The sequence below is a fragment of the Maniola hyperantus genome, chromosome 16 (genome assembly GCF_902806685.2).
Source record: "Maniola hyperantus chromosome 16, iAphHyp1.2, whole genome shotgun sequence".
Classification (NCBI taxonomy): Eukaryota; Metazoa; Arthropoda; class Insecta; order Lepidoptera; family Nymphalidae; genus Maniola; species Maniola hyperantus.
The window spans coordinates 13,198,861-13,343,039 of record NC_048551.1 but is presented as its reverse complement, the minus strand read 5'-3'; the positions used below and the strand labels follow the sequence as shown (position 1 = coordinate 13,343,039).

General features: G+C 37.9%; 5 protein-coding genes across 5 annotated transcripts in view; 4 read left to right on the top strand and 1 right to left on the bottom strand.

The window, feature by feature from the left end:
* Window positions 1–70,216: 70,216 nt before the first annotated feature.
* Window positions 70,217–116,449, top strand: LOC117989520 (neuroglobin-like). The gene is made up of 3 exons (XM_034976895.2): window positions 70,217–70,407; window positions 105,414–105,645; window positions 109,015–116,449. Exons 1-3 carry the CDS (start codon window positions 70,217–70,219, stop codon window positions 109,177–109,179), a joined length of 588 nt encoding a protein of 195 aa, XP_034832786.1. The 3' UTR covers window positions 109,180–116,449.
* Window positions 116,450–120,762: 4,313 nt separating this feature from the next.
* LOC117989815 (neuroglobin-like) lies at window positions 120,763–130,747 on the top strand. Its single transcript, XM_034977227.2, has 3 exons — window positions 120,763–121,505; window positions 128,347–128,578; window positions 129,414–130,747. Exons 1-3 carry the CDS (start codon window positions 121,327–121,329, stop codon window positions 129,552–129,554), a joined length of 552 nt encoding a protein of 183 aa, XP_034833118.1. The 5' UTR covers window positions 120,763–121,326; the 3' UTR covers window positions 129,555–130,747.
* Window positions 130,748–133,506: 2,759 nt separating this feature from the next.
* LOC117989812 (NADH-ubiquinone oxidoreductase 75 kDa subunit, mitochondrial-like) lies at window positions 133,507–135,644 on the bottom strand. The gene has a single exon (XM_034977223.2). The coding sequence runs from the start codon at window positions 135,633–135,635 to the stop codon at window positions 133,509–133,511; it is 2,127 nt and encodes a 708-aa protein (XP_034833114.1). The 5' UTR covers window positions 135,636–135,644; the 3' UTR covers window positions 133,507–133,508.
* Window positions 135,645–138,728: 3,084 nt separating this feature from the next.
* LOC117989798 (aquaporin AQPAe.a-like) lies at window positions 138,729–139,516 on the top strand. The gene has a single exon (XM_034977210.2). It carries the CDS (start codon window positions 138,776–138,778, stop codon window positions 139,514–139,516), a length of 741 nt encoding a protein of 246 aa, XP_034833101.1. The 5' UTR covers window positions 138,729–138,775.
* Window positions 139,517–142,525: 3,009 nt separating this feature from the next.
* The window catches only part of LOC117989813 (RUN domain-containing protein 1-like), a 3,009-nt gene continuing 1,355 nt past the window's right edge, over window positions 142,526–144,179 (top strand). Inside the window, exon 1 of the mRNA XM_034977224.2 lies at window positions 142,526–144,179. This exon is cut by the window's right edge and continues 1,355 nt beyond it. Coding sequence (XP_034833115.1) covers window positions 142,703–144,179 — 1,477 coding nt within the window. The 5' untranslated portion in view covers window positions 142,526–142,702.

Below are 144,179 nucleotides of genomic sequence, written 5' to 3'. Positions count from 1 at the left end.
GCTACAAGTTAGCTCTTGACCTGCAATCTCACCCTGTTCCTGGTGGACTGCCACCAGGAACCGTTAAATCCTACTACCTGGTTTGGAATGCCCCACAATCGAGAAGAACCTGCAAGAAACTCGGCGGTGCTCCTTTTCAAATATTATATCCCGCGTATGTTATATACTAGGTAAGTAATAGTGGTAAGTCGTCGTTGAAATTTAACTCGCGGAGAGTTACCATTACTGTTTTAACACAAACTAAAATTATAAGAGACAAAGGCTCACTGACTTAATTAACTGAAGTTTTGACTTAAATGTTTGAGTTTTGCGAATAGTTCCGTCAACTATTCGACTGTTAAACAGACCTCCTAACGGCTCTAAATTACTTCTCCGAAATAACATGTTTGAACTAATTAATGTTCGGGATCGAGGGGTTAGTAGGACAAAGTTTTTTTTTAGCTTTACTAAGTTACTTGAGACAATTTGGAACTTTAACGTGTATGAAATGGGGTTCATTTCGAATGTTATCTAGCTAGCATACTTAATAGGGGATTTTGTGTACTTTTAATGTAAGATTTGGTAACACTTTTCCATTAACGTAGACATTTTTATTATCTTGATGTCGTAACTTTTTTTTTATTGCTTGACAAAAACACTCGGTTAGGAAAAAAGATTTATTTAAATTTATACGAGACCTACAGTTTTCTTTTAATGCAATTTTATGTTCAAACTTCTCTCCCTTATGATAAGCAGCCTACGATTTAAGTAGGTTGATACTTATACATCAGTACCCTTATTATAAATGCGAAAGTGTGTTTGTTTGTTGGTTTGTTGGTTTGTCCTTCAATCACGTCGCAACGGTGCAACGGATTGACGTGATTTTTTGCATGGGTATAGATAAAGACCTGCAGATGTGACATAGACATACTTTTTATCCGGAAAATAAAAGAGTTCCCACGGGATTTTTAAAAAACCTAATTCCACGCAGACGAAGTCGCGAGCATCAGCTAGTAATTCAATAAATAAGTTGACGTAATAACTATTGTTATCATAATAAAATAATATTAAATAAAAATTATAAACCTAGTTCTTGATTTACATAATTTAGATGGGGTTTGTATACTTTAAAACATTAGGCAAAGCTGACTGACTGACTGATGATCTATCAACGCACACCTCAAACCACTGGAGTCACTGGACGGATCGGGCTGAAGGCTACACAATTACAGATAGCTATTATGCCGTAGGTATCTGCTAAGATAGGCTATTTGAAAATTCAATCCGCAAGGAGGTAAACATGGGGGTTGTAAATTTTGTAGTCCACGCGGACATTAATATAGCCAGACTTATTTTCAAACTTAGATTTTAACTTTGATCAAATTTTTTTCAAGTGTACTATTTAACCCGATCTGAGGCATAAAACTTAAAACCGGGCAAGTGCGAGTCAGGCTCGCGCAATGAGGTGCCGTACTACATTCGTATTTTTTCGACATTTTGTCACGATAATTCAAAAACTATGATGCATAAAAATAAATAAAAATCTGTTTTAGATGTACAGGTGAAGACCTTTCATATGATACCGCCATTTGATAGTAGGGTCACTCACTTCGAAAGTTGAAAATACAATTATTAGTTCTGACAACAATTTTTTTTTTTCGTGTGATCTAACCCTAAATTCACGGTTTTCAGATTTTCTACCCAAATGAGCAGCTATAGATCTACCTACCTGCCAAATTTCATGATTCTAGGTCAACGGGAAGTACCCTGTAGGTTTCTTGACAGACAGACGGACAGACAGACAGACAACAAATTAGTGATCCTTTAAGGGTTCCGTTTTTCATTTTGAGGTACGGAATCCTAAAAACTACGTGACTTCAAAGATACTGAGAAGCTTTAATTATTACCTACGTTAGTGAAAAATCAAAGTCGGTTAATTAGTTTTCGAGGTAATCGAGAACAAACATACGTTCTTACATACAAGCGGTCGAATTTAGAACCTCTTTTTTGAAGTCGGGCCAAAAACCTTTGGATAGAACATATTTTATGCATCAATTATCACCTCATTTAAAAAACTCAATGCACTTTGGTTACAAATCTTCAAACCTACTTGTTCGTCAATTTCATTTGTTCGTTTCGAATTCCTAAGGTATTGCTAAAATAATATATCTAAAACTTTATTTAGGGGCCATAAAATGTATAAACAAGGTTAAAGCACCGAAAAATAAAACTTTAAAGACGATGACCAGCGGCGGAGGGATTCGTAACTCAGTGGCTAACACTGAGATGATAGCCACCGAGCTCATTGACAGTGGCCCGATTCTCTAGTCTCTCTCTAACTAAATTAGAGTATCTGCATCCTTTTCTTTTTACTAATGCTAAAAAAGGAACGGAACATGACTTTCACATTTAAAGACTCTAAATTTTAGTGCACAATAGAAATTTAAACAGTAGGTTCGCGAGTGCGTGCTAAAATCACGGGTTTTACCATCTAAAAATTAAATTTAGAAATGTCAAACTGCTTCTGTCCTTTTCATATTACAATAGTAAGAAGAGGGTGCGAATACTCTAAAATTAGGTTGTGCTTAGAATCGGTGCCATTGGTTGGTTATACATTGCTGCTTTATTGAGCGATATTAAAATAATTTCGTAGAAAATCTCCAATGATTTAAAAATAAATGTCAAATGAGCTTGATGACTTGATGGCTATCATTTAGTGTTAGACACTGAGAGTGAATCAGGCGGCAGGGTCAGACACACGCTCATTGCTTTACAGAATGAGGCATAATCCATACAGAATGCGGCCGAAAGTAATGTACATCGAACTTTAGAAGGAGATAGCAGATTTGTAGAGCGTTGTCCCTGTCGTTGAGATCGACAAACGACAAAACATCGTATGGGTATGCGTGACAGAGACAACGCTCTATGAACGTTTCGCGGAACACTATATTGCTTTCATATTACGATACTGTTATTAAATACACAATTGAGATGTTTCTATTCGTTTTATTTCATTAATTAACAAAGTTCCTTGACCCACACATGACATTTGACATTTTTTTTATAAGCAAAAAAAAACTTTTTACATTAGAATAACATTTTCACTCGCCTTACGGCTCTGGGTTCTAGCTATAAGGTTATTAACATAGTCCGACACTGTACAAAGCCGAAATGTCATTCTAAACGTCGATGTACATTACTTTCTGCCGCTACTGTACTTGTACGTGTATGATATTATAAATGCGAAATGGAAACTGTCTGTTTTGGGTACAAAGGTAGCTTGCAGGGTAGCATAGGCTACTTTTTACCCCGGAAAAACAAAAGAGTTCCCACGGGATATTTGGAACTTAAATCCACGTATAGCTTCGAAGCCCGGTGACGGACCGATATAAACGGAGCGGTATACCTAGGCTACTTTTGTCCCGGAAAATCAAAGTGTTCCCACGGGATTTTTTACAAAACTAAACTTTCGCTTCATTATCTAATATTATATAATTCATCATCATCACACTATTTTTTTAAATATACTTTTGGAGTCCAAAGTGATCGCCATTTCTCATCAACTCACAAGTCACATGCTCTCTATTCCGAGAGGTAGGTAATTGCTCACTCTTGGAGAAGTCGACACTTCTTTTTCTTTTGTCGAGTAAAAACGGTTTCAACATGTGTGGTGACGCCATTGCAATGTGCGGGCGTTAAATCACGCCTATCAAACTTGTAGTGCGAGACACGCTGCCTGCATACTACGTCGTTAGGAATGGTTTACACAGAGTCGTAAACATCCTAAAAGCTCCAAAAATAAAGCTCTTTTAGTGTTCCATACCTCAAAAGGAAAAAAGGGACCCTTATAGGATCACTTTGTTGTCTGTCTGTCTGTCGTATCTGCCAAGAAAACAATAATTGACAGGGAAAACGAAAGCTGGTGGGGATTCTATATTCAAGCAGCTCGTATTAGAAACGAGGAAATGAATGGCTTATGCATGAGTACGTAGAATTAAGACCAAGTAGAGGTGCAGACCATAACCGACATAGCTCAACGGGTTGCGAAGCTGAAGTGGCAATGGGCAGGGCACATAGTTCGTACAACCGATAGACGCTGGGGTCCCAAGGTGCTGGAATGGTAACCTCGCACCGGAAGACGTAGCGTTGGAAGACCCCCCTGAAGAGTCGCTGGATCCAGGCGGCGCAAGACCGTGGCGTGTGGAAGCCCCTACAAGAGACCTATGTCCAGCAGTGGACGTCTATTGGTTGATGATGATGATGATGATGAGAGGTGCAGACTTTTACGATGCCTCGCAAGTCGCGACCCGATAGTTAAATGGCTCTCAAAAATATTATAAATATAGTAGAAAATAATATATTAGGATGACTTGAAATATTAAAAAAATCTAGCTGAGATTTTATCTTTATTTAGTCCCTCAGTGTGCCCTCTTCTTTAGGAGAACAATAAAACTATAGTGTATGGTAAAGAATTAGTAATCATAATATCACGGGCCGCAATCTATTTGATTCCATTTTTATATCCTCCACATTCTATTGGTGTGGTTCTTGAACATTTCAACACGAATTCCAACAAAAACATGACGTATTGACCTATGATTTTTTTTAATGAAAAAAAATACAATAAAACTTAAATTTAGCTAGCCTTCTCTAATTACTATAAAAATCATTCCCGCGTAGAATGATACAAAGAATGCTGGCTTCATTTCCACGCTGGACAGCCAGGCTGATCCGTTGCGCAAAAAATGAGCCAGCTCTTCTGTCACCAGATGAGGCTATTAATCGCCGTGAAATGTCTCGTATTTTTTTTTAGTACTAAGACTCCATCCACTCCACGGCAAACAGAACAAAAATGTAACTCTCAATAAGAGAGGCGCGGTGCGCCGCTTGCCGTTTCAGCTGTTTCTGCTGCGGCTCCCGGTCTTGATGCTGCCTCCCTGATATGACACGGGGCCAATGTGTCAACGCAAGTTGCGTCCCACATTAGCGCCCGTCTCCGTTCCCAGGGAACCAGCGTCAATCCATCAGGTCTCTTGCCATCATCCTGACTGATCCGATGGGCGAAGGAATGTCTATGGTGGCAAGAGCCTTTTTGATCGTATCGTTAAGAGAGCCATGCCTAAACAGTCTACCAGAACTCCTTTGGCAAGAGAGTCCGTGGATTCCAAATTTATCAACCTCTTTTACACACGGCGTATATGCTGATAGCACAGTGGTGTTTCCAATCTGAGACCTAGAGCCACACGAAAACTTTCGTTGTCTAAAAGTATGCCGAGATTTTTGTACATTGACGCTAGGTATTTTTGATTTATTTCAATTTATTTATTAAATCGGACAACAATTGATCCATTATGTGTTAGTAACAATAAATACTTAATAACTATGTTAATACTTAAACACTAAGGAGTTAGTAACAAAATACTTAATCACTATGTTAGTACTTAATAACTAAAAGGGATTTAGTCCTCTGCGCGAGTTTCCCCATCAGAGGACTATCCATTTTGTCCGCTATCATGCGCAGGATCCCGTTGCTGCTTCCTCGGACTCTGGACAACAGTGATGCTGTTTTCTTGCGCCAGATGGCATCGAAGCCATCTGTCCGCGCCTCAGCAAACATAGCTGATGCACTACAGAACCGAGGTTGCCGCAACAAAATCCTGAACGCATTATTATATTGGACACGCATTATTATGTTATTCACGCCACCCCTAGCCAAATATTTGTCAGATGTCGATTGAAGATCACTCTGCCAGTCCTTAATCAAGCCGGCTTGATCAAGATGATGAAAAGAACCCCAAACCCAAGAGTCTCTCAGGGCTAAGACGGCCCTGGCTATCCCACTAAAGTATTAATGAGCATTCCCTTTACGGCTTACGTAGGTACAGCGAATATAAGCCGCTGATCCTAATTAAATCGGGAATTACCTATAATATTTACCGTACATAATGTGGCAATAGACATTATTATAACAAGATACGAGCTGTGTAACACGATATTTTATTAATGAGGGCAATTTTGGCTAGATAAAGATGGTTCTTGGTATAACAATTCATGAATGTATCGTGTTACTTCGCACTTTATCATGTACCTACTAGCTTATGCTCGCGACTTCGTTGCGTTGATAGATCAGTCAGTCAGTCAGTCAGTCATTCAGTCACCTTTTCCTTCTATATATTTAATAAAGATTTAGAGTTACGACTTTTGTAGTTACAAGAAATTGGAAGGAAGACGCGCGGACGCGTCCTAATCGGAGAGTGAGTCGGAACTCGGAGTCAGCTATTATGGCATCGTGCCTTAGCCCGCTGGCCGCCCCGCAGGTCGCACCCGCTCCCACCTGGGCCGCAGACTTTTAGTCACTCAGCAGGGGATGGAGAGAGCTATGCTTGGAGTTTCTCTACGACCTACGTGATCAATCAAAAATGAGGAGATCAGTAGGAGAACCAGAGTAGGTAACCGACATAGCTCAGCAGGCTGCGAAGCTGAAGTGGCAATAGGTAGGGCACATAGTTCAAATTCTGTCGCCTGTCCACTTAGTGTGCAGGGCACGAGACATTAAACGAGTCGCAGAGAGCCGCTGGATTCAGTCGGCGCAAGACTTGTGACGTGTGGAAGTCCCTAGAAGAGACCTATGCTGATAATGCTGATCATGAAAAATGAACTGATAAAATACCTAAGTAGTTCAATTAGACCTATTGTACCTCAAGTTATGGCCATTCATACGTGGTCGCAAGGTGATTTGGAGGGAAGTTTGAACAATGGCGCCGGCCCGGCATCCGGCGCAACCGGTCCGCTTCCGGCGGCCGGTTAATGGGGGATCGTTCTCTATGGCCCGAAAATCTTTAGCTTTATGAAGGAAAGGATATGAGGAATGGCATATTGTCTTAGCTAAGTACCTGCCTCCGCTACATACAGGGTGTAACCTTCTGGTTACGCTAGCAAAAACTTAGCGTTATTGTTATTCTACCTAAACACAATCCAATACCAATAATCATTAGCCTCATTTTGTAGTTTTAGTTTATTTTATTTTATTTTATTTTATTTAACAGGAAAACTTACAGCTAAGATGAAAAAATTAATAGGTAAAAACAGAAGTAGATTAAAGCTAATGACAAGTTTTCACAGATAGAATACACATAAGAATAACAAAAAAACTCGACTGGGGGAGAGAAAATTCAGGGAAAAGTAATAAAATGAAAAAAGTAAAAAAAACGAGAAACGAGATCTGGCCAACGAATTATTCAACTGAGGTATGAGCGTTAAAGAATTCATTGGCCAGAGCTTTCCGAATAGTGGTACCAGTGATGCAGAATAGGTCCAAATTTTTGTCAGTTGTCAAATATCATAGTACCTAATTATAATCACTTGCTTTAACGGTGAAACAAAACATCGTGAAGTCATCTGCAAGCCTGAGAGTTTTCTATGTTTTACATAACATTATAACATCCAAATAAACGAAAGTTGGCAATCGATCGACTTGTCGCGTACAGAATTATTAAAAAATCTGTATAGTTTAGGCCATGACCAGAATTTAATGTTTCCATCTGACACGTTTTTTATGTGCAGTTCGTTCTTTATCGGTTTCAATATTGGAATGCATGTGCCGGCAATTTGTCCATTGTTGGGTCTTTGCCAAAAATAATATTATTAGACATCTACTTATAAGCATACTGTTTTACAATAAGGAAGCTCAAGAGGCTAAATAAGGATTTACTCGAGCGTCGCGGGGACCTATTGGATTGTGAAGATTAGGTGCTAAAAAGAAAAAAAGGCTATAATATGATGTAACCCCTTTCACTGGTGGGGAGAGCGCGTACAGGTTTACAAAAATGTAAAAAAAATCACAAAGAAATGCTCGAGTGCTTTAGATATTAATAGCGTATAATGCACCCCACGTGTTTTTTTATTGCAAAAATATTTATCTGCCGATTTGCACGGTGGGGGTGGTCGTACGAAGGTGTAGAAGAGGGCGCTCCAGCTTACAAATACAAATACAAATACAAATTATTTATTTGCTGATTGTAGGCTTAGGCTGCATTATCATTTCCCACCATCTAATTGCAACCAAGCGCGAGTCAGTAAATAAAAAATAAAAAATAGACCCAAAAATACTTATCGAGCGCGTCAGATATGTTAAGTGAATCCTCGCTAGTTTTTGAATAGCTCCTATTCAAAAACTAACGATTTGGATACAACCGAAAGTCATGGCTGATTTTTGAAACTTTGTGAGTCTCCCATTTCCTTATGTCTGATATGACTGTCTGATATGTTATGATTTTTAGTGAGGACATGCGATATATACAATAAGAAATATGTACAATTAGATCATTTTCAACACAAATTTGGTAAATTTTTAGCTGAAATAAAAAAGTTTAAATAATTATATGTAGGTTTAGCACGATTAGAATTATATACTTTATTTGTAACCACTTCATAACAAACTAACTTATTATAATTTAATTTAATGTAATTACTAACCTAACTAACTCCCGCACAAAATTAAATAGATATAATGTAAATGAGTGAACACTTAATAGGCATATGTACAAACTAGAAATAAGTAGCTAAGTAAAAATGTAAAAGCTGTTTGTGTTCCATAATAAAAAAAAAAAAAAAAAAAAAAAAAAAAAAAAAAAAAAAAAAAAAAAAAAAAAAAAATGTCACGCTCAAATTGTCAGATCAATGAAATGCATACTCTTCTGCATCTAATTAACTTGCCTTGTCTTAATCTGACGCGCTCGAGTAAATCCCAAAATCCTCTCTTGGGCTCCTCTACCATAAGTTTTTGCTAGCGTTCTGGTTACATCCTGTATTATAATATGAACATACTTACAGAGTTTTAAAGCCAGATATTATAATCCCAACTCTGCACCACATGGGTCTGATGTGATAACTTGGAACGCCAACAAATTCTTTCATTACGAAGGATCAAATTAAGTGATGCCATAAAACATTTCCCAGTGTCTAATGACAAAAACTTTTGTGCACGACTCATCGAGAGACACTCAACCACTGCAGACATTAGACAAGACATCTGCAAGTTATAATAGGTAAATATTAATTTTACTAGCTGATGCCCGCGAATTCGTCCGCGTGGAATTAGTTTTTTAAAAATCCCGTAGGAACTCTTCGAATTTCCGGGATAAAAAGTAGCCTATGTCACTCTCTAGGTCTTTATCTATATCCATGCAAAAAATCACGTCAATCCGTTGCACCGTTGCGACGTGATTGAAGGACAAACCAACTAACCAACAAACCAACAAACCAACAAACCAACAAACCAACAAACCAATAAACCAACAAACCAACAAACAAACACACTTTCGCATTGATAATAAGGGTACTGATAATTAAATATCACTTGCTATAACGAAAAAGGAAAACATGGCGAGGAAAACAGCATGCCTGAGAGTTCTCCATAATGTTCTCAAAGGTGTGTGAAGTCTGCCAATCCGCACATGGCAAGCGCGGAAGAGTATGGCCAAACTATGACTAATCTATAAATTCTTATTCTGAGAGGGGACCCGTGCTCTGTAGTGAGCCGGTCATGGGTTGATTTATTGAATTTTATTGTTGAGCGCTCCATGCGAATTTATGATGCCCGTAGTTTACTTAAGACTGTCTTGTCTTGGTCTTGTCTTATCTTTGTGATTAGTCCGAAACAAAAGTGAGACTGTCACGTACGGATTTCATTTGTTCGTGTCTTCTTCAACTTTCAGTTGTCGTAGTTGCTATATTTCATAAGACATAATTGTACTAAGCTGTGATAGCCTAGTGGTTAAGACGTCCGCCTTCTAATCGGAGGTCGGGGGTTCGATCCCGAGCACGCACCTCTCACTTTTCAGAGCTGTGTGCGTTTTAAGTAATTAAATATCACTTGCTTTAACGGTGAAGAAAAACATCGTGAGGAAACCTGCATGCCTGAGAGTTCTCCGTAATGTTCTCAAAGGTGTGGTGAAGTCTACCAATCCGCAAATGGCCCGCGTGGTAGACTATGGCCAAATTCCTTCTTACACTGAGAGGAGACCCGTGCTCTGTAGTGAGCCGGCGATGGGTTGATCATGATGATGATGATGAATAGTACTAAGTGATGCCATAATATTTTCTTGAAGGATTCAGCGTTTGGGAAAATAGCAGACGAAGTAGACTTCAACATGGAGTTATTCAACGAATTCCTGAAAAGCCGTAGGTAGACTCATTGGCGGTTCCTCTGGTGCTACAAATGTTCTGGGCAACGGTAATAAGAATAAAATAACAACATAATATGGTGACCCGCTTGCTCGTTTGTTCTCTATTTATATTAAAAAAAAAAAACCGACCAAGTGCAAGTCAAACTCACGCAACGAGGGTTCCGTACAACAGTCGTATTTTTTCCGACATTTTACATGATAATTCAAAAACTATGATGCATAAAAATAAACAAAAATCTGTTTTAGAATGCACAAGTGAAGCCCTTTCATAATATGATATTCTCTTTTGATACCCCTTACTTCGAAAATTGAAAAAACTAATTATTTGTTCATGAACACATTTTTTTTTGTGATTTAACCACAAATTCACGGTTTTCGGATTTACTTCTTTACTTGTGCTATAAGGCCTACCTACCTACCAAATTTCATGATTCTATGTCAACGGGAAGTTAGAAGCTTATAGATTTTCTTGACAGACACGATGGACAGACGGACATACAACAAAGTGATCCTATAAGAGTTCCGTTTTTCTTTTTGAGGTACGGAACCCTAAAAACTGATTAAACAAGAAACAGAATTGTGCTATCTTACATCTGCTCGATAGATAGTAGCCAAGCTATATCTAAATGCAGAAATGGAGTAAGCGAATTAAAAAGCAACAGCATTTCCTTTTATAAAAGGCATATTTCCGTTACATTGCAACTTGCAAGGCATAGAGTAAAGAGCATCTCTGAAAAGCCGCTGAAAGTTTTAATGAGGCAAACAACCTTTGAAAGGAAATATTCCCTTCGTACTGAAACCTTAACAGGATTTGCATTGAAATTAAAACTTTTAATTTTTTCTTGTTAAAATTGAAACTTTTCAATTTCTAACTTTAATTTCAAAACCGGTCAAGTGAGAGTCGGACTCGCACACGAAGGGTTCCGTCACATCGCATAAGAAATAACACTTTTTAATTTTTTTGTGATGTACCTACTTAACCAAAAATTCACGGTTTTCAGAGTTTCCCCTTTACTTCTGCTACCTGCCAAATTTTATGTTTCTAGATCAACGGAAAATATCTCTTTAGGTTTTAATTCCCTTGATGGGTCTTGACAGACACGACAGCTAGACAATCATACAACGAAGCGATCCTAAGTTTCCTTTTTGTCTCTGGAGATACGGAACCCTAAAAATGAACTAACTTCAATAAAACATTAGCAAACTAAAGTGTAAAATTGTTGTGAAAAAAATGGCCCCTGCATGGCCCCAATTTTTTTTACAACAACTGACTGTTACAATTTATGCAGGGATCTCTTTTGAAAATATGATAATATAGCCACTCAGAAATAATGTGCACTATTGGTGAAAGAATTTTCAAAATCGGTTCAGTAGTTCCAGAGATTACTTCCTACAAACTTTACTTCTTTATAATATTCTAGTACTAGTATAGATATTCCCTGGTCAATAAAATTAACACAATCTAGTGTCAACAAGTTAGAACTTGAACTATAATTGGAAATATGATAAGGGATCTAACTTAAATCCCCAAATGCCCAATCAGTAACAGAAGTATAATATTCCAAGTTTAATTTATGATAGACTAAATTGTTGCCATAATTTACGCGCTGATAAGGCAGTTACTTCGTAATCACAAACAGATCATCATCATTATCATCATCAACTAATAGACGTCCACTGCTGGACATAGGTCTCATGTAGGGATTTCCACACGCCACGGTATTGCGCCGCCTGAATCCAGCGGCTCCCTGCGACTCGTCTGATGTCGTCCATCCACCTAGTGGGGGGTCTTCCAACACTGCGTCTTCCAATGCGAGGTCGCCACTCCAGCTCCTTGGGACCCCAACGTCTATCGGTTGTACGAACTATGTGCCCTGTCCATTGCCACTTCAGCTTTGCAACCGAGCTATGTCGGTTACTCTAGTTCTCCTACGGATCTCCTCATTTCTGATTTGATCACATAGAGAAACTCCAAGCATAGCTCTCTCCATCGCCCGCTGAGTGACTCTGAGCTATCAAAAACAGATATTTCAACAATCCAACAGAAACACGTTATCATTAAGTTATCATCAGCAAACCATCAGCGGCCCACCACTGAGCACGACCCTCCTTTCTGAATGAAAGAGGTTAAAACCATAGTCCACCACACTGGTTAAGTGTGGATTGGAAGACTTACACTTTCTTCATTTAGGTATTAAAAAAATAAATGTTAAAAACATAGCCTATTATTTTAACTATAGCAAAATTTACGTCAAAAGAAAATGCTATTAAATTACCACAGTCAAGCGAAAAATTGTAGTTGTAATCTAAATATATCTAAATATATAAAAGAAAACGGTGATTGACTGACTGACTGACTGACTGACTGAATGACTGACTGATCTATCAACGCACAGCTCAAAGTACTGGACGGATCAGGCTGAAATGTGGCATGCAGATAGATAATAATATTATTACGTAGGCATCCGCTAAGAAAGGATTTTTGAAAATACAACTCCTAAGGAGGTGAAATAGGGGTTTGAAGTTTGTTTAGTCCACGCGGACGAAGTCGCAAGCATAAGCTAGTTTTTAAATAATATAATAAATTAAGATTCGGTTTCTTACGCGAACGAAGTTGTGCGCATGGTCTAGACTCTAGTCTATACCTACCTAATATAAAAACGAATCACTAAATGTGTTGCTCATCGCAAATCTCGAGAACAGCTGAACCAATTTCGCTATATTTTTTTTATCATATTCCTTGAAGTAGGTACGAAGATGGTTCTTACGGAGAGAAAATTTTAATTCAACCTCCCCCTCAATTTTCTAAACTCCACCCGAGCGAAGCCGGGGCGGATCAGCTAGTATTATGTATATTGTAAATGATTTGTAAAGGTTGCTGGTCAATGAAATTTTGACTTGAATTAATTATAAACGACAGAGTACTGACTAAACGCCGGAAAAACGGCCGCACTAAGTTAATCACGAAATTATTCAAAGAGTTTTCCAGTTAGTTACGCGCACAAAAAATACACTTCAAGTTGTTGTTTTAAGGGTTATAATACCACAGGGACCTCTCAGAGGGTGCTTCCGACAAAGGCTCTGCATACTGTAGTCTGTAGGGTTTTAATTAAGTTTTGATCCAGGCTCTGAGCGAGCTCTCGTGACGTCAGACGTGATGTTATTAAAATAATGTGATGAAATTCTTGTATGCACTGAAAATTGTTGTTGTTACTTTCATATAGTAAGGTGCGCTGGCTAAGTGCGGATTAGTAGACTTTACACACCTTTGGGAATGTTATTATGGAGAACTCTAGCTGCAGGTTTCTTCACGATGTTTTCCTTCACTGTTAAAACAAGCGATAATAATTATTTTTTTCTCCGAAAAGTTAGAAGTCAGGCCCAGAATCAAACCCCCGACACCACCTAATAGGAGGTCGAGCTATCATAAATCAGAAATTTTACTGCTTTTAAGTTGCTGAGTGCTGACATAAATTAAGTATCAGTAAAGGTTGGTAAATCAGTTGAAAATAATGCTAAAAAAACATAATGGAATCGTAGAAAACTTTTACCCGATGCATCATCTCGGGGAAAATGCGGTAATTTAAACTTTGCTATTATCATAAATTTGTGCAATTACGGCCATAAAGCTAGTTTCATAATTCAGATTGAATAAAAAAAATTTGATACATGGTTTACTAGCTGATGCCCGTGAATTCGTACGTGTGTATTTAGGTTTTTAAAAATCCCGTGGGAACTCTTTAGTAGCCTATGTCCTCCAGGTCCTCCAGCGTCCAGGTCCTCCAGCCTCCAGGTCTTAAACTATACCTACCCATGCAGAAAATCACATCGATCCGTTGCTCCTACCAAGCAATGTCCGCGACTTCATTTCGTGGAGTAAGGTTTTTTAAAAATACCGTGGGAACTCTTTTTTTCGGGATAAAAAATTGCATCATTCTAGGTTAACGGAAAGTACCCTATAGGTTTCTTGATAGACAGACAAACATAGTTGCATTTTTGCAATTTCAATTTTTTTTATCAGCCTATTTTACTTACCGTTTGGCTGAAAAACGCAAAACCCATATTTGCGAACTTTGAGCTTGATTTTTTTTGCAAATGTCGGATCAATGGGGACTATTCACATTTCATTTATAATTATTGAATCGAAACAATGATTTTTTCATCACATGTGCTACGTCAAAAGAAAATTTACTATACTTACGAAAATAAAATAATCCCATAAATTTTCTTGTACGGAACAGGAAAAACAGAAAAATATATGTATGTGTATTGTTGAAATATTGTCCGGGGATATGATAATATTATTTATATTTTCGTTTGGAAAAATATTATTTGTATAGCAGTTTCGAGTAAAATACGTAATATGTTACAGTTAAGTCCGAAATGTGGAAAGAATCGATACTGCCCTGGGGCTGAGCAAAATTTAATAATTATTATTTGTCATCATTGACATGGATTTATCATTGAACACTAGCTTCTGCTAGCGGCTTCGCCCGCGTGGCCTACAGGAAATAAATGGCATTTTTTTTCTTAGCTGACACCTTAAGAAAAAACCTACTTTCCAAATTTCTAGTTAATAATATCAATAATTAAAACTGTCCCATACAAACTTTCATCCCCTATTTTACCACCCTTATGGGTGAATTTTCCAAAAATCCTGAAACACGTATTTCTTCATTTGTAACCGAAAACCCAAATACCAATTTTCATGCAAATAACTTGAAAAATGACGGACTTTCATACAAATTTCCATCCCCCATTTAACCCACTTAGGGGTGGAATTTCGAAAATCCTTTCTTAGTGGATACCTACTCTTTACAAAGAATAGACCCTCAAAATTTCGTGTCTTTAGAACCAGCGGCTTAGGCTGTGCGTTGATATATATGTCAGTCAGTCAGTCAGTCAGTCAGGACTTTGAATTTTATATATATAATAGAAGATCTAGAGATAGATTTTTAACTTTGGACAAAATATGTATTTGCATGCCAGTTTAGCGTGATACAACTGGACCCTGTTTATATGTTCGATTATCTTAGGTTTTAGGTTATTATGTATTTATTAAAAAAAACTTTTTTTATCGTTTTTTTCAACCCTAACTATATGTTACAGCGCATTTTTTATTAGAAGGAGAACAATTCTGTCCGGGCAGTCTTGAATCTGTACAATTTGCGTACTTTGCTCGTAACATAACTTTGTTGGGGTTTAGCTTAGCGTGTGGGCCTTTACTCTTTAGTGAAAGCTTTTGGCTATTGTTATGGAAAATGGAAAAGCGACATAAAAATACATGGAAATTTGCATGAAATATGGGGACAATTTATCTATACCTTACTTCTATACTAATATCACAGTTTTACGTGATAATATTATAAAGAAATAAATTTTGTAAGTTTGTTTATAAGGAGTACTTTCTAGAACTCTACCGGGCTGAGTTTGTTGTGGGCTCTCCTCAGACTTGGGCGCGGCTCGTAGCTTTAATTTTAAGTTTCGCACATGACCAGCGTGGTAGAGTATGGCCAAAACCCTTCCCACCCTGAGAAGAAACCCGTGCTCTGTAGTGAGCTGGCGATGGGTTGATCATGATGATGAATCAATGATTATCACCACTGTGATCTATATAACCTGACTATCAAAAAGAGTAGGTACCTACATTAGTATCTACTTTCAATGAATGATTTGTATTGAATTGAATAATAATACAAGAATTGCTATCTAAATCTAGCTATATCTAAAATCTAAAAGCTCCCTAGGTACGTATTTCTAAAAAATGCATGAACCCTAAAAATGTAGAAAGTGATTAGAAAAAATTGCTAATTAATTCCCTTGGACCCTGTTTTATACAAAATAAATGTTAGTATTTTTTTTACTTCATACAGAATACGGACAGCTGTTTTACAGGGTTATATTATACAGGGTGTTACCAAAACGCTAGCAAAAATTTAGGGTTATTATTATACTACCTAAACACAATCCAATGCCAATAACCATTTGCCTCATCTTGTAAACAGTGATTTAGTATTTTTCAAACCAGCAATGTATGGCGTACAAAACTTGGGTCAATACCCTACGTCGCGGCATTTACTTCGAGTAGCCTATTAGGTAACGTTCGTTGACCTCTAGCGACAGTCAGATGTTTAATTTGCAATATATTGTGAACTTTTAAAAATATAGGATTTATTTAAATTTATTTTTCACGTTTTTTTGCGGTATATTAATCAGTAATCATCAGTACTACCCTACTTTTTTGCTAGTGTTCTGATTATACCCTGTATATAATGACAGATTTTTCCCGATACGATCCGATCTTGACAGTGATAAAGTGCTTTAGAAGTGGGTGGGAAAAACGAATTTTGATGGCGTTTTTACTATCCTAACAAGTTAGTCCGTGATTAATGAAGACAAACGTAGGTTTTATGGGGTTTAAACACGGATTAACGGCAGTCTTTCCGTCGTTCGCTCCATACAAACGTAGTTTAGTTCTCATTTAAATAATCAATCAATCAAAAAGCTCAACGGTTAAAGAGCGGACTGAATTCCGAAAGGTCGGCAGTTCAAACCCCACTCGTTGCACTATTGTCGCACCTACTCCTAGCACAAGCTTTACGCTTAGTTGGAGGAGAAAGGGGAATATTAGTCATAATTAACATGGCTGATATTTAAAAAAAAACACTAATGCACTTCACGAGTGACCCCTAAAATTTAGAGGCGTGTGCCCGGGATCGGGTCCTGGACCCTACAAATTTAAGGCTGAAGTCTTAGCCACTAATCTGTCACCACTTTAGCACTTTTATACATCTTGGTAAGTAGTTAAATAATCACCAAATAAATCCTATCCTATTTGCTCAAATAATCCACTATCCATCCATCCATCCATCAGCCTGTTTGCGTCCACTGCTGGACATAGGCCTTTCCAAGAGCGCGCCACCAAACACGGTCCTCCGCCTTCCTCATCCAACCAATAATCCACTGATAGGTACTAAATTAGTAAATAAGGAACCTCTTAAAAAAAGGCGTTAGAATTGTTTGTGTTCGATACCAGATTCAGCCAGAATAAAAAGCAAAGAGCTACGAGCGAACGGGCGATTACTGAAATGGTCCTCTCACGGATTGAGATATTTGCCGTTTTTTTTTTGTCAAACTACCGGACCAGTGAGTCAAAATGGTAAGTGTCATTGAAGAAGGTATGCGTAAATGGTTGCTGTAGGTACCTACTGTTTTGGTGTCTACAGGATAGATAATAATAGATCGCAGTCAGAATTTTGTTACAATTAGGTATTATTTTGACCAATAACTGTACCTATGTAAAAAACTGATGTTTATATTATGTAGCTGACCCACCCCGACTTTGCTAAGCTGGAAATTCTCGAAACGCTTTTTAGTGGAGGTCTACTTTTACTTAGGTGGATTCACAGATGTATCATGAGAACTCACATACAAATTTTCAAGTTTATAGACAATAATGATTAATTTGTTTGGTTTTTTGAAGCCAGTTTGGAGCGCGCTTGCCTAGAATATGCATATTCTTATTGTTTTGAAGATACTGAGTATTTAGATCAAAATGACTAGACTAAAGATAGAAGACAGAAGGTACTGAATATTTACACTGAGGTATTTAGGTTATACGTTGCAGGAAACACGATAAGCTGATACTTACGATGAGTTAACACTCTTTCAACACACTTAGACAAAAAGCACGATTGGTCAATTTGGAAACCAAAATAAAAGTAGCGAGAAATTACTGGTCTAGTAATAACATGGCAACTCTCTCCTTTTGGACGTGTTTCTCGATGTAAAAAGGGAGTTAACTCGCTGAATGTTCTGCTGGCCTACTTTTCCCCAAACAAAGAGTACGGTCCACTATAATAGTATAAGTAAACGTTTGAACACGGATAATCCGGTTATCGAACGAATCCAGAGGTTTTTGCGAAGCTTTAACTAGATTTTTATTGACTACCTACTGATTTCTTTGTTTACCGACTTCCAAAAAGGAGGAGGTTTTCAATTATCCACCTCACCAAAAAAAAAAACTGGCCAAGTGCCAGCAGCTAAAACCGGCAGAAAAATCATGTCTGTTGTATTAGAGCCCCCGTAAATATTTGTTTTATTGTAATTTAATTATTTATTTTTAAAGTGAATATAGAACTGAATATTCTGCGAATATTTCTAGCGTCTATCTGTTGCCGTTATCAATATCGAGCAAAAACGAGCAAAAAAATCACGTTTGTTGTGCGGGAGCCCCCTTAAATATTTATTTTAATCTGTTTTCCAAAAAGGAGGTGGTTCTCAACTAGGCCCGTTTTTTAAAAAAATGTATGTAGGACGTAGGTACATCGATTTTTTTGAGGTTTTTGGACCGATTTGCAAATTTTTTTTTAATCAACAGAGGATGTTTCCGTGTTGGTCCCATAAAAATTTCTGCATCCAACTCCTCAACCCTGATGCTGCAGGGTTATTGGCCGCCTAAGTTATCAAGATTCAGGAAGTGTTCATAGTGAATTAATGTTGTAGGTACCAAACAACGACTTCACGCTTGCTTCAACTTTTTATTCCGGAAAAACAAAGAGTGCCCACGGGATTTTTGAAAACCTAAATCCACGTGGACGAAGAATCCAGTGGGAATCATCTAGTGAATAAATAAAAAATACTAACTTTGAAATTAAAAAGTATCTATTGTGAATTCTACAATGTACGAGTAACTTATTGAATTTTCCGAACCTTAAAAGGAAAAGGTTATTAATTAAAGCCTTTATTTGTCCACAATAAAACGTCCGACTTGTTGTTACACAGCCCTCAAACAGAAAGGGTTCGGTGCTCGTAAGTCCCTGTTTGTCGCAGAGTAATCAATATTTCAGGAAAAAAAGAGGTACAGTCTGTACCACTTTTATAATTTTAAATTCGTTAGCGCAGGAAAGCGCAACCTAACAAATTCAATTTACACCAATAAAATACAGATCTTAATCCTTTGACGTTAAGATTTTAAACACAAGAATAACAGAATACCACCAGGTGAGATTGCAGTCGAGGGCTAATTTGCATCTGAATAAACAAAAACCGGCCAAGTGCGAGTCAGGCTCGCGCAATGAGGATTCCGTACTACAGTCGTATTTTTTCGACATTTTGCACGATAATTCAAAAACTATGATGCATAAAAATCAGTTTTAGAATGTACAGGTGAAGACCTTTCATATGATACCCCACTTGATATAGTCACTCACTTCGAAAGTTGAAAATACTAATTATTAGTTCATGACCACAATTTAATTTTTTTTGTGTGATCTAACCCTAAATTCACGGTTTTCAGATTTTTCCCCAAATTTCATGATTCTAGGTCAACGGGAAGTACCTACCCTGTAGGTTTCTTGTCAGACAGACAGACAACAAAGTGATCCTATAAGGGTCCGTTTTTACTTTTGAGGTACGGAACCCTAAAAACTCTTACTATCTCTCTCCGGTCCCTTGCACGAATGTACCAGACTATCGGCCGGCAGGGAGAAGAAGCGAATGAGGCGTACAACATCTGCCCCCAAAAACGTCACTTCATGATGACCACGACCAATCTGCCAAGAGTGTTATCAACGACAAAGAAGAAGGAGACTATACGGGCGTAAGAAACATGGCTCGCAGTCAACAACCAATAATGGACGGACGCGAGCTATGTTTGGCTGAGATATTTTTGCGCCATTCAAAAATAAGGTTTCTGCGTAGGTACGTCGGCGTTACTAATACAAGTTTGAATTTATTTAACCAATCCTGATAAAAACACAAAGAATGCATTTTGGGGGACAAGCCTGTTGGTCCCTCCACCTCATACGCCGATTGCAATCTCGACCTGTCGCGTACTATCTAAATATATAAAGGGAAAAAGTGACTCACTGGAGACTGACTGATCTATCAACGCACAGCTCAAACTACTGGACCGATCGGGCTGAAATTTGGCATGCAGATAGCTATTATGACGCAGTCATCCGCTAAGAAAGAATTTTTGAAAATTCAACCCCTAAGGTCATGAAATAGGAGTTTGAAATTTGTGTAGTCCATGCGGACGAAGTCGCGAGCATAGGCTAGCAGTTTATAAACTTTTTAGGATTAGGCTCAGAACTAGGACTATTAGAAGTAGCCCTATTGTGACACTTACTGTTAGAGCGAGATAGCTAAATGCATTTAAGCTCTTATTAGAACGTGACAAAATGATTGTTTTGTCCTTATCACCGTGGCCATTTTTTTTGTTTGCCAAAATGTATTTATACGTGAGTATTTGGCAAACAACGTGAAATGTATAAGGAACGACATTTCACAAGTAAGAAAATCTGCTTGAGCGAGAGGGACTGAGGGGGCCACTCTAGTTGCGTATCTGGACATATCTGTGGGATTAGGATTTTAAGATGTCATTGGGGCCGATTCTCTTGTACACAATCTCTAAACTATACTAAGTTAACAGGTCTAAATCTAGTGCTATCCTTTTCCGCAAGCAACATTATGACAGGGATATAATAGACAGATAGATAGAATAGTACAAGAGAATCGGCCCCAATATGTCAACTTTAACAAGAATAAAATGTAGAAAAATTCAATTTCAAGTAACCTCTTTCACAATTTACTCTGTACCAATAAAATCAATAAGTACTTTACTTTTGTTTGGTCTAACGAATTTTACTACTCAATAATAATTGCGTTCTGATTTGACCCTTATTTTAACGAGATAGAGCTAATATTTATTCATTGTTCAAAACATGTTTTAATTGGTTCTATTGTGGCATTCTACCTTATTGGTTTTATGGCGACTAACATCTATTATAGTACTTTTATGTCATCATCATCATCATCATAAACACATCGCTGACTCACTACTGAGAACAAGTCTACTCTCAGAATGAGAAGAGTTTGGCCGTAGGGTAGATCATATAGCACCGACAATAGCAAAAACTAATTTCATTGAATTAAAATTCAATTTATTTTAATTCTATTCCCTCGCTTTAACGAGTAGGTATATAATAAAAATCAACTTAATTGAACCCTTTTTTAACCGACTTCCAAAAAGGAGGTGGTTCTCTATTCGGCCCGTTTTTTTTTATGTATGTGTACATCGATTTTTTCGAGGTTTCTCTCTAAGCTATGTAAATGAAGCAATCCTACTTAATTCTAAAAAGCGGTATTATAGTATTTCGAAGCAATTGTAGCAAGTCCCAAGAAAAGGGCGTGTGTGCACTGCACGGTGCACGTCAACTTCATCCCCTATGCCAATTGCCAACACTTCAAATGCATATCTTTGTTACGTCCGACTTCCGAGTATCGCTCGACCTAGTTTTTGTGAAACAAAGCGAGTACGGTTCAATGTAGGAATAAGCCGTAGGAATAATTTAATAAGTGACTCAGCATCATAAATTTTGTTTTTTTTTTTACAAATCTTTGCTGAAATGCGTTCGATTTCTGGCTGAACAAATCTTCACACTTGGACGCTTATCAGCCTAGTAGAACATCAGTTTATCGCTATCTTCTTTTTAGGGTTCCGTACCCAGAGAGTGCCACCCACGGAACAGAAAAGTGCCACCGGTAACCTATTACTAAGCCTCCGCTGTCCGTCAGTCTGTCAGCGCGCTGTATCTCGTGAAGCGTAATAGTTGAATTTTTTTATTGAATTATGTATTTCTATTGCTGCTATAACAACAAAATAATAAGAATTTCAAAATGGCTGCCATGAAAATTAAAAACTGTAATTTCTTATAGGAATGTACGGAACCTTTCGTGTGCGAGTCCGCTTCGCACTTGGCTGATTTTTTTTTATTGCGTGATCTAGGCGCTTGACAATAATCATACTTAAAAAAGCTATGATGAAGTCTAAGCGCGCTTGTCTAGAAGTTGCCTATTCAGTCTTCTTTTGAAGTTAATTATTACGTAGCAGGAAAAACGGACGCAGAAGGGGAATTCAGACCTTCGCGGTTCGATCAGACACGTTGAGCAAAAACGTTTCTTCTTTATTCTCTTCTTTCTCTTACTATTGTCCCTTACTCCCAGTAGGTGGACAGGCGATATCAAACGATTCGCTAGGAGTTGCTGGATCCATGCAGCACAAAACCGAAGCGTGTCGAAGTCCTTACATGAAGTTACAACAGACCTGTGTCCACGTCCAGTAATCGATGTCAAATTTAATTTCAAAGAGAAAGAAAAAATATCTAGAAGTAGGTACTCGCTTCTAATATTAGTAGTCCTTCATAATTAGGTATTATGAATTATTATTCTTTTGCATATTAGTAAGAAATGATTTTCCTCATACAAGTGGCAGAATAGCACCAATTTTCCACTCAATAAGCTAACAAGCCAAGCGTTTGTTAGCTTAGGACGAATCTCTGTTCAATTGTGCAAAAACATGACCGAATACTGTGCTCATTGAATCGTAGTTTATTTTTGTTGCAATATTCTTTGAGGAATTTACTGTATGATTTTAGGTGCCTATACTAAAATGAGAAGATCCTGTGAAGAACCAAGGTAAGCTCTGATCAACGGGTTGTGAAGTGGCAATGGGCAGGGCATATAATTTCACAGTATCTACTCGTTCCTAATATTATTATCTGTTTCCTTCATATAAATTACTAGCTGATGTCCGCGACTTCGTCCGCTTGGTTTAGGGTTTTTAAAAATCCCGTGGGAACTCTTTGATTTTCCGGGATAAAAAGTAGCCTATGTCACTCTCCAGGTCTTTATCTATACCCATGCAAAAAAATATGTCAATCCGTTGCACCATTGCGACGTGATTGAAGGACAAACCAACAAATAAACACACTTTCGCATTTATAATAAAGGTACTGATTCTTTTGGACGCTAGGAAGTAAAGATTTTCCTCATACAAGTGGCAGAGTAACACCAATTTTCCGCTCAATAAGCTAACAAGCGTTTGTTAGCTTAGGACGTCGAATCTCTATCAATAATAATGTGCAAAATAGTGGCAAACATTGTGCTCAATCGGAGTTTAGTTTTGTTGCAATATTTTTTGAGGGGAAAACCGTGGTTAAGTAAGTTAGGGTTACAAACTACAATCCTGTCCTAAGCAAGTACTTTTAACTATTCGAAGTAGCAATAAAATATTATTTGCTTTAACGGTGAAGGAACATCGTGAAGTTGCAAAGTTTGCAAGTTTGCAAAGCTGCAAGTTTTGATTGTTTAGAGCCTCAATAGCTCAACAGGAGTGGACTGAAAACCGAAAGGTTGACGGTTCAAACCCCGCCCGTTGCACTATTGTCGTACCTACTCCTAGCACAAGCTTGACGCTTTGTTGGAGAGGAAAGGGGAATATTAGTCATTTAACATGGCTAATATTCTTTAAAAAAATGTTACTAGATGATGCCTGCACTTCGTCAGCGTAAGTTTCGGGTTTTAAAGATTCCTGTGGGAACTTTTTGATTTTCAGGGATAAATAGTAGCCTATATCAGTCCCCAGAATGCAAGCTACCTGTATCAAATAGATAATGCCCGCGATTTAGTCGGCGTGGATTTCATTTTTTTTAATACCCGTGGGACCTTTTTGATTTTCCGGGATAAAAAGTAGCCTAAGTTTATACATCCCCGACATGCAAGCTATCTCTGTATCAAAATTTGATAAAAATCGTTTTTTTCATACAGATTCGTTAGATAAATAAATATATAAATACATTTTTAAAAATAATATAAAGCGACAATGGGGCCGATTCTCTTGTACACAATCTCTAAACTAAACTAAATTAACAGGTCTAAATCTATTGCTATCCTTTTCCGCAAGCAACATTATGGAAGGGATAGCAATAGATTTAGACGTGTCATTTAGTTTAGTTTAGAGATTGTGTACAAGAGAATTAGCCACAATGTTGCATGCCAAAGAACGAGTTTTCTTGGCATAAATTGGTACACTCGTGCAAATAGATGATATATTGCAATAGGCATCAGATGAGTATTGAAGACATAAAACCCTCGTGACGACCGCCCTAACTCCTAGGGCGGCGGCGGCGGTAAAAGCTCTCCGGAACAATTTGCTAAGAGATCGATAGCTCGCACGACTGACTGATGTATAGAGACATTTGACCATGACCACAGAATTCAGAGAGACGTAAATAACCATCATCATTATCAACCGATTGGAGACAGTGCCTGGACATAATAATATGTACTTAGGTCTCTTGTAAGGACTTTCACACGCCACGGTCTTGAGTTGAATCCAGCGGCTCTATCCACCTTTTTTCAGATACAAGTATGAAGTAAGCCCTTGACTGCAATCTCACCTGATGGTAAGTGATGATGCAGTCTAAGATGATAGCGGGCTAACCTGGAAGGCGTATGGCAGTTTTTAATAAACCCATACCCCTTTGGTTTCTACTCGGCATCGTACCGGAACGCTAAATCGCTTGGCGGCACGGCTTTGCCGGTAGGGTGGTAACTATCCACGGCCGAAGCCTCCCACCAGACCAGACCAGAAATTTAGAAATTATAAAATTCCAAACCCCTGCCAGGAATCGAACCCGGGACCTCGCACTAATAAGACCACAGCGCTCACCACTGCGCCAGGGAGGTCGACAAAGTCACCTAGTCACCATGTGGACAGAAGACACCTTTTTGTCACCTCCCTGGCGCAGTGGTAAGCGCTGTGTTCTTATTAGTGGGCTGTCCCAGGTTCGATTCTTGGCAGGGGTTTGGAATTTTATGGTAGGCTTCGGCCGTGGCGTGTAGAAACCAAGGAGGCATGGGTTTAATAAAAACTGCCATGCCCCTTCCAGGTTAGCCCGATTCCATCTTAGACTGCATCATCACTTACCACCAGGTGAGATTGCAGTCAAGGGCTAACTTGTGTCTGAATTTTAAAAAAAAGACAGGTGTCATGCTCTTAGTGGGGGTGTCTTCCAACGCTGCGCTTTCCGGTGCGAGGTCGCCATTCTTGGAACCCCAACGTCTATCGGTTTTTCGAACTATAATGTAAGTATAAGCACCTTTTTATCTCGGAAAATTAAAGAGTTTCCACGGTATTTTTAAAAAACCTAAATGTACGCGGACGTTGTTGAAAGTTGTTGACACTAGTAGGTACTTCACTTAATTTTTTGTTAACAAAAAAGTTGTACAAAAACCTTTTAAATCAACAACCTCACAATTAATCTGATATTAATCAAACAAAGTAAATACAAGTCTTCTCGAAAATGGTTCTTCACACGGCTGTACACTTGTAATTTCGAAGTAATTAAGAAAGTTAATTACATCCCGGCCCGCAATTGTTTTCCATATCCTAAGATAGCATTATATACTCGTTCTCACGGTTATCTAGATTTTAAGTAGTCTGTTATTTAGTTAACTCTGTCCTACATCTTTATAATGCTAACATAGTAAAAGTTCTTATTGATAAAGATAATATTTCAAGGTCTCATTTAAGTCATCATTATCATCATGATCAACTCATCGCCGGCTCACTACAGAGCACGGGTCTCCTCTCAGAGTGAGAACGGTATTGGCCATAGTCTACCACGCTGGCCATGTGCGGATTGGTAGACTTCACGCACCTTTGAGAACATTATGGACAACTCTCAGGCATGCAGGTTTCCTAACGATGTTTTCCTTCACCGTCAGAGCAAGTGATATTTCATTAAGTAAAATAAATAAATAGAAAATAAAACGCACATAACTCCGAAAAGTTAGAGGTTTTGGTATTAGAAGGCGGACGTCCACTAGGCTATCACAGCTTTTCATTTAAATCACTGATTCTTAGGGTGTTTCAGGCATTCGTAAACAAAATTTCCCGCATATTTCAAGGAATATTTCGTGAGTAACATAACATATGGCTATGCTTATGTGTCATGAAGATTACAAATGAGTGCATGTAGCGAAGTACCTACACTACATCAGACCCGCTGAATAATGTCTGTCTGTAGACACAGCGATTTATTATGTCTAGTTTTGGTAAGCGTATGTCTAAAATAAGCTTCGTAGTGTATTATTTCAATGTTGTTTTCGTCATAGCTTAGCACAATTTATGAGGAAAATTTTATGTATGCTTAAAACATTCACATTTAACGTTGATGAAGTGCAGAAAAAAAGCCAGAATATACAATGATCTTTTTCATCTAAATATATAAAAGGAAAAGGTGGCTGACTAACTGACTGACTGACCTATCAACGCACAGCTCAAACTACAAACTACTGGACGTATCGAGCTGAAATTTGGCATGCAGATAGCTTTTATCACGCAGGCATCCGCTAGGAAGGGATTTTTGAAAATTCAATCCCCAAGGGTGTGAATTAGGGGTTTGAAATTTGTGTAGTCCACGCGGACAAAGTCGCGAGCATAAGCAAGACTTATCATAAGTGCGTCAATTGATTTTCAGTGAAAGCCACTTGTGAAATATCAGCGCTACAATTCCTAATTAAATAATGTTTCAAACAAACGTTTGAAAGTGCGAAAATTGAAAAATCACTTTCTGTGAAGAATCGCCTTTGAAATCACTGTGAAGAAAAAAATTAATTTCACCAAGTGAAAATGCCTTCAAAGCAGCAATAATGCCCATTTTTAGGGTTCCGTAGTAAACAAGGAACCCTTATAGTTTCGCCATGTCCGTCCGTCTTCGGTTAATCTCAGAGACTATTAGTGCTAGAAATCTGTAATTTGGCATGGGTATTAATATTAATCACGCCGACAAAGTGGTGAAATAAAATTGTGATAAACATTTTTTTTAGGGTAGCTCCCCTACATGTATAGTGGGGATGAATTTTTTTTTTCGTCTACTGCATAGTGTGGGGTATCGTTGAATAGGTCTTTTAAAAATACTGTGGGTGTGGGAACATCATTTCTCGATTTCTAGATCCGTCTGTAAAATAATATGTGTTTTAAAGTGCTAATTTTTATTAGAGTCAAGTGTCGTCGTCCCCCCCCCCCCCCCCTCCCCCTCTATCAGCCATATGGTATCTGTTTTTCGAGGTTAATTGTGACTACGGAACCCTACAATGCCCTCCAAGCTCTTGGCCGGTTTTACTGAAAACCATACGATCGGATTTAATAAATTGTGCTAGATCATAGAATGCGATGCTATTATAAAACGTTGGGTGATGATAAATGTTTAGCGCTCCCAACCGAATGAGCTTTCGCGCCCTACCTATGGACCGTGTGTATGTAAGGCAAGGGGTACACTGAGACATATGCACATAGATAGATAGATAGAAACATAAAGAACTAACTCTTTATTGATACAGACAGAGACAATTTGGGAAATTGTAATTTTTAAATGGTCATGAACTAATAAAACTAGTATTTTCAATTTTCGAAGTAAGATAACATACCTATAAATTAACTAAGTATTCAACAACAATTCTATTAAATAAATTTAAATCGAAATTAGTTTAAGTACTTTACTTAAAAATATTAAATTAAAACATAAACATAAATAAACCTTACTAACTATAAACACGTCATCAAAAAGGTGCCCATTAAGCTGGCACCATTGCCACGCTGAATGGTGATGGACAATCTTAATTTTTAAATTATCTCTGGTCTGGTCTGGTGGGAGGCTACGGTCGTAGCTAAGTACCATCCTACCAGCAAAGTCGTGCTGCCAAGCCATTTAGCTTTCTGGCACGGTTGCGTGCAGAAACCACTAAATGTGTGTGGTATGGGCTTCACAAACTGTTATAATCATAACAAAAGCTAACCAATTTCCATCTTACACTCCATCATCACTTAGTATCAGGTGAGATTGCAGTCAAAGGCTAACTTGTAATGGAATTAAACATTGGCCAAGTGCGAGTCGGACTCGCACACGAATGGTTCCGTAACATCATACAAGAGATAATGCATCGTTTTTTTAATTTTCATGGCAGCCATGGCGTGGTAAAACATGGAACCCTGTTCCGTGTTTTACCACGGCAGCCATTTTGAAAGTTTTATTGTTAATAGAAATACACATTCTGTGAAAATTCTCTACCTATTACGGTTCATGAGGTACAGACCGCTGTCAGACAGGCAGACGGACTGTCCGGTCTGTCCGTCTCGGTAATAGGGTCTCATTGGCACCTTTCGGGAATGGAACCTTCAAAATGTGAGAATAAAAAGAGAAGCTTATATTTATAGTTAAGCCATGTGTGACACCACCTTAACCCGCTTTCGCTTCACTGAAACCCACACTTTCAGTGAGTGAGCCGCGCGACGCCGCGCCGCACGTGTGTCCGCGCCTTTATGTTTATGTTACTGTGAACGGGGCTTAAGTGCTTGTGCATAAGGATTTGCCTATAAACTGGTAAGTGCTTATTCCAAGCACTAATGTCTGTTAATCCATAGGAATAGTCCATAATTAATATTTTTATTGCAATTTTTTTATTTACATACTTACAAGTTTTATGAAGGTATTGGACGACATAAAAAAGATACTTTTATACCACTGACAATTTTTGACGATCTCTCTGGCGCAGTGGTGAGCTCTGTGGTCTTATAAGTGGGAGGTCCCAGGTTCGATTCCCGGCAGGGTAGTAAAATTTCTAAATCGTCTCTGATCTGTTTGGAGGGAGGCTTTAACTGTGACCTTAGAATACATAATTGTTGCATATTTAGCTAACAGGTCTGCGCCCACCGGCCATCGGTCCTGCGATCCCCCACTAGGTGGACGGACGACATCAGACGAGTTGCAGGGAGCCGCTGGATTCAGGCGGCGCAAGACCGTGGCGTGTGGAAGTCCCTACAAGAGACCTATGTCCAGCTGTGGACGTCTATCGGTTGTTGATGATGATAATGATGATACATATTTGAATCGGTGCATGATAGCCTAGTGAATAATTGAAAATAATTGAAAAATGAAACCGGCAGGAATCGAACCTGCATCTGAATCATCCGCGTGGATTTAGGTTTTTAAAATCCCGTGATAATTCTTTGGTAGTTTTCCGGGATAAAAAAAGTTGTCTATGTCAATTTCTGGAACGCAAGCTACCTCTGTACCAAATCCATACTTAATATTATGAATGCGAATATGTGTGTCTGTCTGTCCGTCTGTCTGCTAGCTTTTCACAGCCCATCCGTTCAACCGATTTAAACGAAATTTGGTACAGAGATAGCTTGCATCCTGGGGAAGGACATAGGCTACTTTTTATCCCGGAAAATCAATGAATTCCCTCGGGATTTTTAAAAACCGAAATCCACGCGGACGAATTCGCGAAGTCTAGTTTCATATAAATTGGTTTAACTGTTGGGCCGTGCTAGCAGACAGACACACAGACACATTTTGGCATTTATGATAATACTAGCTTATGCTCGCGACTTCGTCCGCGTGGACTACACAAATTTCAAAGCCCAACTTCACCCCCTTAGGGTTTGAATTTTAAAAATCCTTCCTTAGCGGAAGCCTACGTCATAATAGCTATCTGCATGCCAAATTTCAGTCCGATCCGTCCAGTGGTTTGAGCTGTGTTGATAGATCAGTCAGTCAGTCAGTCAGTCATTCAGTCAGTCAGTCACCTTTTCCTTTTATATATATGGATATGGATGGATAATAATATCGACGTCAGAATAGACGAGCAATTCAAAGTTACTCATCAATTTTGACGTAATAGAGCAATAGACCTTAATAGACACTCGAAATATTGTTACCGCTTCGGGCGAGCGTATTTTAGTGAACGAATTTATGACCGAACTAATATTTATCGCCCGACTAGTTATTTATTATGTTTTGGTATAAAAATAGACTTTGGAGTAATATTTCAGCGCGAAATAGGACATTTGATGGGGAGAAGTAGGAATGTAATAAATCATGTACCGACGTGGGTGGTCTATTATTAATATTGTGTAAAATGTGTGTTAAATAAAAAAAAACCGGCCAAGTGCGAGTCAGGCTCGCGAAACGAGGGTTCCGTACTACAGTCGCATTTTTTCGACATTTTGCACGATAATTCAAAAACTATGATGCAAAAAAAAAAAAAAAACTGTTTTAAAATGCATAGGTAAAGACCTTTCATATGATACCCCACTTGATATAGTTACCTTACTTCGAAAATTGAAAATACTAATTATTATTTCATGACCACAATTTAATTTTTTTTGTGTGATGTTCCCACAAATTCGCGGTTTTCAGATTTTTCTTCAAATATCAGCTATAAGATCTACCTACTTACCTGCCAAATTTTATGATTCTAGGTCAACGGGAAGTACCCTGTAGGTTTCTTGACAGACCGACAGACAGACAGACAACAAAGTGATCCTACAAGGGTTCCGTTTTTCCTTTTGAGGTACGGAACCCTGAAAATATAGGGAGGGCTGCGTACCGACATCGTTCAGTCGTATCTCTTCAGTCTTCTAAATACCTAGTAGGTATAAATCTCTAGCTTTATATTTTCTTTAAATAATATTTAGCAACATTCTTATACTATTACGATTTACGAGACATGGGCCTCATAAGAAAGCTCATAGGTCGATTCCGGGAAACCTGCTATAATCAATTATTACAATCGCAATTGTTGTGATTGGCTGAATTAATGGTATTCATGACCAAACCATCGCCAGCTCACTACTGAGCACAGGTCTCCTTTCAGAGTGAGAAGGTTTTTGGCCATAGTCTACTACGCTGGCCATGTGCGGATTGGTAAACATCACACACCTTTGAGAACATTATGGAGAACTCTCAGGCATGCAGGTTTCCTCACGAGGTTTTCCTTCACCGTCTAATCATGATGTTTAATTGCTTAAAAGGCACATAACTCCGAAAAGTTAGAGGTGCGTGCCCGGGATCAAACCCCCGATCTACGATTAGAAGGCGGACGTCCTAACCACTAGGCTATCACAGCTTACAGAGATAGCATGCACCACGAAAATTGATATACTACTTAGGCAACTTTTATCCCGGAAAATCAAAGAGTTCCCACGGGATTTTTAAAAACAATTCCACGCAGACGAAGTCGCGGGCATCCTCTAGTAAACTTATAAACTAGAAGCTCCGCTTGAAAGTCGACAGTATAAAATTAATTTTTTTACTCCCCATAAAACTTTTTTATAGCTTTTTAAGATTTCCAAAGGAATGGAGACTTTTTATTCCTCCAGGGCTTTTGGACAAAGCGAAAAAACGTAACGACCGTTTTGATGGTTCATTGTTAAAGCTGCTCTACGCCATTCCATCAAACGACGAGACAGCGATATAAAACTAAAGATCTTTAGAGCTAGCGCGACTTCACGCAACTTTGAAAACATTGTGGAGAACTCTCAGGCATGCAGGTTTCTTCACGATGTTTCTTTCATCGTTAAAGCATTCTTAATTACTTAAAACGAAAATAACAGGTAAATGCATATTCATTCTTGCCTTAAAAGTACGTAAGTTATAACTTCCTCCACGTATATATGGCAGGAAACACGAACATCGGAAGGGCGTTCCAATCCAGACCTTACCGGTTCGTACCGGAAACGTTGAACAAAAAGTTTTGTACGATTGGATATCGACCACATAAGGATGCCAACGCTTACGGTATCTTACTGTTCTCACCTTTATAAGGTGAAGGAAATATAGGATTATGAAGTTTCTGAACCTGCACTCCAAAGCAGGCACAATAGTCGGCAAGATAATAATAATAAATCAAAGAGTTCCCAGGGGATTTTTAAAAACCCAACTTCACGCGTTAATCACCAGTCGCGGGCATCAGCTGTTAAAATATAAAAACATACATTTAAACAGTAGGTATCTGTGACCATTCATCATCATCATCAACCAATAGACGTCCACTGCTGGACATAGGTCCCTTGTAGGGACTTCCACACGCCACGGTCTTGCACCGCCTGGATCCAGCGGCTCCCTGTGACTCGTCTGATGTCGTCCGTCCACCTAGTGGGGGGGGGGGGGCTTCCTACGCTGCGTCTTCCGGTGCGAGGTCGCCATTCCAGCACCTTGGGACCCCAACGTCTGTGACCATTACCTGACAATAAAATAGGACCAAATTAATTTAAACTACCTAAATGCAATAACACTCAAATTTAATGGTTATTATAAATGAAGTTTTCCACGTGAATCTAATAAGATATTATCCCAAACGGTTTGTTTTGGCTTCATTGACAGATGGACAGACAACGAAAATACACATACACAGGGATAGGTGAGCTATTTTAAGTATCTGGATGAAAGACGGTAACCAATTACCGAAACTAACTCACTTTTGAACGTAACCCATGCGTTTTGAGATCTATTTAGGTACATAGAACCAGATGGTGCCATGCCAAAGCCCTCGTTATCCTTACTTCTTTACTAATATTATAAATACGAAAGTGAGTTTGTTTTATCCTTCAATCACTGGTAAAAATCTCGGTGACGCCGGTTAATATGGAGGGTATGCGAACACTCAATCAATGCGGCCCGCTTCAGTGGACACGAATGTCTGACGGAAATACCTAAATGCTAATTGTATTTAATCGTTTGATTAAAATTCTACTCATAATAATGATTCAATAGGAGATAATAAGAGATTTTACTATATTAACACTTTTACGATAACAATTTCAACCTTATGACAAAGTTAATAAGCTGAGATTGGGTTGATAAAAAATAGAAGCCTCGCCTGGGTGCCACTCCGGTATATCTAGGGCCCTTGCGCCTTAATTTTTCATCTCAAAATTATACTGGATTCTATATAAACTGATCCTAAAATTGAGACCCTTGTAAACGCGCTTTAATGTTTGTCCCTCAATTACCTGCAGCTAAATAATCTCGGTCACAGTTACGATGGACGGAGAGCAAACACACAGTCAAGCGGCTCGCTTCAGTGCACACGAATGTCTGACGGATTTCATTACGGGCTCGAAATACCTCCGCCTGAATGCTAATTGTATTTTCTGGCGTTGAAATTGAATTTAATTGTTTAATTGAAATCCTATTAATAATAATGATTAGGTATAATAGGAGATATATAAGAGATTTTATCATTAGATTTTCAACAAAGTACTAGAGTAAAGTTTAGATCAAATTAATAAGACCCAAAAACCTCTTCCGATGCCACTCCATTTTATCTTTGGACCTGCGCGTTAATTTTTCGACCATTACAGGGCCCAGATACACAGACCACTATAAGCATACCTTAATATTTTTGATACTCAATTCCCTTAAGGCAAATAATCTCGGTCACAGTTAAGATGGACGGAGAGCGAACACTCAATCAATGCGGCTCGCTTCAGTGCACACGAATGTCTGACGGATTTCATTAAGGGCCCGAAATACCTCCGCCTGAATGCTAATTGTATTTTCTAGCGTTAAAATTAAATTTAATTGACTAATTGAAATCCTATTAATAATAATGATTAGGCGTAATAGGAGATATTATAAGAAATTTTATCATTAAATTCCGTCGGGCATTTAATGATAAAAGGCACTTTTGAACGTAACCCATGCGTTTTGAGATCTATAGGTACATAGAACCAGATGGTGCCATGCCAAAGCCCTCGCTATCCTTACTTCTTTACTAATATTATAAATACGAAAGTGTGTTTGTTTGTTAGTTTGTTTTATCCTTCAATCACTGGTAAAAATCTCGGTGACGCCGGTTAATATGGAGGGTATGCGAACACTCAATCAATGCGGCCCGCTTCAGTGGACACGAATGTCTGACGGATTTCATTAAGGGCTCGAAATACCTAAATGCTAATTGAAATCCTATTAATAATAATGATTAGGCGTAATAGGAGATATTATAAGAAATTTTATCATTAAATTCCGTCGGGCATAAAAAAAGAAACTTAAAATTATAAAAAAAAATCGGTAGTCACTTTTATTTTGCAGCCTAGCAAGTTCAGAGCTCGAAATGTGCAATTAGATCACACCACTGTTCACCAGAACGAATGCTAAAAGTTATTTTAACTTAGTTTAAACTCAATTGTACAGATAAAGTTCGAGACACTTAGGTCCGAAACCCATTTAAACTTTTGTTTGCTCCTTTTGTATTAGACTCACAATAGTAAAGTTGTTTTGGGGACCTTTGTAAAGTGACTAAGTCAAGATTTCGTGTAATAAAAATAGAAAATAATCCTTAAAAATACTATAATTCCTCGATTAAACTGTAATTTGTACTCGCGTAGTAAGTAGCTTAGTAGTAATCAATTGACGACACTAAAGTAAATGTACATATAAAGGTGTTTACATTAGTAAAGTCGTAAGTTAAACAAGTAAGCAACTTACGTGAGTAAAACTTACCTAATGAAAACTTTATGGAGTTGAGATACATCATGCTTCTCTACTGGGTCCGTGGGTTCCTTACATACGTTTTTGAAATTCTAGTTTGGCGAAAAGCGTGGGGTAGGTATATTTTCTAATAATATATTAAGGAAAAGCAGACTGACTGACTGACTGACTGACCAATCTATCAACGCACAGCTTTTAAACTACAGCGCTAAGAAAGGATCACACATCAAAGGAGACATCCGCTAAGAAAGGATTTTTGAAAATGAAACTCCTAAGAGGGCCAAATAGGGGTTTGAAATTTGTGTAGTCCAATCGGACGAAGTCGCGGGCATAAGCTAGTTAGCAAATGAAATGTTCACCTGAAACTCGTACAACGTACGTATGATTGTTTTTCACCTATCCGCTAATATGACAGAAAAACTTGTAGAGCCTTGGATTTGAACGAATTTCCCGCGTCTCTATAGCACGTTCTCAAACGTGTGGCAGAGATGCGTATAGTCAGGCTGTAAGTTAAAGCGGGATGGAAGGATACAGCCTGCCATAGAATAACACAAATTCGTTGTTTAGGTGATGGATCGGAAAATTTTGTCCCTGAGAGGAAAAAATAATTTGTTAGTGATTGATTGCAGCTACATTAAAAAAAGTCGAAGAAAAACGGGCCGAATTGAGAACCACCTCCTTTTTGGAAGTCGGTTAAAAAACCGGTCAAGTGCGAGTTGGAGTCTGAACCAAAAATTCTGATTCAACCAAAAATTTACGGTTTTCGGATTTTTTTCTTTACCTACTTATGGCTATAAGATTACTACATGCCAAATTTCATGATTCTGGGTCAACGGGACGTACACCCTACATGTTTTGATTTCCGTGACGGGTCTTGAAAGACAGACGACGAAGTGATCCTATGAGGGTTCCTTTTTAGGGTTCCGTACCTCAAAACGAAAAAGGATCCCTTATAGGATCACATTGTTCTCTGTCTGTCTGTCGTGTTTCTGTCAAGACTTATATTTAAACTTTTGGCACACCGAAAAATCGATATTTGGGAATTGAATTTCATTGTTTTAAAACTTTTCAAAGTTATGTTAGATACATTTCCTTTGTGCGTCGATTTGTCGCGCATTTCCTGTGTTTCATTTTGGAAAGTCTATGTATGGCTCAATATTTATGGCCAATACAAAAGTAATAATAGATGTCAGCGACATTTTTTTTTATTTTATTTTTTAAATAAACGTTTTATTTATTTATTTATAAAAATAAAAAAAAATGTCGCTGACATCTATTTTCTCTGGTTTTGCCCTCCAAAATGTCGGCTCGTTGCTAATGTAATAATTCGTTAATAATTCTGTATTAATATAATGTGAGGCTTATCTAAAGCAGTGTTTCCTCTAAACCACCCGTGCAATATCTCAGCTCAATTCCACGGTACTCTGCTCATCAAACTAACATTTCAAACCTTAAGTGATATTAAAAGTGCTAATGCGCCAACTGCTCAATGAAAGATGTTTAAGTGTTTCTTCACACCGGACCTAATTTATCGGTCATTAATTTTTTATCAGTCTAAACATCCGTCGTAAATCAACTTACAGCGTTTTAATGACAGCCAAAAGTTAATTCACAGCTTCTTCATTATGTATTCAAGTTCAAATGTATAACAATGGCGTAGTTAATTGCTCGTTAAAGAACCGAGATATGTCCATTGTTTACGTAATGGCCTGTATGGGAAATTAAAATTTGTTTTTTAGAATTCCGTAGTCAAACAAGGAACCATAATCAGTACCCTTATCAGTACCCATATACCTTACCTTTATTATAAATGCGAAAGTGTTTGTTTGTTTGTTGGTTTATTGTTTTATTGGTTTGTTGGTTTGTCCTTCAATCACGTCGCAACTGTGCAACGGATTGACGTGATTTTTTGCATCAGTATAGATAAAGATCTGGAGAGTGACATAGGCTACTTTTTATCCCGGATAATCAAAGAGTTCTCACGGGATTTTTAAAAACCTAATTCCACGCAGACGAAGTCGCGGGCATCAGCTAGTAATATGTACTAATTTATTATTTAAACTCTACATAATATTATGCCAAGACCTACCTCAATCATTCCTCTCCTAAATATCAATGAAACAATAACACGAGAAGTGTAGCATCTGCGAATTATTTTCAGATTTTATATTCTTTGACGTTATCAACTCAGCCAAGGCAGTCGTACCGCGCGCGTCCCCGCCGCCGCTTCAGTGTGAGCCTCTGAAATTACTGAAAAAGGTATATAAAACGTGGGTTACACTTGTACAGTGTTGTGTTATGTGCCAATATGGTGAGTAGGTAGTTTTATACCTAATTCGATGAAGTGTCTTTTTAATAATCTTTGTCAATTTTCCTTTGATCATAACATTTTTATGGGTAAAGTATGAAACGGTAAATCGTAAAATATATTTTTTCTTATTTTTTGTACTAATTTATGTTTTAAATATGCATTGAAGTTTAGTTGCATAATTTTTGGTAATTTTTCTGCGATCACTTATGGGTAGAGTTTATAAAGCAGTGAACCGTAAAATATGCTTCATTTTTTCATGATATTTTTTATGTATTTGTTTTTACGTACCTACCCAATGTTTCAAATGCCATAATTTTTGTCGATGTTTTTGAATACGATACTATTTACTATTGAACATAAAAATATAGTTACAGTTAAGAAAATGTAGATAATATGATTACTATTTACTATTTTTAAGGTTCCGTAGTAAACAAGGAACCCTTATAGTTTCGCCATGTCCGTCCGTCCGTCCTCGGTAATCTCAGAGACTATTAGTGCTAGAAATCTGTAATTTGGCATGGGTATAAATATTAATCACGCCGACAAAGTGGTGAAATAAAATAGTGATAAATATTTTTTTAGGGTAGCTCCCCTACATGTAAAGTGGGGATACATTTTTTTTTCTCGTCTACCCCATAGTGTGGGGTATCGTTGAATAGGTCTTTTAAAAATACTGTGGGTGCCACTACCACAGCTTTATGATGATGTCGATTATGACGATAATATTCGTCTCTAGAATGCAAGCTATTCTTGTGTCATACGAACAAATTCAAAAGGTACGAACAAGTTTGTTTTCCTCTACTAATGCCATTTGTATAGGCCGCGGGGGTTGGGACAGCCTTGTTTGAACGCCTGCTGAGCCTGTCACGGTGACAGCTGAGAAGTATATTAACAGGAGACTCTCCGCAACTCGCTCCATACAAACGTAGTTTCATTTTCACCTGGCGTGTGCTACTACGCAAAAAATCCGAATTTGTTGTTTTCTTCACCTAAAACCAACTTGGTGTTATTGCCTTTCTAATGAAACCGGTTTGGGGCACATCGGTTGGATAGTTTCAAAGTCTATAACGGAGTTTTTTAAATATTCATATAAGGTACAAGTTAGCCCTTGACTGCAATCTCACCTGGTGGTAAGTGATGATGCAGTCTAAGATGGAAACGGGCTAACCTGGAAGGGGTATGGCAGTTTTTAATAAACCCATGCCCCTTGTTCGCGGTGTTTGGTAGTTTCTACGCGGTATCGTACGGGAACGCTAAATCGCTAGGTGGCACGGCTTTGCCGGTAGGGTGGTAACTAGCCACGGCCAAAGCCTCCCACCAGACCAGGGCAGAAATCCAACCCGAGACCTCCCACTCATAAGACCACAGTGTTTACCACTGCACCAGGGAGGTCGCCTTTTTAACAGGGACTCAGTTCGCAACGCGTCGAAGTTGAGACTGCGTGCCGCGTGCGCCTATATACGCGAGTAAAACCGGTTTTATATTTAAAAAGTACTAGCTGATGCCCGCGACTTCGCCGACGTTCGCCGAAAATCCCTTGGGAACTCTTTGGTTTCCGTAATAAAAAGCAGCCTATGTCCTTCCTCGGGATGCAAGCTATGGCTGTACCAAATTTCGTCAAAATCGGTTGAACGGATGGGCCGTGAAAGGCTAGCAGACAGACAGACAGACAGACAGACAGACGGACAGACAGACAGACACACTTTCGTATTTATGGATACAATAGTCTAACTACAACAGACTTTTCTAAGAAATGAGGAAAATGACGCGTAGAGAAAGAGAAAGCCCCGATGTAATATAGTTGTCACCCTGACAGGCCCATGGGTTCAAAGCAAAACTACCCAAACCCCCGCGGCCTATACAAATGTCATTAGAGGACAACAACTACCCGCCCTCCCTTTATAAAGGCCTGAGTAAATTGCTAACCAGCGTTGTGTAATTAAAAAGTTATGCCGTAAAATATTTAGTTTCTTTTTAGTTTGTAATATATTCACTATTCTGTGAAAGTTTTTTAATTTTATAATTTTTATATCCTGGAATTTTGTAAGTGTGTCCGTAGAGAATCATTGATTTTTTACATACTTAAAGATCTTAAATATATTATAAAAGAAAAAGGTGACTGACTGACTGGCTGGCTGACTGATCTATCAACGCACAGCTCAAACTATTTACTGGACGGATCGGGCTGAAATTTGGCACGCAGATAGCTATTATGATGTAGGCATCCGCTAAGAAAGTATTTTTGAAAATTCAACCCCTAAGAGCGTGAAATAGGGGTTTGAAATTTGTGTAGTCCACGCGGACGAAGTCGCGAGCATAAGCTAGTTAAAGATATTATACTTAAGTAGGTACTTACTATCCTTTGCTAGCGACTTTGTCCGTGTAGATTTAGGTTTTTTAAACTTGTTAAAGTTTACAGAATTTATTTTCTTTAAATAAATCTATCCCTCTGGATGTGGCCTCTTAAGACCTCGTAGCACCTCGATCATCCCATTATTTCACACCATAATATAAGAAACGACAAAATTGCAAAACTATTGGCTTTAATTTTAGTTTGTTATGGGTTGTAATTCTATTGCCTGAAATAAAATAAAAACAATTAATTATTTTTTCTTTTGTTTAAAAAAATATATTAATTATTGTGCAAAGAATGAACACGTATAAATAAACGTTGATTCGCGTTGCTCACACAATATCATCTTGCTCTTAAGTAGGTACAGTACACGGCCGAAAGTAATGTACATCGACATTAAGAAAGACTTTGTTGTCATTGAGACCGACAGAACGTCATATAGGTATGAGTGACAGAGACAACGCTCTATAAAGCCAAAATGTCATTCTAAAGGCCGATGTACATTACTTTTTGCCGCGTACTGTATGTCCTGCCCGTAAAAGTTGATTGCAATATTAGCATGTTGGCAATTGCACTCGCCTTGAAGCCACCATGAAGAGCTCTTAGTGCCACATTATCGCATTTTGTTTGTCCGGCGTAAAACAGCCTTTACAAGAGTCACCCCAAAAGAGTCGCGAAGGCGTTTGTATTCAGAAAGTAATTAGCAGAGTAATCAAAGGCGCGGCGTCTTAATAATTAATTACACCTGATTATTCTGTAAGACAACACTCGCGTGAAAGGAAATTGTGAACACAGGAATAGAATAACTTAACGCTTGTCTTTTTCGACGACAAGCTCGCCCTTGACTGCGATTCACTAAGTGACGTAATGTCTAAGTGATGTAAAGATGGAAACGGGATAACTTGCTTATCAAGTTATTACTATCAGTTATCAGTATCACCCATACTAGCTCATAAGTTGCTTACTTAAGCAACTTAAGAACAGTGATAGCTTAGTGGTTTATTTTAACCACCTAAACCTACCTATTCGGATGGTTGGGAGTACGATTCCGGGTTACCTCTAAGTTTTGTGCGAATATCACTTGATTTAACGGTAAAGGAAAACATCGTGAAGAAACGTGCATGCATGGGAGTTCGACATAATGTTCTCAAAGGTGTGTGAAGTCTGCCAACCCGCACTTGACCAACGTGGTGGACAATAGTCCAACGCTTCTCTTACTGAGAAGAGACCCGTCTCAGTACTGAGCTGACGATGAGTTGATGATGATGATGATGCTTATGTGATTAATAGAAAGGGTCACATTCCTCAGCAATGAAAAATACGTCGCAGAAAGATAAAATCATTCTACCTGCTATCTACAACTATGATTCTACCTTTTAAAATGTAGGTACAATAATTACATTGTTATATCTAATATCAGACTAATTAATAAAGTAAACAGAAAACCTACTGTCCCTAAAGTAGGTATACCTAGCTACCTGTACGCGACAGGTCGAGATGACAATCGGGGAATGAGGCGGGGGGACGCCCCGCACACCCTCACCTCAGCCACGCTCGCCCGCATCGGGTTAGCGCGGGGGCTGTGCGGGTATGCGGGGCGTTCCATCCCCAATTGCCATCTCGACTTGTCGCGTACTGTATATACAATACAAGAGAGAAAGCGGCTCGTCAGTATCTCAAAATATCTAATTTTCACCATAATGTCTTTCCGCCATCTTGTGATTTACTTAATGCAAGCATTATGCAACACTCTGGAATTAGGTGACGACTTGCCACCGAAAGGAATACATTAACATAACCACCGCGCTGAGTGATGCCATTGTTACTTTCTATTCAATTCTATTTCTTTTGAAAACACCTTTTTTGCAAGTTTTATTTGGTTGAAGAAAAATCGTTCCAATGTTACGATGGGAGAGAAAGTCATTTGGTATATTGAATCCTCTAGATTTTCTTACCTTGCGTTTTCAAGTTTTATTTAGAAACTAGCTGTTGTCCGTGACTTTGCACACGTGGATTTACATTTTTAAAAATCCCGTGGGAACTCTTTGATTGTACAGGATAAAAACCGGCCAAGTGCGAGTCAGGCTCGCGCAATGAGGGTTCCGTACTACAGTCGTATTTTTCAACATTTTGCACGATAATTCAAAAACTATGATGTATAAAAATAAATAAAAATCTGTTTTAGAATGTACAGGTGAAGACCTTTCATATGATACCCCACTTGATATAGTCACTCACTTCGAAAGTTGAAAATACTAATTATTAGTTCATGACCACAATATTTTTTTTGTGTGATCTAACCCTAAATTCACGGTTTTCAGATTTTTTCCCAAATGTCAGCTATAAGATCTACCTACCTGCCAAATTTCATTATTCTAGGCAATGATATTAGAAGAAATCTAGGTCAACGGGAAGTACCCTGCAGGTTTCTTGATAGACAGACAGACAGACAGACAGACAACAAAGTGATCCTATAAGGGTTCCTTTTTTCCTATTGAAGTACGGAACCCTAAAAATCATAGGTCAATATATGTTTTTGTTGGAATTCGTGTTGAAATGTTCAAGAACCACACCAATAGAATGTGGAGGATATAAAAATGGAAACAAATAGATTGCGGCCCGTGATATTATGATTACTAATTCTTTACCATACACTATAGTTTTATTGTTCTCCTATCTATCTATCTATCTAACTCTCCAGGTCTTGAACTATATCTACCCAACCCATGCAAAAAATCACATCAAGCCGTTGTCCAATCACGTTGCTCCGTTGCGACGTGATTGAATGACAAACCAACAAAAAAATAAACCAACAAACAAACACACTTTAAACATTTATAATACGGCAAGGGGTAGTGATTGCTTAAAATGCGCATAGCTTCGAAAAGTTAGAAGTGCGTGCTCGATCCGGAATAGGAGTCCGACACGACTTCCTAATCACCATTAAATATGTATAAGGAAGTAGTAAACAATAGGTTTTTTTTGATAAAAAATAGCGAGCAAACGAGCAGGCGGGTCACCTGATGTTAAGTGATTACCGCCGCCCATGAACATTTGCAGTACCAGTACCCGTAGTACAAGATTTTACGTCTCACCAAACCAAACCAAATTCGAGAGTCGAAATACTTTCGCGTTACAGTAAAATGGACCTAAACAGCCTTGAATTGAAGTCAAATATTCAATGCCACTGATTTAAATTTCGCAATGTTTCCGCTTGGAGCGCTGGCTGTAGAAGTGTAGACAAACTTGAGCTTTAAAACAAGGCAATTAAGATCCAGTTTACTGTATAGCGGAAGTATTTCGAGTCTCGAATTTGGTTTCGTTTGGTGAGACGTAAAATCTTGTACTACGGGTACAGAGGAACCACCAATGCGTTGCCGGCCTTTCAGGAATTTGTTGGTCCGCCCCTTGAATAACCCCATGTTGTAATCTAATGGGAACATCGCCGAAGGGAGTTGATTATACAGTTTGCATGTGCGTGGAAAAAAGGATCCGGCACAACGGACGGTCGAAGTGCTCCAAACACCCAGGTGGTGAGGGTGGAATTGTTTGCGGTGGCGTGCGGTGCGGTTGTAGAAAAAGGAGGGTGGAATGAGATCAAACAACTCTTCGGAACACTCCTCGGTACACTCGGAGTTATAATATAGCTATGCAGTAGCACAGCAAATAACTAAAGTTCCTCATAGTACAGAGCATCACAAAGTCCCATATGAAATATAAAGTCACTCGAACTTTGGTAATTACAACTTGTGTATTGGATTTCCTGTGATAGCCTAGTGGTTAGGACGTTCGCCTTCTAATCAGAGGTCGGGGGTTCGATCCCGGGTCACACCTCCAAACATAACCTTTTCAGAGTTATGTTTGTTTTAATTAATTAAATATCACTTGCTTTAACGATGAAGGAAAACATTGTGAGAAACCTGCATGCCTGAGAATTCTCCATAATGTTCTAAAAGGTGTGTGAAATCTACCAATTTGCAAATGGCCAACGTGGTAGACTATGGTTAAAAGTTGATGATGATTGGGTTTGATTTGTCAATATTGTCAGAGCATGTGTACCAGGGGTGTTACGGATATCCGCATCCGCATCCGCAAATGCGGAACTTAATCTTAAATCTTATCTTATATATATATAAAAGGAAAAGGTGACTGACTGACTGACTGACTGAATGACTGACTGACTGACTGACTGATCTATCAACGCACAGCTCAAACTACTGGACGGATCGGGCTGAAATTTGGCATGCAGATAGCTATTATGACGTAAGCATCCGCTAAGAAAGGATTTTTGAAAATTCAACTCCTAAGGGGGTGAAATAGGGTTTTGAAATTTTGTAGTCCACGCGGACGAAGTCGCGAGCATAAGCTAGTATTATATAAACCTTCCCTTAGATGCTGCGAGTTGTGACCCATTTCAAATAACCACCCCTTACAGGTAATGGAAGCTTCTAACGTGCAACTATCAATGGAACCGTCAATTTGCCCCCGCTCACCCTATATCATTAGCAACAACTATCATTAAACTAGCGGCACGCTATGATGGCCGGTTTGACGTTTGTCCGCTCATGAAGTTCCGTATTAATTGATAACGACTTTGAAGGAAATAATTGTATTACTTTATTGACGATAGTGATGTGCAGAGATTCATAAATTTTATCGAATGTAGTTTTAGGTTTAGGACTCAAAATTTATTTATTAAATTGATTTCTTAAATGTATACAAGTGTAGAAAAATCAGTTTGCACCATTTAAGGGGTGAATGTACTTGTGAATATGAACAATTTTCACTATGTGGACAAACCTCTGAAATCGCAAAAAAATATCAATAAATTTTTAAAAATGGAATCTAATACGATCGTCACATAGGATCGCTGGCTAGCACAACTACTACCTCCGGCAAACTCGCGTCAATGCTCAATGCAAAACAAAGCAGTTTCGAATTGACGTTGCTTCGAAAAGTATAAACTGTCAGTGCAATGCGATTGTGATATAGTTTTGACCTGGCTTTGGATTTCAAATATTGATACTGCATTACTGTTGACCCTTGCTCGTTAATTTGGACTCTGTTCAAGCCCTTTGTTGTGGATTTCGTCGATATGACCGAACGTACGCAGAGAACTGTTCTAAATAGTCAGACACGTGAGTTCCTAATACGCCTTCGTAACTATTTCGATCGTGAAGCTCAAAATGGAGGGCCAATTTTACCTATAACGTCAGTGGTTGAACGCGTAGCTGATGCGCTTAATATTGGACAACGAACTGTTAGACGGATAACTAAAAAAAAATATGGCGAGACTGGCACAGAAGAAAATAAACTTCACACACCAAAAAAGAGAAAACGAGCAAAACCAGTCGTAGGCATCGATAGCTTTGATGCCGATGCTATCCGAAGACATGTTTACGGCTACTATTTACAGAAGGAGTATCCAACAAGAAAAAAGTTGGTGCATTCACTGAAGGAAGCTGGATTATTCTTCGGTGGGGAAAGTTCTTTAACGAAGATTTTGAAGACCATTGGATTTCGATACAAAAAATGTAACAAACGCAAAATATTGATGGAAAGATTTGATATAGCGATGGCAAGGTATACTTTTTTACGGCAAGTGAAAGAAATCAAAAATTGGCAAAATGTTGTGTTCTTGGATGAAACATGGCTTAATGCTAACCATACTGTAGGCCGTTCTTGGAACGATGACACAGCAGCATCTACTTCCAAAGTTCCTGTAGGAAAAGGATCGCGACTTATAATTTGTCACGCCGGAACCATCAACGGGTTTGTCGAAGGTTCTCTCATGGCTTTTGCGTCAAAAACCACTGGAGACTATCATGAAGACATGAATGGAGAAAAGTTTACTGAATGGTTTACCTCAATGTTGTGTAGCCTCCCTGAACCATCTATTATAATTATGGACAACGCCCCATACCACTCGATGCAAATTGACAAGCCACCTGCCCAATCCCAAAAGAAAGCTGATATCGTCGCATGGCTTCGTAAAAATGGCGTAGATGCAAACATGAATATGTTAAAAGCGGAATTAGTACGTCTTTTAAAAGAAAACAAACCAACCAAGATCCGATACGTCATTGACGAAATAGCATTAGAACATGGGCACAGAGTTATACGGTTACCGCCTTACCATTGTGAGTATAATGCGATTGAGTTGGTGTGGGCTCAAATTAAGGGATATGCTGCAAGACACAATACAGAACCCCCATTTACCACAAAAAAAATGCTAAAATTATTAGAAGAAGCTTGTGAACATGTGACTAAAGGAGACTGGGAAAAGGTTGTGAATAGAACTGTTAAATTAATAAGGGAAGATTATGAAAGAGATGTGAAAATAGATAATATTATAGAAAACGAACATATAATTATTAATGTATGTGATGATAGCAGTGACGACAGTGAAAATAGTAGTATGGACGAATCTGATTAATTATGGCCTTTTGTGGCACCTTTTTCGGTATCTTTTGTATTCATATGTTTCTTGTGTGCATATAAAGTATGTATATTCATTTTCGTTCAAATATTCAGTTCGTTCAAATAAATTAAATAAACATATACATTTTTGTTTTATTAAACCTATTTAATCAGGTACAAAAACAAAACTTAATTGTTTTTTGTTCGAGAATAAATTGACATTCCACATCACTATTGTAATGTGTCAAACCGGCCATCATAGCGTGCCGCTAGTGTAATCTCCCAAGTGTCATATCAAGGTTGCTAAAATTAGGGTTCGTCGCTGGAAGAATCTATCTTCATTAATTTGGAACCTTAATCCTCACAAGTTACAGTCTAATATCGAATGGCTTACCTGGCCACTATTTTAGATTACTTAACCTAGTAACTGTTGGAAAATAAACTTTAGTCCCTTGGGGGTAGAGTTGATTTTCTTTTGTAGAGTTGAATGTCGTAGAGGAGGCTTGGTAGACGAGATAACCTTAATAGTGACATAGTTCAGGAAAATTACACGTGCTTCTAGGAAAAAAAGGTATTAAGGTTTTCGCCGATCGAATCTACTCATGCTCTTAGCTTAAAGAGCTTCTAACTATATTAAACTTTTCTTAAGATATACCTAATAATGTAGATTGTAGGTAGGTAATATATACAGGCTGTAACTAGAACACTGGAAAAATAAAGACAGGTGATAGTACTGATGATTACCTACTGATATGATACCACAAAAAAAAAAAAAAAAATACCATAATTTCGTAAAAAAAAGTCAACGAACGTTGCGTAAGTAGGCCACTCGGAGTCAATTCCGCGTCGCAGACGAGGCATTGACCCGAGTTTTGCACGCTATACATTGCGGGTTTGAAAAATACTAAATCACTAAAACTACAAAATGAGGCAAATTGGTATTGGATTGTGTTTAGGTAGTATAACAAAACGCAAAGTTTTTGCTAGCGTTCTGGTTACATCCTGTATAGGTATAGAGAATCGTCATCATCGTCGTTGACTGACGGGCATCCACTGCTGGACATAGATCTCTTGTAGGGAGGTCCACACTGTCTTATGCCGTCTGAATTCAGCGACTCAGCAACTCCCTGCGTCTTGTTTAATGTTATCTGTTCACCTATCATTATCATCATCATCATCATCAACCAATAGACGTCCACTGCTGGACATAGGTCTCTTGTAGGGACTTCCACACGCCACGGTCTTGTGCCATCTGGATCCAGCGGCTCCCTGCGACTCGTCTGATGTCATCCGTCCACCTAGTGGGGGTCTTCCAACGCAGCGTCTTCCGGTGCGAGGTCGCCATTCCAGCACCTTGGGACCCCAACGTCTATCGGTTGTACGAACTATGTGCCCTGCCCATTGCCACTTCAGCTTCGCAACCCGTTGAGCTATGTCGGTTACTCTAGTTCTCCTACGGACCTCCTCATTTCTGATTTGATGACGAAGAGAAACTTCAAGCATAGCCTCCATCGCCCGCTGAGTGACTCTGAGCTTTCTTATGAGGACAATATGTCACGCGACCTTTTTCTATAAAGTTTTTTACTACTTCTAGACGCTAGAAGTGTTGAATATCTTCTTATAGCGCAACCTTGATGATTTATTTGAATTCTTGGTTTATGAGTTTGAAGTGTGCCAAGTGGGCATATTGGAGGTTAAAAATAAATTGTGTTTTTATTTGATGACCAATGATATTTATATCAATGTGAAATAGTAGATAGTAGATACGTTACATTCCTCATGATCAACCCATCGCCGGCTCACTACAAAGCACGGGTCTCCTCTCAGTGTGAGAAATGTTTTAACCATAGTTAGTTAGTTTTCAATACTCTGTGCCTAGTTTTCATACGCGTACAATGCCCGTGTGTTGTGGACATAATTTTTATTATAAGTGTTAATTTCTCATTGGAGACGGCTTTGGTTTAAGTGTTTATATATATATACTATCTATTTATCTAATTGTAACTGTTTGTCTCTACAAAATAAATTAAAAAATAGTCTACCACGCTGGCCAAGTGCGGATTGTCAGACTTCACATACGTTTGAGAACATTATGGAGAACTCTCAGGCATGCAAGTTTCCTCACGTTGTTTTCCTTCACCGTTAAAGCAAGTGATATTTAATTACTTAAAACGCACATAGCTCCGAAAAGTTAGAGGTACGTGCCCGGGATCGAACCGATTAGGTAGGAGGCGTACGTCCTAACCACTAGGCTATCACAGCTTCAGTGTTACATAATGTGAACATCAGGTAAACACGATTAAATCACAGAATGCTTTTCGAAACTCGTTATCGAAGCTATCGTAGAATCTCATCGTTATCGGAAAATCTTGGACGAGAAAAACTTAAGTTATAAAGTGGTGAGCGAATGAAGAGGCCTTATAGAGGTACCCTTTGTCCGGCGATGGATTGATACGGGCTCAAAGAGTAGATATAGAGGTACCCTTTGTCCGGCAATGGATTGATACGGGCTCAAAGAGTAGATATAGAGGTACCCTTTGTCCGGCGATGGATTGATACGGACTCAAAGAGTAGATATAGAGGTACCCTTTGTCCGGCGATGGATTGATACGGACTCAAAGAGTAGATATAGAGGTACCCTTTGTCCGGCGATGGATTGATACGGACTCAAAGAGTAGATATAGAGGTACCCTTTGTCCGGCGATGGATTGATACGGGCTCAAAGAGTAGATATAGAGGTACCCTTTGTCCGGCGATGGATTGATACGGGCTCAAAGAGTAGATATAGAGGTACCCTTTGTCCGGCGATGGATTGATACGGGCTCAAAGAGTAGATATAGAGGTACCCTTTGTCCGGCGATGGATTGATACGGACTCAAAGAGTAGATATAGAGGTACCCTTTGTCCGGCGATGGATTGATACGGGCTCAAAGAGTAGATATAGAGGTACCCTTTGTCCGGCGAAGGATTGATACGGACTCAAAGAGTAGATATAGAGGTACCCTTTGTCCGGCGATGGATTGATACGGGCTCAAAGAGTCCTTTTAATTTAGATAAGGCCCTGAAGAGCTACAGATGGCGCCGATTACGGTATAAGTAGGTATGTGACGGTATGGCGCACGTGTCTTGTTTTCATGACAATGGCGCATTAGCGTTTATTGCCGAGAATAAAACAATACTTACATTTAATTTTATTGTTGCCCACACCCGCTCGCGATGCTTATTGTGCTTTGAGATTGTCGATGGAATTTTTCTAGGATAAAATTTATATAGGTATACAGGGTGTAACCAGAACGCTAGCAAAAACTTAGCATTATTGTCATACTACCTAAACACAATCCAATACCAATAAGTTTTTGTAGTTTGTAGTAGTTGTAGTTTTATTTTCCGGGATAAAAGTACTCTACAAATAAAACATCTGACTGACGCTAGAGGTCAACGAACGTTGCGTAAGTAGGCCATTCGGAGTCGATGCCACGTCGTAGGTGGGGCATTGACCCGAGTTTTGCGCACATTACGGGGTTGAAAAATACTAAATCACTAAAACTATAAAATGAGGCAAATGGTTATTGGTATTGAACTGTGTAACCAGTATCGATTGGTTAGGTAGTATAACAATAACTTTAAGTTTTTGCTAGCGTTCTGGTTACATCCTGCATTTTCATGCATCAAAATTTTTATCGACTCACCCAATTCGGTTTGATCATGCCGAAATTTTGTTGAAAGTGGATTAGATAATATTATTTTAACGAAAATTAAATTCCCGGTTGACTTGGCTGCCACAATGCGAGCCCTCTTAATAATTGGGTCCTGAAAGTTTTGTGAGGCGAAGGAATTGTCTACATCATTAGGATTCCGTACCTCAAAAGGAAAAACGGAACCCTTATAGGATCACTATAAGGGTTCCGTTTGTTGTATGTCTGTATATCCGTCTGTCTGTCTGTCTGTCTGTCTGTCTGTCAAGAAACCTACAGGGTACTTCCCGTTGACCTAGAATCATGAAATTTGGCAGGTAGGTAGGTCTTATAGCAGACATTAGGGGAAAATCTGAAAACCGTGAATTTGTGGTTAAGTACATCACATGATAAATTTTAGCATAAAACTATATTCGATGTGACCCGCAATGAATTCTCGTAAAAACGATCGCAAATACCGTAATACATCATCATCATGATCAACCCATCATCAGCTCACTACAGAGCACAGGTCTCCTATCAGAGTGAGAAGGGTTTCGGCCATAGTCTACCACGCTGGCCAAGTGCGGATTGGCAGACTTCACACACCTTTAAGAACATTATGGAGAACTCTCAGGCATGTAGGTTTCCTCACGATGTTTTCCTTCACCGTTAAAGCAAGTGATATTTTAATTACATAAAAAAGCACATAACTCCGAAAAGTTAGAGGTGCATGACTATGACCAAAACCCTTCTCACTCTGAGAGGAGACCCGTGCTCTGCGAGAGCCGGCGATGGGTTGATCATGATGATGATGATGATGTCTATTTTGTTACCTACTCTTATATTAAGCTTTTGCCGAGAAGTGCATACTTACACAAGCACACAGTTTGCAAAAGGAAAAGAATTCATATGTAGCCATTTTCAAGTCTTAACTTTCCATGTTGTGTTCGCGTAAAGGATTTTCCGGGAGATTTATAAAATGAGGCAAACAAGAAGTTTCCCGTTTCCAAAAGAGTTGTCAACCCTAGCTAAAGGCTGATTTACACACTGCAAGTAGCTTAGACAGTTATTAACTCGCATGGCTGTAGCGTGCTTGCTTTTAGGGGTCATACAGCGGCAGCGAATGGGCAGATTACACCTACCGAGTACAGTGGCGAATCAGTGTCCTCGGTTGGTATAAACACTTTAACGAGTGCAATTTCGCCGCAATTTCTCAGCCACAGCAGTCTCGGCCGAGTGACATTTTACTGTTTCGCTTCACTACTCGGTAGGCGTAATCTGCCCAGAAGAGATTGTCTTTAATCTAAATATAAATATTATAAAAGGAAAAGGTGAGTGACTGATCTATCAACGCACAGCTCAAACTACTGGACGGATCGGGCTGAAATTTGGCATGCAGATAGCTATTATGACGTAGGCATCCGCTAAGAAAGGATTTTGAAAATTCAAGCCCTAAGAAGGTGAAATAGGGGTTTAAAATTTGTGTAGTCTACGCGGATGAAGTCACAAACATAAGCTAGTCTTGTATATAGCAGAACCTAGATACAGTATGCGGCCAAAAGTAATGTACATCGACCTTTAGAAGGAGAGCGTAGAGCACTGGCTCTATCGTTGAGACCGACAAAACATCATACAGGCATGAGTGACAGAGACAACGCTCTACAAAGCCGAAATGTCATTCTAAAGGCCGATGTACATTACTTTCGGTCGCGTACTGTACTTCAGTAGCTGACCCTTCCAGCTTGCTAGACTGCGCAGTGTAAACCCGCCCTAATCATCTCGTACAATTGCATGCAAATGAAATTCCAAACAAGACTACTACATTATGCCACTCAATGGAGAAGTTTTCCATTTTTTCCACGGAATCTATTCCAATCTTTATGTGTTCCATTTTTCTATTATTTGATGTGATTGGCTGCGAGCGTTGGTTGCTTTGTTCGTGGAAAAGTTTTATATGAAACAGTATAGTCTTCAGATTCCCTATTAAACATTTGAGTAGGCAGCTTGTTTATGACAAAAAAATCTAACAGTATTTTTATAGTTTTAATGTATTTTATTTTATGAGAAACTAGCTTATGCTCGTGACTTCGTCCGCGTGGACTATACAAATTTCAAACCCTTATTTCACCCCCTTAGGGGTTGAATTTTCAAAAATCCTTTTTAGCGGATGCTTATGTCAATATATGCATGCCAAACAGCCCGATCCGTCCGGTAGTTTGAGTTGTGCGTTGATAGATCAGACAGTCAGTCAGTCAGTCACCTTTTCTTTTTATATATTTAGATTTCCCTATCAACGCACAGCTCAAACTACTGGACGGATCGGGCTGAAATATGGCGTGCAGATAGCTATTATGACGTAGGCATCCGCTAAGAAAGGATTTCTGAAAATTCAACTGAAATGAGGGTTTGAAGTTTGTGTAGACCACGCGGACGAAGTCGCGAGCATAAGCTAGTTGGTTAATAAAACAAATCCATTAATTTCTTATGTTTTTAATGTACTAAAAAGTATAAATTTTCTATAATGCAGAAGATAGAAGATGTCGCCTAAGCACTTACGAGTTCTGAGACACTGTTAACAATACCTCCAAGTTCTTAAAAAAGTACTAATGTTAATGTTAAATACAGGTACAGTATGCGGCAGAAAGTAATGTACATCGGCCTTTAGAATGACATGGCTTTATGGCCGTTCTAATTAAATAATAAATAAATAAATAATAATAATAATTTCGGATTTGTAGAGCGTTGTTTCTGTCACTCATACCCATGTGACGTTATGTCGGTCTCAACGACAGAGACAATGCTCTACAAATCCTTGTAAAAGTCGATGTACATTATTTTCGTGTAACCATTCACACCTCTTCAGTTGCAATGGATACCAAATCGAGGTTGTTTACGCAAACCCGTGTGTTTCATGTCGATTCACTCCGAGTGTGTATACTGTGTACATAATTTATGGAATCGCCGAATCTGGCAATGCAATTGTTTATATCTGTGTTTATTTAAGTGTCAATGCTCTGAGTCTGTTTAATACAGGGCTTATCTTAACGGAGATTTAGGATGTTTCGTGCCAGCTCAGATACTTATTTTCTTATCATCAGCAACTTATCGCTGGCTCACTACTGAGCACAGGTCTCCTCTCAGAATGGGGCTAAGGCTATAGTGCATCACGCTGGTCAAGTGTAGATTGACTGACTTCACACACTATTGAGGACATTATGGAAAACTCTCAGGCATGCAAGTTTTTCATTTTATTTCTAACATTTTTCATGTACATTACATGTACAATTGGGTTGTTTGAATAAGTACAATCCGTGTAGTTATACACATCTCTTCAGCACTACATAATATAATGGATACCAAATCGAGGTTGTTTACGCAAACCCGTGTGTTTCATGTCGATTCACTTCGAATAATTTATGGAATCGTCGAATCTGGCAATGCAATTGTTTATATCTGTGTTTATTTTAGTGTCAATGCTCTGAGTCTGTTTTATACAGGGTTTTGCTTATTTTAGTGGAGATTTAGGATGTTTCATACCGTGTATCTCCAATGGTTTTGGATTTCCCCATACTGACCCAGTTAAAAAAACACACAGTACAGGAAGGCTAGTTGAGGGACGGGTGACAGCGATCATTCGGTTGTGATTGTTAAGCAACGTTGACCTAAGTCGGTAACTGGATGGGTGACCGACTTTGGATATCCGAATTAATGGATCTTTTATTATCCCCGTGCCTCATCAGTGAGCACAACGCAGAGCAAGATATAAAGAAAGCAAAGAAAGAAAGAAAATGTATTTATTTGGTGCCACAGAAAGTACACATTAAAAAAAATGAAAAAAAATATAATAAATAAATAATAAAAAGATATAGTTTGGTAGGTACGATAGTAACTATTAAGGGAGATTATATCTACTTAGGTATTATTAGATACCTAATTCGAAAATATAAATATATAATATAATTAAATGAAGCTCAACTAAGTAGTTACTTCATTAATTTACTACTCCATCCATAAATTAAAATTGTGTTTAAACCAACGTACCTACTCGTACATTACTTTGATTAAATTTTCACATTTCATTAATTAAATAAATACAATCTGCCATATTAACTTTAGCTGAATAAACTGAAGTTCTTGAAGTAAAAATTAAAAAAAAACACCTGAAAATTAATTTTTGACGATACCAGCTGTTAGGCTGATAATTTTATAGAAAGGTAAAAGAAAACATCGTGAGGAAATCTGCATGAGTTCTCCATCTGTTCTCAGAGGTGTGTGAACTGCCTGGCTTTGTTTCAGAAAAAAGTGACTGTGACATACGGACGGACAGACAGACATGACGAATCCATAAGGGTTCCGTTTTTTGCCATTTGGCTACGGAACCCTAAAAAGGTATAAAATAGCAAAGCATTTCCACTGAATCTTTTATGGTCACCCATTCCATTAGTAACCTATCTGCTTTTTATCTCTGTAAGATAAGCCCTGATATCACTGATATCACTATCACAACATCAAAATTATTTACGTCACTAAGTGCTTACCAGCCTGCTTTTTAATATTTTGGAGCTTTTACTAAATAGGTAATAATAATGTGATAAGAGACCCGTGCCCTGTAGTTAGCCGGCGATAGGTTGATCATGATAATGATGATGATTAAGTACCTACTGCTGAACTTTAAAGGGTATGCCCAGTTTTAGGGAGACATATAGAAATAGCGAGCAAACGAGCAGGCGGTGATGTTACTAGTAAGTGATTACCGACGCCTATGAATATTCGCAGCATCAGAGGAACTGCCGATGCGTTTTTTTTTTATTTTTTTTATTCAGATACAAGTTAGCCCTTGACTGCAATCTCACCTGGTGGTAAGTGATGATGCAGTCTAAGATGATAGCGGGCCAACCTGGAAGGGGTATGGCAGCCCTTATCAAACCCATACCCCTTCGGTTTCTACACGGCATCGTACCGGAACGCTAAATCGCTTGGCGGCACGGCTTTGCCGGTAGGGTGGTAACTAGCCACGGCCGAAGCCTCCCACCAGACCAAAAGAATAAATTTTAAAGATTATTAGCCATGTTAAATGACTAATATTCCCCTTTCCTCTCCAACTAAGCGCCAAGCTTGTGCTAGGAGTAGGTACGACAATAGTGCAACGGGCGGGGTTCAGTCCACTCCTTTACCCGTTGAGCTATTGAGGCTCATTTTGTTGATTCCACAGTTTGCATGTGCGTAGAAAGAAAAACCTGGCACAATGGACGGTCGAAGTGCACCAGACACCGAGGTGGTGAGGGTGAAATTACGGACCTGAGAGGAGGGGGGGGGGGGGGGGGGGGTGGGTTTAAACCCATGCTCGGCGGCACGGCTTTGCCAGTAAGGTGGTAACAAGCCACGGCCATAGCCTCCCACCAGACAAATATTATATTGATACTGATAGAATAATAGACGGGTAAGTGGTTGTCAGTATCACAAGTGCATACATTAGTTATTTCAGTATAAATACCAGGTATCTACCTTCGCAGTAGCGTGCAGGTCATAGAGGCATAAATGCACTGCTTACCCCAGTTGTAATAGCTCAATGCAAATTATTTTACATTATGACCTGCCAGTAAACAGGTTCCCCTAACTAATGTCTACCCTGGCTTCAAACCCTGTGTACGCCACTGGTACCTAGGTACTCGGTATTATCTATAACATGTAAGCCGGTTAGGCTTTTACTAATACGACGATAAATACAGGTGCAAGTACTTTAATACGTTTGTAGAGTCACCATGATAAATTATTAATTCAATTATCATTTTTAGGGTTCCGTACCTCAAAAGGAAAAACGGAATCCTTATAGGATCACTTTGTTGTCTGTCTGTCTGTCTGTCAAGAAACCTACAGGGTACTTCCCGTTGACCTACAATCATGAAAATTGGCAGGTAGGTAGATCTTATAGCTGACATTTAGGGAAAAATCTGAAAACCGTGAATTTAGGGTTAGATCACACAAAAAAAATTAAATTGTGATCATGAACTAATAATTAGTATTTTCAACTTTCGAAGTGAGTGACTATATCAAGTGGGGTATCATATGAAAGGTCTTCACCTGTAAATTCTAAAACAGATTTTTATTTATTTTTATGCATCATAGTTTTTGAATTATCGTGCAAAATGTCGAAAAAATACCACTGTAGTACGGAACCCTCATTGCGCGAGCCTGACTCGCACTTGGCGGTTTTTTATGCTCCTTATTGTATGTGTAGCAAGGTTGTTGCTGATGCCAATATTTTGTAACGCAGATTATTAGAACTTCACATCCGCGGATACGGATGCGATGCTGATCTGAATCAATGCGAATGTTCCGCATTTGCGGATGCGGATGCTAATATCCGTAACACCTCTGATGCGTAGTCCGCCAAACTGAACTTGGGCGACGTAGTGTCATCCAAAATCTCTTCTCATTCTGAGAAAAGACCCGTGCTCAGTAGTGGCCCGGCCCGGCGATGGTTTAATAATGATACTTTTTTTGTTGAAAACTGAGTACTGACACATGGATGGGCAATTATAACACTTGGGTGGAGGGGTGGAGTGGATGCTCCAAAAGTCAGGATAAATTCTACTTATAGTATGGATTCCTGACACTAGTATGTCTCTGACTCTATTTAGTACGAAAATGGTAATTTTCCGAATGAAGTAATAACTTAGTTCAGGGACTTACTTAATATGTAAAGTTATACAAGTTTCTTGAAGCATCGTTTAAAATATCTCACGCTCTGAGTATTCTAAACTCGCTCTTAATTTATTTCTTTCACTAGATATCTGTTACCCGAGATATTATCTGGGCCCTCTCTATGACTAAATATGAAATAATATTATGAAACTTTACATCGAATACTTTACCCGTAGTACAAGTCTTTACTGCTCTCTATTCTCGATTATGCAGACGCAAGCTACATTGATTTAACCGAGGACCAACTTAATAAACTTGAGCGAATTCAAAACCTTGCTATTAGGTTTATATTTGGCTTGCGCAAATATGACCATGTCTCCGAATTTCGTTCAAAGCTCAAATGGTTACCCATTCGCTTTCGCCGGAATCTGAACATTGTTTCTCTTCTGTACTGTGTATTGTTCAATCCAATGACTCCAAGTTATTTAAAAGAAAATTTCAAATTTCTAGGCCATGACAGACCAGATAGAGTTTTACGATCAGCGGGAAAACTCATTCTAGCGCCACCTACACATCGGACAAAATACTTTAAGAATTCCTTCACGGTCACTGCTATCTGTTTATGGAACGAGCTTCCCTCGCAAATCCATCGTGCTGAATCCCTTAACAAATTTAAAATTGACGTCAAAGATCATTACCTATCTCTTTGCTATCATCAGTAACGGCATAGTTTATTATTTAAATCTATATGTGTATATATATCTATGTAGTCTTATGTATGTCTATTATACTTTATTTGTATGTATTAGTGTATTAACAATATGTATTTTATATTCTTATTATATGGTTTAGTTTATTTAGCTATTGGTATTTAGGTTTATTTTACACCACCTCCCATTGTCCATTTGTTCGTTTTTCCCCTAGCGTTAAGGTTGTCTGGAAGAGATCGCTATTTAGCGATAAGACCGCCTTTTTGTACCTACTTATTAAGATTTCTTTTTGTAACCTGTCATTTGTGTTTCTGTGGTGCAATAAAGTATATACATACATACATACATACATACAAGATTTTACGTCGCACCAAACCAAACCAAATTCGAGAGTCGAAATACTTCCGCGTTACAGTAAACTGGATCTAAAATGCCTTGTTTTAAAGCTCAAGTTTGTCTACACTTCTACAGCCAGCGCTCCAAGCGGAAACATTGCGAAATTAAAATCAGTGGCATTGAATATTTGACTTCAATTCAAGGCTGTTTAGGTCCATTTTACTGTAACGCGGCAGTATTTCGACTCTCGAATTTGGTTTGGTTTGGTGAGACGTAAAATCTTGTACTACGGGTACTTATGTAATATAATATTAGTAAACTTATAAAAATCGGACAAGTGCGAGTCGAACTCGCACATGTAGGGTTCCGTACCTATAAGTACGCGACAAGTCGAGATGGCAATCGAGGAGGGAACGCCCCACACACCCGCACAGTTCCAGGTTCCAGCGCTAATCCCGGTGCGAGCGCATGTGACGTGCGGGTGTGCAGGGCACCCCCCCACCTTAAACCCCAATTGCCATCTCAACCTGTCGCGGACTATACTTGTTTTTGATTTATCGTGCAAAATGTAAAAATATACGACTGTAGTACGGAGCCCTCGGTGCGCGAGTCTGACTCGCACTTCGCTGGTTTTTTTATTACCTGAGAGGCAACCAAACCAATAAATAAAATAAGTTACATCATACGGATAAATCCCACACAGATTCCTGCGGTAGGTATCTGCGCGAAAATCCGGCATTTTCGTTTGTTGTGCTTGTGAATCACACCCTGATTGAAAACGCACCTCGGCGGAGAATTTCCCATCTTTCATTCTTTCACCGTAGTTGAGTGGAAATTCTTTCAGCATTACGTGTTTCTACCCAAGTACCAATATGGGTTTAGTTCGATAAACGTTCAGATTAAACTAGCTTATGCCCGCGACTTCGTCCGCGCCGACTACACATATTTCGAACCCCTACTTGGAGTCAATGCCACGTCGTAGGTAGGGTATTGACTCGAGTTTTGCGCGCTATGGGGGTTTGAAAGATACTAAATCACAAAAACTACAAAATGAGGCAAATGGTTATTGGTATTGGATTGCTGTTTAGTTAGTATAACTATGTATATCAATTTACGCTAAGTTTTTGATAGCGTTCTGGTTACTGGTATAGCAAGCGACAGAAAAACAATTTTACTATATTTCAGCGTTAATTAAGAAGAGTACTTATGAATGAATGAATGAATGAATGAATTATTTATTCAATAAAATGCAGGTACAATAGGTTGAAACAATGTCTGATGAGCCTTATACATTTTACCGTAACTGGTGTTTGAATATTATTACCTTAAATTAAAAACATAAAAATAAGTAGGAATTAAAATACAAGTTATACATAGACTTCATACAATCAAAACAAAATATTAGTAATGAATAAAATGTCAACATAATAGAAGTCCAAATTAATTATTGTTAATAACTTAAAATATCCTTATCCGTTACATAGTCCTTAATGTCGTAGTAATTCTTATGTATTAATATTTTGTAAAGTCTATTTTTAAACACTGTCAAAGGCTTCTCTCTTAGATCGTCAGGTCATTTATTGAATAATGCGATTGCCATCCAGTACGCACTCTTTGAGTATACCTTACTTAGTCTACTTAGAGTATACTACTCGGATTTTAATTTTAAACTTATTAAGTGTAGATATTAATCTATGTGGATGCGTGCGAAGAAGTGATAACATATTATGCCGTTTCAAAGCAGCAGCGTTGGGATGAGCACGTATGGAATAACTAACTATCATTTCGTCACTTCCGAGTGATTGATGAGTCTAGTTCCGAAGTCAAAGGAACAATACCTATAGGCCTATCGTAGATGTGTGACTTTGTATTACATTTATTAAGAAGTTCCCTTTGTATCTATCTACCTATATTACCTACGTAAAAAAGAAAGAAAGAAGAAATAAATATTTTTAAATTGTGCCACACATCACATGTTATACCTAAGAGTTGGTTATCCTTATCCCAGCGCTTTCTTCACTTGAACACATGAGACTTGAGCATTAAAGCCAAAATGGCTCAAGCAAAAAAAGCGCCAGAATAAACTTTGCATGTCAAACCAACAAACAAACTTTCGCATTTGTAATATGGGTAGTGAAGTATAGATATTAATGTTTGTGAATGTGTAGAACTGATAACTTGTATCAAAGCAGCAGCGTTGTGACGAGTACGTATGGAATAACTTCCTCACTTCAGAGTGATTGATGAGTCTAGTTCCGAAGTCAAAGGAACAATACGGGCGGAACCAAAAAGTTACGCCTATCGCAGATGTGTGACTTTGTATTACATTTATTAGGAAGTTTTCTTTGTACCCATCTATATCACCCATGTAGGAACTCACTGGTAGGTTTATTTATTTTTTATTTATAGACTAGCGCTTGGCTGCAATCAGACGGTGGCAAGTGATGATGCAGCCTAAGATGGAGCGCGCTTGCTTAGAAGATGCCTATTCACTCTCGACTTGAAGGTACCCATATTATAATTGGAGGGGAAAACTGATGCTGGAAGGGTGTTCCAAATCTTAGCGGTTTGAATTAGAAATGAGGAGGCAAATCGCATCCGTGGAATTTCGTCTACGTAAGGGTGCAGACCTTGCGGTACGATAGTAGAAAGGTGAAGGAGAGACCAGGTCAAAAAGGTTTGTTTGATTCAGAGCTGGCACTGTCGGTGTGCCTTGCGCTTTACTTGTTAGGTGCAATGTACACCGACAGAGCAGACGTTAGACATCTTTCGTGGTAACAACTGAGACAAAGATTTACTGACTACTGGACGATGTTCGCAGCTTTTCTCACGTAGAATTTAGTTTTTTTGGATCCCGTGAAACCCTCTAGTTTTCCGGGATAAAAAAGTCTATAACCGTCGCCAGGATACAAGAAATCTCTGTAACAAAATGAAAATTATTGTCAATGAAGCAAAATTAGAACCAAAGGAGATCGCCCGTGAACGGGCCCTCTTTTGTGGTATCGTGTCGAAACTTAAATTATTATTTTTTAAAATGTGTTATTTTTTTACGATTATGTTTTATTACGACTTTTTTTCACTCTATTATTGAAAATATCCACAATTACAGTTAGAATCGTAGACATGCATTTATTTTGAAGAAGTATTAATTAAATATAACCTCAATATCAGCAATATAACAAATAAGATTTCTTTATAACCTGGGTGAATAAATAGAAATCGTTTGCAGAATATAAGGAGTTAATTATTTGTCTACAAAATAAAATTAAAACCATGGTGACATAACAATTATATTAGGGGGGGCCCAAAGCTCCTAAGAAAATGGGCAATCTCCTTTAATTCGATTTTTACCTGAGAAGTCACCATTTGAATTCGGAACATTCTATTTTTAGAACTAATTCCAATACGGAATCCAACATTAGGAAGGTAATGGAATCGAGTAAAATAGAGCCCTTCGAGCGAATTTATTATGCCAATATGTAGGGAGGCGTGTCGGTGATGGGTCATTAGAGCGATTGAAACCACTCGATTAAATTGTATGGTTAGTGTCTGATGTACCTACTACCATTAATGTAATGCTAATTTGTTATGGGCTACGTAGGTATGTACGTTGATAAATAAAAAATATACGCATATTTTTTTTATTTTATTGAATGTTTTTTTTTTTTTTTTAAATAAGTTTTTTTTAATACAATAAAACTTAAAGCTAGCCTTATCTAATTACTATATAAATCATGACCGCGTGGAATGGTGCCAAGAATACTGGCTGCATTTCCGCGCTGGACAGCCAGGCTGATCCGTTGCGCAAAAAATGAGCCAGCCCTTCTGTCACCAGTTGAGGCTATTATAAATGCGAAAGTGTGTTTGTTTGTTCCTTTGTTGGTTTATTGATTTGTCCTTCAATCACGTCGCAACAGAGCAACAGATTGACGTGATTTTTTGAATGGGTATAGTTTAAGACCTGGAGTGGAGAGTGACATAGGCTAGTTTTTATCGCGGAAAATCAAATCCGCGAGGACGAAGTCGCTGGCATCAGCTAGTAATAAGAATAGAGTATAGTTACATAACAACATTCTAATCAACAGTGGTGTGAATTTCATAGAGGCATAAAAGCACTGCTTACCCAAGAAATAGTTACCTTAGTTGAAAAATGTAGGTCAATACAGACCTAATGTAACTACTGCTTACCTTAGCTTAAATCCTGTGCACGCTACTGCGTAATCAACCCATTGTTGGCTCACTACTGAGCATGAGTCCCCTTACAGAATGAGAAGGGTTAGGCCATAGTCCACCACGCTGGCCAAGTGCGGATTGGCAGAGGCATCGTCTAGTAAAACATTATTTTTATTCGAAAGGCGAGTATCATATGGAAATGTTTTAGAGAGCAATCTTCGACCCCGTCTCGTCCCTTGGGGCTCGGAATTGCCGTGATTTTATCGCCTGTGTCGTAAAGGGGGTGCTTGGGGCGCTATAATAATCTAATGTAGGTACAAATGGCTCTATATCGCGCTACTTTGCAGCTGGCACCTCATACTATCCTCTAGAACAAGTAGGTAGGTACCTACTGAGAGTTTTCGAAAATAAAAAGCTACTTATAGATAATAAATTACTAGCTGATGCCCGCAACTTCGTCCGCGTGGAATTAGGTTTTTCAAAAATCCCGTGGGAGCTCTTTGATTTTCCGGGATAAAAAGTAGCCTATGTCACTCTCCAGGTCTTTATCTATACCCATGCAAAAAATCACGTCAATCCGTTGCACCGTTGCGACGGAATTGCGATTGAAGGACAAACCAACAAACAAACACACTTTCGCATTTATAATAAGGGTACCTACTGATCTTTATTTTGAAGAAAATCTTAGGTCTGCAATAAGTTTAAAAGGTGTGCACAGTACGCGGCCGAAAGTAATGTACATCGGCCTTTACGATGATATTTCAGCTTTGTAGAGCGTTGTCTCTGTCACTCATACCTATATTACGTTTTGTCAGTCTCAACGTTAGAGACAGTGCTTTACAAATCTGCTATCTCCTTTTAACGGTCGATGTACATTACTTTCGGCCGCGTACTGTAGAGAAGACCTATTCAATGACACCCCACACCATTAGACTGGGTAAAGTACACGACAGGTCGAGGAGCCAACGGGGTATGAGGCGAGGGGACGCCGCACACACCCGCACGTCTCCCGCGCTATCCCGCACCGGGTTAGCGTGGGGGCTGTGCGGGTGTCCGGGCGTCCCCAGCCTGATTGCCATCTCCACCTGTCGCATACTATACCTACCCCTAATTTTTTATTTTATTTTATTGACTACCGCTTGACTGCAATCAGACCTGTACCCGTAGTACAAGATTTTACGTCTCACCAAACCAAACCAAATTCGAGAGTCGAAATACTTCCGCGTTACAGTAAAATGGACCTAGAACAGCCTTGAATTGAAGTCAAATATTCAATGCCACTGATTTTAATTTCGCAATGTTTCCGCTTGGAGCGCTGGCTGTAGAAGTGTAGACAAACTTGAGCTTTAAAACAAGGCATTTAAGATCCAGTTTACTGTAACGCGGAAGTATTTCGACTCTCGAATTTGGTTTGGTTTGGTGAGACGTAAAATCTTGTACTACGGGTACTGCAAGCAAGTGATAATGGCCTATATGATAAATGCCTATTCATCCTTGACTTGTTTTTTTTTCAAGATTTTATTTTACCTATGTATTACCAAATTACAGTTTTCTAGTACTAAATGTTTTCTAAGTTAACCCACGGATGGACTGGTGGACAGACAGACAAACATGATGAAATTATGAGGGGTCCTTGTCAAAAATAAGTCAATTTGAGACACCTATTTAAATTAATAGGCATCGATAGGGTTCTTCCCTGAAAATGGATTTGGAATAAATGTTACATAACTTCATCTTAATTTTGATTAGGTAAGTAATGGATTGGAATACGTAATAACAATCCTACATTTATTTGTGCGTCACAGGAAGGAAAAATTTCACAGTCAATCAGCCATGATATTTTTGAGAACAATTTAGGTAGATTGTATTTATTTCAACGCCTACGTAAGATAAGACTACGCAGGCGTTCAAGTAAATAACCTATTTATACTGCAAAGATTACTTTTATATAATTTCTATAACAACATTGGTTGAGTAACCCGAAAAGTGGTTGGATAAAAATAAAATGACCTCCGTAGCGCAGTGTTGAGCTCTGTGGTCTTAGAAGTGGGAAGTTGAAGAATGACGCAGACATCCGCTGAGAAAGGATTTTTGAAAATTCAACTCCTAAGGGGGTAAAATAGGGGTTTGAAATGTGTGTAGTCCACGCGGATGAAGTTGCGGGAATAAGCTAGTTAGCAAACACTAAGTAAAAGTTTTAGGAAAGATTCTGTTAAAAAATATACCTAAAAGTTATTCCGTTTGGGAGAATTGTTTCCTTTGTTTTGTTAATGCCTGGAAGTGGATTAATTATACGAACCTATTACGAAACCAAGATCTTCGCTACACACCACTGCTCTCGAGATCTATTGTTTCAATTTATTTAGGTAAGAACTGCTTTTAAAGTCAGAATTTTTGCTAAAGTAAACAATTGTCATGGAAAAAACAATTAATTGTTGAGATTCATTGAGATTATAGCCGGCTTTTCTCAGTAGAAGCTGCTGTCCGAACCAGGCGGTCGCGGTGGTAGAGTCTTGATTTGTCATAAAAACCGGCCAAGTGCGAGTCAGACTCGCGCACTGAGGGTTCCGTACTCGGATATTCTTTCGACATTTTGCACGATAAATCTAAAACGATTATGCATAAAAGTACCTAAATAAAAATCTGTTTTAGAATATAAAGCCATTTCATATTATGTTACCCCACTAGGTATAGTTAATAGTTATCTTATTTTAAAAATTAAAAATACTAATTATTTTTTAATTAACTCATTTAAATTTTGGTTTTCGGATTTTTGCCTTTACTTGTGCTATAAGACCAACCTACCTGCCAAATTTCATGATTCTGTATAGATTTTTTGACAGACACGACAGACAGACAGACAGACAGACAAAGAAGTAAGGGTATAATAAGGGTTCCTTATTTTCTTTTGAGATACGGAACCCTAAAAATGTCATTATTAAAGACAAGATTGACAGGGTCCCCACTAGGAGGACAGAAGATAATAATTAAAACGAGTCGCAGGGAGACACTGGATTTCGGCGATGCAAAAACTGATTTGAATTTGAAAAACCACCATGGCGTATAGAAAAATCTTTACAAGTGTAGAAAAAAGTTTAGGAACTCCGATTTGAAACCCGCCTTGTTTTTGTTTTGAAAGTTCAACTAGCCGTATAACTACGTAAAGTCCTTTTCATGAAAGAAGTCCCCCAGACGCAGCGCTGTACTCGCGTGACATAATGGCATTGTAAACATTCTTTAAAATGCACTAAGCTAGTTAAAAACTCACAAAAAAGTACCACAACAAACGAACTTGATAACATCGACGAACGACAACATGGCCGACAATCACCGCCATCATAGTCCGCCGATATCATAGTTCCAACAATCACCGCGGGACTTCTTTCATGAAAAGGACTTTAGTATTCAGCATTAATTTCTCGTGTAATATCCGGATTCTCGATCCGAGCCGTAGCGCGTAGGCGTTACAGAAATAAATTGCACCTATTCACACCTAACCGTTTCCCCTCAGACGGCCATTTTACTGGGCACCCCTCGAAGTGCCGTGATCAAAATAACTGTACTACTTACTTAACTACTTTGAATGTTGGTGCCTACTTACTTTGGAGCTGTAGAAATCATCATCATCATCATCAACCGATAGACGTCCACTGCTGGACATAGGTCTCTTGTAGGGACTTCCACACGCCACGGTTTTCCTGAATGTCTAAATAAATTGCTCGAAACGGAAATTCTCTTAAGGGAAATGAAATAGAGGGAGACTGTGTAAATATTGGCTCGAGATCTTTTTAAAAACTCTTGAAAAATATTCAAAGTAAAAATATACTTTTTTTTAAAATTGCGATTCGTTTGATATCATCAGGGGCCGTACTACCACCGCTTAAAGTAATAATGTTTCAATATTGTTTTGACATTTTCATACAAGTTTTATATGAAAATGTCAAACAATACTGTACCCGTAGTACAAGATTTTACGTCTCACCAAACCAAACCAAATTCGAGAGTCGAAATACTTCGGCGTTACAGTAAAATGGACCTAAACAGCCTTGAATTGAAGTCAAATATTGAGGACGACAGGGTCTTCTCCGGTTGGCCGAAGGCCAAGCGGGGGTACGGGCCTCGAGGCAAAGTCAAATATTCAATGCCACTGATTTTAATTTCGCAATGTTTCCGCTTGGAGCGCTGGCTGTAGAAGTTTAGACAAACTTGAGCTTTAAAACAAGGTATTTAAAATCCAGTTTACTGTAACGCGGAAGTATTTCGACTCTCGAATTTGGTTTGGTTTGGTGAGACGTCAAATCTTGTACTACGGGTACTGATACAATGGTAGTAGGGCCCCTGTTCACCTAGCGCCACACCTTAATATTACGTGTAATGTATTTCCACACAATAAAAAAGGTTAGGTTATTTTGATCACGGCTCGTCGAGGGATGCTCAGTGAAATGAACGTCTAATGGGCTAAGAGCCAGCGCATGCCAGACCTCTGTTAATTTATAAAAGCTGAAAGTTTCTCTGCGTATTGTCTCCAACACAGGGAGGAACGTTTGTTTGGATGTCTGTTTGGATCATGGTGGCTTTGGGAGATAACAGGTAATAAAGGTGTAAAAAAACCTAACGTCAAAAGTCAAAAGTCAAATGATTTATTCAAAATAGGTAATAAATTACTCTTATTGATGGTCTGGTATGGTGTTAGATAAAAGTCAAATTATAAAGTCTGATTTTTTTATATTTTCTTCGGAATAGTATTAGAAATCACGTCATGCATAATATTCATGCGTGGTTATGGTTCATGCATGCTCGGTGGTTATCTATTACATGCGAATCTATAGCTACGAGTATATTCATGCAAATATTACGCCCATCAGCTGTTGCTGCGTTACGGCGTTATTGATGGACAAACGAATAACCAACAAACAAACACACTTTTGCATTTAAAATATTAAATGGATAGTGATAGGTAGTGATATATTGTACAGCTTTATCCGAAAAACCTCATCCCTATTCAGGCCCTTTCGAAAACATAAAATATTGCCGTGAAATATGATTACGGCACGGACGGCCGGTCGGTCGTTTGAGCGTTTTTATTTCACCGTTTGAAACGAGCGCAAATTTAATTGGTGTCTCGTTGACAAGGGTGCAGAAATAGCTCGCGACAACGCTTTACACCCTTACACCCTTATTTATTGGGTGGAACACCCTATTTTTTTACTTTATTCACTTCCAATAATCTTTTAATCGCCTTTGCCAGAGCTCGTTTGACAAACATGCTTGCTCCAACAAGAAATATTAAAATTCGTGTTAGGCAACAATTTGTTAGCAAGAATTTTTAATACAGACTTCAAAAAACCGGCCAAGTGCGAGTCGGACTCGCCATCTAGGTATATGTGATTTGATAAATCTATATATATAAAAGGAAAAGGTGACTGACTGACTGACTGACTGATCTAGCAACGCACAGCTCAAACTACTGGACGGATCGCGCTGAAATTCGGCATGCAGATAGCTATTATGACGTAGGCGTTCGCTAAGAACGGATTGCTTAAACACACAAACTCCGAAAAGTTACAGGTGCGTGCCCGGGATCGAACCGCCGACACCCCGAGTAGGAGGCGGACGTCTTAACTAAATTGTTTTGTACGTTCTCTTATTCTTTTAGTAGTCTTTGAAATTAAAGAGTAAAAAGTTATCTTTCTTCGAGAGTACCTAACCGCAAAACTTTACGAAACTTTGGTCCTTACCAGTTGTTGAACCGACGGACAGACAAATTAATCTTGCTAATCAAGTCCCCAGCGACTTGTCCCCAATCAAGTTTTATTTGCATAGATAAAACTGTGGTAGTTTTCTTGGTTAACATAATTTGCATTCAGGTTTTGTAGGTCAGAAAAGGAAGGACTTTTTTAATTAAGGGCCTCCTGTGAGTAACTTATGCGATGCGACGTCTATCATGCAATGTGTCTAGTTATCTTACATGAAGTAATAGTACATTACTGCACGAGACCGGGAAGTAAGCGGTTTCTGGTCGAGTGTGAGTTAGACGGCCGAGCCTTGGCGAGGACGTCTATAACACGAGGCCAGAAAGGCACTCCCTGTCGAGGCATGTATACAGGGCCGGCTTAAGCATATTCGGCGCTGGGGTGCGCAAGTTAGCTAGTAGGTAACTTGCTTAATCCATACTAATATTATAAATGCAAAAGTGTGTCTGTCTGTCTGTCTGCTAGTCTTTTCACGGCCCAACCGTTCAACCGATTTTGATGAAATTTGGTACAGAGTTAGCTACTATCCCGGGAAAGGACATAAGCTACCTTTAATCCCAGAAAATTAAAGAGTTCCCACAGGATTTAAAAAAACCTAAATTCACGCGGATGAAGATGCGGGCACCATCTAGTATAGTAATATTTTGTGGAATTTATTAATGCATAATAATGTAACCTATGTTTTAAAAACCAAATTGAAATAATTGGGCATCCAAACAATGTGAAATGGCCAACGACTGAAAAATAAATACAGGGAAATAAATCATTGTTGTGTTACAAAATCAAACATACCGAAATTAAAGTCCCAACATGCAAATAAAATGACTAGTCCGTTCGGTTGGGAGTTGTTCCTTTGCCATACAAATCCATCCAACAAAAGTTATACTTATTACTCGAATAGGTATAATAAGAATCATTCAGCAACACGTCGAAGAGATAACATAGTACGACTCTTGTCCAATACAAAAAATCTAACATTTTATTCGGTACTAGCTTATGCTCGCGACTTCGTCCGCGTGGACTGCACAAATTTCAAACCCCTATATTACTCCCCCAAGGGTTGAATTTTCGAAAATCCTTTCTTAGCGGGTGCCTACGTCATAATAGCTATCTGCATGCCAAATTTCAGTCGGATCCGCGTTGATAGGTCAGTCAGTCAGTCAGTCAGTCAGTCACCTTTTCCTTTTATATAATATATAGATTAAAGATTAAATTACGATTCAGTATAATATACACACTTACTAACAGTAGGGAGAATTGGTGAATGATCTGCCCCCTATAAATAAATAAAATAAAAATATTTAGTATCTTTCAAACCCGCAATGTATAGCGCACAAAACTCGGGTTAGTGCCCCGCCTACGACACGGTATTGACTCCGAGTGGCCGTTCGTTGATCTCTAGCGTCAGTAAGATGTTTTTTTGCAATACATCGTGTACTACTTTTACACAACATAGGTTTTTTTTTATTTATTTTTCGCGTTTATTTTTTGTGGTATCATACTAGTAATCATCAGTACCTACTATCACCTGTCTTCGTTTTTGCTAGCGACTCGACGACGCGTTCTGGTTCCATCCTGTATAATTTCACAATAAATAATAGTGAAGAGAACTTCTTGTATTATTGCTCTCAGCATTTTAACAGCATTTTTTCAGGTGTGTGTCCATGAGATCTTAGTTCGGGGAGAACCACTAGTATTATGCATGTGGATGTAATTATTGGAATCATCTGGTGACAGAAGGACTGGTTCATTTTCTGCGCAACGGATCAGCCTGGCTGTCCAGCGCGGAAGTACAGCCGGTATTCTTGGTACCATTCCACCATTGGATTTGTATAGTAACTAGATAAAGCTAGCTTTAAGTTTTATTATCGGATAAAATTCCCAAATTTTATGTAAACCTTTATTTGAATCGTACTACCTATAATAATCATTTTCCGAAGTTCCGGCTCAACGGAGAAAAGGTTACAAAACTCCCAACATTTTTCGTTCTAATGGGCCGGCACTTTGGCAGATGGGGACGTAGTTTATAACACGCAAAACGTAACAAGGGGGGAGGCCCCATTGTTACTTTTTAGGGTTCCGTACCTCAAAAGGAAAAAGGAACACTTATAGGGTCACTTCGTTGTCAGTCTGTCGTGAGTGTGTCAAATCAGGGGAATCAAAACCGACATAGGGTACTTTCAGTTGACTTGATCAACCCATCGCCGGCTCACTACAGAGCATGGGTGTCCTCTCAGACTGAGAAGGGTTTTGGCCAATGTCTACCACGCTGGCCATGTGCAGATTGGTAGACTTCACACACCTTTGAGAACATTATGGACAACTCTCAGGCATGCAGGTTTTCTCACGATGTTTTCCTTTGACTTAGAACCATGAAATTTGGCAAGTAAAGTAAAAAATCGGAAAACCGTGAATTTATGGTTCCATCACGAAAAAATTAAAATATTATGTGTTCCCAAAATAAAGTTTACTAAACCACATCAAGAAGGCGCTGCCATACGTTTTATCATACTGGTTCGAGATTTCTTGTACAATGGTGCGGAACCATTCGTGTGCGATATCGATTCATGCTTGACCGTGTAACGTTGCGACATCGTGATCAGCTAGCCTCGTCCCTCCCAAATCTCATTACTATACAATTTTCTCTTTTCACAGGTAACGCAGACGTCACCAGATTAGATTAGATAACCGAAGATGTACTCAGTAGAATCGCCGAGACATTCTTTGTGGAGGCACGAACTGAAATCATGAATGTCTAAATAAATTGCTCGAAACGGAAATTCTCTTAAGGGAAATGAAATAGAGGAAGACTGTGTAAATATTGGCTCGAGATCTTTTTAAAAACTCTTGAAAAATATTCAAAGTAAAAATATACTTAAGTGTTCAAACAGTGCGGTCGGAAGTTATGAATGAAATTAAAAATAATCGAGTTTTTTAAAGATCAATAAAGTGATTCGGGGAAAAGCGAATGCAAAAGTGCCCTAAAGAAAAAACAAATAAAAGTAACCCAATTAAAACTTTTGGCAAATTTAATAAATAAAGTATAACAAAGTGAGCTTACTACAATCTTTATTTAAGCTATGAATAAAGAAAATTAAAAACAGTGATATAAATAAAGTTAATGAAAAAGTAAAGAGTGACGCTCGTAAAAGTTTAAGTGAACGTGAAATAAAATTTAACGAAAAATTTAAAAGTGAGTGCTAAAAATTTAAACGCAGTAATAGTGAATAAAGAAAACTATAATAATGTTAGTGAAATTATAACAGTAGAAATTACTGTAGGTATTGTTTTGTGAAATTCAAGTCTCAGTGGTAGAAACAGTAGGTCGATTTCGTAAAACCTGCATCAATCATTATACAATCTCAAATTGTTCTGATTGGCTGAATTTGTGCGATTCTCGTTACAACAATGCATTGTAGCCAATAGTGAGCGAGCATCAACTAATCAGAGGTGATTGCGATCGTGACATTGTAGCTGTCATTCTCCCGCAATCGCGCAGCAGGTAGTGGTGTGAAAGATGTCAATTAAGTGAAAGTGTAAAGTAGGCATGGGGTGTCAGTTGGGGAAGCTGGCCGCTTCTGAGCGCAGGCCCACCACCCAGGCCAGCCTTGGCGATGGCCCTCCACCGGCCACGGACCCGAGGCTGCCGTTGACAGCGAAGCAGAAGTACTCCATGCTCGCCTCGTGGAAGGGCATCTCCAGGGCGATGGAGAAGACCGGCATCTGCATGTTTATAAAGTAAGTTTTTAGCTTATGTTACACTAGCTGATGCCCGCGACTTGGTACGCGTGGATTTAGGTTTTTGAAAATCCCGTGGGAAGTCTTTAACAAACAAACAAACTTTCACATTTATAGTAGGTATGGCTAGTGATAACTATTTTTCTGGCGTCATTCACTCAGGATGAAAACGGGACACTATTACTAATCCTCCACTATCTATCCGTCCATTTGTTTGTCTATGTGTCCGTGTCAGGGCTGTATCTTGTTAACTGTAATAGTTGAGGGCTGAAATTTTCACAGAATGCCGAATATTCTATTGCCGCTATAACAACAAATAATAACGGAATTGACCAATTTTTGTAAATATCAATTTTCACAGTATCCTGTGTGAGTGAATCTCGTTAACCTATGTACTTATGTTTAAATGGTCTGCTTTTGAAGCTAGTTTTACTAAAAAAGGAAATGTTTAACTAAGTATGATTTCATGTTAAGCCAATTAATAATTTTATCATTACCGATCGGAAGCTATATTGCCTCAGAAATTGTATACGAAAGGACACGAAAGTATTTACAAGTTACAACAAAGGAAAAAGTTTACCTCTAACAAAATATTGTATATCCACGCTTGGCATCGATTTTCTGCAGTCTGCCGACTACGGAGTCTCGGTTATGAATAGTAAATAGGTATTTCACAGAGTCGAGACAGGTCCTTGTGTTCTACAACTGACGTCTGACAAGCTAGTTCAGCATATTTTAAGATTGCGGACTACGAAATTACAAAGTTCTCACTTATTAGAATTATTACTTACTAAAGGGGTTTGAATATTTTATGGTATGGAGCTTGGTCAATATTAGCTCTTTTTAACAAACTAACAAAAAGGAGGCAGGTTATTAGTGCAATTTTGTTGCCGATGGTAAATCTACCTATAGTATTTATAAAAGGGAAAGCTAACTGACTGACTTACTGATCTATCAACGCACAGCTCAAACTACTGGACGGATCAGAACGAAAATTGGCATACAGATAGCTATTGTGACAAAGACGTCCGCTAAGAACGGATTTTTGAAAATTCAACCCCTGGCTGGGGGTAAAACACTCGGGCGAAGTCGCGTTAATAAGCTAGTCCTTTTATATTAGGTCAAACCATTTTCCAGTGTAACAAACGAATGGCTTTAATCCAATACATTAGTCGTATGGTTTACATTTACAACACCTGCCAAAAGATAGCTTCAACTCGTAATATTATTGTTCTATTGCAAATATTCAGATATCAATAATTCAGTTTGCGGTTTCGGGAATTGCACCACATTTAGCTCATGTGTTCCGGCGCCGATTTGTGGAAATATCTATTACTAGCTGATGCCCGACTGATGGAATTAGGTTTTTAACCAATCCACGCGAACGAAGTATCATCTAGTATTCTTCATAATAATGGAAATATACAAATTTAAAACACGTACCTACCTATCAAGTGACCTACTTGCATTATATTCTAAATAGGCACTACTAGTTAAATGGTAATTGAGTTCACATCCAGAGATACAAAATCGATAGTTGGTAATATTGCGAACTCTATCTGATATACCTCCCAGCTACCTACTTCGAAACTTAGACTAGATGCACTGAATTTAAATATGTACTACAAAAAGGTATAAGTACCGCAAATTGCTGTTGCGCTGGAACCATGTCTCATTAACATCGAAATGACGTCATTTTGACGTCAGCCGAAATAAAAATATACCATGAGCTCGAAACTTCAGTCTAGTGCTGACGTCACTAAACTGACTGACTGACTGACTAATCTATCAACGCACAGCTCAAACTACTGGACGGATCGAGCTGAAATTTGGCATGCGGCTATATAGCATTTATGATGTAGGCATCCGCTAAGAAAGGATTTTTGAAAATTCGTGTAAAGGTTTTGAAATTTGTGTAGTCCACGCGGACGAAGTCGCGAGCATAAGCTAGTAAGTATATATATTTCGTGGGGGGTTTCCCAACGCTGCGCTTTCAGCTACGAAGTCGCTATTCTAGCACCTTGGGACCCCACGTCCCCACTAGGTAGAAGGACGACATTAAGCGAGTCGCAGGAAGCCGCTGGATTCAGGCGGCACGGCTCAAGACCGTAATGAGCGGAAGTCCCTACAAGAGACTATATCCAGCAGTGGACGTCTTTTATTTATTTATTCACATACAAGTTAGCCCTTGACTGCAATCTCACCTGGTAGTAATTGATGATTCGGTGAATATAGGTAGAAAAAACAACTGCTCCTTTTTGAAAGTCGGTTAAAAAAGTAGCCTTTGTTACTCCTTGTTAATCCTCTACTTGTCTGTGAAAGTCTCGTCAAAATAGGTTCAGCCATTCCGGAGATTAGCCCGGTCAAACAGACAGACAGACAGACAAAATTTTTAAAAACGTGTGATTCAGTTATGGTACAGTTCAAATAACCATATAAACCTAATCATCATCAGCCTGTGGATGTCCACTGTTGGACATAGGCCTTCCTTAAAGAGCGCCACCACACCCGGTCCTCAGCCTTCCTCATCCAGCCACTTCCCGCCAGCATATGAGCCTAATATGAGGTAGTTATTTTGATATTACAGACATACACTTCAATTTTATTGATTAGTATAGATATATAGATGTACCGTTAAAAGGAAAATATGCAAACAGTAAGAGTTGCGTAACTTTTCTCCGAACACAAAACTTCGGATCCATTGAGTACCTGAAAAACGAAAAAAGAAAAAAATATCATCTAAGTTAGGAAAGTCTGTTATTGCCAATTATCTGGCATGACTTCCCTTTCGCGAGTATTTTATCTTTTAAAAAGTTTAGGATTTCTAAATAGAATGATTTTATTTTTTCATTTTCTGCTTATTATTCCAAGCTCGCCAAAGAATATTTTACTTTTACTTTATTTACAGTTAGAAATTATGAATTCCTAAATTATTATCTCTGCTGAGAATTAGAAGAAAGAACATTAGGGAGTCAGGTTGTGAACTTAAAAACTTTATAAGATGAATCTTATTTTAACAAAAAAGCCGGCCAAGTGCGAGTCAGGCTCGCGCAATGAGGGTTCCGTACTACAGTCGTATTTTTTCGACATTTTGCACGATAATTCAAAAACTATGATACATAAAAATAAATAAAAATCTGTTTTAGAATGCACAGTTGAAGACCTTTCATATGATACCCCACTTGATATAGTTATCTTACTTAGAAAGTTGAAAATAGTAATTATTAGTTCCTGACCACAATTTTTTTTTGTGTGATCTAGCCCTAAATTCGCGGTTTTCAGATTTTTCCCCAAATGTCAGCTATAAGATGTACCTACCTGCCAAATTTCATGATTCTAGGTCAACGGGAAGTACCCTGTAGGTTTCTTGACAGACTGACGGACAGACAGACAGACAACAAAGTGATCCTATAAGGGTTCCGTTTTTCCTTTTGAGGTACGGAACCCTAAAAAGCATAAAAAGTGTTGAATGCTCAATGCCTATCTCAGTACGGTGACCTAGTTCTCGTTCCCGATGACCCACAAACCTATATACCCAGCATATTGGTGCCTTTCACTCGACTGAGTGCTTTGCAGCGGTAACATTGCTGGTAGAATGTTACAACATAGGTAGATGATTTTTTTTTTAAAGAATATTAGCCATGTTAAATGACTAATATTCCCCTTTCCTCTCCAACTAAGCGTCTAGCTTGTGGTAGGAGTAGGTACGACAATAGTGCAACGGGTGGGGTTTAAACCGTCGACCTTTCGGTTTTCAGTCCACTCCTTTACCCGTTGAGCTATTGAGGCTCTTTACTCCATGTATTAATACATAATCTAAATATATAAAAGGAAAATGTGACTGACTGACTTATCTATCAACGCACAGCTCATAGTACTGAACGGATTGAGCTATTATGACGTAGGCATCCGCTAAGAAAGGATTTTTGAAAATTCAATCCCTAATGGGGTGAAATAGGGGTTTGAAAGTGTAGTCCACGCGGACGAAGTCGCGAGCATAAGATAGTCTATAAATAATCTGCGTTATCCCAAGAAAAGTAAATTCCATTTATGTTTCTTTAATGTTAATGTTGATGAAATAACTAATACGTTAATCGTATAGGTATTGTGTGCACTAACGTGTAATTAACACCAACAATGAATCCAAACCAAACATTTGGCCAGCCACTTTGCAAATGACCGGATCGCAAAATAACAGACGAACGGAGCGATATTTCCGAGTGAATGAATCAACGACGTAACTACCTCATTCGATCGGCATACGGGGATTTCGACATCGTATAATTTGTATATTGCTGTAATACAACAGATACGACTATCGACAAAAATACATAAATAGGATATACACTATTATATCCACGGAAAGAAGTTAGTATAGCGCTCTCTCTGTTACGTAATCCCATAAAAATTACACGGGGTGTCATACTATATACGGGGTTTTATAATTGCTGTTGTAATCTAATGTGGTTCCTGTTGGTTGGGCTAGTTGATGTTGTAATAATTAGGTATTGGTTGGTCTGGGATCGGTATGGGGATGGAGGAGTCGAACTAGGTAGGGACCTAGGTAGGGTTAGTTAGGGTTGTCTAGTCATAGAAGACGTTGTTGTCATGGCTCATAAATGAGGGTTGCGATAGTTATTGTAGAGGGTAGTTTGTGTTGTCTCTCGTAGTGCTAGAATATTGTTGCGCCCACAAAGGCTCGGTTAATCTATAGGTTGTAATCTTGACTTATCGGTTTTAATAATCATCAATCATCATCATAAATTATGAAGGCGGCAATCAGCTCCTGCCTCCATGTACATAACACGACGACGACTTGAAAGTACCTACATGAATATAAAGTAGTTTAATTGGATTTGAATTTTTTTTTTTTTAATTCAGATACAAGTTAGCCCTTGACTGCAATCTCACCTGATGGTAAGTGATAATGCAGTCTAAGATGATAGCGGGCTAACCTGGAAGGGATATGGCAGTTTTTATTAAACCCGTACCCCTTTGGTTTCTACACGGCATCGTACCGGAACGCTAAATCGCTTGGCGGCACGGCTTTGCCGGTAGGGTGGTAACTAGCCACGGCCGAAGCCTCCCACCAGACCAGACCAGAAATTTAGAAATTATAAAATTCCAAACCCCTGCCAGGAATCGAACCCGGGACCTCCCGCTAATAAGACCACAGCGCTCACGACTGCGCCAGGGAGGTCGTATGACAAATGTACCCACTCAAAGTAATGCTAAGTGCATAAAACATCGCCTCATTTTAAAAAGCGCTCAATTAAAAATGGAGAGCGCAGAATACCTGGTATTCTGTACAAAGCTTTATTGCGATCTAGGTACTTGTTAGTGGACTAGAACAACAATGGTTCAGGTAGGTAATTGTGGGACTAGATACTTAAAATATTAAATCAACACAATATTGCGTCAATATCAGAGGCGGATTAAATGTCTAGAGCACCCTAGGCAAGCACCGCATACGCGCCCCTTTAACAGCCATATCAAAAAATTACTAACTAATTTCAAAAGAACGAGGATAGCTGGTAGGTATTTATGTGAACGAGTGAAAGACATCACGTCATGACACTTTGCTAAAGGTATTAAAGAAGAACCAGTTCCGGTTAGTCCAAGATAATATTAGTAGGGATAATTAGGTAGGCCAGCGTGCACCCCGCGAGAAAATTTTGTCTACGCATTATCTCGTGTTTCTTCATACAAATAAGACCAGTAAATGAGTAGACAAAATTTTCTCGTGGTGTGCATGTTAGGCGTGCAGGTAATGGAACTCTACATAATCACGCGCGCCCCTTCGTTACCTCGCGTCCCTAGGCACGTGCCTATTTTGCCTTAGGGATAATCCGCCTCTGTAATCCGCCTATAGTAATTCTGGTGCATTTTATATTGACTCAATATAAAATGCACTAGAATTACTGTAGGGTTTTTGTGATTCATTGTGGGACTACTTTAAATTCAACTTATTTATATTAGTATTTCACCCCTTTAGGTGTTGAATTTTCAAAATTCCATTCTTAGCGGTTGTCACGTCCAGTAGTTTAGGCTGTGTGTTGATAGATAAGTCAGTAAGTCGGTCATCTTTTCCTTTTATATATTTAGTTGTTATTCTAAGATATTTAGATAATGATAAATGTCCTCCCGACCGAATTTAAGCCACGGGCCACGGTCAGAAAAGGAAAATGCCACTAACGGACTGTCAGTCGCATTTTTAACCGAATTCAAAAAAAGGAGGAGGTTCTCAATTTGTCGGAATCTTTTTTTATTTTATTTTTTATCCTTTTATATGATTCCAAGTTGCCTGGTCACCCGCTAGCTAATAATATCGTCTCCGGCCGGCTCCCGGGAACTGGGGCGGAAACAAAACAGCCCGGATTTCAATTGTACTATTATAGAATAAGTGGAAAAGTATAATTTATAAACGGGGTGGGTCGCTAGCCACCCCGTCTTGTAAGCGTAGGTAACATAACATGTTACCTATTCTGAATAAATAATTTGACTTTGACTTTAACTTATGCAGGGTCAATCCGAAATAGAGTTAGGTATATGTTCTCACAGACAAAACAGTGAGATTCAGTTTCAAATTATTAACACAGACACAAATTCCCAAATTAATCCAGCTGGAAATCGAACCTTGGACCTCTCACTTACGAAACAAACGCGCCAGGGCGATTTTACTTAAGATAGCGCTATCAAAATAACACAACAGTATGTACAAGGGTCTAATTACTTCCGCAGAGTTCCCGTCACACTAATTTTCCTGACAGTGAGAATAATAATTATTATTATACTTGCAAGGTCCGGATGTACGATCTGTTGAATTTTATATTCTAATAGCGACCCGCCCCGGCTTCGCATGGGTGCAAAGCAACGTAGATACTAATGTGGTGTCATTATTGAGGTGTCATTGCCTCGGAAACTCTCAAATGAGACGATTTTGTTCCGATCTAATTCACATTATTTCAATTTCTCTAGGGATCTCTATTTTTTTGAGAATTAAACTATAGCTATAAACCTTCCTCTTGAATCGCTCTTACTATTGGTGAAAACCGCATTAAAATCCGTTGCGTAGTTTAAAAGATCTACGCGTTCATACATACAGACAGACAGCGGGAAGCGACTTTATTTTATACTATGTAGAGATACTAGCTGATGCCCGCGACTCGTACCCGTGGATTTAGTTTTGGAAAATATTCCGTGGGAATTCTTTGATTTTCCGGGATAAAATATTAGCTTATGTCACTTTCCAGGTCTGAAACGATACCCATGCAAAAATCACGTCGATCCGTTGCTCCGTTACGACGTGATTGAAGGACAAACCAACAAACAAACACACTTTCGCATTTATAATATGGGTAGTGACTAGTAATATACAGTACCTACTGGCTTTTTCCCGCGACTTCGGCGACCTCCGTGGCACAGTTCATCACTACCCATATGTAGAAATGAAGAAGTAATGAAGTAAATATGTATAAATAAAATAAAGTAAATGAAGAAGTGTTTGTTTGTTGACTTTTCCTTTAATCACGCCGCAACAGCAACGGATCGGCGTGATTTTTTGCATAGTTATAGGGTTTTTTTTAATTTATAAACTAGCCCTTCGCTGCAATTAGACATGCTGGCAAGTGATAAAAACCTGGAGAGTGACATAGGCTAGTTTTTATCCCGGAAAAACAAAGTTCCCACGGAATATTTTCCAAAACTAAATCCACGCGAACGATCGCGTGGATTTAGTCGCGGACATCATCTAGTTTAATAATTATCTATATATATAAAAGGAAAAGGTGACTAACTGACTGACTGACTGAATGACTGACTGACTGACTGATCTATCAACGCACAGCTCAAACTACTGGACGGATCGGGCTGAAATTTGGCATGCAGATAGCTATTATGACGTAGGCATCCGCTAAGAAAGGATTTTTGAAAATTCAACTCCTAAGAGGGTGAAATAGGGTTTTGAAATTTTGTAGTCCACGCGGACGAAGTCGCGAGCATAAGCTAGTATAGATATAGGCCTACAGAAGGTTTCTGTAAAATTCTCTAATTTTCCTGAAAGGAACAATTATTACTCGCAAGGCCGGATGTACAGTCCGCGACAGGCTGAGATGGCAATCGGGGTATGGAGCGGGGAGACGCCTCGCACACCCGCACGTCACCCGCGCTATGCCGCATCGGGTCAGCGCGAGGCTGTGCGGGTGTGGGGCGTTCCCTCCCCGATTGCCATTTCAAACTGTCGCGTACTGTTCTGTTGAATTTTGTATTCAATATTAATATTTCTCAAACCCGGAAACCGCCGCATCTCAGCCGCGACACAGTCTAATTGCGACGAGAATTAATTATTTTCATTCAGTTTCAGAAGTCATTAAAATTGTGAAATTCCTACGTTACAAGTTATATTATTATCACATAACGTAGTAAGTATTTATGGTATGGTATCCATACCATAAATGCGAAAACGCTCACTAAGAAAGGATTTTGGAAATTCAAAGGGGTTAATTAATTAATAGGAAATGAAAGATTTTATGAAAGTCCGTCGTTTTCCAAGTTATATCTATGAATATTAGTATTCTGGGCTTTTGGGCAAAAATGAGGTATGTAGGTAGAGATGGCAATCGGGGTATGAGGCAGGGGGAGTGACTACAGTCAAGGGCTAACTTGTATCTGAATAAAAAATAAAAAAAACTTGCCTATCTATTTCAGGATTTTTCGGAAATCCACACACTCACCGATTTTCACAGTTTTCCACTCAAGCGAATCTAGTTCCATATAATTTTAATACAAAATCCATCTATATAAATGACAAGATATGCCCAAGCGAACAAAAATTTTCACGGTTTTAGAACTAAATAAATCAACGCCACCTCTTAGATACTTATGAACGACCCGTTTGAAATCCAGACGTCACTGAGGTTGCATTAGTGCTATTAGCACCAATGAGTCGGTGCCATTTTGTTTGTTCAATGGCCCAGTCCATACGAAGTAATATATGTATATAAGTTAATGACAAAATCTAAGATAATTTTGATCTCTTTAGTACCTAATATAAGTCGCAAATTGGTACGCGTGACACGACCGTCACGTTTACATGGAATCGCTATTAGCACCTATAAATCTTCATAAACAGCTAAAGTGGTATTCATTTACATATTTCATGTGCTATGACAAAAGACAGAATCTAAATCGAAATATATAAAAGGAAAAGGTGTCTAACTGACTGACTGAATGACTGATCTATCAACGATCTTTACCACCAGAGGGCGAGGAAGGTCACCTACGTAGTATTTCGTTAAACTGTGCCTACGCGATGGACCGATCAAAGTGGGCGGTCCCGTGCACGAATGTACTAGATTATCGGCCAGCAGGGAGAAGTGGCGTATGCTCGTGAGGCGTATAACATCTGCCCCCAAAAACGCCACTTCGTGATGACCACGACCGCTCTACCAAGAGTGCTACAACGAAGAAGAAGAATACTTTGGAAGGGCCTGGAGGAAGCCTATGTCTAATTTAATGGACGCTAAGTTAATAGACCTCCGTTTACCAAAAATAAAATGAGGGAATACCAAACATTGCTTCGCCATTATCGTTCTTAGACTTAGCGTGTGTCGTAAAATGATCGTAAAGCTAGTAACGGTACATTTTACGCACGCTTTTATACGTTTTAATGGGACATGACGTCACTTCCCCATAGCGTAGCCGTAGAACTATAGTGTTGCCTTTTTTGTCATACTTATGTGCTGCTCTGTATTATGCATAGTTTTGTATAAAAGTCATCTCATATTAATATTACTAAGTAGGTAGATGATGCGTCCAACTTCGTCCGCATGGATTTAGATTTTTTTTAATTCTGTGGATATTATGGGATAAAAACCCAAATCAATGTATTTCTGAATAGTGTCAAATGGTTAAGAAGATCGTTGTTTAAAGGTAACAGATAAGATAGACAAATAGACACACTTTCGCATTTATATTTTTAGTCATAAATTAAAAAAAATGGTTGCAAGGTTTTGTGTTTTTAGGATTAGCAGTCGGGTTTTAGTGCTGTTTGACTTTTTCTTGTTATCGATAAAATTGTATCGAATTGGTGTACATCCCTACCGAAAGTCAATTTAGCGAGAGCTTGTAATGGGATTGGAAACATTCGCTACGCGGCACAAGTTACTCGTACATATCGCTGGTGAAGTATTCCAAGCCAACTCAAACTTAATTGGAATAACTTTTTAATAAGACATTTTCATATCAAGACTCGAAAGTTTAAGATGAGCTAGTACGCTTAGTAAAAGATTTTACGTCTTACCAACCAACGTTGCTAGAATTTGAGAGTCGAAACACAATAACGTCAAATTAAAATGGACCTGTGGCCCTACCGCGGTTGTTTGACAGCTACAATGTCACGATCGCAATCATCTCTGATTGGTTAATGCTCGCTCACTATTGGCCACAATGCATTGTTGCAACAAGAATCGCACAAATTCAGCCAATCAGACAATTGAGATTGTAATAATGATTGATGCAGGTTTTAGACAATCGCCCTACTAAAGACCCTTGAATTGACACTGATTTTAATTTCGCAACATTTCCGCTTGGAGCGTTGCTGTAGATGTGTAGACAAACTTGAATTTTGAAACAAGGCCTTTAAGATCCAGTTTACTATGACACGGAAGTGTTTCGACACTCGAATACTATCAACGTTGGTGAGACATAAAATCTCGTATTAAGCGTACTGTAGACGGACGGGTCAAATTAGTGATTAAAGTCACTTTTCCTAGGATTTCCAACAAAATGTCTGTACGAAAAGTTTGTAGGTAAACTAGCTTATGCTTGCGACTTCGTCAAAGTGGACTACACAAATTTCAAGCCCCTATTTCACTCCCTTAAGAGTTGAATTTTTGAAAATCCTTTCTTAGCGTGGCTGATTTAGATTAGATTAGATTAGATCTTTCTTAGCGGATGCCTACATCATAATAGCTATCTGCATGCCAAATTTCAGCCCGATCCGTCCACTGGTTTGAGCTGTGCGTATATAGATCATTCAGTCAGTCAATCACTTTTTCCTTTTATATATTTAGATAAATAAATACTTGAAAGTTATTCAACCAAAAACTGCTGAAATCGCTTGGCGGCACTTCTCTTACCACCAGGTGAGATTGCAAGGGTTAACTTGTAATGTAATAACATAAAATATATACTTAAGTAAAATAAGTACAAGTTACAAACTGATTCCAACTTTGTCCCGTAAGCGCAAATAAAACCGCTTGGTTGCCTATTTGTTTAACAAAACAAACTTTCTCAACCAACACGGAGCTGAACTCAGGCAGTTGTAATTAAGTTGACTTTAGTCTCCTCAAATTTTAATGGCTTAAACGTTTTACAGTTAAAATCCTAGAGCTGGTTGGTTCATCATCTCAACCATCGCACACTACTGAACACGGGTCTCCACTTAATATGAGAAGGTTTTATGCCATACTAGCTGATGGCTGCGATTTCGTACGCGTGGATTTAGATTTTTAAAAATCCCGTGGGAACTCTTTGATTTTCTGGAATGTAAAGTAGCCTATGTCACTCTCCAGGTATTTTACTATACCCAGACAATTTAGAAATTATAAATTCCAAAATTGCCCCTTCCGGGAATCGAATTAGAGGCCTCCCACTTAAAAATTCACAGTGCTCACCATTGAGCCAGGGAGGTCGTCATTGCTTGGAGCCTAGGTACAGTACTCGGCAGAAAATAATGTACATAGACCTTTAGAAGGCGATAGCGGATTTTCAGAGCATTGTCTCTGTCGTTGAGACCGACAAAACGTCAAATAGGTATGAGTGACAGAGACAACGCTCTACAAAGCCGAAATGACATTCTTAGGGCCGGTGTAATTATTTTCTGCCGCGTACTGTAAGTAATAGGTATACGAATTGTATCGATATTTTGGTACTTATTATTTACTAGCTTATGCTCGCGACTTCGTCCGCGTGGACTACACAAACTTTAAACCCCTATTTCACCCCCTTAGGGGTTGAATTTTCAAAAATCCTTTCTTAGCGGATGCCTACGTCATAATAGCTATCTGTATGCCAAATTTCAGCCCAATCGGTCCACTAGTTTGAGCTGTGCGTTGATAGATCAGTCAGTCAGTCAGTCAATCAGTCAGTCAGTCAGTCAGTCACCTTTTCCTTTTATATATTTAGATTTGAGTTATAAAAACACGTTATTTCAAGACCCGTCTCCGTCGAAAATGTGAGCATAGACGTTGTTCAAGAATACTTACATAGGTACAAACCTCCTTATCATTCTCAAGGGAGGGATTCGGGAATTGAAATCCCATTAGAATCTAAGACATGAAGCTAAATACCCCCGTAGTGTTGGCAACACAGCAATGGCTGTCGGCTGTCACGAGACATTTGACGTGTGACGGCAGTTTTGGCGGCGTCGGACGGAACGGGAGAGCAAGGAAGGGTGAAAAATGTGAAAATTGAGCGAGATAACTGTTTGATACGAGCCTAATAGAGTGGTATGTAAACTTGAACAGTGTTTGATTTATTATGTGTAGAATCTGTGCCTCCAAAATAACGATAACCATTTAGTACGTATCGCCTCGAGCGATTACACTTGAGTCAATAAATCCATGACTCGAAGGAAATGGCACCTCGAAGCTATCTTATAGATGTAGAGAAGGATGATTTGGCTTATAGTAGGTACAAAAGTAAGTCCTTGTAACAGACAGCGGTAACAGGGATTGGATGGTTCCCGGATAACCGGTTCAGAATGATTTCACAGTGTAATCATTCAATGTCGCTGCGGCCGAAGATGATCGATGGATAATCGAGCGCTGAGGGAATCAACTTTACCTACTTGTTCGGGCTGACGATTTTAAGGCTTGAGTACACAAAGGGCGAAGGAACGAACACGCCCGCTGTAGTACCTCATTCATAACACTACTTAAATATTGTTAGATCAATAAATCAGCCAATACGCTAGTTCAAGGTCTAAATTTTTTTTTACTGACGCCAATAATTGTACTATATTATTAAATTCGGTATCAAACACAGTCACATATGTATCATTAAGTAAATTATAATTTCGTAACTGGCTCAGTAGACGCTCAGTCATAGGCCATTCTCAAGGCCGTTGGAAGAGGAGGTTATAAGGGTTCGAACCCCCCCAAAAATCCCCGCCCTAACCCCCGAACTAAATCGTAGTAACAGACAGCGGTAACAAGGATTGGTTCCCGGATAACCGTTTCAGAATTATTTCACAGTGTAATCATTCAATGTCGCTGCGGCCGAAGATGATCGATGGATAATCGAGCGCTGAGGGAATCAACTTTACCTACTTGTTCGGGCTGACGGTTTTAAAGCTTGAGCACACGAAGGGCGAAGGAACAGACACGACCAACGTCGTAACTCGTACCTCTTTCGTACCACTAAATATAATTAGATTCGCTATAAGACTTTTTAAGGAAATAGAAAAAAGGTTAGTCGACATCACGGGAGACCGAAGAGCTGGCAGCTACCTCGGACAAAGAATTAGCCTAGCTATTCAAAGGGGGAACGTCGCCAGTATTTTCGGAACCTTGCCTAAAGGGACTCCTTTTAATAATATATTTTAGTTATAATATTATATTTTTTAAGGTTTTAGTTTTAGTTTAAATTATTAGATCAATAAATCAGCCAATGTTCCAGGTCAAAATCAAAACAAACACATATTAAATGGTCATATCATTAAGTAAATTATAATTTTGTAACTGGCTCATTGGGGCTGATTCTCTTGTACAAAATCTTTAAACTAAACTAAATTAACAGGTCTAAATCATTATCATTTTCCGCAAGCAAAATTATGAAAGAAAGAAAGAAAAGACGTTTATTTATACAATTGTACCACACATCACAACTTATAGCTAAGAGCTGGTTATTCCGGCGCTTCTTCCACCTGAGAACAAGCAAAACAAGCGCCGGAACAAACTGTCATATTGTATGGCACAAGCCGAAAAAAGGGTCCCAGCTCAGCATTATGCTGTATGCCTTGTTGCACAAGAACATACAGCGCTGATTTTCAGCTGGTACCCTGGACCGGGTGACGCCACGGAATCATTATGACAGGGATAGCAATAGATTTAGACGTGTCATTTTCGTTTAGTTTAGCGATTGTGTACAAGAGAATCGGCCCCAGTGGACGCTCAGTTATTGGCCATTCTCAAGGCCGTTGGATGAGGAGGTTTTCTGGTTTGTTAGAGTTGTTCGGCTGAGATCTGTCGGTGTGCGTTGCGCCTAACTGACACTGCAGGGCTACGGTTCTTTTACGTACTTTGTTGTAGGAACGTCTTTATACAGTTCCCTGTATTATAAGTGAGGACTGGGTGTGGTGGCGCTCTTTAGGAAAGGCCTATGTTCAACAGTGGACGTCCACAGGCCGATGATGATGATGATGATGATTATAATATACAAGCTGATGCCCGCGACTTCGTACGCGCGGATATAGGTTTTTAAAAATCCTGTGGGAACTCCTCAAAATCCGGAATAAAAAGTAGCCTATGTCCTTCCCCGTGTTGTAAGCTACCTCTGTACCAAATTTCGTCAAAATCGGTTGAACGGTTGAGCCGTGAAAAGCTAGCAGACAGACAGACACACTTTCGCATTTTAGATAATTATGTTATCGTCACGCGGCGGCGCTTTGACGCGCATTGTGTATCCAAGGCTTTACTAAAACAATTTTCTTGTAAATCATTATTTATTTAATTGGAAAATCTTTTCTTAGAAAGAATGATATGAAATTGTGAGTACTTACAAGTCTTATTTTCATTATTTAGCTGATTAGCTGAGTTTACTTGATAGTATAGCCCCGACTTGGCTAGGTAAAAGCAATCATGAGCACGCAATAACCTCACATACCTACCTATATACAGGCTGTAACCAGAATGCTAGCAAAAACTTGGTGTTATTGTTATACTACCTAAACACAATCCAATACCAAACCATTTGCCTTGTTTTGTAGTGCTTTAGTATTTTTCACGCAATGCATTTTTCGATGACCTCTAGCGTTAGTCAGATGTTTTATTTGCAATATATCGTAAACATTTACAAAATTATAGGATTGATTTATGAAGAGGTGCGTGCCCGATTAGATAGCGGACGTCCTAACCACTAGGCTATCACAGCTTATAATATTAGTATCTCGTTCTTTCTAATATTAGTATTTATATTAAAAAATCGTTGGACTCCACTCTTCAGGTGTGCGTTGTGCTTTAATAAAATCAAGGTACCTATGGTAGCTTAGACAGTGAGTAAACAGGGGGACATAACATAAAGTGTGATGTATCCAGATGTTATGAGTATGTATTAATACTGCACGTATTTCCAAATAAACGATCCATCAAAGTCGAATCGGGTCGAAAGATGATAAATTGCTTTTTACCACGGAAAATCCTTTGGAGTAACTGAAAAAATCCGACAAAAGATAAACCTCAGTTGATTTTCTTTGTGATGTACTGTAGGTAAACTGTACTTAAAATGACTTAAACTAAGCAGGTACCTACTAATTGTTTTATAAGGTAATGTTCCAACAATAAATTAGTTTACAGCTCATTTTGAGTGTCTGAATAATCGTGGTAAGTAGGTAGGTACAACCATAAAAAAATTGTTCTGAATAAATAGAGGTCGTGCTGGTTATCGAATAATAAGTTACCAATATACACACTTCTCTACGTTCAAACACCTTGAGAACGATATGAAATAGGTACGTTCTGAGTTCTGAGCGTGCTTAGTTCTTAGAAAACACAACTAAAATGACTTGTCCAAATCTATTGCTATCCCTTTCATGATGTTGCTTGCGGAAAAGGATATCACTATATTTAGACATGTTAATTTAGTTTAGTTTAGAGATTGAGTACAAGGGAATCGGCCCCAGTAATATTATACTCGTAGGCAGTGGTACCAACACAATAGGTTACATCGGGAAACATTGTGAAACTAGCACAATACTACCAACACCGAGACAAAAACCATGCGAGTTTTACTTGTATTGAAAAAGTTCTTGTCGTGATGCATATTCATCTTTCATGTACGTAATCATCATCATCATCACCGGCTCACCAGTGAGTATGGGTCTCCTCTCAGAATGAGAGCGGCTTGGTCATATGGCATAGTCCATGCTGGCTAATTGCAGATTGGCAGACTTCAGACACCCTTGAAAACATTGTGGAGAACTCTCAGATATGCAGTTTTCTTCAATATGTTCCTTCACTGTTCATGGATGAGTGTTCAAAGGTAACTTTTTACTTTGTTAAGTAAAAGGACAGAGCCCGAGTCCGTACAGTAATTTCAATTACCAGCCCCGACCTTTGTCGCGACGGCGCGGGCGGGCAGTGAACAATTACGGTAATGCATCGCTCCATGTCGCCCCATGGGGCCCATCGACCTACATATTGTACAGATTATACCCCAAAGGTCTTTACTTTATACAGAAAAGTACACTGACGTTTCGAAAATAGTCATGTAATTGCTTTGTAGAAACTTTATAGATGCCGACGAGCTTCTATGATTGAATATTTATGAAAGTTTTTAAGTATAATGCAGGCACTGAAATAGGGTAATGCATCGGCCCATGTCGCACCATAGGGCCCATTGACCTACATATTGTACAGATTATACCCCGCCACTATTTACTTTATACAGAAAATTACGCTGACGTTTCAAAAATAGACATGTAAATTAATTGTTCTGTAGAACCTTTATTGATTCCGACGAGCTTCTATGATTAAATATTTATAAAACTTACTAAATATAATGCAGACAGTGGAAAGGTTACGGTAATGCGTTGCCCCATGGGGCCCATTGACCTACATCTTGTACAGATTATGCCCCAACGCTCTTTAGTTTACACAGCAAATTATTATGCTGATGTTTCAAGGATATTTACAATCTATTTCCATAGCCAGTAAACAAGTCGCTTTTCACAAAAACGCATAAGCGACGATATTATGCACTAGAATGCTAGATGATGCCCGCAACTTCGTCCACATGGATTTAGGTTTTTTTTAAATCGCGAGGGAACTTTAATTTTGCGGGATAAAAGTAGCCTATGTCCTTCCCCGGATGTAATCTAACTCTGTACCAAATTTCATCAAAATCGGTTAAACTATTGGCCTCGAAAAGCTAGCAGACAGACAGACAGACTTTGCCATTTATAATTAGCCACGGTCGAAGCCTCCCACCAGACCAGACCAGAAAGTTAAAAATTCCAAACCCCTGCCAGGAATCGAACCCGGGACCTCCCACTAATATGATCACAGTCAAGTTATGGTTTCCTCCACATAACTCCCCCACGACGGAGGGGTCCGTCCCCGAAGGTTGCCAAATGCCAACGGGATCCAACCTATTACTGAGCCTTCGCTGTCAGTCCGTCCGTGCGTTTGTCTGTCAGCGTATAGGTAAAGTGTACGATCTTGTTCGATAGTACGGAACCCTTCGTGTGCGAGTCTGATTCGCACTTGAGCGGTTTTATCTTATCTCGGATAAAAGAAAGAAAGAACAAGATAGCTCAAGATTGCCAAATTCTCTTTAGCAATAACAGCTCTAGCAATATCGTTATAGCTATAAAGCTATTCGTTACGAACGGGCGGCCTCGTTCCACACTCTTCCCGAAGTTATTTGATTAGGAAAATAAATAATAATAAAATTGAACGCTTGAGCGAATGGAACGTATCACATATCGTGAAAAAGGCCAAACAATAATTCATCGATACAGTTATTGAATCAATGTTTTTCGTTACCTTTTCACGTTGAAGTGAAATCCAATGTAATCTATACATAAACCTACTTGCTTATTAAAGGTAGTTTAATGAATTAGACAATGTTTGACTCATCCGATGTCACGCAATATGTGGTGGGCAGCCATCTTGAATCGATTTGTATAAATACGGGTGTTTGACGGTTTTTACTCCAGTCTCTTTCCGACTCGAGACTCACGACTATTAAATACTTTTGTGTTTAGGTCGCGATTTTGATTGAGTGGTTGCAATAGCGATTGCGCCCAAGTCAAATAAATAATGCCGTTAGGTTATTTAAAAGATTAAAACTCTTGATAAGCGCGCTTTGTGATTTGTATCGCAAGCTTTATATGAGAGGACATTTTATTAACTTGTCCAAAAATTAGTTAAATTATACCTGCTCTTCTGACTTATGCTTTTACATATTATATAAAAGGAAAATCTGATGGACGGACTGAGTGACAGACTGACTGATCTATCAACGCACAGCTCAAACTACCAGACGGATCGTTCTGGGCATACAGACAGGCATAGGAATCCGCTAAGAAACGATTCTTACAAATTCAACCCTTAAGGGTTGAATAGAGGTTTGCAATGTGTTTAGTCCACGTGGATGAAGTCGTGGGCATAAGCTAGTTGGAAAGATAAGATGTTTAGGTATGTAAAAAAACCGGCCAATTGCGAGTCAGGCTCGCGCAATGAGGGTTCCGTACTACAGTCGTATTTTTTCGACATTTTGCACGATAATTCAAAAACTATGATGCATAAAAATAAATAAAAATATGTTTTAGAATGTACAGGTGAATACCTTTCATATGATATCCCACTTGATATAGTTATCTCACTTCGAAAGTTGAAAATACTAATTATTATTTCATGACCACAATTTAATTTTTTTTGTGTGATCTAACCCTAAATTCACAGTTTTCAGATTTTTCCCCAAATGTCAGCTATAAGATCTACCTACCTGCCAAATTTCATGATTCTAGGTCAACGGGAAGTACCCTGTAGGTTTCTTGACTGACAGACAGACAGACAGACAACAAAGTGATCCTATAAGGGTTCCGTTTTTCCTTTTGAGGTACGGAACCCTAAAAACAGATAAAATAATGGAACTCCATTGGAACAAGTTTTGTTTTTAAACCTATCTAATCGACTACCTACTCGATCTTTTAAACTTCAGAGATAGAACTTTTTACCCGATTACAGGAAGGTGTTTAGCAGTTTAAGTGTATATTTTAACAGTTACCCTTGTTCCTAATGGATATTATTACCCCTTTCTACCCGTCCAAATTTTTACCCGTTATTACCTACCCAATATTTTAGTATTATTACCCGTACCTACTTGTATAGTTATTTGAATAAACGAATTTAGTTCTCAAAACTAACAAAACAAAGTTCTAATGTAGGACCTACTTATATTTAATGCAGAAATTCTCTTTAAAAAAATTATAAATACTAGCTTATGCTCGCGACTTCGTCCGCGTGGACTACACAAATTTCAAATCCCTATTTCACTCCCTTAGGGGTTGAATTTTCAGAAATCCTTTCTTAGCAGATATCTACGTCATAATAGCTATCTGCATGCCAAATTTCAGCACGATCCGTCCAGTAGTTTGAGCTGTGCGTTGATAGATCAGTCAGTCAGCCAGTCAGTCACCTTTTCCTTTTAAATATTTAGAGATTGTTTTCTCAGTTTTGCATTCTCATGAAACAACGTAAACAGAAAGAAGGCTTATGTAGTTTCCGTTTTCCTAAAGCCACATAAAGCCGACCCTGTGGCGATTCAAGCCCTTTTAAGTAGGGCAACTTGTTTGTACTATATTCATGTTTATGTTAACAAACATGATGCTTTTTTCAACTGAAAAAAGGAGAAACTGACTGACCGAAGATTTTAAAGTAAATCTTTGACCTTTTGTAACTTTAAAACTACTTAGGTACATATTTTAAGCGGAAATCTGGAAATTGATCCCTTGTAACTTTAAAACTACTACCATTTTCTAAGCGGAAATGTGGAAAACCACAGTCAAATAATTAGAATGTCTACAAAAATAGACTTTGGTTGCTGACATGGCGCTAGTCGTGGGGGGGGGGGGGGAGATACGGCCATGGACTTACTATCAAGCCGCAAGAGTAGATGTCGTCCGAGAAGAGTACTTAGGTACAGGTAGGTACTTATTGCATGATGTACCTACCTATATTTACCGCTATTAAAATAAATAACAATTCTTCGTCCTTCGTGTTTTGTTTTCATTAAAACAATTTCAACCGTTATACTAAACAAATAACGCTGAGTTTCAGTTATTTTATCTAAAAGGCTGCTTCGCAAATGCGCTCTCTCTACAAATGTGCCCTCTGGCCCTAACGGTGAGGGTTGATTATTAATTATTATAAGTAATTATTTTGTTTCTAACTAGTGCCCGGGACTTCGTCCGCGTGAATTTATGTTTTCAAAAATCCCGGGGGAACTCTTCGATTTTCCGGGATGTCCTTACCCGGGATGCAAGCTGCAAGCTATCTCTGTACCAAATTCCATCAAAATCGGTTAAACGGATGGGTCTTGAAAAGCTATCAGACAGACAGACACACTATCGCATTTATAATATTAGTATGGATGTCCCATTCTTATGTAGGTTTCCTCACAATGTTTTCTTCACCGGTAAAGCAAGTAATGATGAAAGATGATGAATTAAAATCATTTCACGAATTCACGTAATTTCTTTAAAATACAATAGATACTTCACAAAAAGTCCCTAGCAATTCAATTAGGAGTAATAACTTAAACATTGCTGGCAATTTAAAAGATCTGGCCATCCTGAAAACCTTTCTTCAGATCGTTACAAAAGCAATAATAATATCCCCGACCGCTACCTGAGTGCCCTTGGCCCTATTGCAGACGGTGGGAGACCTAGGGTTGCCGCGCGCTCTTATAAGTCCCGCAAATTGGGTATTTGACTCCAATTTTTTTATTACTTTACCATAAACTAGGATAAAAATAACGAGGTCTTCCAACGCTGCGCTTTCCGGTGTGAAGTCGCCATTCTAGCACTTTGGGATTCTAACACTTTGACGTGTCAAATACAGAATACTATATCTGTATATATAAAATTCAAAGTCCTGACTGACTGACTGACATATATATCAACGCACAGCCTAAACCGCTGGTCCTAAAGACATGAAACTTGGAGGGTCTATTCTTTGTAAAGATTAGATATCCACTAAGAAAGGATTTTTCGAAATTCTACCCCTAAGTGGGTTAAATGGGGGATGGAATTTTGTATGAAAGTCCGTCATTTTTCAAGTTATTTGCATGAAAATTGGTATTTGGGTTCTCGGCCACAAATGAAGAAATATGTGTTTCAGGATTTTTGGAAAATTTGCCCATAAGGGTGATAAAATAGGGGATGAGAGTTTGTATGGGAAAGTTTTAATTATTGATATTAATTATTAATAACTATAATAGTTAATTATTAATAACTTGAAATAGATAGTTTTAATTATTAATAACTTGAAATTTGGAAAGTAGGTTTTTTCTTGAGGTTAGGTATCAGCTAAGAAACGACTATGAGAAAATCCCCTCCTAAAGGGATGAAATGAGGGTTGGAAGGTTATACGTGTTATTCGGTGCTGTTCAGGGTGCGTGTCCTGATGATATAATGTTTGTTTCTGAAAAAAATGCCATTTGTTTCCTGTAGGCCACGCGGGCGAAGCTGCGAGCAGAAGCTAGTCAGCTATAAACTTGCAACTATAAACTAACCTACGTTCAACAAATAAAAATCTGTTTGGAAAATGGAATAAGAATGCCATGTTCGATAGTTTTGAAATATCATTTCAAGTGACAGCCCTGAAAATAATCAGTTTCATTGCAAAACCGACTCTATCGCCATCTTGTAGAGCTACCATTCGCGTGCACTCCACACGCCAAGTTTATGCGATTCAATATCGCCGCGTATATATCTTTTTCTAGTTTTATTATTCACGCTCACGATTGCAAGTGTTCGAGTTTTTGAGCACTCATCTTACTCAGCCGATATTGTGATGATTCTGTGATGAGAATTTTTGAATTTGGAACATTCCCACTTTTCACAAAATATCATCGCAGTGAACAAGTAGGTATAGTATCACCCTGTCGTCATCGTAACAGCTGTAGAGATTGGCATATTATTGTTTTTTAAACCATTTTATTTGGTGAGTGTTTTTACATTGATTTTACAGGTGATTTTTCACGGAAATTAATTTTCCAATTTCCTATGCTCATTGAATGCGTCGCACTTAAAATGATTTGCTACATTAATTTAACTAGGAATTACGATCAACAGCGCTGATATTGGAATTGAACTGAGTGGATTTTGATCATTTTGGTGCTGCGTACCTACCTACTTGTGCTAAGTGATTAAAAGGTAAAACACATCGTAAATACAAACCCTTAAATTGAAAATTATATAAATATTAGACTACTTTATAAAGCGCTCTACTTAAACGTTGCTGGATTAGGATTTAGGAAATCCTTCTGATTGTTAAGTTTTGTGCAATGTTTTTGCCATTATAAAGATTTTTTAAAAAGCGTACAAAAAAAAATGAAGAATGACATAAGATATTATTAAACTATATTAAAATTTATTCAGAGATTACTATTTATTTTTAGTTAAAGTTTTAGATTTAGTTACTTACTGATAATTTTTATTTGTTTGTTCCATTTTATTTTCAAAATAGTGTTGTTACCAGCTACACTTCGATCTGGCATCGAAACGAATTGGCATTTCAACTGCAAATTTCTATGTGGTAAGAAAATCTAGAAGACTTTGTTACTCACTTGCAAACTATTAAAAATTGTAAGATAGTTACAATTGGCTTTGAAATGGTTAAAATTAACATAGTAGGCAACTTTCTTGTTACTACTAATACATTTTTAGAAAAGATTTCAATAATATAGAAAAACAGACACTAACAACAACACAATAAAACTGACTTGTATTTTCTAAAGAACAAAATTAAATTATGTTTATTTTTAATAAATCACTGTTGTTGGAAAACAAAACAAAATTGAATCCAAGTTGTCTGGAAAAACACTAAATCAGAGCTTTTGTTTTTCTCTGAAAGAATAATGGAGCTTAAACTGTTTTTAGATTGAAAATAAAACAGCCTTATCTTATTTTACGAAGCTAATTCAAGTCGGTTTTGTTTTACGTACATTTAAATAATTCATTTACTCTTTTATATTTACTAGAATAGCTGATCTATATTATTATATGATTAGCTTAATGATAAAATAGCTTATTTTCTATACAATTGGCAAACAAAGCCAATGAGTTTCTCGAGCGCAATAAGCCTAAATACGTTTCATAGCTTTCATAATTTTCGGATTACCTACTATAAGTACAATAACCTTTAGAAATGATTTAAGTAGTATTTAAGATAGGTAATTATTATAATGATGACAAGACGTCATAAAGGTTAATAATTTTGCAATTTAAAAGATCGCATTAGGTTAATAATGGTAATAAATAATACAAAGTGGTACTTAACCTTACAAAAGATGGCACTTTGGTTGATAAATTTTATTAATTATAGGCACTTAATTCACAAGATCGGGAAAATCTAAAACATGTGATAGGCCTCATACGCGACAGACCGAGATGGCAATCGGGATGGGGACGCGTCGCACACCCGCTCAGCCCCCGCGGGGGCCCGGTGTAGAGAGCGCGGGCATGCGGCTTTGCGGGGAATCCAATTGCCATCTCGACCTGTCGCGTACTATAGGTATATTCTTAATTCCACACTCTACATTATGCTGAAGAGTTTTACGCCAAAGCAACAAAATGCGACAAGACGGCATGCAACAAATGGAAAATATAATTTTGGCAGCTTTATTATAAGCAGTATGCGGCAGTCTATTTTATGGCGAGACAACATAATCGTGCTGTAGAATTGGAATGTTACGGTACGACATAATATGCAAATGCGAATCTTGCTACATTTTAAATTATTGTATGTGGCCCTGTGGCATGCCGTAATGTCGCACTTCGTTGATCAGGCGTAAATGAAACTTTAGCGCGATAGCTGTAGTAGTTTGCATAAAGTAAGTAATTTTATTTTTAAATATAAACAGTGAATTAAAAGTTACAAGTTACCTTAAGTTTTGTTTTTTTATTTAGGTAGGTATAACCAACCATACCTACGGTAAGATTTTTCCATCTTGGCAGCCCTAAAATGGCAATTTATTACTTTGCTTACATCACATGGAAATTTATGATATTTTAATACTTTTTATTCACACCTGTTCTATTCAGGGATTCATATTGTTGTATAAAGCGACTTGATGATAAATTGAAGGAAAAGTTTTTCTCAAATCCTACCTACGCGCTACGCTACGTCTATTAGTGATATTATGTAAAATATTCCATCGGTAGCAAATCCTAGTCATTATAACGTTGAAATATTACTTTACGATAAAAGAAACGTTACTAAACCTTTCTGAAGGTATTCATAGTTATTGATCGTTATACTATTGGCCTTCCGTTGACAATATTATTAATTTAGGCTCGTACCTACATTGTGTACAAAATTCTTGGCAAATAAATGATTAAGTATTTGTTAATTTTGTTATTTTCATTTTATTTTTTAAAGCTTTTTATTAGGTAGGTTGACTTGTTTATAAAAATTACTTTTTTTTAAAATATTACAATAAAACTTAGTACTATCTAGATTCTATGCCATATTTTGTACCTACACATGTTTTATTATTGTATTGTACTATGCTTATCTGACTTTCGTAAGCGCTTGTAGTTATAAATCTATATCGAAAAATAAATAAATACAAATACAAATTCGGTCAAAATCGGTAATGATTTTTCGTCTGTCACGTAAGGGGGTGAAATAGGGGTTTGAAATTTGTGTAGTCCACGCGGACGAAGTCGCGAGCATAAGCTAGTAACCTATAAAGTTTTTAAACTACCAAATATGGTAGTGATTTCTCTTAACGTTTGACGCTTTATCTGTTAGATACTTTTTAGTTTTAATTAGTCTTATCCACATCACAAAAACTAAAGCTGGTCACACATTACAACAAATTTTCAGTACAATACCTACTCTATTGAAATGCTATCACGGTTTTGCGCCTCCTACCTACTAACTTCACTCACAACTTTGTTATGATATAAACATTATGACATGTGTGAGTAAAGTTAGAGGGAGGTGTCCAGCTGTTGAATATGTAATACCTACTGTGAGTGTCATCAATAACATAATTTAGATCTTAAGAGCGGTTACGCACTTGTGAGATTTAGATAAATAAGGTTAAGACAGTGGGCTTTAATAGTGATGATAAATTAAATCCAATGATTACTAATGAAAGTTATCATTTATCAATTATTTGTCAGGTAAGGCCAAATACTAAGTAATTAAAAATCAAGCAAAGCATCTGCTGTATTATTTCAAAGTAAGAATCCTAATCATCTAAACAGGCTTCTATAGTAATTAGAAGCTAACAACCTAGTGTTTACTTTTATCTCAATGTATAAAATAAATAGCACAAGAGGGTAGGTGATAAATACAGAAGTAAAACCAACCAAGTCGAATAATAACTGAATTGTATTTGTTCAGCATTGATCTATTTATATTAAAATGAATCTACCACCCATTTCGCTAAGGTGTTTAGTCATGGAGAAGAAAGGGCAAAGAAACTCCATAACACACATCTTTTAAAACATTAGAACGTTGAGTAAAGTAGTAGGTACATATTTGGTACACAGTTACAACAGGTAACCTATAAAAGGCAAATGATTACATTACATTATAATACAATATAAGAATACTTAACTTCAGTGAGGTCCGCTGTGTTTGCTCTGGGCTGTCGATACAAGACTGTTCCCTCTCTGTCGAGGTAGGGTACTTTTATAACACTGCCATCGCAAACAAGGCGGATATCGACCATCACATGATCTTAATATTAATCATTATTTATTTTAGGTTTGTTGACAAAAGGTATGTTGACACACCCAATTTACAATAATAAAATCAGTGACATTGATGGTCTACGTATTAATAATTTACAATAATAATAAGCGACTTAAATTGTCAGTTTACACAACATTATTATTTCACATAATAGCTAGTGAAGTTTGGGAGCTTCGAGTTTTTGTTTTTAAAAAGGCGAAAGATTTAGAACTATACTTTAATAATCAAACTAGAAAATAGACTTATGCTAACAGAGTCGAGTTGGGGACTAATGGTTATTTTCCACCTTTTTGCCATTGTTCGGCGGCGGCTTTGGTGGTCGCGCTACCGAGAATGCCTCGACAGCGTTTCCATTGTCTTACAGCGCTTGCCGCGTGAACGCGATGGCTTGTTGGTTGGGTTGTTCGTTACATATAACTCTTCCCTCCCTAAGTTCAAAGTCAGCAGAGGGATGAATTTCGGTCTGCTGAGTTTGACGGAAAAGCTTTAAAGGGATGAACTTATACACTAACAGGATACAAACGCTTAATACTAATATTACATATAAAACCAGTGTTCCGACGCTAACACTTTTCACGTTTATAGCACTTTCACTTTGATCAAACACTTTTCCACTGTCACTTTCTTTCAAACTGTATGCTAACTGCTGGAGATGCTGAAGGTTAACGCCATCTAGGTTTATAAGCTTCCTTTCAGGTAGCGGGCTCGACGTAAGTATTTCAGGGAAGTGAATGGTTGGTATCCTTGAGTAGTTTATAGTTCCACCAAGTGTTTGGTGTCTTCTCAGTGTTAACCCCTTTATTTTAAAGCTGCAAGTGTCGTCTATGGTAAGTATATAGGTTCCTTTTATGCGTTCACGAGTTTCTTCAGTATTACATATTTTCAGGAGGAGTGTTTCAAGTTTGCTATATATAATCCATTGGTTATACAGGGTGGATTCGATCTTCGTTCCAGATGTCTCTACTAGAACTGGTTTACAAGCGCTGGTGTTTTGAGATAACAGCATAAGTGCTTCTAGGCAGTTGTCTTTCGATAATGATTCCGTCTCTATTTCGTGGCATAGAAATACGGATTTATCCATTTCTTTGCAGGGCTTGGCGAGAGGTATGGTTTTCGAACCTTTCACTAATAGGTAAGGATATTTAGGTATTATAAGGGATGTTTGGTTAAATGGATTTGTAACAGGAAGTGGTAGCATTTGAAAGTAATTATACAAATCATTTTTAACAAGAGGAATATCCAAAATAAAGATTATCTGATTTTTCTTCGAGTAAGCTTTTAAATCAATGGATTGTTCTATTTGCATTAGATTCTCTAAATTAACAGGGTATACAAGGTGGTCAGTTTTCTCAATATCAATTAACAAATTATATAGTTCATCTGTATCAATTACTGACTGATGTAGAGTTCTTAACTTACTAAAAGCTATAGCCGTTTCGATTTCGTCTATTTTGATATAGATCGTTTGAAAGTTATGTAAAAATAAGTGAAAAGTACTGATTAACCTAGTACTGCTTATTACCTGTTTTGTGTTACTTATCCATGTTATAATGTCAGAAACCTCTTTGTCTAACCGAATTAAATTATTTTTCGAAAATCCAGTAATGTTTACAAAAGATTCTGCCATTTCAGAAATTATAGTCATTTTTCTCGATAGCCTTTCCTGTCGCGTTTGTAAGGTCGTAATTAGCTCGTCATACCTTAAAGCATCGTTATTGTCTAGATTTCCGGTAATAATTTTAATGACTGAACCTAAGGGATTTAATATGCCGCGTCTAACCCTATTTATTGGGAAGAGCTGACTACATTTTTCAAGAGTGATATTAAGAAAATGGTCTGTTTGCGTCTTAACATTAGTTATGTCACTATAGTACGTCTTATTATCGAAATATCTAAATAAATTTATATTTAAGTGCTGATACATTCTTATATTATAACTTAAATCTTCTAGTAGTGAACTTAGGTCTAAAATCTTAACATAGGACCAACTGTCATAAGCAATATATGCTTGGCCTTCCTTTATAGGTAGAATACCTGGGTTATTCTCCATTTTCTGTATACTAGCCTGGGTCATGACGGCTTGAATGAGCACGAGGAGAACGGACCTGTGGAGGACGTTTAACATCTTTAATGGGTATTTTAGTGTCACGATTATGTATTGTTACAGGGACAGTGTTCCTGGAGATATCCCCAGTTACTTTTGCCTTCTGATAACGAGTTTTATCCTTGCTACGTCGGGTATTGACACCTTTTACGAATATTTCATCACCATCATTCACGTCGAATGAAGTTTCACCACCGCGTTTGTCCCTAATCTTTTCTTTTTGTTTTATCATTTTATCTGTTAAATGTCTGTAAAGAAAAGCTGTTCGTTTAACATGGTCTCTGACTAATTTTTGCATATACTGCTGATTGAAATCTACGTTAAAAGGATTAGATGAATCTGTGTGACCAAAAACTACTTCGAACGGTGTAAGACCTGTAGTTGAATGTATTGTTTGATTGTATGACATTATCGCGTACGTCATAATTGAAGAAGCATCTGTTAATTTGTTTTCGTATTTGGCCAAACGATATATTTCTAAAATAGTTGAGTGGAATCGTTCTATTAATCCCATTGAGTTAGGATTATGTGGTGTACCTATGTGGAGCTCAATTTTATAGAAGCTTAAAGTTTCTTTGAGATAAATCCAATCCGTCCAGTAGTTTGAGCTGTGTGTTGATAGATCAGTCAGTCAGTCACCTTTTCCTTTTATATATTTAGATTGAAAGAATGGATTTCATACGCCATGTATGGTTGCCAGATGGCCGGGAATTCCGGGAAAGCCCCGGAATTTCACGTGTGGTCCCGTGTCCAGTAATTACACTTTACTGTCCCGAAATTTATGAACACTAGTTTTTTCCTACAAAGTTAGGTACGACACCACGCGGCGGCGCGGGCGGTTAGGGCAGCGCAATTCTAACTCTAAAGTCGCTAAATTGGCAACACTGTGAGCCTTAAAGAAATGATTAAGAACATTTTGTTTTTGAACTAAGAAGACTAATATGTGATTGTGTAACGCATACAGTGTATGAATTTACATCTATAAATTTTATGCCAATTGTGTTTTTAAAATCATTTGCATTTTTGCTTTAACAATAAGTGATTTTGTATTTTTTTTATTGCCCGTCCAACAGCAAGCATTTGTAGTTCGATTTGGACTCTAAAACTCCAACTCCGTTTGTAACCCCAGAAATGTCCAGTATCTGGCAACCCTAACTCTATAATATAAAAATGAATCGCTAAATGTGTTGCTGATCGCAAATCTCGAGAACATGTGAACCGATTTCGCTAATTCTTTTTTTATAATATTCCTTGAAGTACGAGGATGGTTCTTACGCAGAGAAAAAATTAAAAAATTTGAATCGACTGTTAGGCGGTACGAAGTTCGCCAGGGCAGCTAGTTGTAAATAATATGATGAACTATGAACGTGTGTCAAAAGTTATTGTGATTACAAACTTCGATTCGAATCATTTCGACAACAATTTCCGTAAAAGTAATTATTGTGAACGGGTCGAGCAGCTTTCTTTATGTTACCGGTTTGGAATACCTACTCGGCGATTTACGTATGCTAAACTCCCGGCCTGGGTGAAATCTACCTAGATATCTTGATATTATATAATATTATTATAATAATATTATTAAACTCAGTGGCAGGGTCGCAATTCAATTTGGAAGGTATGCCATAAAACGAAAAATACTTAATTAGAGCACGTACCACTTCGGGGGTGGATCTGTTGCTAATTTCAAAGGCTTGCCCTATTTTACTAAAGGCATCGATAATGGTCAAGAAGTATTTTCCTTCTATGGAGAATATATCCATGAAAGCTTCTTCGAAGGGCTTGGTTTGAGTTTGAGTAAGCTGGAGTTGGGGTTTTAGAGGCTTACGATCGTATTTCATTTTTTTACATACCTCGCAGGCATTTATTACGGATGAGACGGTTTGATCCATATTATTCCAATAATAAGTGCGTTTTATTTTCATAAGGGTTTCTTTGATTCCCCTATGACAAGACGGACCTTGGTGATACTTAGTAACGATATATCTCTGTTCGTTTTCATCTAAAACATAGGCTACTCTTTTAGTGCATTCGTATATTTTAACGGTATCCTTTTTAAACAATTCCATCACACATTTTTTGAAATCTTTACGAAGAGTATCGTTTTCGAAATAGATAAAGTGTCTAATTTTTGGGTTTATATACTGTTTTAGGAAGTCTTTAATTAATTCTGTATTTCCTTCGGGCATGTGTGCTTCAAAAACCTTTTGCTTATCTCGAGAGAAATCTTGAACTATAGTATGACCTCTATTCCAAGTAAATATTAGGAATTGATATGGTTTTGTGTCAATAGCTTCGTCAAGTATGGGAATGACTTCACCGTCCATGTCTAGGGCAGAAAGAGCAGTCTCAGTTCGCGAACTACAACTTATCGTACTCTCGGATGGAGGACGAATAGGGTATGTCATATTTGAATCATCAGAGTCTGAAATGCATATTATACTGTCGTTTTCGTCTCGTTCGTCGGTACTGCTTAGGGATATCGTATCGATGTTTACCTGAAGGGAACTATCATCTTCTAAAACGTTCAATTTGATACGTGAGAGTGCATCTGCGTTACTATTTTGTGACCCGTTTTTATACACTATATCGTAGTCGAATTCTGATAGTCTCAATTTCCAACGTGTAAGCTTGCTATTAGGCTCTTTTATGGAGTTCAACCACGCTAAGGGTCTATGATCTGTATAGATACAGAATTTTCGACCATAGAGGTAAGGTCGGAAAACTTTTACAGCCCATACAATGGCTAGTAGTTCTTTTTCAATTGTACTGTACCTAGTTTCTGCATCATTGAGGGTACGACTAGCATAGGCAATCGGTAAATCGCTACCAATGGTTCCTTGTGAAAGGACAGCACCAAGTGCATAATTGGAGGCGTCTGTCGTTAGTACGAATGGCTTCGTGAAATCGGGAAATTGTAATAATGGAGCATTAACTAAGAGTTCTTTACATTTATTAAAAGCTGCAATATATTCTTCAGTGAGCACTATTTTTCTACCTTTCTTGAGACAAGATGTTAAAGGATAAGTTACCTTTGAAAAGTCTTTAATAAATTTACGATAATATCCAATAAGTCCTAGGAAACTTTTAATTTCCGTAGGTGTTTTGGGAATTGGTATATTCAAGACTGCTTTTATTTTGTCATCGTTTGGCTTAAGGCCGTCTTTCGTGATTGTATGACCTAGATAAAGGACTTCCTTTTTTAGGAATTCGCATTTATCCAATGTAGCTTTTAAGTTAGTCTCTCTTAACCGATCAAATACCTTTCTTAGTTTTACAATGTGCTCTTGAAGACTGGTTGAATAAATTATTATATCGTCCAGGTAAACTAGACAATGTATTCCCTGTAGACCACGTAATACATTGTCCATTGCCCTTTGGAAGGTAGCTGGTGCCGTTTTTAGTCCAAAAGGCATACGGGTAAACTCATAATGGCCAGATTGGGTGGTAAACGCTGTTTTGTGCCTATCTTCTTCATTTACCTCGATCTGATGAAAACCACTAGCAAGATCGATTGTACTAAAGTAAACGGATTTACGTAGCTTATCGAAGAGGTCTGTAATATTTGGCAGCGGGTATTTGTCGTCTGTGGTGATTTCGTTCAACCGCCTATAATCTATGACCATTCTGTACTTGGGTTGGCCTGTAGCATCCATCTTCTTGGGTACTAAGTGAACTGGGGCACTCCAAGGAGAATGGGATTCGCGAATTACATTATCTCGTAGTAATTTATCTACCTGGTGTTGTATTTCGATATTTTGAGAAGGAGGATGTCGATAAGGTCTTATATAGATAGGGTCTTCGTTCTTAGTACGTATGCGATGTTTTACTTCACCTGTAAAAGATAGTGGTATGTCTTCACAGTAAAAGATATCGCGGTATTCGTTACAAAGGTTGTAAATTAAATCACGTTCTTCTGAGTTCATGTGATCTAGACGAAGTTTGGATAAATTTTTTTTTAGTAGGGCATCAATTTCATAATTTTCGCGGATTGTGTTAACTTTACACGTATTATTTTCAAATTTCGTTACGCGTAGTGGTCGGTGAAAAGTTAAGGTAACAATTTTATTGGATGAATTTTGAATTACTGTTGTCGCGAATGAGTTTACACATCTGACTAAAGCACTAGGCATACGTGTGCCTTCTCCAAAATCTACAAAATCTACTATAGCTTCGCCGTTATCTAGGGTGGTTGGTATTTTTACACGAGTTTCAGTTCGTGGTTGTAAGGTCAACTCAAACGGGGGGCTATATACGATCGGTATGTCAGTATCACGTGTGTGTAAAATCTGGTTTTTCATGTCAACCGTAGCATCAAGTTGTTTTAATAAGTCTGATCCTATTAGGCCGTCGTAACGTTTGTCTACGTCGTACACATAAAATTTATGGGTTGAAAAACTCTTGAAGGTTTTCATAAGGGGTATCTGTATCACTTCGCTATGTTTACTGCGTGCATGAGTACTTATTACTTCAAAAGGTTCTGTATATTTAAACCTAGAAAAGTACTGATTTGCCTTTGCAGGACTTATAAAAGATCGCGTGCTTCCGGTGTCGATCATAAACTTAGCCTGAATTTCAGGAAGTTCTATATGTGGTAGTTTTAATATACTATCGCAGTTAAGGCGTATTATTTCGGATCTGGGTCTTTCGAGGCTGTTGTGCAAAAATTTTCGTCCTGATTCAGTTCTTGGATTTCACAAGAAGTTTCAGACTCGGGGTCGAAGTTTTCTAAATAATAGGGGTCTTGTAAAATCTGACTCGGTTCGTCATAGTCAAAGTCGTAGTTATCGTCATAACTATTTTCGCATATTTCGAGGTCATTATTATAGAACGTATTTTTAGGAATTTTGGTCATGTTATGTCGTATCTGTGGGGGAACAGCTGTACGCATAGAAACGTCAGTCGGGGTCATTGTTGGAATATTATTTTGCTGTGGGTTCCTCATTTGACCTTGATGAGGTATACCAAATCTAAAATTATGCTGTTGATTCGAGTAACCTTGATTAGGTATACCAAATTTAAAATTATGCTGTTGATTCGGGTAACCTTGATTAGGTACACCAAATTTGAAATTTTGCTGTTGATTAGGGATACCTTTAAAATGATTGTATTGCGTAGGGATTCCAAATTTGAAATTATTGTTAGGCCTCATTTGATTTTGAGGATTTAGGCCTCGATTAAATGGGTTTGTCATATTAAATTGATGCTGAAACGGGTTCAGTGCCGTTTTATAAGCCGTTTGCGGCATAATAAATTTATTATTATTATTGTTAGGCATTGGGATAGACTGATTTTGATGAGATTTGAAGTTCTGTTTATTCTTATTTTTCGCATCATATTGGAACTGAAAGTTAACTTCTTCAGTTACATAAGCCAAAGCGGTCTCTAAAGTTTGCGGATTTTTAAGGCGCACAATTCGAATCAAATCTTCCGGTAAGTTATATAAGAATACATTCAGAGATAAGTTGTTATAAATTATGGTCTTAGAATCCTTAAGGGATGCATCGTTTATTCTGTTTACTTTAGATATCAGTATACTGCGCATGTTTTGAATTCTCTTGCAGAAATCTATGTACGATTCACCAGTTTTAATTTTTAATGACTCTAGTTCTATGGCAACGCATTCTTCCGAACGAGGATCGCCGAAGTGCTGGATCAAAATTTCACTAAGCTCCTGCCAGGAGGTTATATCTTCCCTTTCGCTAACCAGGGACGCTGCTTTACCAGTTAACCTACTCGTGACTACGTGAAATAAGTATAAATCCTGAGCGGCAGTGTTGGAATTTCTATAGTTGAGAACTACATATTCGGATTTTCTTAAAAATAAATTTAGTAAAGTAGGCTCCCCGTCGAATTTTGGAATCAACTCGGCTATCTCACGCGGAACAATCGTAATTTTTTCCATCTCGATTAAGTTCACAAAACAAAATAACAATCAGTATTACAACACGTACACTTATACTATACTTAACGCTTATATAATAATATTACTTCTACTTTTTATTTTATTTCGATATTAATTTTCCTTCAAAATAAAAAAGTAATTCTTCTTAATATACCTAGCGTATAATCTTTCAAACAAAAAAAATCGTAATTCTTCTAATATAATGTATAATCTTTCCTTTTATTATTTTTACCTATAAAAGAGATTGCTACCAGTAAGGGATGGGACACACAGGATAGTGAAAAGTTCTACTCACCTTAAGCTGTGTGTCTTCATGCTCTCGCCAAAGGTAGATCTTCTTTCAGGAAAACGCCTTCAAACTTCAACTTATTTGTTTGGTTCGACGGATTTCGGAGCCGCGCACAAGGACGATTTTGGGACCCGGTAGCGCTAGCTTTCTACGAAATCCGACCCGGGCTGCGCCAGTGAAGTTTGGGAGCTTCGAGTTTTTGTTTTTAAAAAGGCGAAAGATTTAGAACTATACTTTAATAATCAAACTAGAAAATAGACTTATGCTAACAGAGTCGAGTTGGGGACTAATGGTTATTTTCCACCTTTTTGCCATTGTTCGGCGGCGGCTTTGGTGGTCGCGCTACCGAGAATGCCTCGACAGCGTTTCCATTGTCTTACAGCGCTTGCCGCGTGAACGCGATGGCTTGTTGGTTGGGTTGTTCGTTACATATAACTAGCTATTGCCAACTGTATGTTGACAATAGCTTAATATAATGTCACTCTTAGTATATTGACAATACTTAATTTACAATGAATAATTAGTGACATGTATTGATAATTTATATAATATTATTTTTCATATTTTCATATTCCTAGATACCAAATTAAACAAGAATAAACAATAATAGTTTTACACTATTGTATTGTACGATGACAGTAAGAAACTAGGAACATTGACATTGTATCCGGAAACGGAATAACGATTCTGTTTTAAACATCACAACAAACATTTACTTCAGACTCCCAAGTTTATGATTAGATGAATTTTAGCATAATAAATATGTATCCAATTTTATCGTAATATAACACACTCATCCGATCCGAGTCCATGAAAATACGGATATAAAAAACTCGGACTCGGAAAATATTCGCGAGTTGCGACCCTACTGTAATGTAGTAGGTATCAGTTAATCTGCTAATAGTGCCCGTAACAAAATAGAACTCTGTTTTAGAATTAACCGACACTTATCCTAAAAGTTAATAAAAAATTAACATTACCCATTACTTCCAGATTATTCGAAGAAAACCAAGACCTGCTGAACATGTTCGAAAAGTTCCGCCATTATCGAACAAAGGAGGAACAGATCAACTCGATGGAACTGGCGGAGCACGCGAACAACGTGATGAACACTCTGGACGAAGGGATCAAGGGGCTGGATGATTTGGACAATTTCTTTGAGTACATACACCAAGTTGGGGCCAGTCATAGACGGATACCGGGGTTTAAAGTAGAATATTTTTGGGTAAGTTCAAATACAACTTTTTTGTTTATTTTAAATTTGTGATCCATCCTATCTGTTATCTGCAGATAGGTTACTTAACAAAGTTGTTATTTCTCAAAAAATGTATGTTTTTTAGGGTTTCGTAGTCCGTACCCGAAGAGTGCTAAAGCGATCCTATTACTAATTTCTAGTCCTCTTTTTAAGCCTTAGGCCGAAATTATTAACTAATAATAATCAGTATGTCAAAAACCAGTAAAGTGCGAGTCGGAGTCACACACGAAGGGTTCCGTATCATCGTACAAGATCATTTCCTTTTTTTTTTTTATTTACATGACGGTCATTTTAATTTTTTTATTATTTGTTAACGCTCTACCTATTACGGTTCGCGAGATACAGCCCGCTGACAGGCAGACGGATGGACGGACAGCTTAGTAATAGGGTCAGGTTGGTACCCTTTACGGAACCCTACAAAAGGTTCCAGCTAAGCCGTGCTCGTCTAAATAATTATTAAACATGGAATTTTTTGGATAGATAATAAAATTTCTTTCACTAGAATACTTTTACAAGAAATTTCCGGAGCTTATCAAAAGCTTGCCTGTAAAAAGCTAATATTTTAATGAGATATTCGTGGAATACGGTTCAGGGTGACCTTTGACCCTGAATAATGTTGTAAGTTGAACTCGGGTCGATGGAGACATTTGACATTTTGGTTAGAGCCATATACTATCAAGGTTCACACTAAAACATATTTGGGGACTGAAATTATTAGATTCCACAACTTCTTAAGGCTGTTTTACGCCGAAAGAACAACATGCGACAATGTGGCATGCCATTTGCCTATTTTACACCAAGGCAACATGGAATGGCTGTCAAATTAGAATAATACTAGCTAATGCTCGCGACTTCGTCCGCGTGGACTACACAAATTTCAAACCCCTGTTTCACCCCTTTAGGGGTTGAATTTTCAAAAATCCTTTCTTAGCGGATGCCTACGTCATAATAGCTATCTGCATGCCAAATTTCAGCCCGATCCGTCCAGTAGTTTGAGCTGTGCGTTGATAGATCAGTCAGTCAGTCAGTCACCTTTTCCTTTTATATATTTAGATTAGTACCTAGTACGTCTAATTTCTGCTACAATGTGCAACATTGCTGGTAGGGTGGTAACTAGCCACGGCCGAAGCCTCTTACCAGACCAGACCAGAAATTTAGAAATTATAAAATTCCAACCCCATTGTTATAATTTTAACTACATAATATTATGTCCATCTCTAGAATGCAAGATAATATCTCTGTACCAAATTTCAAAAAGATCATTATAGCAGTTTAATCTTGAAAGTTAACTAACATACATATATAACAGACGACGTGACAATATGTGATATTTCTTTAATGTAAGTTTGTTAATTTTTAAATAGGTATTATAGGTAAAAAAAAAAAAAAAATGTCTTTAAACCGAAAACATCTTTGCTAACCTACATTTTCATAATAGAGTGAACACTTTCAGGTTATTCCAAAAAACACCGAAATACGAGTTGCTACATCGTCCCTTAAAAAGGGTCCCATAAACTTCAGAGATATATTACATGATTAAATCCCTTCGGATTTAAGAAAATATTGGCCCTTAAGGTGATCGCATACCACGAGCAAAACCCACAAAAGTCGCAAGAAGCGCACGCAACACATTTCTCACTACGTATACTAAAAATGCAATTTTTTAATTCGATTACAAGTTAGAACTTGACTGCGATCTCACCTGGTGGTAAGTGATGATGCTGTGGCAGTTTTATTGAACCCATACCCCATATCGGTTGTCACACAACACCGTACTGGAACGCTAAATTGCTTGGTGGCACGGCTAGAGTAGCCACGGCCTTAGCCTCCCCCCAGAAAAAGTGTTTAAAGTCATGAGCTTGCCGTGTCCAATAAATACCTACTACCTTTTCAACGCCATAGTTGCGAAATTATTGGGATTGGCTGAATTTACGGTATTTGTGGCCCTCATAAGAATGTTCAGAGTCACTCAGCGAACGATAAAGATAGCTATGCTTGGAGTTTCTCCACGTGATCCAGTCAGAAATATGGAGGTCCGTGGGAACTGGATGAAACATGGATGAAGTTTTTAATAACGTGAAATCTGCCTATTGCAACTCGTGTGGCTCTGCCGGCTCTTACACTACCTACCATTCTTCCATCCTTGTTGGCAACTATTTTTTCGTCACCAGCTACGAAGTAAGATTCATCTTTTCGTAACTAGTTATTAATTATTAATCAAGAATTTATTTTTCCGGGTTCATTTGATGCATTTTTGTAACTTGTTACTAATAAGGGTTATCGGGTTCGTAACTAGAACTAACTTCGTAATTATTCTCTTCGCAGAATGAAAAGGATCGAAAAAATAGTAACCAACATAGATGGAAACACTCCTGCGAAACTTGCGGATCTCGATGTATGCGATCACCTTTATTAGGAAGAAGTTTCGCATAGTTCCGATATCAATTTCCTTGCAAATGATGGCCTCTTGACGGATTTGCCTCGATTTGTAATAATATTATGTCACTCGAAATATTGTTGGCTAGAATATTCAATTTTGTTGGGTAAATTCAATTTTGTTGATTCCTGTAGCGTAACAGCGGGGATTTCATATGAAACAAGTATAGTTGAATGAATATGGCATCGGAGCGAGACCAATAATTAATCTATGGAATACATGTGTATTTTTAATTCTGAGATAAGCAACTTGACGACAATCACGATGAGATGATGTAGTCTCTCTCGCTCTCATTGCGTATTGCTTCTCATATGAGTGGCAATCAGCCATGTGAGTCTCCGTAGATGGAGAAAAAAATGTTGATCCTAGTAGGTTCCAATCACTGCCCACATTTGTACCTACCCATATTGTGAATGCGAAAGTGTGTTTGTTTGTTGGTTTGTCCTTCAATCACGTCACAACGGAGCAACGGATGTACCTATGTGATTTTTTGCATAGGTATAGTTAAAGACCTGGAAAGTAACATAGGCTACTTTTCATGGGAGTTCCCATGGGATTTTTAAAATCCTAAATCCACGCGGATGAAGTAGCGGGCATCAGCTAGTCCTAAATAGGTATTCGTCAAGAATCTTCGCTTCAATATATACGCGACAGGTTGAGATGGCGATCGGGGTGGGGACGCCCCGCACACCCGCACAGCCCCCGCGCTTACTCGATGCGAGCAAGCACGCACAATGTGCGGGTGTACAGGGTGTCCCCCCGCCTCATACTGCAAATGCCATCTCGACCTGTCGCGAACTATACGTTTCCATTCCGTACAACATTCTAAATGAAGGCTTTCCAAAGATTTTATACGCAGAAATAAAATATTATATCTGACGTATTTCTAATATTTGTTTCAGAAAATAGAGACGCCGTTCCTCGCGGCGGTGGAAGCGACGCTCGGTGACAGGTACACGCCGAACGTGGAGAATATTTACAAAATCACCATAAAATTCATCCTGCAGACTCTCGTAGACGGCTACGAGAAATCCGCAAAAGCCGGCGCGAACGCAAACACTACGTGAGCGGGATTTTACACAAACACGATTTACAAAACTCTCCGTGAGCGGCTTTTTACACAGAAATGTGTATTCGAATTGCGATTTGAATCTGACGGAATCTTGATTGCCGGTTACCATTTTCGTATCAGAGGAATATGTCGAGTCACAGTATAAGTACTTTCGGAATGTTTGTTCTTCTCTAATATGTAGTACAAAAAATATTTTGTAAACATTTAAAGCATTTACAAAAATATTGTAATTTTTGTGATACAAATTAGGACATTCTACATCTTATATCAGAAACATTCAGCACAAATATTTCGTGCGCGTGGAGTTTTCTAATATTTTGTGCAAAACTTTTACAATTATATGTTGAAACATACATCTAAGGCTCAATACACACCTGCAGAGCGGAGTGGAGTTAAGTCGCAGCGTACGTTACTTTTTAGTAACGAGTAAAAATAAGCTTTATTTATTTTGGCATGGTGACGAAACCCTTAGAACCTGCTCCATTTTTTTATTTCATAGCACCAATTCCAACCGTATGGCAAAGTAAACAGAGCTGAGTTTAAGTTGTAATCAAAAATAACGCTGCGCTTCGGCTCTAGCGGGATGATTCACTATTAGAGAGAGAGCCAGCGCGTACCAGATCTTCCTTATTTTATAAAAGCTAAAAGTTTATCTGCGTGTTGTCCCCAACACTGGGAGGAACGTTGGTTTGGATCATGGTGGCTTTGGGAGATAACAGGTAATAAAAGTGTAAAAATCTTACGTCAAAGTATAAAGTCTAATTTTTTTATAATTTCTTCGGAGTAGTATTAGAAATCAAGTCATGCATTGCCAGACACTTAGAATGGTGGCACTAAAATAGTTAAAAAATTGAAACATGTTTAAAACTGTTTTATTTTAATAAAACAATTTCCAACTCAAAAAAATTATTCCCTTATAATTTATATTAATATTTTTGGACTACGAATTCTACAAAAAAACGTCAATTTGTTATAAAAATGTACTTACTATTCAGAACCTTTATTGATGTAAATAGTAAAGTATATTGGTCTCTTTTTAAGTTAGTTAATTTAGTTTTAATGAAAAGAGATAAAAGTTAGGGTTGTCTCTTCTCACTGCGTTTATTATATTTTCTATAAATATGGCTATAGATAGATTAATTGTATCTATAATGTGAATAAACAAATGTTTATATTAAAAATGTGATGTTCAATTTCTTTGTTAGATATAAACTTGCACATTGGGGTAATTTTTTTGTTAAAAACTTTTAATAATATTTTTCAAACTATTTGCAAATTTTTTTAAACGTGTTCTTTTACATGAAAATAATGTTATGTTCCTATAGTAACATTGTTAAAGTATAGATGTATAGGTAAATTTGTATCAATTTTTTTAAGCCTTTTTCAGTAAAACATTTTAAATATTTAGCCTTTTCAAACATTTCACGATTAGTCAACTGTGCGGTGAATGGCGTTTATATTGAACATAGATGACAAGTAACTCAATAACCTGAAATCCAAAGCGTTAGGTATCGGTAAAAAGGGCTGTTTACTTAGGACAGGATAAACATGTCGAATCCCTGAAGTTTTGCGCGCCATGTGACCGCTGCTTAAACATTAGTTTTAAGCTTTCCGCATACCAAATGCGGGATGGATAAACAGTAACACAAATGTAAAATCAAAAAGCTTACTCGAAAAGATTTTTTAATCACACGACTACTGCTGAAAAAAAGGAGTGCAATGTCTAAAGATTTCACGACCAGTCAACTGTGTGGTGAATGGCGTTTATATTGTACATAGATGCCGAGTAACTCACCTGAAGCGCAAAGGGTTAGGTGTCGGTAAAACTGGCTGTTTACTTAGGACAAGATAAACATGTCGAATCCCTGAAATTTGCGCGCCATGTGACCGCAGCTTAAACATTACTTTAGTTTTGAGCTGTTGGCACACCAAATGCGGGACGCTCAATACATAAAATCAAAAAGCTTCTTCGAAAAATCTTTTAGATTTTTTTAAAGAAAAGATTTTGTATGTGAAGTATTTTTGACTAGCTGATGTCCGCAAATTCGTCCGCGTGGATTTAGGTTTTTAAAAATCCCGTGGGAACTCCTTGATTTTCCGGGATAAAAAGTAGTCTATGCCACTCTTCGTCCTTTCGACTATATCGATGCCAAAAATCAAGTCGATTGATTGCATAGTTAAGACGTGAAGGAAGGACAAACAAACACACTTTCGCATTTATAATATTAGAATAAAAGTATACCTAGATTAAGAGATTTAATCACCCAAACACACGTGCGTTCGGTATGCCTAACTAAACCTTTGCGAATAATTGCGAGTCGCAGTGAACATTTAGTGCGCTTTTATTATTAGAAAATAGGTAATTCAGGGTTACTTATCGTGATTTTATTAGCTTCTACCCTCGTTTTTAATCCGGTACAGACCTTGGTCGGAATTTGGGACAATTATCTCCGTTTTATTCGTCCGTAAGGTCCGACCAGCTGTAGATATCTTTTAGGGGCTCATCTTATCTTGTTGTTAATTAATCAGTTGCCTAGTAGTTCGGCCATCTTAGATTTTTGTACTTATTTTATTAAAAGTTTCAGCTAGTCTATATACTATATATAACCTATAGGTGCTAATATTATAAAGCGGTAAAGTTTGTTTGTAGGGGGTAATCTCTGATACCTACTACTGAACCGATTTTGAAAATTCTATCACCAGTAGAAAGCTACATTATTCCTGAGTAACATGTCCTATAATGTATTTTCAAAAAAATTAGACATACCTACGAAAATTGTAATAAGCTGTGTGAAGCCGGGACCGGTTGCTAGTAATATTTATTATAAAGCGAATATTATATTTTTGTTTGTTAATTTGTTTGTTTGCTTGTTAATCGATAAACTTTGAAACTACTGAACTGATTTATTAATTATTTCACCATTAGAAAGCTACTGTATCCAAAAGTAACATAATTATTATGTTATGTATATATTTAGGCACATAAAGGTAGATTTATCTTTCACCCGAGTGAAGCCAGGTTAATCAGCTAGTAAATAATAATTAACTATTGCGATAATTTATGATGTACCGTAACTTTAATATTTTAATAAAACTTTTTTTTTATAGTTCGATAATTAGTTATTTTATACTTCTTTTAGTTAAATGAATCTGATCTGTTTTAGATTTAGGGTAGAGAAGTATTAATAAAATAGTATCGTTTTCCAAATATGTAGTAGAATTTATGAGTCAAGGCTGGTAAGTGGTAAGTACCACTAGATATCTACATGGAGTACACTGTACAGCAAAATATAAGTTAGTATTTATTATTTTGTCAGTAATGTTATAGTATAGTACGTATGCCTTAATTCCGTTAAAGTTCCGTTCTTTTAATAGCAAATAATACCTAAGCAGTTGTAACCAGAATGCTGGCAAAAATGAAGACAGGTGATACTTAGTAGGTACTGATGATAAGTGATATGATACCACAAAAAAAACGCGAAGAAAAAAAATTCTTACATTTTGTACCTATAATTTCACGATTATAAAACATGCGATTAACGCTAGAAGTAGCCACTCGGAGTCAATGCCGCGTCCTAGGCGGGGCATCGACCCCAGTTTTGTACGCTATACATTGCGGGTTTAAAAAAATACCAAATCACTAAAACTGAGGCAAATGGTTATTGGTATTGGATTGTGTTAAGGTAAGCTAATAAACAATAAAGCTAAGTTTTTGCTACCGTACTGGTTACACCCTGTATACTGATATAAAAGAATATCTAACTATGCTTGTCTGTTTATGCAAGTAGTTGTGTTGTGTTGAATACAAGAATATTTTATGTTCATTTCCAAAACAGATAAATAATTATACTGAACGAGCTAATGGCAAAATAATTTTGTGATCATTAAATTTTAGCTGTAACTGCAAGTATTAATTTATACCTAGGTACCGTTAAATCACTGCAATCACATCTGTAAATACTGTACTTTTATGCAAATTGGACATAATGTGCTATTTAAATGCATAGATATTTGGCTTTCCCATTATGACGTGAAATATATGTAAATCTACCTACATAATAATATATTCATTCCATTGTCGTCCTATATCTGAAAATTGGTTAACTACACATAGTAGCTTTGAGTTACCGCCAAAAAACGTGTTAATTATCAAAACCTAAGTAATATTCCTAAAAAAATATACATAGAACCAAGGTTTTTAGTTAGTAAAGAAGTTTCAATTATATTAAAACTTTTCTGAAACATCAAAAAAGTTTCTAAAAAAGTTTCAATATAATTGAAACTTTTTTAGAAACATTTCTAAAAAAGTTTCAATTATATTGAAACTTTTTTAGAAACATCAGTTTTCCTAAATTCGCAAGTTTTGGCGATAACTCTTAAACAATGTTTTGCAGTTAGCCGCCTTTTAGACATAAAATGGCAGAATGGTGTAATCTCGCACTACGGAAAACGATCGCGCTAATTAAATTCGTGCGGTGCGTGACTATGCGATTTTTTCATATAAGCTTTGACAAATGTAAAAAGCGTTAAAAGTTTATTTTATTTATTCTATTTAAGTATAAAAATAAATATAATTATATTATATTAATTAATAAATAATATTATATTGATATGAATGTATTGCGAATGCTATGCGAGTAAATTAATTAAGTAATATGTAAATGTACAAATATACAGAAAATTACTTAATAAAATATTAGAATTACACTACACCAAAGTCTGACTGTTTGTTCTGTAAAAAAATAAAGATAATTATTTTGAAACTGCCTGCATTTTAAAACCGACTTATGGTTATATTTTTTATTTTATTATATTACAAAGTAAATATTTATCTTAGTAAGGTTAAGTAATTTTATCATTTCAAATTGAATAAAAAATTTAATAGATTGTACAATATTATATTTCATAGATCATATTATATTAAAAAACTTATATAAATAAAAAGTCACAAAAGAAATAAAATAACCAAATAGGACGAGTAGTTTATTGCGTTATTTGTAAAGATTTATAATATTATGTTTTTAGAATTAAGGACCGTGCTTGTCAAATCTTTGATAAGAATAATAATAACTAGCGAAAGGTCTGACCTGATAGGAAAAGTGAATAAAAGGATACTAATTAATATTATTTTAAAACTGAGTCAATTCGTCGGCTACTGCATCATGATCAACCCATCGCCGGCTCACTACATAGCACGGGTCTCCTCTCAGAGTGAGAAGGGTTTTGGCCATAGTCTACCACGCTGGCCAAGTGCGGATTGGCAGACTTCACACACCTTTGAGAACATTATGGAGAACTCTCCGGCATGCAGGTTTCCTCACGATGTTTTCCTTCGCCGTTAAAGCAAGTGATATTTTAATTACTTAAAAACGCACATAACTCCGAAAAGTTAGAGGTGCGTGCCCGGGATCGAACCCCCGACCTCCGATTGGAAGGCGGACGTCCTAATCACTAGACTACTACAGCTTCTGTCGGCTACTTACTCTACCAAAATAATGTCTTTTTCAAATTGCCAATAACGTCTTTGAGAACGCAAGGTAAACGAAAATAAAGCAAAATGTCGCTACATTTACCGTATTTTTGGAACGGCTATACAAAGTGGGCTAGTCCACCCACTGCTTATTCGATTTTAATACCTTTTTGACTTTCTGTGGAATAAATAACAAAATTACGAATTTCCTTTGTAGAGTTTTTTACCTAATGAAGTCAATTTTTAAAAATATTCTCCCGGAAAACGAGAAGTTAGTGTGAATATAATGATCTTTGAAGTGAACTAACTAAAATAATAATTATACTTACCTACACAAAGTATTTTTTCTTTGCTACTTATTTAAAAAAGTTACTACACTCCGCGGCCTGCGATTGTCATATTTATTTGGAAAATGACATTTCTTGTATCCGTTCATTCGTGAACATTATTACATTTCTTCGCTTCGAGCTCGATTTTATGCTTCTTTCAATACAATTATATATTTAGATAGGTAATATAAAGATGGTAAAGAAAGTATATTTCAATATATATTTTCTGCAGCTTAATTTTCGTACAATTATTGAACAAAAGATGTTGAAACTTAAAAGGAAATTAAGTTAATAATATTATCAGAGGAAATTGTTGAAAAAGTTGTCATTGTACAAAAATATATTAAACACAATTCTTGGATACATATTTACCAGCTAAAGCGTAGTAACTTAGTCCAGGGAAATTAAACAAACAAAAGCCTTAGGTACCTTCGGAAAAAATCCTTGCAAGTCACTTAACCACTTAAATAGAAACTTTCATTAATTTCAAGTTATCTGATAGAATAATATAAGTAAGTAGTATTGCGCATATTTTTTCACCCGACATGATTGAATGTCAGGTGAAAAAATATGCTACGATTCCGGAAAACCTTTTGAAAATCTAATTTTTACGTGATCAGAACCAAATTACTTTAAGGATTACTTAACAATTCGTTATTTTTCCCCCGACAGCTGTTCTTACTTTTGCCTACTTAAGTGAATTGGTAGGCTCCTGACGTGATTCGATAAGAATAAAGTCCAAAAATATTATTATACCTCAGCAGACGTTTTCTAAATTCAACCTAAAGATTAAGTGGTCCTTTAGTTAATATACTGCGATTTGTGATGCGATCTTTATCCGCAGAAATTATTTACTAGTAACTTCTTCAATAATAATTATACCTAAATTGTGATTTATTTACGAAAGTATTAAATAATAGTCTGGCCATATAAGAATGATAGCGAATATCTACAATTGCGCAATTAGATTGTTTATCATGGTGAATAATTTTGAATACTGGCAAAATCTAATTATTTATTATATATGACATTGATTTTAAAATATAAATATTAATTTTGAATTATGATTCTATTTATTTATGGTTATGATGAAATTTTGGTGCGTAAGTAAGCCATAATAAAACGTCTAATTCTACTCTTGTTGTAGTAATACTTTCACATTAAATACTCTATCAATAAATTGAGCATATTTTCATGTTACTAAACTAAAACCAAAGTTGTATAAAATATTGTATTGTTTTTTGTAAATTTTAGAAAATCTTTTTTATTACACACGTCTGTTTTTGGATAGGTACTACAAAAACCAAAATAGTCCTAGGAATTAATAATAATGTACTGATTGTGTACTTACTTTATGGATATGTATTATAAGTGATGGATGTTTGTAACTTGTATCATAAAAGTAAGATTGGTGTACTTAAGTGTTACTTTACTTAAATAAATATTATTTAAAAGTGTCGTTCAAATTATTGCTTTTTATTACGCCTGATTCTATCCTCTTTTATGAGCTCCCACAGTGATTTAAAACCCACGGTTATATATTAAATAGAATATTTTTTGCTGATTAGAAAATTTGCTATAGTCCAATCAGCACATCATAATAATTAATAGTCCTTTTTTTGTTAAAGTGAAAACTTTTTAAGATATATTTTTGTCTTACATAAATTACATTTCTTATATTCGGATTTAAATTAACTTATAGATGAACGAGTGCATCAGTGCTTTGACAAGTCTGTAATTATATTTTTGGTAAGAAATAAATAATAAATAATGATGGTTAAAAATAACGTGCGAAATAAATTCGCGCGATGATATTTTGCAGTGGCATAATAATATATATTATACGGGTTAAATTGAGTTGAGACTAATAGCTATACCATATCTACTCATGTGGCCACATACCACAAGAGTAGATAGATATCCCTATATAGCTAATCGCAATAGAAAAAGTTTGTAAGGCGCCCGCGTTTATTTGTATTGCTATCATTTCCGGAATAAATAATTCCTGACATATTGAAGCACCTGTAATAGTTGTTACTGTTAGAAATATTAAGCGCCATGAATATATATTATGCTTAATTTAGAATGTCAGGTACCTATAGGTAAACAGAGGAGACGTCATAACATGTTAATCATCATCATCATCATCAACCGATAGACGTCCACTGCTAGTCATAGGTAGGGACTTCCACACGCCACGCTCTTGCGCCGCCTGAATCCAGCGGCTCCCTACGACTCGTCTGATATCGTCCGTCTACCTAGTGGGGGGTCTTCCAACGTTGCGTCTTCCGGTGCGAGGTCGCCATTCCGCTATCTTAAGACCCCAACATCTATCTTCACTTCAGCTTCGCAACCCGTTGAGCTATGTCGGTTACTCTAGTTCTCCTACGGATCTCCTCATTTCTGATTTGATCACGTACCGACACTCCAAGCATAGCTCTCTCCATCACCCGCTGAGTGACTCTGAGCTTTCTTATGAGGCCCATAGTTAGCGACCATTTTTTTTTTTTTAAAGAAGATTAGCCATGTTAAATGACTAATATCTCGGATCTATATGTCATCACTGGCAACACGCACTGTTCGAAGACTTTGGTCTTCAAGCACTGAGGAATTTTGGACAAGAAAACAATTCGAAGCTTCCTAATGCTGCCCAACCGAGTTGGATTCGGCGGCTGACCTCTTTCTCAAAATTGGACCTACCCAACTGGTTGTGTGTCAAATATCAGTATTTTACTCGTATATACCTACTCGTCTACAATTTCCTGGAAAACCCTGAAACACTCATTTCAATTTTTTTGTAAAAAGTGGATCACCATCGTGGATTTGAAAATAAAATAATGTCATTATAAAAATCAGCAGCAGTCTTGAGCGGTGGTAAGTAGTAGCGCCCCAGAACTCAGAACTCTGAACTCGGAAGTTTAGATCTGAATATGATCGAGGCCTCATGAGTCATGACTAAGGCCTCAGTAAGTCATATTTGGAGACAACTTTCTTTACAACCAGGTAATGTAATGTCATTAGGAATACAAAACGCATTGGAGTCGCGATAAAGATCAGCGGGTTTGTTCTAAGGAGTTCTATAGAGCCTTCTTACGTACAAACGCCTTATTGCAAGCCCATAAGACTCATAATCCCTTGAGGTCAGGTCAAATGGATCATTTTATGACGTAGATTGCCATAATTTCTAAAAAGGACACGAATATTATCATACAATTGGTGCGCGCGTCATACAATTGTATGACACTAGTTGGGTAATAGTGATGGACATATAAGACGGTATACGGTTTATCGATAATAATTAAAAAAACTGCAAACGCAAATAGGTCCCTACCTAGTCCTACCTAGTGACTAGTCCCACAGGGATTTTAAAAATCTACAACTATGTGGACAAAAATAAAGATAGTAAAAAAATTAGTCAAGTGCGAAGTAGACTCGCAACCATCGTACAAGAAATAACACTTTTTATTTATTTTTTATTTTCATGGTAGGCATTTTGAAATTTTTAGAATTTGTTGACATAGCTATAAAAACCACATTCTGTGAAAATTTCAACTCTCTTCCTACTACGGTGTACGAGATACAGCCCGCTGACAGACAGACGGACGGACGGACGGGACCCTAATAATAAGACTCCGCTGTCCGTCCGTCCGTCCATCCGTTCGTCCATCCGTCCGTCCGCCTGTCTATCAGCAAGCCGTATCTCATGAACCATAGTAGGTAGAGGCCTGAAATTTTCACAGAATGTATATTTATATTGCCACTATAACAACAAGTACTAAATATTTCAAAATTACCACCACAAAAATTTAAAAAAAGAGTTATTTCTTGTACGATAGTACGGAACTCTTAATGTGTAAGTCCGACTCGCACTTGACCAATTTTTATAAATAATTGCATTAAACAATTTTTACATTTAGCCGCTTTTTAGACAAAATGGCAGAATGATGTAATCTCGCACTACGGAAAACGATCGCGCTAGGTACCTAATTAAATTCGTGCGGTGTGTGACCATGCGATTTTTTAATCTAAGTATCAGCTTTGACAAATGTAAAAAACGTTAAAAGTTTATTTTATTATATATTCTATATATTTTATATTCTATTTAAGTATTATAAAAAATATATTGATATGAACCTATATCTTACCTAACTCATTATCTACACCGGACGTTTAGCAACTTGAAAAAGATTTCTCTAGAACTTCAGATTCTTTGATCAGCAGAATCTAATTTCATAAATTTCGATTAACGTTATTACTTTCGGATTTCTTATTTCAATCCACGAAAAAAGGTAATCTCCGTTGAAATCTCCTTTAATTACTATCGTTTGTTTTAAGCTACGCGTTAAATTTCTCATTTTATCCTCAAACGACCTCCATTGCATTGAGTTATAGACCATAGAGTGCTCCTCTATGGAATTCATATAATATTATTATCATGCGTCAAAAATACCGCCTCCGTCTAATCTATTAACAAGACAAATTAGAACTAATAAACCCGAAACTCTTTATATTTTGAGATTAGTAAGCCGTCAATGGATTGATGTTGATGAAATAAGTATATTTTTTTTTCTATAACTAGAGGCCTTGAAAAAGTCGTGATATCCTAGGGGTTAAAACGTCCGCCTCCTTTTCGGGATGTATAGGAGGTTCGATTCCGACCTCAAAATCGAGAGAGTGCGTTTTAAATTTTAAGCAATTAAATATCCCTTGCTTTAACGATGAAGGGAAACATCGTGAGGAAACCTATTTGCCTGAAAGTTCTCCGTAATTTCTCAAAGTTGTGGGAAGTCTGCCAATCCGCACTTGGCCACCATAGTCCACGGACGAGGTAGACTATAGCCAAAATCGTCTCATTCTCAGAGGAGATCCGTGCTCAGTAGTGAGTCGGCGATGGGTTGATCACGATGGTAAGGCCTTGACTGCCATTTCATCTGGTCACCTGGACACCAGCACCTCTAATAAATGACACCTCTATCCCCTGGTGCGATTAATATTATAAAATATAACCTTACCTTCCTACAAAATAATTATACCTACAATAATTTTCATTTCTAAGAAAATATAAACGGTTTACTGCGATCTTGTTTATTATAGCAATAAACTACTGCTAAGACAAAGTGTTCGTACAACCGATAGACGTTGGGGTCCCAAGGTGCTGGAATGGCGACCTCGCACCGGAAGACGCAGCGTTGGAAGGCCCCCCACTAGGTGGACGGACGACATCAGACGAGTCGCTGGGAGCCGCTGGATCCAGACAGCGCAAGACTGTGGCGTGTGGAAGTCCCTACAAGAGACCTATGTGCAGCAGTGGACGTCTATTGGTTGATGATGATGATGATGATGAAGACAAAGTGAAGCTTAAATTATTATTTAATTAAGGCGTGCTCGAAATGTTTTAGTAAGTAAGTACCTTTACATACTGCAACTGTTTCACTTGTTGGTGTGTGAAGTGTGCCAATCCGCACTTGGCCAGCGTGGTAGACTATGGCCAAAACTCTTCTCACTCTGAGAGGAGACCCGTGCTCTGTAGTGAGCCGGCGATGGGTTGGTCATGATGATGATGATGATTACCTACAATATTTAAAATCCTCAGAAAGAAAATTATTCCTTTTTTTGATTTCTGGTATAGACTCTCTTTTTTGTTTCACTGTATCGTTCTAGTAAAATTTAAAAATATCATATTTGAACAGAATTATCGATATACCTACTTATAAATGCGTAGGTACATCACTAATGTAAACTTCAATCACCGCTGTATGCAGTAACTGAACGTACTCTGGTCGCATCACTAGTCCAAAAACTTTATTAATTATTTGTTTAAAAAGACAATCTAGAAATAGTTATACAGTGCTTAAATAAATTACTGTAGGCAGTTTTCGAAAAACAATCGATGCTTTATATATTTCAAATAGGAAAAAATCGTGAAACAATAATCACTAAGTATATTGTTATGGGTGAAAAACTAAAATTAACTAAATAAAATATTAAAAAAAACTATACCTACTTAGTAAAAAAAAAATTGGTAGTTACGCGTGATTGGTAATACAAACTTAAAAAATTAAGTGTAAACTAAGTATAGGTGTAAACTAAAGGCTAAAGAAGACAATCATATTTTAAAACACATTTTTACAATTTCATTTAGGCGTAGGTACCTTTTATTTGACATTCGTATTAAAACACATTATACTTTTAAGAACTATTTCATTTATGCGTACTCTACCTTTGTGAAAACATGAACATAAAAAATAACCCTAAAAACGAGTGATCACAGTGTAAAGAAAGCAGTCATATCACTGCAAAAAATTCCAAATAATTTTGAGAAAAAAACTCTAGAAGACTTAAAATGGGTTGCAAGTTATCTCAGCTCGCAGCATCCGAGTTCTCGCAAGATCCCCTAGACAGGCCGCCACCCCCGGCTGACCCTCGCTCCCCCTTGACCCCTAAGCAACAGTACTGCATCATGGCCTCTTGGAAAGGGATATTCAGACAGATCGAGAAGACTGGGATCATTCTATTTGTCAAGTAAGTTATTGAGAAGTAGCTCCAGCGCAAAAAGCCGTAATAGCCTAGTGGTTACGACGTCCGCCTCGTGTCCGGAGGTCGGGGGTTCATCCCAGACACGCACTGCTAACTTTTCGGAGTTATGTGTATTTTAAGCTATTAAATATCGCTTCGGTAGACTATGGCCAAAACTCTTCTCACTCTGAGAGGAGAACCGTGCTCTGTGAGCCTGCAATGGGTTGATCATGATGATGATACTGAATTTTTAAACTATGGATATTTACGAAATTTTGTACACTGTGGCAGAGATCTAAAATTCCAGAACATGAGAATGATCTCAAACTTTACTCCGTTGTTCTCGAACTGAAAGTTCTAGAAATGTGCTGCACTGCAAGTTAAATCTATATTAGTAAAAAATGAATCGCCAAAATGTATGTATGTACGTGCAAAACTTTCAAACGATTGCACCATACTGGTTAGTTATTTTTTGTTGTGTTTATAAATAATTGTCAGGATTTCGGATTTTTCCCCTTCCTCGTTGCATAAAATATTAAAAACACTAACTTCGTTTTCAGGTAAAATAAGATTGTTTTCTCATTTCTATTATACAACGGGTCATGGCTTAGTGTTTATTAAATCATCTGCCTTCTATTCTGGGATTTCATCCTATAGGCAAGAAGCACTTTTCGAAGTACGATTGAGGTATCACTATGCTTTAAAGATGAACGAAAACATCGAGAGGAAATCTGCATGCTTGGGTTTCGCCGTAATAGTATTCTCAAAGGTGCATGAAGTCTGTCTTTATATAATATATTTATCTTGTACACGGGCGTGAGAGTAGTATGATGAGAATATTATCTAAGTAGGTAGGTATAATAAAAATGTATTTTGTGGTCTGGCATTAGAGATAATCTAATTACTATTCTATCATCCCTAATTATGCCTGCCGCATATTATCAGACATAACCTTCCGGCATCAGTTTTCCTCAAGACCTTCAAGACAAGAGTGAATAGGCATCTTGTAGGTAAGCGCACGTCTCCATCTTCGGCTGCATCATCACTTGCCGCCAGGTCTGATTGCAGCCAAGCTCTATAGTCTACTTACAAATTTTAAAAAAACATGTCTGTAGGAATTCTTTCTGATACAAGCTTGACGACATTATAAATACCATAGATTAATTATAATTAACTAAGCGAGACCAATAATCATTGGTCTCGCTCCGGTATGACCCCGGAATTTCGTTCGAATCAGATTTTTGACATTGACAATAATGTTAAAAACGCTAACTCCGAAAGTCCGGATACATCTCGAATAAGAGATAGAAGTCCTAACTAAAATAGGCCTTCACGGCTTTTCACCGCGGTATCTTCTCTACATAGTATAAAATAAAGTCGCTTCCCGCTGTCTTCTGTATTCTGAGGTCTGTATGTAACGCGTAGATCTTTTAAACTACGCAACGGATTTTAATGCAGTTTTCACCAATAGATAGAGTGATTCAAAAGGAAGGTTTATAGGTATAATTTAGTATTGGTTTGTGTTAATTTGTTGAAATATGACGATATTTGAACAAAATGTCGGAAGAAATCAAGCTTCCATCGAAAATTAACAAATATTACGCGCAACAAAACTAGACGGATGCGGCGATCGTCGCATTTACAATATTAGTAAGGAATTGACACTACATAACTATATCTACATTGCCACCCGTGCGAAGCCGGGGCGGGTCGCTAGTGTCTAATATATTGCAGTAACAGTAAACAATATTGTTCTATCATCAACCTCTACCCTTAACATACGAATAGGTACCGGATTAGAACAATAGCATAGTATAGCAATGTATTATCAGTACCCGTAGTATAAGATTTTACGTCTCACCAAACGTTGCTAGAATTCGAGAGTCGAAACACAATAACATCAAAGTAAAATGGACCTAAAGAGCCTTGAATTGAAGTCCAATATTCAATGCCACTGATTTTAATTTCGCAATGTTTCCGCTTGGAGCGCTGGCTGTAGAAGTGTAGACAAACTTGAGCTTTAAAACAAGGCGTTTAAGATCCAGTTACTGTAACGCGGAAGTATTTCGACTCTCGAATTTGGTTTGGTTTGGTGAGACGTAAAATCTTGTATTACGGGTACTGTATGCCAATAGGCTGGAGGTTCTATAGGGTTTCCTAGGGCTCTGTGCTTCATAGTTCATACAAAAGGCTTTATCAGGCACCTAACAAATAGGTATATAAAAAAAAGAATTATTTACAAAATGAGGGAGACATAAGTCAATAGAAAAATACTTATCATAACACTGTTCTACTGAATGAGGAGGTTTCCAGGCAACGGTCGAGAAAATTTTCATAGATGGCGCTGAAAACTTGCACCACTAAAGATGAAAAATAATACTAGATATAGGTATCATCTATGCTATAAATTTTTAAATTTAAATCGGATGCGAAATAATTAATTACTTCTATTACAGTTCACAGATTTTGTGGGGAAGAAACGTAAGGAAAATTGCAGTGCACGCTAGCTCTAACTCTTCATCTGTCATTGATTGAATAGAATAGAATAGAATAGAATAGAATGTTTTTTTTATTCATGTAAACTTTTTAAAAGTGCTTATGAATAGTCAGGTAGTTTTAATTTACCACTGGTTCGGAATTGACACAAGCGACCTAAACATTAAAGCCTAGATCATATAGATTATATAGTAAAATTCAGCGCCATCTATGACAATTTTCTCGAACGTTGCCTGGAAACCTCCTCATTGAATTGAAATATTTTAATCATTTAATTTTTCTTTTCTAAACGTCAATAATAGCCTTCAGACAGCCTTAGATCTTTTAAACTATGCATGATGCCAACCACACTTGAACCTGTGTGGTAGACTATGGCCAATTTCTTCTCATTCTTAGACGAGACTCGTTCTCAGTAGTGAGCCGGCGATGGGTTGATCATAATGATGATGATGATGATATAGGCTAAAATGCAAAATTTTGATAATATTACGTCTTCAAGCCCAAATTAATTGCTAGCCTTGATTCCACGAGGACCGCAAATATTTGAATAATTATTTCAGAAGCTTGACCCTGCCGGCCCCATGGCCCCTAAGGGTCTTTATACTATACCGAATAAACATTACAAAGCTCTGGCTGACATTCCCATGGTTTTTGTTGGCTTTGTAAGTACATTATGATATTTCTATTTTTAAATATTTTTATGTACAAAAACTTGTAAAGACGATGTTATTGATGCTAATGGTACAGTTATTACTAATCTTTAAATATATAAAAGGAAAAGGTGACTGACTGACTGACTGATCTATCAACGCACAGCTTAAACTACTGGACGGATCGGGCTGAAAATTGGCATGCATATAGCCATTATGACGTAGGCATCCGCTAAGAAAGGATTTTTGAAAATTCAACTCTTAAGGGGGTCAAATAGGGGTTTGAACTTTATGTAGTCCACGCGGACGAAGTCGCGAGCATAAGCTAGTCAAAATATATAAAAGGAAAAGGTGACTCACTGACTGACTGACTGATCTATCAACGCACAGCTCAAACTACTGGACGGATCGGGCTGAAATTTGGCATGCAGATAGCTATTTTGAAGTAGGCATCCGCTAAGAAAGGATTTTTGAAAATGAACCCCTAAGGGGGTGAAATAGGGGTCTGGTGTAGTCCACGCGGACGAAGTGCGAGCATAAGCTAGTAAGTAATAAATTATTAGATAATACACAACAAGCATTGAGGAATTTTGGACGAGAAGACATCTCGAAGCTTCCCGAACGCTGAAAAAAATTACTGATGTCCAAGTTTATACCTATCTGTAATATTGTACATCCATACTAATATTATAACTGCGAAAGTGTCTGTCTGTCGGTCTGTCTGTCTGTCTGCTAGCTTTTCACGGCTCAATCGTTCAACCGATTTTGACGAAATTTGGTAGGTACAGAGATAGCTTGCATCCCGGGGAAGGACATAGGCTACTTTTTATCCCGGAAAATTGAATAGGTAGTTCTCACAGGATTTTTAAAAACCTAAATCCAAGAGTCGCGGGCATCATCTAGTAATATGAGAATACAGAGTTAACTACCTACTAGTTTTAATGCCTACGTGAAAAACAATAATTGCCTTTGTACGCTTCGGAAAAACAATTTTCCGAACAAAATTAAATTCAGCTAACGTAATATTTTGGAAAACTAAGTACTTCGTTACGAACCGCTCGCGGCGAACTATATACAATTAAACAACAAAGTTTATTATCAAATGGATCCGAAATGAGGTATTTTTCCGTTCCATTATGAAAAACACAAAGCAGCAATTAAGGAAAAAGCCAAACATATTTTTTATCACATCAAAGTTTGGACGTATTAAATTGTTTATGTTGCTATCTATCTACTATAATATTAAAAAAGCATTATAAAAAGCGGTGATGTCCTAGTGGTTTAAACTTCGGTCCTTATACCGAGGGTCCGGGGTTCAATCCCGGGCACGCACATCTAACTTTGCGGAGGTCTCGATTTGTTTTAACGGTGAAAGAAAATGTCGTGAGGAACCCTGTAGGCCTGAGAGTCCTCCACGATGTACTCAATGGTATGCGAGGTCTGCTAAATCGCATTGGGCCAGCATGGTGGACTATGCCCTAAGCCCTTCTCATTCTGAGAGGAGATCCGTGCTTAGTAGTGGACCGTTGATAGGTTGAGCATGATGCTAAAAGATTGAAATCGTATGTCATTAATGCAAACAGTCACACACAAGAACACAAGTTGAAGCTGTGTGTGATATATGATATATCACAGCTTCCCCGCTTATCATGTGAGATATGGCCTTGTCAGAAATTTACTGTACCCCTAGTACCAGTACGGTTAGTATGAAATTGTTTCGCCAACAGCGATAGAATTCGACTGTCGAAACCCAGCAACGTCAAAATATACTACAATCTCATTCATTACCATACAAAATTTCTGGTTTTGTTTTTGTTGGTTTGCCTTTCAATCACGTCGCAACGGAACAATGGATTGACCTGATTTTTTGCATGGGTTATAATTAAAGATCTAGAGGCTACTTTATATCCAGAAAAGTCACGCAGATGAAGTTGAGCGCATCTATAGACTTGTAAATCGAGGGCCGCAATGTCCGTTTATAACTCTGAAAATATTTAATCTTTTGTAACTTTGAAAATACATGTTTTTACGGAAATATGACAAACTACAGACACAGGATATTAATTTTATATTTTTGTCTACTAATATTCAAAATAATAATCAAACTTTGCATTGGACTGGTGTGGTACTAAATCCACAGAACAAAATAAGAAGAAGAATCAAGCTTCACTTGTATAGGGCCCGCTCTAGGGACAACTTCAATGTTACTGTTATGTCATCTCCACTCAGTCGGCTAACAGTCCAACTGTTTGTCCAACCTTCCACGTACGGAGAGATAGTTCGTAAGTCTGTTCACTAACTTTGGCTGAAATCTATAGAGCGCACTTTGACTGTGCTCAGACTTAAGTTTGAGTTAAAACGAGACAGATTTATGTGAGTGATATAAGTCTGTCTCGTTTTATCTCTGTCTTAAGTCTAAGCAAAGTCAGAGTGCAGAATCAGAGATAGATCTCACCCTTAGTGTCGCTACATACGCAGGCGCATTTATTATTTTGCTTTTATGTTATTTTTCACTGTGTTTGTTAAATAAATGTTTTCTATTCTAAGAATCAAATAGAATACCTGCTATATTATTCTTATGTTTACTATAAAAAATAAATATAAATAATAAACACTTGTTGGGTAGCGACACTATGTTAGTGAACAGACTTTACATGTTTGACGATGTTTGTCGATGTTGGCTCATGTTGGCGCGTGTTCGCTCGGATGGCGGTAAATATGAAGTTGTAGGTATAATTTCTTTAGAGAAGAAAAACTCTTACTAGCCCTACTGGCAACCAGATGTAGGTCGCAAGCGTTGTAAAGTGCGCTTAATGGTCCCCTAACACGACGTGTAAACATACCGCTACATCTTTGTTTCTCTCTCTCTCTTTCTGCTTCGTAGGTATTCCTCATTGCTGAGGGTCGTTACCCATATTCACTAACCATAATATGACAACTTCCCAAATCCGAACTGCTACTGAGAATTCCTGGTCAGAAAAATCTTTTTTAAGACATGACCGGGAGTAGTACCTGGGATCTTTTGATCCACGGCATCTAACCACTAGACCAACTGGGCAACAAGGACAACTACTTACTTATATGTATAACTAACTTATGCTCGCGACTTCGTCCGCATGGACTACACAAATTTTAAACCCCTATTTCACCCCCTTAGGGGTTGAATTTTCAAAAATCCTTTCTTAGCGGATGCCTACGTCATAATAGCTACCTGCATGCCAAATTTCAGCCCAATCCGTCCAGTAGTTTGAGCTGTGCGTTGAGAGATCAGTTAGTCAGTCGTCAGTCAGTCAGTCAGTCAGTCAGGCAGTCAGTCACCATTTCCTTTTATATATTTAGATTATTGAAGTCGCACACATAAAAATACTTAGTACCTAGACCGTGTGTGTGGACCAAAAAATAACGATTTTACTACGAAGTTTCGTAGCACTTCTCTGTAGAGGCCGGCTGATTCGTAGTCTACACGAATAATACACAAGTATGGCAAAAAAAGATATATAATAACCCGTTTACTAAAAGATTGGACCAGGCAGACAAAAATTCGTAGAACCTACGTGTATCGATGACAAAGATGCGAAGTGTACCTACTATGAATTTTTGTCTGCCACTTGTTGAGTTTTTAATTTTTTTAATTTTTAATCGTCACCAGGTCCAATCTTTTAGTAAACGGGTTGTACTTACGTACTTCAATTTCTTTCCAGATTATTCGAAGAAAACGAAGACCTCCTGCACTTGTTCGAAGCTTTTCGCGAGCTTCGCACGAAAGAAGCCATCGTGAACTCCGCAGAGCTGGCCGAGCATGCCACCAAGGTGATGCACACCCTGGACGAAGGCATCAAGGGTCTGGCTGACATGGACACGTTCTTCGCGTACGTCAGGCACGTCGGCGGCACCCATCGACAGGTTCCAGGCTTTAAAGCTGAAAACTTCATGGTAAATTATAAGAATGCGAGTCAGACTCGCGCACTGAGGGTTTCGTACTACAGTCGTATTTTATCGACATTTTGCACGATAAATCAAAAACTATCATACCTAAAAATAAATTATAATCTGTTTTAGAATGTACAAGTAAAGCCCTTTCATATGATACCCCACTTATTAAAGGAATCTCACTTTGTTCAAAGTTGAAAATAGCAATATTTGTTCACGAACACATTTTAATTTTTTTTGTGACTTAACCACAAATTCAGGGTTTTCAGATTTTTTCCCTCGTGTCAGCTATAAGAGCTACCTTCCTGCCAAATTTTATGATTCTAGGTCGACGGGAAATACCCTGTAGGTTTCTTGACAGACAGATAGACGGACAGAGAGACAGACAGACAATAAAGTGATCCTACAAGGGTTCCGTTTTTTTCTTTTGAGGTACGGAACCCTAAAAATGGTTATTTCATAAATTGAAAAGCTCGAAATCAAAGCCGCCCGTCCCTCTTAAAAGGCCACCAATGTGCCAAGATAGTCAACGCTTGTGAAAGTGTTTAGTATGTAACTAGCTGATGCCCGTGACTTCGTACGCGTGGATTTAGGTTTTTTAAATATCCCGTGGGAACTCTTTGATTTCACGGGAAAAAAAGTAGCCTCACTCTCTAGGTCTTTGACTATACCCATGCAAAATATCACGTCAATCCGTTGCTCCGTAGCGACGTGATTGAAGGACAACCCAACAAACTAACAAACCAACAAACTAACAAACCAATAAACCAACAAACAAACACACTTTCGCATTTATAATAAGGGTACTATTAAAAAAAGATTTTCATTTGATTTCCAGAAAATCGAGCAGCCTTTTCTGAAAGCAGCCAAAACGACGCTCGGAGAGAGATACACGCCAAACATAGAGAACATCTACAAAATGACGATCCGATTCATATTAGAGAATCTTGTCAAAGGCTACGAAGAAGAATACGAGTAGCAAGACTTGGAAACCAATAAATAGTATGGTTAGTATGAGAGTTTACATCTCACTAACGTTAATAGCATTCGAGCATCGAAAAACTTTAGCGTCAAAATTGCGTTGCGTGCGTTAGCAAAATAGACTTTGAGTTTTTTTTTTTATTCATTATAGGTATACGCTTGACCACAATCTTACCTGAAGGAAAGTGACCTAAGATGGGACGCGTTTACCTAGACGATGCCTTTTCACTCTTGTTTTAAAGATACCCGGGTTGTAATTGGTAGGAAACACATATCGTGGAAAAGTACCTTAATTTATAGCTCATCTTCTCTACATCTATAGACAGTGTTCCAAGAGGAAACCACCAAATTAAAATCGAGGGTACTGAATTTTAGACTTTAAATTAAGAAAGTTTAGATCTATTTTACTCTGACGTTATTATTTTCAACACGCAAATTCTGTCAACGTTAGTGAGATGTAGAATGTCATATTAAGCATACCGAAGGTCCTTGATTTAAAGTTAAAAAAAAAAACTGGAGTACCTATCGATTTTAATTTCACAATAGGGCTGATTCTCTTGTACACAATCTCTAAACTAAACTAAATTAACAGGTCTAAATCTAGTGCTATCCTTTTCAGCAAGCAACATTATGAAAGGGATAGCAATAGATTTAGACGTGCCATTTTAGTTTAGTTTAGAGATTGTGTTGTGTACAAAGGAATTAGCCCCAATGTTTCCACTTGAAATGCTGCCTGTAGATGTATAAACGAACTTGAGCTTTAAAACAAGGCAATTACAGTCCATTTTATTTTAACGTTAAAATGTTTCAACACTTAAATTATTGTGTAATGCACAACCTGAAATTTCCACCCACCAGAACCAGAATTATACTCCTTCTTTGACTATTGCCTTTGCACGAAAAAAGTTACTTAAGCTTTCTTCGCTCGCGTTTTTTATTTCCATATAGTTTAATATTAACAATTTGTTTTGCACAAGTCTGACAAAATTGTGGTCTTACTTTTCTTAAATCTACCTCTATATGAACCATTTTATAGTACCTTGTAGTATTATTTTTTTCAATAAGAGAATTATTAATATTATGTAGTTTTGTGTATTTTTATATTGTTAAATGTTAACCTAATATTGTTTGGTTTGACTACACTTTATAGTTTTTGATTGTATTTGGTCTTAAATGCCTTCTATACTTATATGCTGCAATGAATGTATAACTTAGTATTTTTATATTAAAGTGTTATCGCATTTCTTATTGTTTTTTCTTAATTTGATAACATTTACTGTGTGTATGTTTGTCCATTTGCTTCTATGTTTGGTACAACCGATTTCACAAAATACTAGGTACCTACACTAGAAAACATTTTATCCTGGGAAAATCCTAAATTTACGCAAGTGAAATGGTGGGGTGGTAACGGCATCTGTCTCCCATTCGGGGGTCAAGGGTTTGATCCCGGGCATGCACATCAAACTTTTTAAAGTTAAATGCACTTTAAATAATAAAATATCACTTGTTTTTAAATAGCGATAGCGAGCAAACGAGCAGGCGGGTCACCTGATGTTAAGTCATTACCGCCGCACATAAATATTTTGCAGCACCAGAGGAACCGCCGATGCGTTGCCGGCCTTTTAGGAATTTGTTGGTCCGCCCCTTGAATAATCCCATGTTGTAATCTAGTGGGAACACCGCCGACGGGAGTTGATTCCACAGTTTGCATGTGCGTGCGTGGAGAGAAGGAAGCTGATGATGACGATGAAATTCAGGTCAAAAAAGACCGATTACCAGTCCATTTCAAGCAAAACCTAAAAGGTCACACCTAATTGGATATTAGATTGTGAACCTCAGATGTGGTTTAATATCGCTTCAATATCAGTACGTGAGCAATACATGTTGGGATTGGACTCTAATAGCGACTAGTGACGTCGATATCAGTGTGCTTAGCATGGGAAATAACATCTCTCTGACGTTGATAGAATTCGAGCGTTGACACTCAATAACGTCCGACTAAAATGGACTTAACGAGCTTTGAATAAAGGTAAAAATTCACTGCTACTGGTTTTTAACCGACTTCAAAAAAAGGAGGAGGTTCTCAATTCGTCGGAATCTTCTTTTTTTTTTTATTTTTTTTTTATTTTTTATGTATGTTCCCCGATTACTCAAAAACGCTTGGACCGATTTTGAAAATTCTTTTTTTGTTTGAAAGGGTATACTTCAAAGTTGGTCCCATTTAAATTTGGTGAAGATCTGATGAACATCTTCGAAGATAGATACTGGAACTCCTCAACGGATAAGAGTAAATTGCTCGCGATCAGTGTAATAGCTTAGTAAACAGTAGATTTTTAACCAGTCATAGCATAATTCCATGGGGTCACTAAAAATTGTGAAATAAAAATTTTTTACAAAAAAAATAAAAACCGACTTCGAGACCAAACACTAAAAATTGAAAAATAATTTAATTTATTACCGAATATCTTATGTATACAAGAGTTAATATAGTTCCATAATAATATTTTTTGGGGTCGGTGCCAATGAGGTGCCATTGTGGAGTCTCATAAAAATATGAAGTCTAGACGATTCGCGCAGCTAAAGCTAATTGGCACTGGCACCAAAAAGTATTATTATGGAACTATATTAACTCTTGTATACATAAGATATTCGGTAATAAATTAAATTATTTTTCAATTTTTAGTGTTTGGTCTCGAAGTCGGTTTTTATTTTTTTTGTAAATTTTTTTAATATAACAAGATTTCAGCTTGATCTATTAAAAAATGTATAAGTCCATAATTACAAAAATGCTCCTGAAAAAAGCATATTACACAATTGAAGATTATGGAATTGATAAAAGAACGTGAATTTGACATGCAGCTCACTCCAATAATGCACGGGACTGCAATTACCATTATAATGACATAATATTATTTTTAAATCAAATCTTTGAAAAAAATAACCGCCGAGTTTCTTGCTGGTTCTTCTCGGTAGAAAAGACATTCCAAACCAGTGGTATCTCAATGCATTTGACGATTCAAAAAAACTTACTTGTAAAAGTTTATTTGAATAAAAATAAATAAAAATAAATATTTCTCTTCTATTCTATAGATATGGATATCTATGGATATGGATAGTTTTAAAGCTCAAGCTTTAAAACTAGGAAGTTAGGGTACTTTTTCCTTTAACGCTGATTTTTTAAAATTAAACATAGAACAGCGCTTGGCTGCAAGACCTGGTGGCAAGTGATGATGCAGCCTAACATAGAGCGCGCTTGCCTAGAAGATGCTTTAACTTGAAGGTACCCATATTATAATTGAAGGGGGATATGTTGGAAGGGTGTTCCAAATCCTAGCGGTTTGAATTAGAAATGAGGAGGAAAATGTTTCGATGATCGAATTCTATCAAAGTTGGTGAGAAGTGAAATCTCATACTAAGCACATACTTCAATACCGACTAGCCGCCGGCGATACAATCATCCGTAGATAGCTAGCTAGACATTATAGACACATAGGCAGATTCAATTGGGATATTGGGAAAGTGAACATGACGTATACAAGAGATTCATGGCCATCTTCACCATCATTATCAACCGCTGGACGTCCACTGCTGGACATAGACTGTCTTTTGTAGGGACTTCCACACGCCACGGTTCAGTTAAATGTTTAAAATACTAATTAATATCTACTGGTATAGAATTTTTTTTTAATTTATTTATTCTTATTAATTTTACAGAGGTCTTACATATTTTCTAACTCGCCAAACTGTAATACTGTTCCACTGAACTGATTGAGGCAAAAAAATATTTTCGAATTCGAATGCTTACAGTAACACAATTAATACTACTGCAGCATTGATTGGATTCGAATCCAATTTAAACAATAAGAACAAAATTGAGGGCTAAAGGGCTTTAAGAAAGAAGAGATAATACAAGACCTAGACGTTTAATTGTAGTGCAAAGTAACAAACAAAATTATATAACTGCATATGCAGAACTCTCCAATTTATCCACTGCCTTCTGACCTTTGACCATCAAAGGAGAATTTGAAGTTAAAATATCCGAGCAATAATAATCTTTCAGCTTTTTCATCTGAATATTCATCTGGCTCTTGACTCCAGGGTCTAGCTTCTTCATCATCTCAGGAATATGATCAGAAAACAGCTTCTCTTGGTACGTCCCCAAATTAACAAAATTGGGACTGATTTGGTTCATTCTCACACAAATAGAATCTGTATCACCATAGAACAAGCATATGTTGGCATATTCTGCAATCGCTTTTATAATTTTCCAATCGAAACGAGCTTTACCTGGAGGCGTAATAGCTGGATAAGCGTATTGACTACGACATTCCATATTTAGGTACGTACCTCCAGCCTCAGTATAGGCACTGCCAGGTAAGATGAGCGAAGCTACTTCAGCTCCTTTGTTTCCCTGAAATCCAATATAAATAACCGTGCAATCTTCTGGTGGTTCCCATTTATAGAATACTTCATCAGCCCCCAAAGATATCACAAGTTTTGGACTACAGCACTTCAAAGCATCCAAAGCTCCCGGTTTCCACCCAGCTTCAAGAGCTGCAGCGAAGCTCGCTTCTCTAGTTACAACATTCACCACTGTCCAATTCTTTTTTTTATTATTCAAACAACTTGCTAGTTTATACGCCTCAGCCATAATACCAACAGCACTAGAAGTTTGTAATTGATCAATCCCAATTAATATTAAAGGCCTTTTGGCATCTTTCATTAAGTTCGCAGCAGACGGCACATCTTTAAGATATTCAACGTGATAATTATATTCACATTTCGGTCCAATCGCGTAAATATCACACTCGTTATGCGTATAAGCTTTTCTGATACGTGCATTTAATATCGGAGCTTCGAATCGAGGGTTTGTGCCAATAAACAAAATTTTATCGGCTATTTCAACGTCTCTCATGTTTACATTGAGGGAATAAGCCGCCCTAATATCAATACCCGTCTCTGAATAAGACAAACCCCGTTCGACGTAAGTGTGATCACTGCCGAGTATATTTAGTAAATCTTTAGCGGCTACCAACGTTTCAGCGTTACAGTACGGTCCAGCTACCGCCAATAACTTGGGAGGACAAAATATACTCCTAATTAACTTAGCTACTTTCTTTAAAGCATAGTGCCATTCAATCGGACATAATTTATCTTCTTGCCTATACATCGGAGTCACGAGTCTTTGCATTTCGAGTGCGTCAAAAGCCCATCGACCCTTATCAGATAGCCATTCCTGATTAACTTCATCATTTTCTCGAGGTAAAATACGCAATAGTCTATTGAATCTATGGTTTAAAACAATATTAGTTCCCGTAGCGTCGGTGCAGTCAATTGAATCAGTTCGTGTAAGCTCCCAAGGTCTAGCTTTAAACATGTAAGGTTTATTAGTTAGAGCTCCAACTGGGCATAAATCTATAATATTTCCAGATAGTTCGGAAAGAAAGAATTTGTCGATATATGTTCCTACTAGCATTTCTCCTCCTCGTCCAGTGGTGCCTAAGACATCCATTCCACAAACTTGGGAAGCAAATCGTATGCAGCGTGTACAATGGATGCATCGAGTCATTTCTGTTCTAATCAATGGTCCAAGATTTTTGCTCTCCAAAGCCCTTTTACCTTGGAAATGTATATCTGTAAATCTAGTGCGATCATTTCCGAATCTCATGGAAAGGTCCTGTAAATCACATTCGCCTCCCTGATCACATATCGGACAGTCGAGGGGATGATCTGCTAGAATGAACTCCAGAACACTCTCTTGGGCTTTCAAAGTCGTCTCGGAATTGGTTCGAATTTTCATTTCCTTGGAGACTGGAAGGGCGCAGGCTATTTGCGGTTTCCACATACCCTCTATCTCCACGAGGCACATTCTACAGTTCCCTGCTATGGACAACCTCTCGTGGTAACAGAAGGATGGTATTGTAACACGCTCTGCTCTCAATGCCTGGAGAACTGTGAAGTAACTCGGTACAGTTATTGGCTTACCGTTTATAAACACGTTTATTTCACTTCCCTGGTGACGCTTTTGGGTTTTGTGAACAGCTCTACATTTGAGAAGCTTATTTAGTGATTTTAACATTATTTGCCAGTTGTTAAATATCTTTTGAGATCAGATTTTGTGCTTATAATATTATGTCAAGGAATGACATTTGATGCTTGATAGACATGTGATAGACACCTAAAATGTTAAGTTGACTTAGCAGCCTGGAAAAGTTTTTATTTATGTTTGTTTATATTGGTGACCTACATGCAAAGGTCGATGTACATTACTTTCTGCCACGTACTGTAGTATCTCGTGTCTCAAAAGATGCCAAACTCATGGAAGTAGGAAGAAAGCACTTAAGAATTCTATAGCCAAACTACATATAATATTGAGGCCTTTCCACGTGCTTTAAGCAACATTTGCTAGTGTAGTCAACGCGCGTTCTTCGCACAGCGCGGCGCGTACAAACGGCATTGCAGATGTATGCTATCACCAGGAAATAGATAGCAAACGTCACTTGCAAACTGCATCGAAATCGCTCCAGTCAAGATGCAACAAGATAAGTACAAACCACTAGGCCCATAGCACAGACATGAAGCCATGTCGAATTGAGAATCTCGACCTTTATTTTGATGTCGTTTAAAATTGCACTATGCATCAAGCTGCTCACGACAGCACACAAAAAACCGTTTAACTGCAAACTAGTTTTCAACGGTGATGCCCGGGATCGAACCTCCGACCTCCCGAATAGGAGGCAGACGCACGCACCACACGCATGCACGCACAACAGACGGAAACGTTTAAGTGCGGAAACCAGCCCTGAGTGAAGTGAAGAAGGAGACAGACGTCTTAACCACTAGGCTATCACGGCTCTTACAGTACATGGATTCAAACCCTGGTGGAAACGGTTTAATGAAATTCACTGCCTGTGAAAAAGTTCAGGCTGCTTTATTAAATTTGCGAGAACGTGTATCAATTTTGTAACGTCAAGCGTTATTACCACTTGCCTGCTTCTCACGATCAACTCGATAAATATATTGCGCTGAGTTCGTCTTTGTTCGGACTAATCTCAGTAACTACTGTACCTACTGAAATTCATAAGGTTTTCACCAATATAAAAAAGTATTATCTAAGAAGTTTTACTAATCAGTAGCCTTATTATAAATGCGAAAGTGTGTTTGTTTGTTGGTTTGTCCTTCAATCACGTCGCAACGGTGCAACGGATTGACGTGATTTTCTGCATAAGTATAGATAAAGACCTGGAGAGTGACATAGGCTACTACTTTTTATCCCGGAAAATCAAAGAGTTCCCACGGGATTTCTAAAATAACCTAATTCCACGCGGACGAAGTCGCGGGCATCAGCTAGTACCTAATATATTATGAACATTTTGCGAAAATAAACTACCGATATGATTGCGAATTATGGGATGATTAAAGGAACGAGGCGCGGACGAGGCACGGAATCAAAACGTCACGAACATTTTATATGAAGCAGTTTATGCTTCATCGCGTGGCGTCCGGCACGGACCGTGCCTCGTCCGCGCCTCATACGTGGAAAAAATCATTCTATTTATCTATCTAAAAGCGTCCGTGGCTGCGCTGCGTAAATTGTCAAAGTTACACGAAAACAATGCATTGCGCCTCTCAAGTTATTCGTGTAAAGATAAGGCGGGTCGCCAGTAGATCATAAATCATAATATTAATCCTTCCAAACCATCGAAAGAAAGGTTTCGAAGGGCACCCTAGAAGTCATATCCGATTCAACCGCCTAAAAACCGCGAAATAATCCACAAACTATTCATTCACTCTGTAAAAAAATACAGGAACCCTCTACAAAAGGTTACACCGAACAAAAAATCCACTTGAAATATTAAAGAGCTTGACCCAAAACCCGTAGACCGTAGTAACGCTCTTGTCGTTGGATAAAGTTTAATATTCCATGCGTGTCGTCGCTTCAGGACAGAAAAGCGATTTACTGTTTAAAACAGTATTATTAGAACAATGCTATTAAGTCTATCTATAAGGAAAAGCTGACTGACTGACTGACTCGTCTATCAACGCATAGCTCAAACTACTGGACTGATAGCCATGCAGATAGCTATTAAGTATGACGTAGGTAGACAATAGACATCCGCTATGACATTATTTTTGAAAATCCTGTAGTTTGAAATTTCTGTAGTCCACGAAGTCGCGGGCATATTAAGCTTACTAGCTTATACGGGGTGACTGGTAATGCGATACATTCTTTGCAAGGGGTGAAAGTAGAACTTGTTTGCAGCTAATTTTGAAATATGACACCATATCCGAAATTTGGTTATTTCTGAGCTATTCAAGACTTAAGAATTTCAATCGAAAACCCTAGTTTTCAAGTTAAAATGTAAAAAAAACTTTTATTGTACCTACCTTTACTTTACTCATATTTTACTTTTACATTATACCATATGGGATTGGAAAATATGTATTGATTTATACATATATTACTTCGTATGGACAGGGTTGTTGAACAAACAAAATGGCACCGACTCATTGGTGCTATAGCACCAATGCAACCTCAGTGACGTCTGGATTTGAAATGGTTGGTATCTAAGAGGTGGCGCTGATTTGTTTGGTTCCTAAACCCTGAAAAATTTTGTTCGCTTGACCATATTATCTTGTCATTTATATCGATGAAAATATGCCGTTTATTATAAGCCGAGCGCATATTATGTGGCAGGCATAATCGTGATTGTGAGTTCCCGAGCCTTGAGATTGTGGCCCTCCCGAGTCCCAGCCTCCATCAATCTTTTCCCCGAGCCCTGAGGACTGAGGTCGCTCCGCACCTTCGTCAAAGCTATTTTTGTCGGCAAACTTTTGGCTTACGACTTATTTTATGTTTGTTGTTTGTAATAAACTACATAGTTTTAGGGACGGAGGGCTTAATAATTAATAAACATCACGGACTTCAAACCATAGAGGCGTATCCGCATTGTACTCTTACTTTTCAGGAGCGCGCGTGACGTGCGCTGCGGGTGTGCACTTGTGCAGCACGTCTCCCCGCCTCATACCCCGATTGCCATCTCGACCTGTCGCGGACTACACGTTTGTATGTAAATACTATATTGCACCACAAAACACAAATGATAGGTTACAAAAAAAAAGCATATGAATCATGGCCATCTAGTCTAGATAATATCCTTATTTTCAGCCATTTAGTTTTCGCTTGTCCGCAATTACAACATCTACTCAAAACCGAAAATGGCGATATTTTGTCTGGACGAAATAAAAGACTACAAAACAATTCTGAAACAACTCTTCGCCGAATTCCTGGGCACATTCTTGTATTTATCAATATGTTTGCTGGCCGGGACCAACATTGGACCGAACATTGAAGTGATAGCGTTGGCAAATGGTCTCCTAGTTGCTTCAGTTGTCCAAATCATTGGACAAATATCTGGAGGGCATATCAACCCGGCTGTGACTATTGGTGTTTTAGCACGTGGACATATTAAATTGCTCAAGGCAGTTCTCTATATAATTGCCCAAGTCCTTGGCAGTCTGCTTGGAGCATTCGTGGCATATGCAGTCACTCATTCCAACTTAAGACAAGACCTTGGAGCAACTATACCCCATAAAGATTTGAGAGCAGACCAAGTTTTTGGACTTGAATTTATTATGACGTTTATATTAGTTTCTGTTGTTTTAAGTGTTTTAGATACTAGAAGATGTGATAGAGGACTTGGTTCTGGTCCACTCGCGATTGGTTTGAGTATAACTGCTTGCCAAGTTTCTGCATTTTTGTACACTGGATCATTAAATCCGATACGATCTTTGGGACCAGCGGTTGTCATGAATATTTGGACCAAACATTGGGTGTATTGGCTTGGACCAATTCTTGGAGGCGTCGCTGCTGGCTTAACTTACAGATTCATTTTGGCCAATCGTCACCACCAGAGACGTGATGAAAATCAAGCGCAGCAGAGGTCTGATTTTGAATAAATAAATTTAATTTATACTTAAGTACTGCATTTTTATTAAAACGGTAAGTTGTGTGTCTAGAAATTCTTTTGGTACAGATTAAGCTAATACCTTGGAGCTAGGAGCCATTACCCAGGAAAATCAAAGAGTTCTTACGAATTTTTAAAAATTAAATCCACGCAGACGTAACCGCGTGAATCCGCTAGTTAGAAATATTTATAGGCCCATTACATTATACGAACAAGCTTATTTATTTACCCTATACACAGTTTATTGAGGTCCAGTTTCACGACAGGTGGTTAAAGTTCCGGGTTAGATACGGATTACCGTTAAAATTTGACTTGACTGTCAATTAAAGCAAAATGGGTTGCGCAACTTATTATGCTTTGATAACTTTGGATACGATCATTACGTTTAGTTTTAACCTTTAATAATAATAATAACTGGGGTTCCGTGGCAGTTCGCTCGTAGCCAGGATGCAAAAAAAGGTCTTTCTGGACTCGGCCAGGATGTTCACCGATTTCTCAACCTGTCACCCTGACCCCCGGCCGTTTGGTCTCCCCTGCCGGGGTGTATTCCTCCGCCCGGTACAAATAATAATAATTTACCCTTTATCATGGAGGTGTGAATACTAACTTGTGCAACCCACTTGGCTGTTTATCGGTGGTCAAAGTTTAACCGTAACCGTAACGTAACTTTGACCGCTTGTCAAGCAACTGGGCCTAAGCCTGCTTTGTATAAAATGGCCTTGTCCTCGGCTTAAGTAAGTAAACCACTTTCATTATTTGGCTAGAATTCTAGACTGTCTCGTTTAGACAAGGAACTAATGGTAGTGCCATAACTAGATAGCTAGCCTATTTATCTAAAGGACTTAGGGTTTATTATAAACAAGGAATCCTTATAGTTATAGTCTGTGACAGGTTAAGATACCTAAAAAAATTACAATCGGGGTATGAGGCGGGGTACGCCCTGCACACCCGCACGTCACCCGGGGCCGTGCAGGTGGCGGGGCGTTCCCTCCTCGATTGCCATTTCAACCTGTCGCGTACTAAGTAAAGAGACGTCGCGTCGCGTCGTCCGTCTATAGCCATTTTAGGACAAAGAAAAATCATGGGCAGATAAAAATCCGAAAACGTTTTTTTGCTGGTAGATAGGTAGGTAATTCTGCTTGGGCAATTCATGAACATGAAAAGTGCTTGAAAAGTGGGCCTCATAAGAAAGCTCAGATTCACTCAGCGAGTGATGGAGGGAGCTATGCTTGGAGTTTCTCTGCGTGATCAAATCAGAAATTAGGATATCCGTAGGAGAACCTGAGAAAACGACACAGCTCAACGGGTTGCTAAGCTGAAGTGGCAATGGGCAGCTGGGTATACATAGTTCGAAACATCGATAGACGTAGGGGTCCCAAGAACCTAGAATGGCGACCTCGCACCGGAAAGCGCAGCCTTGGCAGACTCACTAGGTGGACAGACAACCTTCTTCCTCTGTGATCAAAGTAGCTAAACGAGTCGCAGTAAACCGCTGGATTCAGGCGGCGCAAGAACGTGGCGTGTGGATATCCCTTCAAGAGACCTATGTCCAGCCGTTGACGTTCATCGGTAGGTGATGATGATAATTAATAATGATCATCATCATCACCTACCGATGAACGTCAACGGCTGGACAGCTAGTTCATTATAATTATTAATTATAATGAACTAGCTGATTATAATTACTAATATGATTAATAATTAATAATAATTGTTAATTTTTACAAATCCCGTGGGAACTCTTTGATTTTCCGGACTAAAAAGTAGCCTATGTCACTCCGTCTTAAAAAGTACAACCCAACAAACCAATCAACTAACACACTTTCGCATTTATAATAGAGGTAGTGATATCAAGCTGTGGTCACAAAAATACAAAATATTGATTTTCAGTTTGTTTCCAAAATTAGAAACTGAAACTGAACACGCAACCCACACGCAACTTCCTAAGTTGTACATGTTTACCTTCTACCACAGTACAATTTCGGTAACATCACCAAAAGCGTTTTGGCTTTTGCTATTTAATACTCCCCGTACTATTCAATAGCTCTCTACTTTACCTAGGACCTCCACGCCTTTGGACTCTACCCAGCAGCTCTGTACGGTCTTTGCTTTTCTAAAATCGAAATCTAACGAATTAAAGTTATGGTGCCATCTTTCGTAATTAAAAGAAAATGTGCTTTTTGGGGTTACAAAATATACCAAGGGTTTGCGTAAAAGGTTTCTCGGTATTCTTGACAGTTACAGTCGGTTGCCAAAAGGTAGCGCTAAATATGAAAGTTAAAAGTTGAATTTTAAAGGGATTTTAATAGATTTAGGCAGTTTACAGGCATTGAATGAAAAATATATTTAAGTATATTATTTATATTTCTATTTAAAAAAAATGATTGCACGTTAAGTTTGAGTCTCGAGCTTATGGCCTCGAGCTTCATGAAGTTAAATCATTCACTCATTCGTTCAATACACTAGGGCGAAGGAAGGCGAATTTCGTTGATGACGTCAACTGTGACGTCTTTCCAGTGTTGTCAGTCTGTTGCATTTGTTACATTTTTTGTAACTTTTGACTCTCTCGTATAACATGTTTGTAACTTTTGTTACTAGGCAATTTTCGTAACTGAGAGTATCGAGATTATGGCCGAAGAGAAAGCGCGTGCCAGACCTTCCTTATTTTATAAAAGCTGAAAGTTTTTTTGCTTGTCGGGGATTTCAATGGTTTGATCCCGGACACGCGGCTCTAACTTTAGGCGTTATGCGCGTTTAAAGAAATTAAATAGGTACTATTCGCTTTATCAGTGAAGGAAAACATTGTGAGGGAACCTGCCTGCCTGAGCGTTCTCCATAATGTTCTCGAACAAATGGCCAATTCCTTCTCATACTGAGAGGAGACTGTGCTCTGTAGTGGGCCGGCTATGGGTTGATATGATGATTACTTTGGGTATACAAATGTAACTTTCAACTCAAGGGCTAGCAACACTGCATCTTTCAAAAATTTCATTCAATTCCATTTCTTTTCATTCATAACTTTCAGTTTTTCAGTATTTTCCATTTTCCGTAGCTGCTTTTCGGTTGATTTTGTTGAAAATGAATCAATAAACATGATTGTGCTTTGAGTAGGAGTGTAGAAAAGTTTTATTTACCTTAGAAAGGTAATAGTGCTTCTTACCGTGTTAATTTGGTGGTAATGGACGCGACCTTGTGTGATTATGAAGAAGGTGAGATTCCTATATGGCAAGAGCCAAGATGCGAGCCTTTGGGGGCACCGAAGGAAACGCTATGCGACGAAATACCTTCAGAACAACTCTCGGGTGATAGGATACACGCATTGGAAGAGGAACAGGAGATACTATCGTCATCTGTGTTTTCTTTGACGTCACATTTAGCGCAGGTAGAGTTTCGTTTACGACAGATTTTGAAGGCCCCACCGGAAGAGAAGGATGCCATGTTACATGCTTTGGAGCAGTTTACTTCCCGAGGAGTAGATTCGAGAGGGGATCCACAAGGAAGTGCAGGGGAACCGTCGTGTACTGAATGCGCTGAGTTGGAAAGAAAGATTCGCAGCCAGCGAGCTAGACAATCACATTTTATCGAAAGGTTAAAAGCCCAGTTAAAAGAGCTCGAACATTATGCCGCTGGTACATCCTCTAATGATGATAGTAAACATAGATCGCTTATTGACCACCTGAAAAGAGAAATAGATCGCAGTTTAGAGGAAGGATGCCATCAACCACTTACCACGGAAGAGCTGCGGCACCAAATAGACTGTGCTGTCAAACAGTATGCCGAAAGACAGCTCTCCAAAGAGGAAATTATAAGCAAACTCCAAGCTCATATAGATGACATGCAGAAATTCATAAAACTCATGAAAACCGAAGATGTCAACAGTAACATAAAAGCGAAGCCAAGAGAAGCAAAAAAAGTTGGAAAATCTGAGTCGTTCGAAAAGAATTTCAATCGCAACAAAGTCAACGATGAGCTTAAAGCTGAGACAATTAATTTAATGCGTAAAGCATCAGCTTTAATCCAAATATTCACTGTATCCCAATTTGGTTGCTCCCCAAGCCAGAAAAAAAAGTTTGATAGAAAATCGTCCACTATTGTTACTCATTGGGGAAATCTAAGAGCTAAATTAGAGATGTCAATAGACTCTGTACTCCATATAGTGTCTAGGGATAGATCTCATACAGTACCTGACAGTTATGACAGTGAATCCGAAGAAGGTGGTATTGTAATTGATAATGCACCTCTCACAACCGCTGTAAGAAGACACCTCGCTACAAACTTAAGGGATTTACTTCATCATGGGTTGGTGAGCCCTGAGTCTACATCCCTAGTACCTATGATTGGTTGCTTCCCAGTTAGAAGGTCGTCAATGTCACGCTCGTTACACATATGGGAGCTAATTTTACGTTATTATGAACTCAATGACGGTGACAAGTTCAATTCAACTCCAGCAAGGAAACTCAGTCAAAGTTTCAACTTGGATATCGTAGGGGGTACAGCGATTACTAATAAACAGAGTTTACTAAGTGCTATAGGCAGTATTTTAGCTTCGCACACCCCTTATAAGAGAAGCTACGATGCACACTTCAAGGCATTTGTATGTGCTGCACTAAATGTACATAAACTTGTCATTTGGTTCAATATTATGTTGAAATGTA

What these genes read in the sequence shown, in the direction of transcription:
- LOC117989520 (XM_034976895.2), top strand. Translation starts at nt 70,217, where the DNA reads ATGGGGTGTCAGTTGGGGAAGCTGGCCGCTTCTGAGCGCAGGCCCACC. An exon ending in GGCATCTGCATGTTTATAAA is followed by an intron (nt 70,408 to 105,413) that starts GTAAGTTTTTAG and finishes CATTACTTCCAG; the next exon opens with ATTATTCGAAGAAAACCAAG. An exon ending in TTAAAGTAGAATATTTTTGG is followed by an intron (nt 105,646 to 109,014) that starts GTAAGTTCAAAT and finishes TATTTGTTTCAG; the next exon opens with AAAATAGAGACGCCGTTCCT.
- LOC117989815 (XM_034977227.2), top strand. Translation starts at nt 121,327, where the DNA reads ATGGGTTGCAAGTTATCTCAGCTCGCAGCATCCGAGTTCTCGCAAGAT. An exon ending in GGGATCATTCTATTTGTCAA is followed by an intron (nt 121,506 to 128,346) that starts GTAAGTTATTGA and finishes ATTTCTTTCCAG; the next exon opens with ATTATTCGAAGAAAACGAAG. An exon ending in TTAAAGCTGAAAACTTCATG is followed by an intron (nt 128,579 to 129,413) that starts GTAAATTATAAG and finishes TTTGATTTCCAG; the next exon opens with AAAATCGAGCAGCCTTTTCT.
- LOC117989812 (XM_034977223.2), bottom strand. Translation starts at nt 135,635, where the DNA reads ATGTTAAAATCACTAAATAAGCTTCTCAAATGTAGAGCTGTTCACAAA.
- LOC117989798 (XM_034977210.2), top strand. Translation starts at nt 138,776, where the DNA reads ATGGCGATATTTTGTCTGGACGAAATAAAAGACTACAAAACAATTCTG.